Source organism: Staurois parvus, unplaced genomic scaffold (assembly GCF_062004578.1).
Source record: "Staurois parvus isolate SC_StPar_1 unplaced genomic scaffold, SC_StPar_1.0 ptg000124l, whole genome shotgun sequence".
Classification (NCBI taxonomy): domain Eukaryota; kingdom Metazoa; phylum Chordata; class Amphibia; order Anura; family Ranidae; genus Staurois; species Staurois parvus.
Window position 1 is genome coordinate 4,322,027 of NW_028317920.1, and position 144,179 is coordinate 4,466,205.

The 144,179-nt window shown below is 44.2% G+C and overlaps 1 protein-coding gene across 1 annotated transcript; it reads right to left on the minus strand.

Moving 5' to 3' along the window:
* Positions 1-20,402: 20,402 nt before the first annotated feature.
* Positions 20,403-66,932, minus strand: TXNRD3 (thioredoxin reductase 3). The gene is made up of 16 exons (XM_089672296.1): positions 66,736-66,932; positions 61,380-61,440; positions 58,150-58,259; positions 56,434-56,541; positions 51,967-52,039; positions 50,182-50,301; positions 47,412-47,554; positions 45,047-45,162; positions 36,798-37,023; positions 34,905-34,997; positions 34,740-34,816; positions 33,512-33,668; positions 31,328-31,435; positions 29,770-29,865; positions 26,336-26,470; positions 20,403-21,173 (listed from the first exon to the last, which is right to left on the minus strand). Exons 1-16 carry the CDS (start codon positions 66,838-66,840, stop codon positions 21,105-21,107), a joined length of 1,797 nt encoding a protein of 598 aa, XP_089528422.1. The 5' UTR covers positions 66,841-66,932; the 3' UTR covers positions 20,403-21,104.
* Positions 66,933-144,179: the final 77,247 nt, after the last annotated feature.

The window sequence follows — 144,179 nt, forward strand, 5'->3', positions numbered from 1 at the left end:
TTAATGCACCACAACACATTGTCCAAATAAAAGGCACTGCAATGCAGCAATCCATGCACGCGCGTTACTGTGACGCAGCAATGGGCCCTCAATCCAGAAAAAAAAAGGTTTTTTTCAGATACAATTTAGTACAATTGTAAAACCGGCGGTAACCATATTCCCTGTGAAAGCGGCAAAATATCCGCTGTGACCTTTTACAATGGGCCCCTCGTGGCGCCAATCTTATTCCTCATCTCCCAGCGCCGCAGACCGGTCGTCAGATCTGATTACAAGGAACCAATTAAACCCCCCCAAGCAGCATTCCAGGTGCCGCGCTCGCTTCCCGGGATTTCAAACACATCTGACGATAATCTGTTTTTATTTCTTTATTGCAATTAAATAATTAACCTGAACATGACCCCGGGCGCAGCGGGGAAATCAGCCGACGTTAATAAAAAAAAAAAAAAGTGCAGTGATTAGGGACAGATGTCAGTAATGTAATAAAGGGAGTACAGTGTGACGGCAGCGATGTCCCGCGAGCCTCATAACTCGGCTAAGTACTATTTGTATGGAAAACGTCCGCATAATCGATCCGCGTCGCCATTAAAAACATCCGAAGCCTGAAAATACGCTCACCCTCCATTGTGTCTTATGGATGCCGCTCACATCTACAGGATGCTGGATTATAGTTCCCGGGTGCGCCCGTCTCCTTAAAACCCCGTTCACATAAGGCAATTTGAAATCGCCATCAGAATGGCTCACAATTCCAAATCGCGGCAAAAGGCAAAGCGCGTGTTTGGGTGCCATTATTCTTAATTGTCCCCCCCGAATGCAGTGCAATTCTGCTGTGATTGTCGCATGTCATAATCGCGTGGCAATCATGGCAAAACAGTCATTGTTGACAATTAGGTTGTCAGTGATGTAGCTTGTAATAAATATTTATTAGTAAACTCGAGTTTATTTATAGTAATTACAAAACATGATATATAACACCTAGGGGGGTCTATGTATAAAAACTTACTACGAAACTCTACGAATGTGACGAACATTCACACAGCCCTTATAAAATCATTGTATTTTTTATTACAGTTTCCTCCTATAGCTGGATGGACTTTTGTCTTTTTTCAGCCAGACTAACTATGTAACTATATAGCTGTAAGCGCCATCTAATGGCCATAATGCAGTATTTTTCCAGCATTTAAAAAAAATAATAATAAAAAAAATAATTATATACTGTATATATTTATATATATATATATATATATATATATATCTCAGAATTTAAAAAATAAATAATAAATTAATAAATAAATAATAAATAATATTGCATTATGCCCAATAGATGGTGTATACGGTCTTAGGAAATAATCACAATACACAAAAGACTGTTTTTTGTTTTATTTTTAATATGTATATAAAAATCATTGTATTTTGAATACAGTTACCTCCTATAGCTGGATGGACTTTTGTCTTTTTTCAGCCAAACTATGTAACTATATAGCTGTAAGTGCCATCTAATTGCCATAATGCAGTATTTTTCCAGCATTTAACAAAAAAATATATAGGGCACTAGGTGGCATATACAGACTTAGGAAATAATCACAATACACAAAAGAAAGTGTTTTTTTTTAAAATGTGTATAAAAACTTCACTGTACGAATGTGACAAACATTCACACAACCCTTATAAAAATCATCGTATTTTTTAATACAGTTACCTCCTATAGCTGTAAGCACCATATAATGGCCATAATGAAGTATTTTTCCAGCATTTAAAAAAAAATAAAATAAATATATATATATATATATATTTATTTATTTATTTTTTTTTTTGCATTATGCTCACTAGATGGTGTATACAGTCTTAGGAAATAATCACAATACACAAAAGACTGGATTTTTTTAAAATATGTATATAAAAATCATTGTATTTTTTAATACACTTACCTCCTACAGCTGGATGGACTTTTCTCCTTTTTCAGCCAAACTATGTAACTATATAGCTGTAAGCGCCATCTAATGGCCATAATGCTGTATTTTTCCAGCATTTAAAAAAAAAAATATATATATATATATATATACTGCATTATGCCCACTAGATGGTGTATACAGTCTTAGGAAATAATCACAATACACAAAAGACTGGATTTTTTTTTAATATGTATATAAAAATCATTGTATTTTTTAATACAGTTACCTCCTAAAGCTGGATGGACTTTTCTCTTTTTTCAGCCAGACTAACTATGTAACTATATAGCTGTAAGCGCCATCTAATGGCCATAATGCAGTATTTTTCCAGCATTTAAAAAAAAAATATATATACTGCATTATGCCCACCAGATGGCGTATATGGTCTTAGGAAATAATCACAATACACAAAAGACAGTGGTTTTTTTTTTTCTTTAATATGTATAAAAACTTTGCTGTACAAATGTGACAAACATTCACACAGCGGAGAGGACTAAGGACTCTGATGTGGAAGGGTACGGGTGGAGGACTCTGATGTGGACAGAGAACTATGATGTGGAAGGGGGGGGGGGGCGGAGGACTAGGGGTATCACCAGACGGTCGTTAACAGAACCATATGGCTGGCCTGACCCTTCCACCTCTCCAACCCTGACTGCGCCTGTGTTCCTGCACATACTAAGATTAGTGGAAGGTTGGTTTATTTACTGTGCGTTGTATATTTGGATGGCTAATAATAAATTATATTATTATTATATCATTCCTGAAGCCTGTTACTTCCCTGTGTCAGTCCACACATTTCTGGTCATACCCGGATCCTTGACAGCATCTGGTGACTTTATCATATTCCCTGCACTGATTGAAAGTCACATGGAATATTTTGATTCCACCTGTGCAACAGGATCTGTATGCGGCACATTTCTCTGACCGGTGTTTGTCAGACCCTCACCATTATATGAACACTTTGTTTTATAACCTTCACAGCCGCACTTGTTTATTTGCGCTCATTGTAGCGCTTCATTCACTCCGATGTTATCACTTGTGTTTAATATTTTTATATTAATAATATATTTACATAGCGCACTTATATATATTAATTTTTTCAGCGCTGCACCAACTTTAGTGTGTTTTATATAAGGTTCTGGGTTCCTTTTTTGTGCTGTGCTGCTGACCTCATTAGAGTCCTGAGCACTCGCTGATCTTACATTCAACATATCCATAGAGCTGCTGATCAGGACTGCCTGAAAAACGGACATTGGAAAGCCCGTGTGAAGGGAACCCAACACACACCACTTACTGAAAGCTATCCTCAGATGATCTGCCTGTTCAGTAATTGCGGCCCATAGACTAGCAGAGCGGTAATAAGCGGCTACGAAACATGTCATAATGTAAAGTGCTGTGTGCATTGTGTGCACCTGTGTGTGGGCGTCAGATCATCTCAAGTCATTGTCTCCTCATTATCGTCTAGTGCAGTGATGTTTCCCCTTCCATAGAGAACCCGCACTCAGACAGAAATGTACACACATCTCACGATCCGCTATTAACAAGACAGCCCAACTGGGAGACGCTCTCATCTCCATCCCATTACACCTTTCATACACATTGATGGATGACAACTGTTACATTTGTTTATTCTAATATGTACTTTTGTTACAAATTGCTACATTGCATGTAATTGCTGCAGGCATTATTTTCTTAACCCCTTCCCACCCGCCATGGCGATCCCTTTAACTGGGCTTATACACCTGGGGGTGGGAAGGAACGAGGTGTGCCTAATTGGCAGGATCGGCTCCCAATCACCCCCCGTTCACACCTATGTGGCCATGCGGGTCGGGTTTTGCAAGCGCATGAGAGCCCATTCATTTGAATGGACTCCCGTGCCTGTGACATGCAGGGGAAGAAGTCCCGGCACTTCTTTGGAAAATGAAGCCCCCACGGGAACATTTTTTTCTTTTTTTTTCTATTTTATTTTTCAGAACACTATGACCAAATCAATACAATGTTACCATAGTAACATTGAACTACTCTGCACAAGTGATCAGGATTTTTTTTTTTTTAACACATTATGATTGCTAATACGGATGTATTCCATTGATATTTGCAGTCCTTGTTACTGAATTAAACTGATTCATTCAGTCTTTTGTTGTGATTAGCTGTGATTGGGCAAAGCTGATCGCATGATACACATGGGCTGCGATTGGCCCTGTCTGTATCATGTGACTGCCTTGACCAGTCACAGCTTACAACATAATTGTATACAATCGATGGCATGATAGGAAGCCATCCATTGTATACAATTGACGTGATCTGCTGTGATTGGTTAGAGTGGTCACATGACACTGGCAATGGGCCAGTGTAGTGATATATCATCAGCTGTCCCGTGGAGCGGCTTGTTTTGACAGGACGTCATATGGCGCCCAGTCACAACGGCGAGTGTCCCGCCTGACGGTCAATCTGCTATAGGCTGGGCGGGAACGTCTTAACCTCCCTGGCGGTATTCCCGAGTGTAGTTCGGGGTAAAATTTCTATACCAAAAGCGGTAACCCCGAGCTACACTCGGGAATACCATGCGGCGTTGCTCAGGGAGTCCCTGCAGCACTTACCTTGTCCTTCGCTCCCGCGATGTGTCCCCTGCAGCGTCCCCGACCATCTCCTCCGGCCGATGCCGGCATCCGGCTTCCGTGTTCCGGTCCCTGTGACGTCGGGACGTACGGGCGCCGGATCCGGCGGCAAATTTGAAATTTTTAAAAAATGTCATTTTTTTAAAAATGATTATTACATAGCAAAACATTGCTGTTTCAATGCATTTCACATACATTTTGTCCCGAGTGCTTTGTCCGGCGCCCTGCCTGCATTTTGACTGTTCTTTCTGCCTGGAAACTTAGAAAAGTCCATGGCGTCCAAAAAGCGTCCCTTTATGTCAAAATCGGTTTTAGACCGGCTAGAAAACAGCGATAGTAAATCAGAACCACTTGCAGAATTGAGTGATAATGATTCGTGGGGAAATTCCTCATCAGACACTGAAAACGATTCTGCGACTTTGCTCAGCGATGTGCGAACTTGCCTCTGTATTTCACATTTCAGTGTTTTTGGTTTGATTATACAGTCATGGCCGAAATTGTTGGCACCCTTGATATTTTTCCTGAAAATCAAGTATTTCACACAAAAAAGGTATTGCATTAACACATGTTTTGCTATACACATGTTTATTCCCTTTGTATGTATTGGAACAAATATAAAACAGAGGCAGAAAAGCAAATATGACATAATGTCACACAAAACCCCAAAAATGGGCTGGACAAAAGTATTGGCACCCTTAACTTAATATTTGGTTGCACACCCTTTGGAAAACATAACTGAAATCAGTCGCTTCCTATAACCATCAATAAGCTTCTGACACCTCTCACCCGGAATTTTGGACCACTCTTCCTTTGCAAACAGCTCCAGGTCTCTCTTATTGGAAGGACACCTTTTCCCAACAGCAATTTTAAGATCTCTCCACAGGTGTTCAATGGGATTTAGATCTGGGCTCATTGCTGGCCACTTCAGAACTCTCCAGCGCTTCTTTGCCATCCATTTCTGAGTGCTTTTTGACGTATGTTTGGGGTCATTGTCCTGCTGGAAGACCCAGGATCTTGGACGCAAACCCAGCTTTCTGACACTGGGCCCTACAGTGCGACCCAAAATCCTTTGGTAATCCTCAGATTTCATGATGCCTTGCACACAGTCAAGGCACCCAGTGCCAGAGGCAGCAAAACAACCCCAAAACATCATTGAACCTCCACCATATTTTACCGTAGGTACTGTGTTTTGTTCTTTGTAGGCCTCATTCCGTTTTCGGTAAACAGTAGAATGATGTGCTTTACCGAAAAGCTCTATCTTGGTCTCATCTGTCCACAAGACGTTTTCCCAGAAGGCTTTTGGCTTACTCAAGTACATTTTGGCAAACTGTAGTCTTGCTTTTTTATGTCTCTGTGTCAGCAGTGGGGTCCTCCTGGGTCTCCTGCCATAGCGTTTCATTTCATTTAAATGTCGACGGATAGTTCGCGCTGACACTGATGCTCCCTGAGCCTGCAGGACAGCTTGAATGTCTTTGGAACATGTTTGGGGCTGCTTATCCACCATCCGGACTATTCTGCGTTGCAATCTTTCATCAATTTTCCTCATCCGTCCACGACCAGGGAGATTAGCTACAGTGCCATGGGTTGCAAACTTCTTGATAATGTTGCGCACTGTGGACAAAGGCAAATCTAGTTCTCTGGAGATGGACTTGTAACCTTGAGATTGTTGATATTTTGCCACAATTTTGGTTCTCAGGTCCTCAGACAGTTCTCGTCTCCTCTTTCTGTTGTCCATGCTTAGTGTGGCACAGACAGACACACAATGCAAAGGTTAAGTGAACGTCTCTCCTTTTTATCTGCTTTCAGGTGTGATTTCTATATTGCCCACACCTGTTACTTGCCCCAGGTGAGTTTACAGGAGCATCACATGCTTGTAACATTCTTATTTATCCGCAGTTGTGAAAGGGTGCCAATACTTTTGTCCAGCCCATTTTTGGAGGTTTGTGTGACATTATGTCGAATTTGCTTTCTTTCCTCCCTTTTTTTGTTTTGTCCCAATACACACAAAGGGAATAAACATGTGTATAGCAAAACATGTGTTAATGCAATACGTTTCGTGAGAAATACATGATTTCCTGGAGAAATATCAAGGGTGCCAACAATTTCGGCCATGACTGTATTATTGAATTAAATTTATTATTCTATTATTATTTTTTATGATTATTTAATCAATTATAATTTATGATTTTGTGTTTCACATTTTATCATACCCGGGATGTTTAATAGACTCTTGTTCGGACAGATTTCAGTGAGTTATTCCTAAAAATTATAGCCTACAATAAAAAACTACATATTTCCATGCAAAAAAAAATGGTACCGCTTTCAGCACAAAAAATCGGAAAGAATCAGACCGCCAGGGAGGTTAAAGACTGGCACAGTACCCACTGGATTGGCGTAAGGTCAATGTGGTGCCTAGATTTAAAAAGAGAAGTCTTCACCAAGTAACTACAGACCGGTAGTTACCTTCCATAGTTTGGAAGATACTAGAGAGTTTAATAAGAAAAAAAAACACATAGCTGACTTCTTGCTAGAAAATTTATTTTTTTAAACAGTCAGCATGGATTCATGAAAAACCAAAGTTTGTCAAACAAATCTGATTTCTTTTTATGAAGAAGCAAGCCAAAACCCAGACAAAGGAGTGGTGGTGGTGGACGTAGTATACTTGGACAGAGGGGTGGCGGTGGACGTGGTATTCTTGGACAGAGGGGTGGCGGTGGACGTGGTATTCTTGGACAGAGGGGTGGCAGTGGACGTGGTATACTTGGACAGAGGGGTGGCGGTGGACGTGGTATACTTGGAGAGAGGGGTGGCGGTGGACGTGGTATTCTTGGACAGAGGGGTGGCGGTGGACGTGGTATACTTGGACAGAGGGGTGGCGGTGGACGTGGTATTCTTGGACAGAGGGGTGGCGGTGGACGTGGTATACTTGGACAGAGGGGTGGCGGTGGACGTGGTATACTTGGACAGAGGGGTGGCGGTGGACGTGGTATTCTTGGACAGAGGGGTGGCGGTGGACGTGGTATACTTGGACAGAGGGGTGGCGGTGGACGTGGTATACTTGGACAGAGGGCTGGCGGTGGACGTGGTATACTTGGACAGAGGGGTGGCGGTGGACGTGGTATACTTGGACAGAGGGCTGGCGGTGGACGTGGTATATTTGGACAGAGGGGTGGCGGTGGACGTGGTATACTTGGACAGAGGGGTGGCGGTGGACGTGGTATACTTGGACAGAGGGCTGGCGGTGGACGTGGTATATTTGGACAGAGGGCTGGCAATGAACGTGGTATACTTGGACAGAGGGGTGGCGGTGGACGTGGTATACTTGGACAGAGGGGTGGCGGTGAACGTGGTAGACTTGGACAGAGGGGTGGCGGTGGTATACTTGGATAGAGGGGTGGCTGTGGACGTGGTATACTTGGACAGAGGGGTGGCTGTGGACGTGGTATACTTGGACAGAGGGGTGGCGGTGGACGTGGTATACTTGGACAGAGGGGTGGCGGTGGACGTGGTATACTTGGACAGAGGGGTGGCGGTGGTATACTTGGATAGAGGGGTGGCTGTGGACGTGGTATACTTGGACAGAGGGGTGGCTGTGGACGTGGTATACTTGGACAGAGGGGTGGCGGTGGACGTGGTATACTTGGACAGAGGGGTGGCGGTGGACGTGGTATACTTGGACAGAGGGGTGGCGGTGGTATACTTGGATAGAGGGGTGGCTGTGGACGTGGTATACTTGGACAGAGGGGTGGCTGTGGACGTGGTATACTTGGACAGAGGGGTGGCGGTGGACGTGGTATACTTGGACAGAGGGGTGGCTGTGGACGTGGTATACTTGGACAGAGGGGTGGCTGTGGACGTGGTATACTTGGACAGAGGGGTGGCTGTGGACGTGGTATACTTGGACAGAGGGGTGGCGGTGGACGTGGTATACTTGGACAGAGGGGTGGCGGTGGTATACTTGGATAGAGGGGTGGCTGTGGACGTGGTATACTTGGACAGAGGGGTGGCTGTGGACGTGGTATACTTGGACAGAGGGGTGGCGGTGGACGTGGTATACTTGGACAGAGGGGTGGCGGTGGACGTGGTATACTTGGACAGAGGGGTGGCGGTGGACGTGGTATACTTGGACAGAGGGGTGGCGGTGGACGTGGTATACTTTTTTGCCAAAGCGTTTGACACAGTTCCCCACACACGGCTAATGTGTAAGGTAAAGTCTACAGGCTTGGAAAAATCCGTATGTAAATGGGTAGAAAACTGGCTAAAAGATGGTATTCAGAGAGTAGTGGTTAATGATTCATACTCTGAATGGTCTAGGGGTGTCAGTGGTGTACCCCAAGGTTCAGTGTTGGGACCCTTACTTTTTAACATGTCTATAAACGATATCGGGTCCGGAATTAAAAGTACCATTTCAGTCTCTGCAGATGACACCAAGCTGTGCCGTGGAATAAGGTCCTTACAGGATGTCTCCAACTTGTACCTCAATGCGCTATTTAATTGGGCAACTAAGTGGGAAACAAGATTTATCATTGATAAATATAAAGTTATGCCCTTGGTGGCTACAAACATGCATGTATTGTATATTCTGGGGGGGGGGGGGGGCTACAACTGGGGGAATCAATGGTGGAGAAGGATCTGGTAGATCACAAGCTTAATAATGGCATGCAATGCCAAGCGGTGGTGTCTAAAGTGAGCAAAATCCTCTCTTGTATTAGGAGAAATATAGAATCTTGAGAGATTAGTTTACCCCGGTACAAATCATTAGTAAGACCTCATCTGGAATATGCAGTTCAGTTTTGGCCACCAATTCACAAAAAAAGATATCAGGGAACTGGAGAAAGTACAGAGAAGGGCAACCAAACTGATAAGAGGCATGGAGGAGATCAGCTATGAGGAAAGATTAGAGGAACTGAATGTATTCTCTCTTCAGAAGAGGAGATTAAGGGGGGATATGATCTCCATGTATAATACATAAGGGGGGATATGATCTCCATGTAGAATACATAAGGGGGGATGTGATCTCCATGTATAATACATAAGGGGGATATGATCTCCATGTATAATACATAAGGGGGGGAATATGATCTCCATGTATAATACATAAGGGGGGATATGATCTCCATGTATAATACATAAGGGGGGATATGATCTCCATGTATAATACATAAGGGGGGATATGATCTCCATGTATAATACATAAGGGGGATATGATCTCCATGTATAATACATAAGGGGGGATATGATCTCCATGTGTAATACATAAGGGGGGATATGATCACCATGTATAATACATAGGGGGGGATATGATCTCCATGTGTAATACATAAGGGGGGATATGATCTCCATGTATAATACATAAGGGGGATATGATCTCCATGTATAATACATAAGGGGGGATATGATCTCCATGTATAATACATAAGGGGGGATATGATCTCCATGTATAATACATAAGGGGGATATGATCTCCATGTGTAATACATAAGGGGGGGATATGATCTCCATGTATAATACATAAGGGGGGATATGATCTCCATGTATAATACATAAGGGGGATATGATCACCATATATAATACATAAGGGGGGATATGATCTCCATGTATAATACATAAGGGGGGATATGATCTCCATGTATAATACATAAGGGGGGATATGATCTCCATGTATAAATACATAAGGGGGGATATGATCTCCATGTATAATACATAAGGGGGGGATATGATCTCCATGTATAATACATAAGGGGGGATATGATCTCCATGTATAATACATAAGGGGGGGATATGATCACCATGTATAATACATAAGGGGGGATGTGATCTCCATGTATAATACATAAGGGGGGATATGATCTCCATGTGGTCCATATAGTGAACACGGTGTAGAGTTATTCACTTGCAGGTCATCACAGAGGACAAGGTTGGCGCTCTTCACGTCTGGAGGAAAAGAGATTTAATCTCCAAATATGGAAAAGTTTCTTCACAGTGAGAGCTGTGAGAATGTGGAATAGACTCCCTCAAAAGATGGTTCTGGCCAGCTCAGTGGATTGTTTAAAAAAAGGCCTGGATTCTTTCTTAGATAGACAGAATATACAGTTGCAAGAAAAAGTATGTGAACCCCTTGGGATTACGTGGAGTTTTGCATGAATTGGGCATAAAATGTGCTCTGAACGTCATCTAAGTCACAACAATAGAAGAACACAGTCTGCTGAACATAATACTACACAAACATTAGATGTTGCCATGGTTTAAGTGCACATAACATGTAAACATTCACAGTGCAGGGAGGAAAAAGTATGTGAACCTTTGGACTTGGCGGACAGATGGTCGTACATTTTCCTGCAAAATGTCTTGATAAACTCTGGAATTCATTTTACCATCAATGACAACAATCCGTCCAGGCCCTGAGGCAGCAAAGCAGCCCCAAACCATGATGCTCCCTCCGCCATGTTTTACAGTGGGGATGAGGTTTTGATGTTGGTGTGCTGTGCCTTTTTTTCTCCACACATAGTGTTGTGTGTTCTTCCCAAACAACTCCATCTTGGTTTCATCTGTCCACAGTATATTTTGCCAGTAGTGCTGTGGAACATCCAGGTGCTCTTTTGCAAACTTCAAACGTGCTGCAGTATTCTTTTTGGACAGCAATGGCTTCCTCCGTGGTGTCCTCCCATGTACTCCATTCTTGTTTAATGTTTTCCTTATTGTAGATATGTCAACAAAAATGTTGCCAGAGATTTCTGTAGGTCTTTAGCTGACACTCTGGGATTCTTCTTTACCTCATGCAGCATTCTGCGCTGTGCTCTTGCAGTCATTTTTACAGGACGACCACACCTAGGGAGAGTAGCAACAGTGCTAAACTTTCTCCATTTGTAGACAGTCTGTCTTACCATGGACACATGAACATCAAGGCTATGGAGATACTTTTGTAACCCTTTCCAGCTTCATGCAAGTCAACAATTCTTGATCGTAGGTCTTCTGAGAGCTCTTTTCTGCGAGGAATGGTTCACATCAGACAGTGCTTCTTGAAACCAGTAAACCCAAAACAGGTGCGTGTTTTTTAAGGGCAGGACAGCTGTCAGCAACACATCCAATATCATCACACTGATTGGAGTCAAGGTTGGCTCACTCCTGGCTCCAATTAGCTCTGGGAGAAGTCATTAAGCTAGGGCCTCACATACTTTTTCCTCCCTGCACTGTGAATGTTTACATGTTATGTGCAATTAAACCATGGCAACATCTAATGTTTGTGTAGTATTATGTTCAGCAGACTGTGTTCTTCTATTGTTGTGACTTAGAAGACGTTCAGAGCACATTTTATGCCCAATTCATGCAAAACTCCACAGAATCCAAGGGGTTCACATACTTTTTCTTGCAACTGTAACTGGATATTAATATTCAGAGGTTATCACACTGGGGTAGTTGACTCAGGAAATATCCAATTGCCTCCCGGGGGAGCAGGAAGGAAATTTTTCCCCCAGCTGGAGCGTACTGAATCATGCTTTATTTCATTTACTACAGATACATACATAGCGCTATCAATTTACGCAGTGCTTTACATATATTGCACATTCATATCAGTCCCTAACCCTCAAGGAGTTACTGATCTAAGGACCCTAGCTCACATTCATACATACCAAGGCCAATTTAGAAAGCAGAAGCCAATTAACCTACAGCGGGGAAAATAATTATTGGATCCCCTGTAGATTTTGTATGTTTGCCTACTTACAAAGAAATTAAGGGTCTATAATTTTTTATCATAGGTATATTTCAAAAGATAGAGACAGAATATCAGCCAAAAAAACAGAAAAAATTTTATAAACAGAGTTGCAGTTCAGTGAGTAAAATAAGTATTTGATCCCCTACCAAACAAAGATTCTGGCTCCCACAGATTGGCGATGTGCCCATGTGGTACACAGATTAGTCCTGTCAATTTAAGAAGATGCTCCTAATGACAACTTGTTATGTGTATAAAAGACACCTGTCCACAGAATCTTTCTTCCATTCAAACCTCAACATCCATCATGGGCATGACCAAAGAGCTGTCGAAAAACATCAGTGACAAGATTGTAGACCTACACAGGGCTGGAATGGGCTACAAGCCCATCAGCAAATATATAATATGAACCTCCTGCGCTCTAAAATGAATGTATGCTCGTTATCAAAAAGGCTGCCAACACCTACACCTTCTTACCTATCAATGAAGAAATGCTAAATAAACACAAAATGGTGCAGCGCTCTTAATAAATGATATACACTAATTAATAATGCACAAGTGATAACAAAATTGTTAACAATCATCTGATCCCCTATGGGGTCTCCAAGTGAAAAACGAAAATAACTGAGTGCAAAATTATAAATGCATGGATTTATAATTTTCACTCACGGTTTTATTTATTTGCTTTTCACTTGGAGACCCCATAGGGGATCAGATCACTATTATTGATTTTGTGATCACTTGTGCATTATTATTTTGCCTATATCATTTATTAAGAGCGCTGCACCATTTTGTGTATATTTAGCCCATCAGCAAGAAGCTTGGTGAGAAGAAGGAGACAACTGTTGGAGCAATTATTTGCAAATGGAAGAAATACAAAATAACCATCAATTGCCCTCGGTCTGAAGCTTCACGCAAGATTTTTCTTTGTGGGGCAAAGATGATGAGAAAAGTGAGGGATCAGCCCACAACTACGTGGGAGGAGCTTGTGAATGATCTCAAGGCAGTTGGGACCACAGTCACCAAACCATTGGTAACACAATACGCACCATGAATTGAAATCCTGCAGCTCCCTGAGGTCCCCCTCCTCAAGAAGGCTCATGTACAGGCCTGTCTGAAGTTTGCCAATAAACATCTAAATGATTCAGATAAGGATTGGGATAACGTGCTCAGGGGAAACCAACATTGAGCTCTTTGGCATTACCTCGACTCGCCATGTTTGGAGGAAGAAAAATGCCAACTAGGACCCTAAGAACACCATCCCTACACTCATGCATGGAGGTGGAAACATTCTTTGGGGCGGTTTCTCAGCTAAAAAGGTACAGGTTGACTTTGCCGCATTGAGAGACCAATGGACAGGGCCATGTATTGTGAAATCTTGAATGAGAACATTTTCCCTCAGCCAAAACACTGAAGATGGGTTGCGGATGGGTCTTCCAGCATGACAATGACCCATAAATATACCGCCAAGGCAACAAAGGAGTGGCTCAAGAAGAAGACCATTAAGGTCATGGAGTGGGCCTAGCCAGTCTACAGACCTTAATCCTATAGAAAATTTATGGAGGGAGATGAAACTTCGAGTTGTCAAACGACAACCAAGAAACCTTAATGATTTAGAGAAGATCTGTAGAGGAGAGTGGCCCAAAATCCCTCCTGAGATGTCTGCAAACCTGGGAACCAACTACAAGAAGCGTCCTACCTCTGCACTGGCCAACAAGGGTTCCTCCACTAAGTACCAAGTCATGTTCTGCTTGGAGATCAACGACTGATTCTACTCACTGAACTGCAACTCAATATATAACATTTGTATCATTTTTTTTTTCTAGATTTTTGGTTGATGTTCTGTTTCTATCATTAAAATACACCCATGATAAAAATGACAGTCCCCTCATTCCTTTGCAAGTGGGCAGACTTACAAAATCTGAAAGGGATCAAAAAATAATTTTCCCCACTGCATGTCTTTGGAGTGTGGGAGGGAACAGAAGTACCTAGAGGAAACCCACACAAGCACAGGGAGAACATGCAAATTCCAGGCAGGTAGTGCCATAGCTGAGATTTGAAGTTGATTGGTTTTTTTTTTTGCCTTCCTCTGGAAGAATTGTGTAAATGGGTTTAATTTTTTAACTATGTGACTGTATGTACGAATATAGTGAATACCTCTTTCTCACTCTGGAGATGGATTAGGGGATGTGTAGGGTGCATAGCGCAGTACACAAGACCACAACAAACATGCAATGCTCAGACATATAGAAAGTGAGGGGCAAAAAGGAGGTTTGGGATCTCACAGAGATTACAAACAAGGGGGCAGAAAAACAATTTCATGAAAAATAGGATTAGAGGGCCAATAAATAGTAGAAGTCCACGCATTTTTTTTTTTTTCCCCTGGCTGGATGATATAAACTAAAACAAAACTGGCCAAAAACAACCTCATCTTATAATGTGTTCCCTTATCTGTATCCCTCATGACAGGACATTTGTTTCTAGAAGTCATGGTGGACAAAACAGATTTGTGTGTCACAATGACAGTGCAGATTGGACATCAATCCTGTAAATAAAGGCTTCTCCCGGTATGTGGTCCGATCACAATCAGTAGCAAAGGTCACATGGATCAATGCCGTAACCATGCTATCAATGTCCACATAGCACCTCACTGAGAACATTTCATGATTCATATTCTGATTACACAAAGACCTGGTAGGAGCTGAATAGGACAAATGTTCATAGAGGTCAGACAGGAAATGTTTCAGCATTTTTGTACAGTTCAAGGAGTTTGCAGGCCGTCCATATTTCTTAACACAGAACTCCGAGAGAAACAAGTATTGTCTACAATGTAAATCAAAAGTGCAGCGCTAGAAGTAAACACAATGTGAATATGGATCATTAGGTAAACAGTTCATAAGGTGACTTGAAGTGACTCCAGGTGCTTTCATGTAACTGTATCCTCCTATTGGTAAGGTGCTTGTGAAATAAAGTGCGGAAAGAATGCGCACTCACCAGAACACACAATTTAATGGGCATTTATATATATTATTTTCTCCTGATGTCATCTGCCAGTCTGGAATCCTGTGTGATCCCTTCAGAGGTCCTGGATGCTTTTAATAGGACATCAGGGTGGTCCAGAGTTCCCCTCAGGTGATAGCCTATAGACTGCTCTATAGAGGGGTGTAAAGGCTACTTCTCCGGTGGTCAAGTGGATAGCTGTGGGTTAAAACTCCCCGGGAGAGTCAAAGCAGAGGCATCTCCATAGTGTAGTAGGTATAAGGATTTATTGGGGGAAAACGAAGATTCTTTAGCAGATAAAATTGTATTAAAAAAACACGAGTAACAACATGGACTAACCGTCCAGTGCTTAAGATGGCCGCCGGAGCTCCATGATGCTCCGGCGGCGTGACATCAAGGCGTTACTGGCTCCTCCTACACGTTTCGTGCACATGCACGTCGTCTGGGGGAATCACTCAGATGGGATGTACCCCACTATTGTCTACACCCAAGAGCCTTTGAGGTTGATTTACTAAAGGCAAGTACAAGTTACACTCTGCAATAGTAGTTGCTCCAGAGCTTAGTAAATGAGCAGAAGCTCTGCTGACTTCTATCATCCAACCATGTGCAAGCAAAAATAGTTTTTTTTTTCCCTTTAATTTCCTTGCACGTGATTGGGTATTCTTTACAAAGTGAAGCTTTACCTCATTTACTAAGCTCTGGAGCAACTGCACTTAAAGAGTACATCTGCACTTTGTGAAGTGTACAGTCTATAGTAAATCAACCCCTTTTGCGTTCTTCCTTCAAGTGTTACTAAACCCACAACAGTACAATCAGTGTGTAGATGCAGGAAAGCATGCTTGTTATACTCACTGTGGAACCTAAGGGGTTAATCCTCTTTGTGTAAAAATGCTGTTTGATCCTGACTTCTCTGATCTTCCCCCTCTTCTCACCTGATAAGACTTCATGTGGAGACACACTAGTAATACACACTGAGCATGTGCAGGGTTTTTTTTCCGGGGGGCAGTTGTGCATGTCATCAGCACAGGACAAATCAGCATTGTCCAGACAGAGGTCAGGGGTTCTGCATCCTACTAGAACAAAGAAAACCCCTCCAACAAGAGTTAACCAGTGCTCTGCTGAACACTAATAGAAGTCGCAAGACTACTATAGACTGCTGCTGAGTAAAGGCATTTAGCAGTTTTATATTTACTAAAATAATTGCATTTTCAGGTTGTGTGTACTGTGGGAGACCAGATCTAGTGAATGCGGGGTCCGGGGAGAGCGGACATAGGGAATGCGGGGTCCGGGGAGAGCGGACATAGGGAATGCGGGGTCCGGGGAGAGCGGACATAGGGAATGCGGGGTCCGGGGAGAGCGGACATAGGGAATGCGGGGTCCGGGGAGAGCGGACATAGGGAATGCGGGGTCCGGGGAGAGCGGACATAGGGAATGCGGGGTCCGGGGAGAGCGGACATAGGGAATGCGGGGTCCGGGGAGAGCGGACATAGGGAATGCGGGGTCCGGGGAGAGCGGACATAGGGAATGCGGGGTCCGGGGAGAGCGGACATAGGGAATGCGGGGTCCGGGGAGAGCGGACATAGGGAATGCAGGGTCCGGGGAGAGCGGACATAGGGAATATGATATAGTGATATAGTTCCAGCAGTGTAGAACTTAGGGCTCTTGTACACTGCAGCTGATAAACTCACGTTTAGGAACTGTTCGGCGTTTTTTTCAGCAGCCCCTGAACTCTCACTAGCAGGGGTGGACTGACCATTTGGAAACTCAGGCACTGCCCGAGGTCAGTAGGGGGCCCCATGAGATGCCCCTGGTACCTTTTTCATAGGCTTTTTTTGAGTTTGGGCAAGGACACAGGCCCCATGATCCCTATTGCCCGGGGACCCCATGAGTTGTCACTCCGCCCCTGCTCCCTAATGTTTTCCTATGTGTCCATGTACACATCTTCGTTTACAGGCATTTGAGTTTACAGTAATTTTTTTGAACGCAGAAAACTTGCGATCAGCAGTCGATTTTATCAGCGTTTCAACCGCAAACCGCTTGTGGACGCGGCAAATCGTGTTAATAAGCGTTTGCGGTTGAAATTTTTTTTTTTTAAACTCTTCCAGTTCCCGATGCTGTCCAGAGCCTTTTTTTAATCATGAAAAATGCATGCAAAGAATTTTCAAGATACTCAGATGGACAAAACACTGAACACAGGATGTTCCTACCAAGCTTGTCACACATTGTAATGACCAATTCACACCTCAGACCTTTCCCACCCTTGGAAATAAAAGAAATGTTAATGAGCAACTCACACCTAAGCTAATCTCCACACATACTGCTGTCTCTGCTTCTACTCTCTGCATTTCTCTGACAGTCTGAAATAGTTAATAATTTACCACTTTTCAGTGCATTCTGGGCATTTGGGAGCTTCTCCTGTGCTTTTCTTTAAAAACGTCTCTAAAACGCAAACGCGCACAAACGCTGTATGCAAGCGCGGCTAAACAGACGTTTTTTAGCCTACGTTTTCCAGCAGTACGTTTCCATCGTTCAGAAGTGTCCCGTGTGCATGGGGCCAAACACTGGCAGGAATTTCTGTGCAGCAGAAGAGAAGCTGTCAGCTCAAAAAGTAACAAAGGAGTTCACTGGATTTCTGGCAGCACAAGCTGAAATAATTCATGAAAATCGATATACTGTAGAAGCCCAAATCTCTCACACTAAATTTGGGGCTGTACCATTACTCGCACTGACCCCAAATAGGCAGATTCACTCACCCCAAAATCAGTAGGTAGGTCACGATTTGAAAACTGCTCCATTACAGCCAATTTCCCAGTATAGCCACCTTTTGGCTAGTTACACGAGTCCAGCTTGGACCAATGTATCTGTCCACGTGAAATACCTGGCCAATCCTCACAGAAGCTGGTAATCACTGTAGGGGTTGCCTTGCTGCTTAATGAATAATGAGGTCACTCAAGCAGGACAGGTATCACTCAGAAGACGCTTTGCATATTCTCAATGACTGCAAAGTTAAGGTGGAGCGCAGGGCTGGTGAGTGACGTCATGATCTCTACCCCATCCAATCAGAGAATGCTTTGCTACAGTAGCAGAGTCAACTAAAGTGATTAACAGCTTCCACAGGTATTGGCCAGGTATGGTATATGCAAGATTACATTGGTCAAAGCTAGACGAATGGAACTGTGCATAAATATCTATACCTTGAATTCAGCTTGAAGTGTTAAGTGACAAATGTGACACTGAAGGTGTAGACGAGCATTTTCCATGATCTCTGCTGCCCCTAAGTAGTAACCCTTACTGACCACACAGAGGCTCTACAGTTGCAAGAAAAAGTATGTGAACCCCTTGGATTCTGTGGAGTTTTGCATGAATTGGGCATAAAATGTGCTCTGAACGTCATCTAAGTCACAACAATAGAAGAACACAGTCTGCTGAACATAATACTACACAAACATTAGATGTTGCCATGGTTTAATTGCACATAACATGTAAACATTCACAGTGCAGGGAGGAAAAAGTATGTGAGGCCCTAGCTTAATGACTTCTCCCAGAGCTAATTGGAGCCAGGAGTGAGCCAACCTTGACTCCAATCAGTGTGATGATATTGGATGTGTTGCTGACAGCTGTCCTGCCCTTAAAAAACACACACCTGTTTTGGGTTTACTGGTTTCAAGAAGCACTGTCTGATGTGAACCATGCCTTGCAGAAAAGAGCTCTCAGAAGACCTATGATCAAGAATTGTTGACTTGCAGGAAGCTGGAAAGGGTTACAGAAGTATCTCCAAAAGCCTTGATGTTCATGTGTCCACGGTAAGACAGACTGTCTACAAATGGGGAAAGTTTAGCACTGTTGCTACTCTCCCTAGGCGTGGTCGTCCTGTAAAAATGACTGCAAGAGCACAGCGCAGAATGCTGCATGAGGTAAAGAAGAATCCCAGAGTATCAGCTAAAGACCTACAGAAATCTCTGGCACATGCTAACATTTTTGTTGACACATCTACAATAAGGAAAACATTAAACAAGAATGGAGTACATGGGAGGACACCACGGAGGAAGCCATTGCTGTCCAAAAAGAATATTGCAGCACGTTTGAAGTTTGCAAAAGAGCACCTGGATGTTCCACAGCACTACTGGCAAAATATACTGTGGACAGATGAAACCAAGATTGAGTTGTTTGGGAAGAACACACAACACTATGTGTGGAGAAAAAAAAAGGCACAGCACACCAACATCAAAACCTCATCCCCACTGTGAAACATGGCGGAGGGAGCATCATGGTTTGGGGCTGCTTTGCTGCTTCAGGGCCTGGACGGATTGTTGTCATTGATGGGAAAATGAATTCCAGAGCTTATCAAGACATTTTGCAGGAAACCGTATGACCATCTGTCCGCCAACTGAAGCTCCGCAGAGGATGGGTGATGCAACAGGACAATGACCCAAAGCATACAAGTAATTCAACAAAACAATGGCTGCAACAGCACAGAATACGCCTTCTGGAGTGGCCCAGTCAGAGTCCTGACCTCAACCCCATTGAAATTCTGTGGCATGACCTTAAGAGAGCGATTCACACCAGACATCCCAAGAATATTGCTACACTGAAACAGTTTTGTGAAGAGTGGTCCAAAATGACTCCAGATCGTTGGGGAGGTCTGATCTGCAACTACAGGAAACGTTTGGTTGAGGTTATTGCTGCCAAAGGAGGGTCAACCAGTTATTAAGTCCAAAGGTTCACATACTTTTTCCTCCCTGCACTGTGAATGTTTACATGTTATGTGCAATTAAACCATGGCAACATCTAATGTTTGTGTAGTATTATGTGCAGCAGACTGTGTTCTTCTATTGTTGTGACTTAGATGACTTTCAGAGCACATTTTATGCCCAACTCATGCAAAACTCCACATAATCCCAAGGGGTTCACATACTTTTTCTTGCAACTGTAATCAAAGCAAGCTATTGCTGCAACCCATCTGCAGTTTTTCAAAATGGTAAATTTGCAATTTAATGGACTTATCCATCTACACAATGCTATACAGATTTTATGCTTCATTTACAGGTTTTCGGGTAGATCTGTGATTTTTTTTTTTTTTTTAGTAGCAAAAAAAAAAAAAAAAAAAAAAAAAAAAAGAAAAAGAAGGATGTTTGAGTGACTTTATTCTTTCACCAGCATAATAAATGAGGATCTTATTCCAAAAGCAGATAATGTCCGTTGGTACAATCATTTTGAAACACCTTGGCTGTGTAAAAACAAAAAAGCCCAAAAGGTGCAAAATACATACAAAGCTTGTGATGACTGCAAGCCTATACATAAAAATAGGCAGCTCTTTAAGTACACACTTCACTGGAGGCGGCCATATTGGAATAACCGCCAACAGGGCAAGGAAGAGACTAATATAACCCCAAGTGCATCAGACTGCCAACAACTGTGTGATGACTGAGATAGGATTGTCCATAGAGATACTGGGACACAGGAAAGGGGAAGTGCATATTTTAAACAAGAATTCTAAGCTAGAAAAAGTTGAGATGATCTGGAAGATATTCAGACATCTGTCAGTGCTCTCCTCGATAAGGTGATGAGCAAAGACTTCATAATCAGCATTCCTGGAAAACAAAACGCTGCTCCAAAACAGATCCAGACTTTTCAGGAACCCTGCTGTCACACCGAATGCCCATGAGAATCCTCCTGTGAGTGGTCAACGAGCTTCACCGACTTCTCCTTGAGGCTCCAATGCATGTCAGGTTGGTTCAAGAAGGCCTCGATTATCTTCTAATGGAGTCTATTTTGCTGCACTGACCTCACAAAATCGGAAGACTTCACGGGTGGCGTCAACAGCAGGATTTAACCTCAGCAACCCTTTTGTGTGATGTCCCCACCTGAAGCTTTCGTGACATCCATAGTGGTAAATATCTGGTACAAGGGGGAAAAAAAAAAAAAAAACAAACAATGAAAAAGGTAAGCCCATCTGTTTTACTGGTGTGGTTATTAAAATTGACATGAAAGTACGCATCAATCAACAGATCACACAAATATTACCAAATCAGACAGCACAGCGACCTAGAGGTTAGCATTCTTTTCCTGCAATACTGATCTTAACATTCAGACCAGGACACAATTTGCATGAAGTTTGCATATTCTCCCTGTGCTGGAAAGGTTTTCCCTGGGTGCACTGGCCGTAGTGTATGTATGTATGTATGTATGTATGTATGTATGTATGAATGTATGAATGTATGAATGTATGAATGTATGAATGTATGAATGATGATAGGGACCTTAGATTACTCCTTGAGGGCAGAGACCAATGTGAATGTACAGCAAGTAAAAGGCTGCATAAATTCCTGGAATAACTAATAAGTAAGTCAAACTACTGTTGCACTTCCTTATGTGACCTATAAAGTGGAACTGTGAGAAAACAAACACACACACACACACACACACACACACACACACACTTTAAAAAGAAGCGTACTGTGGACAGGTTTATTAACCATGTGCTGCCCGCCCTATGGCCGAATGGCGGGCGGCAAATGTCATCAGCAGTCCGGGTGGACGCCATATGTGCAGATTGCGCTCCTTCGGACACGGCCGATGACAGATCTGAGTATCGGCCCTGTTGCTGGTACCATGTGACCTGCTGTGACCAATCACAGCAGGTCACATGACAGTTGTATACAATGGATGGCTTCATTTATGCCATCCATTGTATACTAGTGTCTAGCTGTGAATGGTCACAGCTAATCACATGCAGGTCATGTGATTAGCTGTGGCCAAATCACAGCTAAGCACAAAAAAAAACAAAAACAAAAAACAAAAAAAACACAACACCCTGAATGATGTCATTCAGGTAAATGCTTGCTTATAGCAAAGTAATTCTTTGCTATAAGTAAATCGTGTAAAAAACAAAAAAACAAAAAACAAAAACTGATCACTTCCTCAAAGTAGTACAATGTTACTATGGTAACATTGTACTACTTTGATCATAGTGAAATATGAAAAAAAAATAAAAATAATATATAAATATATATATATATATATATATATATATATATATATATATATATATATATATATATATATATATATATAAATAAAAATAATTTTTTTTTTTTTTTTTTTCCCCATACGGTCGCCAGTCAGTGTCGCTGATCACTGCCATGCCAGTTATATGACGACGCTGTACTGCACTGGTGACAATATGTAAAAAAAAAAAAAAAAGTGAAACTAATTTTTTAAATGTTTTCATTTTCCAAAAAAATGACAAAAAAAAAAATACAACTTCAAAAACCTCGCCACTCCTCTTATGAAGTACGTCAGACTGTCTACTTTGCAAAAAGGGGTCATTTGTGGGATATCTGTACTGTGCTGACATTTGGGGGATATCTGTACTATTCTGACATTCTTGGACCTCAAGAAATTAGATTGGCTGTCAGTACTTCAGGATTGATCAATATTCAGATCTATCCCATAGTTTGTGAACTCTATAACTTTCCTACAAACTAAAAAATACATCCTAATTTGGGTTATTTTCACCGAAGACATGTAGCAGAATACATCTCGGCCTAAATTTATGAATAACAATTATTTATTTGTAAACTTTTATAAACAAAAACAAAGAAAAAAAAAAACCTTTTTTTGGTCTTTTTTGTTAATTTAGCAAAAAGTAAAAACCCCAGCGGTGATTAAATACCACCAAAAGAAAGTTCTAGTTGTGTGAAGAAAATGATAAAATTTTAGTTTGAATGACAATTGCATGGTCATACAACATTTTACCCAAAGTGTGAGCGCTGAAACCTGAAAACTGGCCTGGGCAGGAAGGGGGTAAAATTGCCCGGTATGGAAGTGGTTAAGAAGAAAAAAAAAAAAAAAAAAAAAAAAAAAGGGAGTTGGACTGCCTGTGCAACCTCTGTAGGGTCCTCATGCTACCAGTAGTGACACTGACCCTAGACCGGGTGTCGGCAACCCGCGGCTCCAGAGCCGCATGCGGCTCTTTTTCATCTTTGCTGCGGCTCTGGAGCACACTGCCCACCAGGTGACAGGCAATAGGGTTTCAGTGGTCGGCAAGCCGCGGATCGCAAGCCACATGCGGCTCTTCTGTGTGCCGGGCGCCCGCTCCCCTCCCTCCTCTCGGGCGGCCGCCTCAAAAGTCAGGACTCTTTTAATCCGGCCCGCGGAGCGTGGAACATTAGCTGTCAGGATGTAGGCGGGGCAGCCAGGATGTAGGCGGGGCAGCGTGACGAAATCCTCTCACAGTCCGCCCTGAAGACCGGAACACAGCGCGGGAACACAGCGAGAGGAACGCGCGGAGCAAAGGTAAGTGAATTGAGACAATATGGGGAATTAATTACTATAGGGGGGATGAATTACTATAGGGGGGATGAATTATTATATGGAGGATGAATTACTATGGAGGATGAATTACTATATGGAGGATGAATTACTATATGGAGGATGAATTACTATAGGGGGGATTAATTACTATGGAGGATGAATTACTATGGAGGATGAATTACTATATGGAGGATGAATTACTATATGGAGGATGAATTACTATATGGAGGATGAATTACTATAGGGGGGATGAATTACTATAGGGGGGATGAATTACTATAGGGGGGATGAATTACTATAGGGGGGATGAATTACTATAGGGGGGATGAATTACTATGGGGGATGAATTATTATATGGGGGATGAAGCTAACTGCACGATCCTGTATATAGCATTAAGGTAAGAAACAATATATGCAGTGTCGGATTTGTTTTAAATGTTGCAATGGTTTTGCGGCTCCCAGTCTTTTTTTTCCCTTCGGAAACGGGTCCAAGTGGCTCTTTTTGTCTTAAAAGTTGCAGACCCCTGCCCTAGACAAATGCAAAACTAGAGAAAAATCAAAAACAATGGGAGTAGGGAAAAAAAGGTCAGTGGCCTCCACCTGTAAAACTATTCCTGTTTTGGGGGTCATCTCACTGTTGCCCATCTAGTACACCTGCTAATTTCATTAACACCAAAAGCAGCTGAAACTGATTAACAACCCCTCGCAAATGAACGGACCAGATCAATATCCCGGGAGCTTTATTGGCTTGATGCTATAACAAAAGTGCCTGGTCCCCCCCCAATGGGCTCTGTGGTCCCACTAAGCCCATCAGGGGAGCAGAAGATAGCATCTTAAATTGATTTGAGGATTCTACATGCAGACATTTCTTTTCAATACAGATTAGACACCGGGAGAGGCAAGTATTTCCAATCTTCACTGCAGAGAAAGTTTTTTTTTTTTTAAACCTTTATTTTAGCAACAGTCCTGTTTTATTTATAAATGCCTGCTGTTCCATTTTCTAATATAAACATTTGGAAGTTCTTCCTCCAGTATCTGTCAAATACTGACTGTGGATCCAGCACTTTTGCAGAAAGGCAGCCAAGAGGATGTATATTTTCCCGTTGCAGTAGGATAGTCTAGTATAGACTAAAGCATAACGTGTAGTACTAGTAAACAGGGTTTTCACATGTTAGTGGCTGCCATTAAATACATACCAGTATATAGTTACACACTATACAGTAAATTGCTCTCAATCCCTGAATGGGTCTCCTTCATAGACGGTTGAATTCTGAACACCAGGTGTGTCCTATGTACCACAGAGAGCACAAATCCAATAGAAGAGACTGGCTGGACTCTGAATAAAACTCAAATGCTGGTAACTTTATCCACTTTCCCATCACCCTATAGCAGAAGTACTAATACAGGGTAGAAGGGCTGTGCAAAATCAAATATACGTGATTTGCATTCCCGGGTAGGGGGCGCGCGTGCGCCACCCTACCCCTGCCACTATTGGTGGCTAGGGATGTCAATCACTGGCTCCCGGCCAGCGAATCCCAGCTGGCACTTAGGGATCTTCAGTTAAAGCGGACAGGGAAATACATGCTTTGTATTTCTCTAAGTAGTAGTAAAACACAACACAGCACATACTGTAAACACAGCACAGTTAACCCTTTGATCGCTCCAGATGTTAACCCCTTCCTGCCCAGTGCCATTAGTACAGTGTCCATACTTATTAACACTAATCACTGTATTAGTGTCACTGGGGAGGTCAGTGGCAGTTAGTCAGTTCCCACCAAGTGTCAGAACGCCCACCACAGTCCAGTTATAGTCGCTGGACTGCATTCTATAGTGGATGCATTCTATGCATGAAGGTAAAAAAAAAAAACAAAACAAAAAAAAAAAAAACCAAAACACACCTTAATTGTTCAGCACCCCCCCCCCCCCAGCTCCCCAAATACTTACCTGAGCCCGATCTTGATCCAGCAATGTGCTTGATAGCGGCAGCTCCCCCAGGTCTCTACCTCCTCACTGGCAGAGACATAGCAGCGGGTGAGAGAGCTGAGCTCTGTGTATTTTACAGACACAGAGGTGGCTCTGGGGGCACGTACAAAGTGCCCCCAGAGCAAGCATCTTGCTCTGGAGGCACTCAGCAGAGGGGGAGGCGCAAGCAGCACCCAAGAAGAGAATGATTTTCCACAGACCCGATAAGTACATTTTTTTTTTGTAATCTGAACCTTTAGTATCACTTTTAAGACCAGCCTTGTGGGTGAAATGCGTTAGTGGAGGAAGTTTCAGGTGGGGACTCTTCATGTTGCCTGGATGAATATAGTTATCAGCCACTGGAGTTTTCTTCGGAGAACAGCAAGTCTCTCTCTAGATTTATACACAAACAAGCTGTCTTTAACAAGTTACGATTAAGCCGATGACATTCACATGCACATCCGAGCCAATCTATTTTAGTGCCAGGCAGGCAAGGGAAATCCGTTGCCCAGTTGAGTAATAAAATACGGTTTGTTGCCTTTTTACGAGTTACAGGTGGTTACACTTCAGCCGAGGAAATGCAACATTCTGCCATTGCTGGAAATTGCTCTGCATCTGCTAAATGATTTTATTTGACAATTTACAGCATATGTTTTCACAAAGCAGCTTGGCAAGTCTTCATGCCGAGAAAGAAAAAAGACTGAAAATACGACAAACATTCCTAGCAAGTCAGTTTTTACATTGCTGTGAAACTGGTAACCGAACGGCCTGGTGCTACTCACCTCTGCACATGTTGGGTGGATGCCGATGGTCTCGTCTAGCTTCTCTTTGGTGAGTCCACATTTCATTGCTGCAGCATAGCCCTGAGTTATCTCGCCGGCGTTCGGACCCAAGACATGAAATCCAACGACACGCTCCTAAGGAAGAATTAAAAATTACTCATTGGCTAAATCCTGCTATTTTTGGGGGAAAATGATGTTCTTTGCATCACATATGGTACATGCATGCAGTATTAGATCACAACTGCCACAAAAAGTTTCACTTCCTAGTAAGAAAAAATGCAAAGCAAGCCCTTTACAAATTACTGAATAACTCTTTAGTAAATACCACACAAAAGGGCATTAATTACCATATATATATCTAACTATATCTATCTACACATATACTGTTTTTGTATTTAAAAAAACCCCTGAACACACACACACACACACACACACACACACACACACACACACACCTTACTCTATCCAAAATGAAAAAAATAAAGTTTGCAATTTGCCAGTTGCTCCAGAGCTTAGTACATCAGACAAAGAATACCCAATCACAAGCAAAGAAAATGAATCATATTTTTGCTTGCACATGATTGGATGATGGAAATCAGCAGAGCTCCCACTCATTTACTATGCTCTGGAGCAACTTCACCTGCAAAGTGCTCAGTCTATGTGCCTTTAGTAAATCCACCCCATTAAAATGTAGTAAAATATATATTTTTTCCTCCTGTCATTTAGGCAGATTCTTGAAAAAATTTTTTTTGTTTATATACAAACATATACATCATTTGCTACAAAAAAACCTTCTAGTCACTCCGAACATAATCCCATGTACATGCATATCACAATGGTCTTACCCCTTGTTAAAACATATGTCATGTATGTAGTGGGGATACTTTACTTTTTCACACATTTTTAGAGATCTTCCCACTGACAAGTTCTCGCTGACATCTTTTCAGCCATCTATAAAAAAGGAGATAATTCTTCCCAGTGACCACAAGTGTAAGGAGGATTCTTCCCACTGGCCATCACACTAATGTATCATGAGTTGTAGATATAGTCATTTTTAGCAGGGGTTGCCCAATACCGGAAACTTATTTCACAGGTTTCACAACAGGTTGTGTTGAAGAGATTGAGAAAGGCTGCTTGGGGGGCCAATTCACATGCAGTTCTGTGCAGTGCGATTTCAGCCCTATTCATTTTGATTGGCCTGAAAGCACACTGCACCAAAAAGAGCATGCACTACTTTTTGAAACGCATGGAAACCGCATAGCATGGCACTTTTCTACCATGCAATCCAGTGTGGGCAAATGCAATTCGTTTGCAACCTGCATCTGCAGTGTCGTTACCTTTAAACTGACCTCTGCAGCAGATCGTAAGTGCATTGCGATCAGAATGCAGTGCGGGAAGCTGCACCGGACTGTGGCTCTCCCGCACAGCATTTTAGTGTAAACAGGCCCTGAAAGTGTAAATAAAAGGCAAAACTAGATTTTTCATTTTGGATAAAGTAATAGAGAGTTATGCCAACCCCCTTCCCCCGTCAGTTTGCCATCCCATCTGTGTCCTCATTGGAAGATTTCCACTCTATTACTATTCTGGGGACAATGCAAAAGTTGGGATTTTCTTTTCATTTCGCTAATAATAATAATAATAATAATGAGAATTCACCCCATTTGTCCTGTTGACGAATAGTGACAGACAGCAGTAAAAACCTAATAGGTGTTCTGATACCTCTACATACCATCCAAAACTAAAGCTTTTTTTCCTTTTGTTATACTTTAAGATTTGTTTTACCCTTAGGTGTGAAGGGGCTTATTTTGTATTTTCTTAAAGCCCAATTTTGCAACTTTGTTAGCAAAACCGTACATAATCACAACTACTTTGTGCATCCAAGTGAATTATACCTTTTTTTTTCAGGACAAATTGGGCTTTCATTTGGTGGTAAATGGTACTTTAAACACCAACAAGTCAAGTCTTTGAAAAGATATGTTTTAAAGAAAACCTTAGCTTCACCCATGGAATCATGTTACAAGAAGAGGAGAGACGTATCAGGTATTTTCTTTGCTCCCCCTCAACTGAACAGAGTGGAGGAGAGAAAGGTGAGTATGTTCTAAGCCAAGCCCCACTGAAGCCTTCAATCAACTAAACTGGGCGAAGCATGTACCCTGCCCACCACCAAGATGACAGTACTTGGGCCAATCTCCAAAGTCTGCTGGTTCAGTTCAGACACCATTTCTTGCCCAGGGCAGACTCCTGCAGTGAGGAGGTGGTGATTAAGCAATGCGTCGCAAGTACAACTTGGTGAGTGGGGGCCAATAATCAAATAGTTAGTTACTTTGCAGCTGTACATTTCTCAAATACATGCACATTCCACCATGCTTTTTCTCTTTAAAGCCCAACTTCAGGCTCGCCCCAACAGATTTAGTACATTGAGTATTCTCACAATAGGGCAGGAAATCTGTTACGGACAGGATCACAGGTGAAAATAAAAGAACTAAAATGCAGCTACCATATACACCGAACATCCATTACTTTATGACCACTAGCAGCTTAAGTGAATAACCCTGATAATCTTGTTACAATGGCATCTGTCAATTGCTGGGTTATATTAGGTAGCAAGTAAGCATGTTGTCCCTGAAGTTGATGTGTGACAATTTGGTCTGTAACTATAGAGCTCCATACACAACAGTCAGGGTGCCCATACCAATCTGTATCCACAGTCAAAAGCTTCTTTAACGGGAACTTAATCATCAGAACTGGACCACGGAGCAATGGAATGTGGCGGCCTGGTCTGATAAATTACATTTTCTTTTATATCATGTGGATGGCTGGGTGTGTGCAAATGTCACTTATTTGATGAAGAGACGGCACCACGATGCAGTATATAATGAAGGCAAGCCGCCGGAGGCCGTGTCATGCTTTGGGAAATGTTCTGCTAGGAAACCTTGGGTCCTGCCATTCATGTGAATGTTACTTTGATAAGTAACCCCTACCCAAGCATTGTTGCTATCCAAGTAATCCCCATTTGCGGTAACCGTATTCCCTGATGGCAGTGGCCACTTTCAGAATGACAATGCACCCTGCCACACTGTAAAAATGGTTCAAAGTAGTTTGAGGAACACAACAAGTTCAATGTATTGACTTCCAAATTCTGAGGATCTCAAGGAAAAATAAGTCCGATCCATGGAGGCCCCACCTCACAACTTACAGGAGTCAAAGGATCTGCTACTGCTAGCGATAGCTTGGCTGGCCAGATACCACAGCATACTTTCAGAGGTCTAGTGGAGTCTATGGCTCAGAGCTGTCTTGCTGGCAAAACTGGGACTTAATATTAAGCGGGTGGTCAAGATATGGCTGATTGGTGTAAATCACATCTTTGATCTTGCTTTCATTTATTTTTTAAATACCAGACTGCAACATTATTTATATATGAAGATGTTACGTACATAGTCATCCTTATTGCAGATGATCTTTGCAAAGCACTGATTATTATCACGTCCTGGGACCGTCCATTCCAGAGGCCAGAACAACGTGTGGTAGACCTAATGATAAATTGATGTTATTTTTAGAGAAAAAAAAAAAAAAAAAAAAAACACAAGAAAAACAGTTTTTCAAAAAGGCTGCTAATTGCATCTTCGGCTTAATTTAGAACATAACACAATATGGTCACACAAAAAACAAAACTGGTCTAACTACTAAAGGAATATCTACAGAGCAGACCATTGAAAAAAAAAGGTGTTGCCCAAATAAAAAATTGCTGTAAAACCCTCTGTGCTATTAAACCTCTCTAATCAACACATGCATCTGGATGTTTTAAGTAATTATACCATACAAAGGATGGACTCAAAGGACGCATGATGTTTAAAAAAAAAAAGATAATTATACAATATAAAAAAGGTTCTCATGAATGTAACATTTGCAGCATAAGTGATCAAAAGAAAAAAAAGGAATATGGGAGGTTTATGAAGGACCTTCATAAATAGAAGAACTGAAACGCTTTTCTACCCTGCAGAAAATTTGGTTCATGGTCCAATCACATGATCACAAGCCTAGGCGCTGTCACACGATCTCTGCAGAAAGGATAAGATGAGCTAGTCTATTCCAATCATCTCCCTTCAGCTGTGATCACATGACCCAATGCTCTCTGGGGGGGAATTAGAAGTTAGAGGTAACCACGTTGGCCCAATTGAATGACTAGTATCTAACATCTGGGGGTCTCTTGGGGTTGCTAAAAGTCTCAGTTGTAATCCTTGCCTGATAACAGTGAGAGCGACAGAAGTCTGGAAGATCAAAGCTCAAAGTGCACCTTGTCCATTTAGAATATGTCTTGCATTTCTTTCAGTGAATACAAAGCATTTTGTGATGGGATGAGGGTATATGGTGACGTTCCATCTGCACCTTCTTTCCACTTTCTGCAGTCACAGAATGCCTTGTATTCACTGAAAGAAATTTTGTAAAGAAAAAAAGGTGAGCAGAGAGTGACTCCCTATCATCCCTATATGAGAAAAATCGCAGGAGCAATCAAAGCTCACACCGTATCTGAAATGGAATACAACAAAAAAATGTTAGCATCCCCATCAGCCTCTACACATTAGACATCAATCGGATATAACTAGACTGGCCCAATGTAATATCAAAAAATTGATTCCCCCCCCCCCCCCCGGAGTTCCACTTTAAAGTTTTTCATTATATGACCAGCACTGAAGGGAGTCCAGAGCAGCCTTTTAGAGGAAAGGATATGAGCTCTCGAATTATCCCAACATAATCTTAGTTAAAAGCTAGCCTGTTTTTTTTTTTTGTTTTTTTTTTTAATGGGAGCAGTTTTAAGGCAATATCAATGATGTGACCGAACGAACCCGATCATTAGTTAACTTTCCCCAAATGATCCAAAGAACAACTTCATTCTACACTAAAACACAATTTGAAAGTCAGTTTAAATCTTGAAATAAAATCCAAAAACAAAATAGTGAGCAGACAGGGATTGCACTGGGAAGCCAAACTTGCCTCCAGATTTTCCGCTCCAAAGGCCTCGATGGCCTTCTCCTCTGAATATCCACAGCAACCATACTCCATTGGAGTAAACACGGTGGTTGGTACGTTGATATAATCACACTATCAAAAAGGGAAAAAACAATTAGTAGATGGCATTGCTTTATACTGCAAACCACACACTCAATCCACCAAGACATAGCATATAGCATTGCTATATGACCGATAAGACTCTCATGCCCTCTGTGACTGGTGGACAGGGACTAAAAGTACATGGAGATCATGGCATATATAGAATATGTACATTATATTCCATATACTTGGCTGATGCCCCAGGAAACTGGATACCACTGTAGTAGACACCACTACTCCAGGGACTGCCACTTGCTCTTGGGTCCCACACTGAGTGGCTGCTCTCCTGCATTGTGATCACTCGAGGCGGGCACAGACACCATTCAGAAAAAGATTATCAAAAATTGAAGAGCATGATATCATCACCCGCCTCTCCACCTCATTAATCAGCAAATGCTTTGAATTCATTCAGAAAATGCAAAGCATTCTCTGAATGGCATCCATGCCGAGTGGCTGACCTCCTGTGTTCAGTAAGCAGAGGTGCACCCGCTCGACAGGAGACCCGAAAGCAGAAGTGGAGAGCACTGGAGCCTACATCAGTGATCTCCAGCTTCCAGGGGCATCAGCCAGATAAGGTAAAAGCATAGTTACTTTGGTCCAAGTTGGACCATTGTTATTCTGTATAACATACCCATGACGTTTTGATGGGCAAATGCGTGTTTTTGACAGGATGTGATCCGTCACACTTGTACCTCCTCTCGAGACTGGATGCGAGATTTCCCCACCCGTAGTTCAGAATGTGGGAGCAGGTGTCTATGCACCATTCAGAAATGTAGACTCGGCCAAGACAAAAACGGATGAGATGCCACTCAGACCAAACTGGTGATGTCGTAGTGTGTAGCCTCAGCAAACTCCGCTCTAGCCACACCTGCTGACACGCTTTGCCCCACCCACTGTGGCCTGGACACAGCTCTCTTGCCAAAGGAGTATGCATGCCTGCTGCTGGCATTGCACACGCTCAGAAACATGTCGCTTCCGGTGACATCACACCTGGGCTGCACTTCACTGCTTTCCGGATGTGGAAGATCTTGGTCATCTTTGACAGCTGTATACACCCTGACCCCACAGCACTTCTCTGCTGAGAGTCTGACAATCTTGCTCTGTATGGCACCAGCGATCTGCTGCTCGCTGGTGCAATGCTTTACGGGCTCCTGCAACAAAACAATAAATGCACATTTTTTAGCCTGAAAAAAAAAAAAAAAAAAAAGTGCATTTATTATTTGTCAAAAGGTGAACTTATACTTTGTCCCCTACCATTCCTCTTCCTTCGACAAGGGGACAAAGCAAAGAGCATCCTTCCTGTTTTGATAATTAAATTAACCACGCTAGCTAATCATTTATTTGTGATGGCCTGTGTTCAACTCTAGCACCAGGCACTTGTACAAGAACAGTGCCATCACCAATAATGCAGGGGGAGGGGTGTTTATCTGTCCAAGACTTTCACACCATAAAAAACACAAAACAGCAGAGGGAGCAGTTTGCAGGGAGAGGTGGTGTGTCAGTGCAAGTCTGCAAGGGGCCAGTAGCAAATGGACCTATACAAAAAAAAAAAAAAAAAACCCACTAAAAAGACAGATTTAATTTTCTTAATTGGTCATAATTTCTTTTCTGAGCAGAGATGATTTATAGACTCAAACCAGTAGGTATACTTTTAATCCTAAGGAGAGGGGCGGCACAGTGGCTTAGTGGTTAGCACGTCTGCCTTGCAGTAAATAGGTCTTAGGTTCGATTCCCAACCATGGCACCTCCTGCATGGAGTTCGCATGTTCTCCCTGTGCTTGCGTGGGTTTCCTCCGGGTGCTCCGGTTTCCTCCCACCCTCCAAAGACATGCTGGTAGGTTAATAGGATCCTGTCTAAATTGGCCTCGATATATGTATGTATGAATGCGAGTTAGGGACCTTAGACTGTACACCCCTTGAGGGTTAGGGACTGATGTGAATGTACAATATATATGTAAAGCGCTACGTAAATTGACAGCGCTATAGAAGTACCTGAAATAAATAAACAAGTGAATACTATGGATAGTGTTCAAGTCGATTCCTTAGACCCCCCCCAAGCATTCACACCTTTACATTGGAGTCTCCATACAGTCTCCTTGCAAGAAGACGCCCTGCTTGGATTGCCACTGGCGTCAACTCCCACTTTCCATCCAGGATATCTCCAATGGCATACACGTAAGGCACGTTGGTTTGCTCTTCATCATTTACTGGAATCTTACCATTTCTTGAGGAAAAAAAAACAAAACAAAAAGTGTGAGGTTAGTGAAGTCATTTTGCAAGTCTATTACTCATAAAAAAAAAAAAAAGGAACAGAATCACACACATAGAATTTATATGTGGGTTTCCTACATAAATCAAGTGTGTATGAGTTACAGATGACTGTACCAGAGACTGAATGATACTTTGTTCTGACTGTAACACACACACACACACACACACACACACACACACACACACACACACACACGGAAGACATGTCTGCAACAAAAGTCTGCTTTAATTCAGTTATTTGCCATCTGGAGAAAACAGCTCAGTTAAAAAAAAAACCTCAATATTTTCTGCTAAAGCTAAAGGCTTTTATTTTTAGTAATGTGGTTGTAAACCACTAACATGAAGTGTGAACAAAGCACATATTTCTATAGTTTACTTGCCTATATCCAAAGCACCGAGTGTCATTTTTCTCTGCTATCAGCTCTGCATTGTTTGGATGGAAGGGACACACACCCTCCTCACAGCACACAAGCAGGGTTTTTTTTTTTTTAAATTTAACTTTGTCATCACAAGGGTTGAACATCCCCCTTGTGATAACTTGGGCAGTGACATGAACTTATTGAGATATCAGGAGCCTGTAAGACCCCTGATCCCCCCAATGCAGCTGATCAGTACGAGCAGATGCTTGTCTGGCTGGTAACAGCCAGTAAAGAAAAAGAAAACTGAAGTGAAGAAATCCTCATCACTTCCAGGATCATTAATCAGAGGAAGGAGGGGAACAGATGTTGGAAAAAAAATATTAATATGAAGAATAATAATAATAATAATAATAATAATAATAATAAGTGATCACCCTCTCAAAAAAAAAAAAAAAAAAAAGGACAAAGCTCATCATAATTTTCCAAGCACAGAACACGGCCTGAACCGATATGCATTCTTGGATGGTGAATATGACAACCTCTTTCTCTCTGGAAAGAGAATTGGACCTGGGAATAGTGAGAATGCAGCCAAATTTTTGAGCACCACAACTGAGCGCAGGAGGTTATTTATTTAGTTTTGTAACTTTTCAAACAATAAGACCTACCTTTCTTTTATTTTAACTCCGATTCTCTCCAAGCCAATTTTTCTGGTGCAGGAGTCTCTGCCTACAGCAACCAGTACCTGCAAGAATATTTATTATACAATAAACAATGAAAGAGTAAAATATATGAATGTCTGGAGCACAGACTAACTCTGGAAGATCACTTACAGTATTATATTCCCCTTCGATGACCTGATCGCTTTCAGTAGATTTGGCAATGACTTTGAGCCTTCCTGGAGTTCCGGGCTCCAGTTGCTCTACCTGTAGAGATCAGTTAGGTTAATACCACTGAAATGTGACAGTCCACCCTAAATCATACAATATTTAAAGTAGAACTCCACCTAATTTGTTTCTAGAGATCCTCTGCAAAAAAAAAAAAAACAAAAACCTTTCAAGTTCTACACATTCCAGAAACACCTACTACCTGTTTGGTCCAATACCGCCAGCTTTCTTTGGACAGAGAAGCACCAGCGTCAATCTTCAGGAAGCATACATCCAGGGCTGATCACTCTCAGGTGATGATCACATGCAAGTGGTTGCAGGATCCGGCAGCCTCCTACAGCTTTTACGCATGCTGCCCCCAGAGCTAATCGCTGGCATGTAATTCGGTTGCATATAAATCGCTGTTGGGCGCATTCACAGGCATCCTAAATCACTTTAACGAGCAATCCATAATACAGAGTGGCCTTATTTTATTTCTAGGGCAGGGATGCTAAATGCACGCAGCTTTGTAGCAAGTGATTTCACAATTTCTGAACAAGTATAGAAACAAAGAATCCAAAACCTTGTTCTACAGCTGTGAACAACTGAACAGTCAATGATGAGTTAATATACGGTGCTTTTCTTTAATGTCTCTTCCCTCCTGTCATTCACAGGAGGGGAGAGAGCTAACTGCAGGAGTGGTGACAAACCCCTGCCATCATGCAACTGTGCTAGGACCTAGCAATTCGCTATTATGCCCAAGCACTGCCACATAGGAGGTCACATGCTCCCCCATTCCCTAAAGCCCTGAGCATATTTCAGCAGCAGCCCCAGAAGGCCGAGCCATGTTGGAGCACCAGAGATGAGAGTAATAGCTGGTCCAGAGGTGGACTTTGCACTAGGCATGCACTGAAATTTCAGCAGCCAAAACATATCAGACAAAAAGCCCTATCGGCATTTTGCTGAATGCCGATAAGAAAAATTTAGCCAATACAGGTGCCAATAACGGGAGTTGTGTGTACTGCAGGCAGATGTGGGGGGGGGGGGGCATTTAAAGGCAGGAGATGAGCAGTATATACAGAGAGCTACCGCTAAGAGTCACTGCCGGTCTTTAAAATGTAAAAAAATTCCCCCCCCCCCCCCCCCCCCTCGCTAAAGCTGCAAGGAGCTGTCATTTTCCCCGCAGCTAAAAGGAAACATAGGGGCGGGTCAGTGGGTAACCCTGCCCCCTTGTTTCCCTCAGCTGCAGGGAGAATGTCAGCTCCTTCTTGGAGCCATCGTGAAAGAGGAGAAATAAATAAAAAAGGGACAGTAACTACATTTAAAAACCGGCATTGACATAGCGGCAGCCAGTGAGGGGCCTGAGTGTATACATTGCTCCCTCACTGTATACACTGCTCCTCTCCTGCCCCCTCCCCCCTGCAAAGAGGATCTGTCACTCATATACTATCAAATATAGGACTACTGGTACCCTGTGATAGCAATAAAATAATAAAGTTAAAATAAATACAAACATTAATATAACATATATAACATTAAACATTACAAATACTACACATTAAAATAAATTTAAAAATACAAAAAAAATTTGAGCCTCCCCACCCCAACATATTTCGGTTTTAGCCACGTGCAATCTGAATTTTCGGTATCGGTTTTGGCAGCAGAATTTTCATGTCGGTGCGCCACTACTTTTGCAATGAATGGGCCAGGTAACAGGGCCCCTTAAACAAACATCCTGGCTGGAGTTGGGTTTTTATTTAAGAAATACAAATCATTTAAAAAGTGAAAACACAAGGAACAGTTTACATTCACACAAGCAGAGAATTGTAGCAGTCTGTACAGAAGGTTAAAATTTCTTACAGAAGTTGGTACAAATTTCTTGAGGAACTTCACTCCATGCGTTTCCATGTAAGTGCCGGCTTTCTCTGCCATCTCCTGGTCAAAGCCACGGAGGAATATAGATCGCACCATGACAGTCACATCCAGACCTATACCCGCCAGAAAACCGGCACATTCCAATGCCACGTATGAGGCACCAACCACGAGTGTTTTCCCAGGGCAGTATGACAGGGAGAAAAGGTCATCGCTGTGAGGAGAGAAGAGAGGGTTTTTTTTGTTTTTTAAAAACACAACATAACCGAGAATCATTTTGTAACCAAGTAAAAAAAACAAATGAACCCTTTTGGCCATACTTCTCTAATGGATCGCAGGAGCGAACTTGCACTCTAGTGTGACCCAGAACAAGCAAAAGCCTACTGTCAGTTGACATCACAGTGTTGCTCCAGGCTCAGAAGGATCCCGACCATAATGTTGGGATCTACCCAGCTGCTTGATTGACAGCTGGTTCCAGCTCTCATTGTGCAGGCGAGAACCTAAGCAAGCTGCACCTGCCCCCCTCCCCAGCCCCATGCCCCCGTAAGCACAGGAGGGGCAGAGCAGAGAGCTGTGACTGGTGGACACCACTCAGAGCTGACCCAAGACTGAGCAATCAGCAGGCATGTGGTCACTCAGTTTTTTCATTTTCAAGCCAATGGAGGACAGCTACAGCATAGAGGGGAGTATGGATGATTGTTTATAGAACCCCACAAGAGCCATTAAAACCTAACCTTCCAATTTTCACTTCCTTGTAGTCACAGAGTACATAATATCCATACAAATCTCCTTTATCACTCATGCAACTGGTTCAGTTTCTCAGAAATTGAAGTAAAACTTCAGGCACCACCAGCATGGTCCTTAGGCCCCTGGCTAGCTGCAGTGCATCCCCCCTCCTAACATTTTAGGGCACCCGGGAGGGACAGGTGCCGCATACAACCCCACTGCTTGTGGTCTGTCAAAGTCAATTGTAGGTTGCAGACATCTTGGGGTTCCTGCTGTACCAAGTGATACTCGAGTTTACAGCCCTAGGTGTTCAAAAGACCTGCGTTTGGGCATTTATTCTTGAAATCATAGATCAATTGAAATTTCCACTCTGTACTGCACTCAGCCTAGTTCAGCCAGCCAGCAGTGGGACTGGGCACTGCACTTGTCCTTCCGGGGCGCAGTGAAATGCCGGGAGGGATGCCGATGATTAGTGTAATATACAGTATGAGATATCAGTTTAGTTTGTAAACTCTAGAAAAACAGATAAGCAATGGGAAATTAAAATTTTATACATGCAGTTAGTTGACGGAAAAATTTTTAAAACAAGCCTAATGGTTTTAGTGAAGCATCTCACAAAAAAAAAAAAAAAACAACACACACACACACACACACACACACACACACACACACACACCCCCCCCCCCCCCCCCCCAAAACACCCACAGTAGAGACAGACCAGAGGAAAAAGAAAAAAAAGAGAAGAAAAAAAAAGAAAAAAAGAAAAAGAGAAAAAAAAGAGAAAAAGGAAGAAGAAAAAAAAGCGAAAGAAAGAAATCATTGTAATATTCAAATCTTTATTAGATTTCACTCTGGAAGGATGAACACATGGAAGCTGTTTATACAATTCTTAATATGGTGGGGGTCACATTCTGAACAACTGTTGATAGCCCATTGGATAGAGTAGTGTGCACCTTCCTTTAAGTTTCTGACTGAAATTACATATACTCAGTGGCACTAGATTAAAATCGGTCTCCATTAATATCTGGTAACAACAGACTACTGTCAGCTCCTGTGGGGTGTTCCTGTGCTCACCCCCTGGGGCCCTGTTTGACATGTGTTACATCCCTTCCTAGGGGGGCCCATTTAGCAGGAAAGGCCATTATTCCAACTGCTAACTCCCTGAAATCGTCCTGAGGAAGTATAGCCTATGAATCTCATTGAGGCATATAAGGACCCCATATATACACACACACCGCTGTAAAATGGGTATGTTTTTTGTTTTTTTCTTTTTTTCTTTTATCCGACAAGAGTATTGACTATATAGGGCAGCCTTTCTCAATACAGAGGAGCCTTTGACATAACTTTCTGGTCTCAGGGAACCCCTGCTAAAAATTACCATCTACAATTCATGATACATTAGTGTGACAAAAGGTAAGAATGCTCCTTATACTTGTGGTCACTGGGAAGAATTATCTCCTTACAGATTGCTAAAAAGATACTCTCTCAGTGGGAACTTACCCGAGAGGCAAAAATCGCTCAAAGAACCCCTGACAATCTCTGTAGGAACCCTAGGGTTCTACAGAACCCTGGCTGAGAAACCCTGATATAGGATGTCCAACACTAAGTCAGGGACTTTACAGATGGGCGAGATCAATTTTGATATAGAGATATTATATAATTATATATATATATATATATATATATATATATATATATATATATATAAATAAGTTATGTATTTTGTATTTATGGTGTATACCCATCTGCATGCATACTTTAACACACATTCCTATCAATACGATTTTATTTTACATTTGTTCTTGTAGCCCTGCAGACAGGAGATTGTTTTGGCACCCAAACACATTGGCTGCTTTTAAATGACCTATTATTATACAGGACTTCTATAGCGCCAAGTTTGTTGCCGATAATTAACCACTTCCAACCCTTAGGATGTACCTATATGTCCCCAGGTGAGAGCGGCTATACCAGGATCATGGCTGCAGCATGTAATGTTTGGGGATTCCAAGTAAATTGTCTAGCAAAAAAAAAAAAGCAGCTGATTTTATGTGAAAAACTTCAAAAATTGATCTGTGCAGAAATTGGTAAAAGTTCCTTTAGATTCTCTCATCTTGTTTTTCTGTCTGGCACTCTTTTCTGTATTAGTTTGTGGCTGGAATCTCAGAGGATTATTTCCATAATGAGGTTAAAGCTAATGAACACTGGCCATTTCATAAATTAAATGATACAAGAGTATTGGTTTCATACTCGACAAACCACAATAGATCTGTTCAGGATACCTGGCAATAGAAAAGGAAGCCAATATTTAGTTGCAGGGACGAACAGTAATTTTGCTCTAGGTTAAAAATCTAAAACATTCACGCTGCGCTCCATGGATCGTTCTGCCCTCCAGTGATCTGGACGAGAGTGGGCGGCCTGTCTCCTGTATCACAGCTTGTGTCAACCTTCCTGCTTGCGGACCCTGGGTGTTTGTCAGCTGATGTCTACCAGGTTTATGAGCCTTACTTCTTTGTACCAAATGTGAATGGCTTTTTTTTTTTTACTGTGCCAATACATTGTTTTTAAAAAAGGTACTACACTTGGGAGGCACTTTTCCAGCTTTTATTTCCCCACAGGGAAACCGCATGTGATTTGGACAGAAATCGCACCGCATTCCTGCTCAAATTGCATGCAATTCTTTTTCATTCATTTTCAAGGGGCTCAAATCGCACAGCAAGAGTATTGGTATTTGGTATCGGCGAGTACTTGGCTGAAAGAATCGTTACTCGTACTTGCCAGTAAAAAAAACAGTATCGGTGCAACTTTAATTCTGACATTCAACAAAGAGCAGAGCTGTGCAAGTCTCAGGAATGGATGGTCAGAAATACAATCCTTTGACAGGTAAAAAACAGCCCACTTCTATGTATTCCATCTGTGTATTGTAATATCAGTATCATTTTGACATTTTACTAGGGATTAACATGTTTGAAATTAAGTCTCCATCTTGTTCCATGGCAGATGACAAGGTGAAACTATTGTTCTAAAAAAAGTCTCTAACCACTGAAGATATATACATTTGATTGAAAAGCAAGGCCAGACTTCTAGCAAAGTTTGATCTAATGTTTTCTCAAACATAATAGGGACAATTGCTAATATGTGCTAATAGTTTATAGTACATAAATAGCAAATGCTACCCAGTGGTCTCTTGCAAAACACTGCTTGATGAAACAAAAGTCACTTGTTCAAAGAGGAGCTCCAGTCAAACTGGTATTTAGTAAAAAAAGTCAGCAGCTACAAAGACAGACACTTACCTGTCTCAGGATCCAGCGATGTGCTCACCTGAGCTGTTCTTTACACTGCGGTCCTGTTCCAGCTCAGCATCTCAACTGTGGGCACCTGGCTGTGACAACTTGATTTACAGCTGGGTGCCCACTGAGCATGTGCGAGCTGCTCTGCACTTTGTGTATCAGATCTGTCACATGTCCCAGAAGACTGTGGGGAGGGAGGGCAGAAGAACTTCTGATGTGATCGCCTAGGCTAGCAGAAGTGGGAGCGGGTACTTGTCAAAGCCAGGTACCCGCTCCCCCACCCCAACAAAAAAAATGCCATTAAGAGGAGGGGGAAGGAAGCCTTGAAGCAAAAACATAAAGGAGTTAAAAAGGAGGCCTTAAAGAAGTGCTCCGCATTAATACAGCAATCAAGACTGAATGTTGTTAAACAGATAAATACTAGATGCTTTGATATCCTTATCTCTTGACTGATGGGCGATTTCTAAAGAATAGCTTCTCTAAGAACAGGACTCTAAAACTTCTATGATAGTATAGAATTCAGTTCTAATGAGTACTTTTCCTAGATTGTAAGCTCCAAGGAGCAGGGCCCTTGAACCCCTCGTGTTTTGTCTTGTTACTGTATTGTCTCATGTTCTGTCCCCCACTATAATGTACAGCGCTCAGCAAACCTTTTAGCGCTATATAAATACTGTATAATAATAAATAATAATACTTAAGGCTGAACTCTGGGAACATTTTCCCCCCATGCGGTAAAGCTGTGCCCGCGCTGCACAGTTTAACAGCTTTTTTTCCTAGAGGAGAGAAGAACAAGGATATACTTACCTGATCCTCCCAGCACAAGACCAGTCCGGCATGCCCACACCAGCAGTCTTGAATAGTGGACTGTTCCTGACGTCATCACGCCCAGAGTAGGCTCCACAGACCAGGAACAGTCCACTGCTGGACCATGGGGGAGCGCAGTTTTCGGAAGGATCTAAAGATAGGGGCGAGTATGCACTTTCTGCTCACCCCAAGAGACAGACGGTTTCAATCTAATCCACATTGAAATAGTAAGAGCAAACAAGCCTGCAAAATCTGTAAGCGAGCTGGATAAAGCAGCTCTATAGTTTGGCTATAACCAGTGCTGTGGGTGCTATTTTTCCTTTTTACTGGAAAATAAAATGTTGCTGCAGTAAGTATAGTCTCACTTTAAGCTACATGACCTCTCTCTCTCTACAGCACATCCCAGCTTTCTATTATGAGACAATAAAGTGAATAAAAGGAGTGTTGGGCAGCATGGGACAAACTACTGCAGAGAAAGTTAGAAGGGCATCATCAGAATTTCACACAGGGGAAACCAGGTTTTTGGTACAGATGTGAAGATGTCATTTTTGGATACCTTCTATTTTTATAAAAGGAAAAAGTTACTTCATAGCACTTTAGTAAAAGGCTTTCTGGTTCCACACCTGACTGGTTGTACAGTCTCCAATGACCCAATCAATGTTCTATGTACAGAACACAATGTGTGACATGTTCACGTCCCTTTTATGTAACCAGCTCCTAGCAAGCAGCTCTTAGCAAGACTACAATCTCAAATATTAATGAAGATCACAAGATAGTTTTTTTTATGAATGAATCATCTGATCATATTGTTTGCAGTAAAGCAATACGCCTTCTTGCCATACAGCAGACACATGACATTCATTTGATTTAATCATAGGTGCCTGACCAGGATTCATTTATATGCAAAGTTATGCAATCTTGTAAGTTATGAAGCAAGGTAGAGAGTGGTTTTATTTCTTTCTGCCTGTCATGCTGATCCTTCAGCTTTAATCCTTTGAGCCAGAGCATTGTGAATTCACTTGCTGCATCTTTGTCCTGGGTCAGCTCAAAAACACAGAAGCCAGAGCATAACCATGACAAACAGAATTCTCAGGACATGACTTACAGCAATAGATGTTGTTTAGTCATGCCAGCTAGATAATGACTTTACAGAAATACATTTCTAAGTTCCCTTTTACAAAAATGGATGTTTGTGACATTAACAGGAAACAAAACACTTGTCAAAGCTGAACGCCAGGATCAGCAAATATGGTCTACCTACAAGAGTCATGTATTTTAAATCTTGGTGCGCTTTGTGTTCTTCTTTCGTTATGTGCAGTAATCCAGTGGGAGACTTTAGCTTCCTGTAGTAAAGACCGCTCACTGCTGCTCTCTCCTTGTGCAGGGTGACTGGTCTTGTCTCCGCCCCCTCCTTTAGTTTTCTGAAAGCAGCCTGTAGAGGGTGGAGCCTCCTGAGCCATTCCCACAGCTCAGCGATGTCACTGCTACTCTAACAATGGTCTCCAAGGGCATTTGATGAACACAAATTGGATATAGATCCTTTGAGGCTATTGAATATATGTGACTTAGTTTTATGTACTGGAGTTCTGCTTTAAAGTGGTTGTAAACATCAGACATGAAAATCTGAACAAAGTATCTCTCTCTCTAGTGTGTACTTGCCTCAATTAAGGGCACCGAGTGTCATTTCTGTCTGTTGCGTCACGCTATCTGCATGATTTCTGACAGGTATTCCTGACACACAAGAGAAAAATGGTGACTGGAATTACCACCAGCAGGCTGACAACCTCAGCTCTGCGGAGGGGTGTGTACCTACCCTCCAATCAGCTCTCTGAGCTCTGCAGTGTGTAGCTTCAGCTCAGACAAGCTTTATAAATTCTACACTTTGAACAGATGTAGAGAAGAGAATACTGCAGATCAACAGGTACAACTTATGCAGGATGATTGGTTTCACGTCTGTATCACCGGAGGCCAGTCACATTAACCAAGTATATTTAACCACTTGCCTACTGGGCACTTTTACCCCCTTCATGCCTAGGCCATTTTTCAGCTTTCAGTGCTGTCACACTTTGAAAGGCAATTGGGCAGTCATGCAACACTGTACACATATGAAATTTGTAATTTTTTTCACATATAGAGCTTTATTTTGGTGGTATTTAATCGCAAAAAGAATGAGAAAAAGGAAGTGCTGATAATCCCAGAGGAGCAGGGGGAATGTATGCCCTATGTTAAAGGAGTAACAGCAGGGGTCGTAAGGTTTGTGGCAGTCCACAGGAACAGGTGAGCTTGGTGACAGGTAGGCGAGCTTGGTGACATTGATGCAGATTCACAGGCATTGTTAGTGGCTGTAGGACGTGCAGCTCCTGTATATGTCAAATATGGGTAACATGCAAGGATTCAGCCAAGTCTTTCTACATGTATGGAAACTTAACTACACGTGTGTCAGGAACACGGCAGTCTTGGCTTCGCTTCAACACTCTCTCACCCAGTATGTGGCCACCTCAAGGTGTCTCTTGCAGCTGGGTGCCCTGGCGGCCACAATCCTACCAACACTGATTTATTTTGCATTTCCAGATTTACGGCGTTTACATTTTTTAGAAGAAGGTTTTAAAAGAATTTTCCAAGCCCTGTCCTCATTAATTTTGAGAACCCCTGATCTAAGACAATATGGTCTCTGAAGGCTAGGTTTGGAGATTTCACTACTGTGCTGTTCTCCTTGCTGAAGACCAAGTGGTTCCTGAGGACCAGCAATGCAAGGATCTCCTTGTTAGTTTCATCCATTCTGTGGATCTGTTTCCTCCACCTCCCTTGCTACTATATAATTTTTACCCCAGCAGTTTTTAGGAGAGCAACTTTGACATAAAGAAGCAAGACCATGTCCTTACCAAGATGGCGGCCACCACCACACAGATACTGTGCACAAAGCACTGTAAACGCAGAAAAAAAAAACTGAGAAAGATCAGCTGCAGAAGTCTACAGGCAATAATGTTATCTAGTCCTTTGCACACGGATTGCTTTTTTGGGTACAGCTTACACAAGTACAGGTTCTTTTTTATTGATAAAGCTGCCTTTTTACATTGCAAAACAGTTGTAAAATTCCTTGAATAGCATTAGCAGTTCTCGCCCAGAGTACTTTGTATTCAAGTTGCTCACAAGAGTTCACCAAGTTCATTCCTACCATGAAGAAGGGTGAGGCCGCTGTGCAATAAAAACACGGGAAAACTGGCTTATACGGAATGTTACACAATCAGGCTTTTAATGCTGATGAGCATATACTCTGTCCTGACCATGAAACTGTCAGGCAACAGCAAAAGTCAGGAAAATTGTGCAAGGTCTATTAAGAGGCGTTGACAATCTGGAATGTAGCAACAGTACAAATACAAAGCAAGAAACAGGAAAGTTAGAAGGAAGAGATACACCTACCTGGTAATGCAGAATTCTTTATCTCCAGGGATGTCAAGGTATCGGGGCCTTTCACCAGTAGCCACAACAAACTTCCCTGCAGTGTAGAAACTCTCTTTTCCTTTCCTGTTTGTTGCCTAAAATGCCAGAAGTGTTAGACATTAAATGCTCAAGTTTTATCCGTCTACTAACCCTTTCACTGTCAGAGCCATATTTATTATTGCACACACACAGTAACATACACATTATAGGTCAAAGGATTACTTAAAGCCCCCGATACATTTTCTGAATGCAGAGGCCCTGTAGAATAGTTAGGAATGCAATGACCCCGATACCGGAGTATTTTCACGAGAAGTCTTACTTATGAAAATTACCCCCGATACCGGAAACTGATATTTTGCGGTGCGATCTGCGCCAATACAAATTCCACTGCAAAGATTTGCATGCAATTTGATCAGAAATGCGATTCCTGTCCAAATCGCATACGGTTTCCCCACTGCTTCTGTGTGAACCCAGGCATGTCATAGCAGTGTGGGGAACCTCCCTGCAGGCATCCCAAGCTGAACAAAGTGGGCGTGTGGGGGATGTGTACTATGGAGGCAGATGCTCAACATCAGGGGTGTCCAAACTATGGCCCTCCAGGTGTTGAGGAATTGCAAGTCCGATGAGGTCTTGAAAGACTGACACCCACAGGCAAGACACCCAGAGGCATGATGGGACTTGTAGTACTTTAACAGCTGAAAGGCAATAGTTTGGACACCCCTGCTCTATATTCTCAGCAGTAGGACAGGAGAGAAAGCAGAGGTGATTTGAAATTCCCACTGCTTTCTCTCCTCTCCTTGCAGGGACAACAGTACGGGCTAGAGGGCTTTTGATTGGACAGCACCTGCACAATCATCCCTGTAAGGAGGGGAGAGAAAGCGACGTTCTCTCCTCTACTACCACTGAGAATATGGAGCATCTGCCACCATATTATGCATCCCCACTCTCCACTGCGGGAAACCTCCCCGCACCGCTCCTGTGTGAACTATGACAGCTTGGGTTCACACAGGAGAAATGAGGAAACCGCATGCGATTTGAACAGGAATCGCATTCCTCTTCAAACTGTGGGGGGGGGGAAAGAGGAGGGAGGATGGAGGAGGATATCTGTGCATCCCTAAAAAGAGTGGCAGCTGCAATTTTTGGCTTACAAGATAAATACACTATTGTCAAATCTTTATTTGCAGGAGATGCAATCTAGTGCCCAGAAACATAATATAATCTGCTTTGTAAAATATAAAAGACTAGGATATATCATGTTAATAGTTGTCCATAGGTGACGCTTTAAAAGCCTTTATAGTTCATCAATTTTGAGGTAAAGTAGTTGTAACCTTCATGAAGTGATTAGCCTCAGGGTAGAAATGAAATAAATCTTTCTACATATAGTACCCGTTTATCTGCAGCCCTCTGTTCTCTAGAGCCGTTCAAAGTGTACAGTTTACACAGCATTTCTGTGCTGCCAGTGGCAGAGGATCTGATGTCACACACTGGACAGTGTAGAGCAGGGAGCCGAGTGTAATTTGAGACCTGAGTTGAGGGACCGGTACCCCCCCCTTTACAATGTCTCATAGTAAAACATGCACAGCTGAGGCTGTCAATCACTTTTCTGTGTGCTGCAACCCCCTTCCTTGTCACCAGTTATTGCTTGGAGTTAGCACAGACTGTCAAACAGATATCAGAGAAAGGAGACAGCAGACAGAAAATCACAACAGGAGCTTTGGATTGAGGCGAGTACATACTTTATTCATTTATAATTTCAGAGGTTTACAACCACTTTAACAGTAAACGCCCTATAATTACTGCTCTCACTTCTGCATGCTCAGAAGAATCATTTCTACTAGAAAGCCCGCAGTAAAAAATGTAAAACTCTTGGCTGCTATAGCAGTTAGGACACGGTGTAGGCTGTGTAAACTTTCCTGTTTACATTGCACAGTGATGAGATAGCAAAATCAATAAGCTCATCATTAGGACAGCATCTGGCAGACGCAGCAGTGATGGGAGATTTAGATCGATCTTCAAATACTTAAATGCTGGATTGATAGAGGATGTAGAATAAATCCCTCTCTAAATTTTAAAAACATCAGTGGGTCATAGCAAAAAGTCTGTACGTGATCCTGTTAGTTTCTATACTGGTTATAGTTTTCAAGTTCTTGCATAAAACACTTACACCAAAAAGACTTCTATGGGTCCATCTCCGATTTCAGGACTCAGCCCCATAGTTGTCTATGTGCACACTTGTCCAGGACAGTGAAGACTTCCACCACTGGATGTACACAACACCCATCCCATTGAAGTAAATATAAAATGGAGGGACGATCCTCTTGACTACTTAAATACTCAAGATTACCTTAATTTTATGTGGTTCAACAAACTCTGCATATGCGTTTTCATAGCGGATATTCTTGTCTCGCAGAGACACTCTGTAGCCCCAATTCAAAGAGCCAATGTAGTCCTGAATATTCTCTCGCATTGTATCCCAGTTGTGATTCACTGCAGAAAAAGGAAAACAAGAAAACAAAAAAATGAAAAAAAGCAAAAAACACAAACCTTATGTATAAAACTACCATTTTTGAAATGAAGTACAATTAATTAAAGACAAAAACACAATTTTTTTTTTTTTCCAAGATTTGGAAAGCATGGCGAGGGTTAGGCGTCAGGTTTCCTTTGGTATTTGTGGTCATGTCTTACAGTCTGTTAGCTTTTCCAAAACTATACGAGTACAAACCTAATAAATTCAGTTTGCAGCAAGTTGGACAGGCCCTCTTACTACATACTGTAGTTGTTTGTAGACCTAAACAAGATAGTATATTGTAGGAGCACCTTTAGAATGAATCACTCCAATTGTTCTGATCAGCAATACCACAGAGAATGAAAGCGATGAAAAATCTAAAAAAAAATTGTGAAAAACTTTACACCAGTAGAGGAATAGAGGGAAAATCTTCCAATGCGGACACTTGTTCCAGCAACAACAGTCTAACAGGAGATTTCCCTCGCATTGGAAAGATACAAGGGTTGGACAAAAATTGTGGAAATACCAAGTAAAAGAACGAAATTGTTACTCAACATGGTGTTGGACTGCCTTTCAAAGATGGCCTGAATTCTAGGAACTTACAAATTCAAGTCTTGGATGGTGGATAATGGAATCTGATAAAAAGCAACATGAATTGAATTCGGTGATCAGTGAGCCCAAAGACTGAGTGGCACTTTCCGTTCACTGTATGTAATATAAACCACACAGGCAAGCCGCCTGGAGTACCTGCCACGATGGAAGAGCTGCTACTCGGTGTGGCGCACAGGGCCCGCTGCGCAAGCCAAGATGACTTGAGAGAGGCGGCGGCATGCTCCCTAAACACTTCGTCATAACCACCCAAACATGATTCCCTTTTCTTCCGTTAGAGCAACGTATGTTCCGTGTCGGCGGCTGGACTGACGCATGCGCAGTAGGCCCTATACACCACTGAGTAGCAGCTTTTCCATCATGATGGGTACTCTGGGTGGCTTGTCAGTGCTTCTTGGACACAGCCACCCATAGGGGACATATGTGGTGATGACCCAGGAGAGGCAAATGGGAACAATGTCTGTTGTGGCAGATCCTCTTCAACTTAATGTGAGTCCATAGGTTGGTGTGTTTTAATTGTCATTGAAAAGCATCACACGTGGATGGGAGTGCGTGCTCTCTTTTCTTTTCAAATGAAATCTGATCCCACTTTTCATGCAAAAATAGTTTCAGTTCTCACAGAGATGCCAGGAGGTGGAATACGAGCCCAAACCTTGTTCACTAAAATTGACCATAGTAGCTCTATGATCTTGAGGTTCAGAGACTGTGGTGCCCAGGGAAGGTGCGAGACTGTCTGGCATTATCAAAATGTGATTTGATACGCATGCAGCTGTATGAATTGGAGCATTACGGCCTTGGTAAATTGTGGCGTCTTCAGGAAAAAAAAAAAAAAAGTGTCCATGGGGCAAACATTTCTACACAGTCGCTGGCAGTGAATCTGCCATTCAAGGTGATGATGGAGCCTGCAGAAAACAAGATATGGCTGGCCAAACCAGGACTGTGCTGCCACCATGTTTTACTGTTGAAACAAGACAGTCCTGGGACAGGGTTTGCCCCACGTAAAACACATTTGGTGGTTGGGAACAGTGTGAAGCTCGATTCATCGGACCATATTACAGTCTTCCATTAATCGATAGTCCAAGAGTCTCTCTATCTATTAATAATCACACACAATGTATGTCATAGCGCCAGTAATATAGCAATTTCAGGCATCCCTGCACTTTATAGTTAGCAACCTACACCATGCACTGTGATGAGAATCTGAGTGCTTAGGTCATAAATAGTTGCTATACAACATGAGATACTAAAAGGAAATGATGCCACTTATTAACCCTTACCTTCAGCAAGCGTTTTCTTATAAAATAGGGATTCTTACTTACCATATATTGCAATACATGTTCAACCTGGCCAACTGCATCAAAGCGATCCCTCTCTGGCCAGTCCCTACTCTATCTTACCAACTCTTATTTGCAAAAATAGATACCCTTGAAATTATAAACATATATTGCCAGTATAGGGCAGAGATAGCTGGAGGTTTATTTAAAAAGGGATTTATTTTACAGGTGCATATTTTTACCTCAGTTTTAATTATAACATATCGCCTATCAGAAATAAACTAGCAGAACATGGTCAGTTCAGCTCCTGGGAAACTCACTATGTCAATTCAAGCCTTTCCTTCCTTGACAACAAATAGGAAGTCCTGGACTAATGAGCTAATTCATCACTCTGCTCCCTCCTCCTATCAGTATGCTCCTAGGCAGCACAAGCACTGTAGCACAACAGATTAGCTCCTTGTGCTTCTTTTCCCTCTACCAACCAGAGTTCTGCTGTACAGGGAATGCAAGAGACTGACACCAGGTCAAATTCAGTTACCTGCACTAGTCGATTACAAATACAATTAATCGTTTAATGAAAAGACACAACTGCATAAATGGCTTTTTTAAACTACCAGAATTGAGCTTCACCAGTTCAAAATGTCTTGTGAAAAGTGTGTGACAGGCACACATGTTGCAATTCAGCTCTTAGCTTGCAAAAGTGTCCATAGTCATTCTCTTTTTACCTTGCTCTTCATACTCCCAGCCAAACTTCCTGGAGTCTTTCAGTGCCTGACCCAAGAGAGCTGCTTGGTGCATTAATTTCTTTGGAATACACCCAACATTTACACATGTACCACCGAGTCCTGTATAAACACAAATCAATTATAAACAACAAGCTGGGGAGGTACAGGGTGACTAAGCAGTAACAAAGAGGAAATTATATTTAATAAAATAGCCTGTCATTGTTCTAAGCAGTTTATGTGCAGACAGCTACTCACATAGCAGGAAATGCAAGAAACAATCACAGCAACAGTAAGATACAGATGATCCCAGCCATTAGTGTCATTAAAGCTGAAGTTTAATCAGCTGACATTTCACCTGGCTCTTCCTTCCTCAAAATGTTAATGAAAAACTAAAATCTCAATTTTCAATGCATAGCTTATATGTGACTTAGTAATGCCATGATTAGGTGTCTCTGCCTCTCTATACAAATGAAAATCTTGCGTCACAGACTCCCCCTTACACTTACCTGAGTTCAACATCGATCCAGTGCTGTGCATGAGAGTAGCAGCTCTCCCAGCTCTTTCCCCCCCTCACAGGGCAGAACAATAGTAGGGGGAGCCATTGGCTCCTGCCACTCAAATCCAATGACGAGGAAGTGGGGGGTGGGGCCAAGCTCTGCTGCCTGTCTCAACAGATGCATCCGGGGAGCTTGGGAGCGAGCCCGCATAAGTGCCGCATGGACATCAGCTTTCCATGGGGGCACTGGACGGGGTTCAGGAGAGCCAGCGGGGGACATAAGAGGAGGATTGGGGCTGCTCTGTGCAAAATGATTGCACCAAGCAGGTAAGTATAGCGTATTTGCTATTTTAATTAACCCCTTGCCCTCCTGAGGATTTACCCCCCTTCCTGACCAGGCCATTTTTTGCATTACGGCGCTGCGTTACTTTGACAATTGTGCGATCATGCAACGCTGTTCCCAAATAAAAGTCACGCCTTTTTCCCCACGAATTGAGCTTTCTTTTGGTGGCATTTGATCACCTGAGCATTTATTTTTTGCGCTATAAGCAAAAAAAAAAAAAAAAAAAAAAGGACTGAATTGAGGAAAAACAATATTTTTTTACTATTAAACATGTCCAGTTAAACAAAAAAAAAAAATTTTTAAAAAATATCATGTAAACTTAAAGATCTTCCTCCCCATCGGTGATAGTAAATCACCGGACGCCGGCGGGTAAGGCGCGCGTACCCCCTACCTAGAAATGCAAAATCACATATATACTAGTGATTTTGCGCACAGGTGCTGCCCTGTAGCAGTATATCTGCTATAGAGCGGTCCTTCAGCAGTTTACAAAAGAAAAAAAAAAAAAAAAAAAAAAGGGGGGGGGGGGGGGTGGGGGGTGAGAGAGAGAGAAACTATCATCACTTTAAATAAACTTTTAAAGAGCAATCCCAGCTGAATGTCTTATTTTGATTTGGATCCAGTGGGGGAATAGAACATCTTGCAGGCTTCAATTGTCGAGTCCCCATCGGGAAGACTGGCTCTCCCTTTCAGCACAGGCTCTCACCATAAAGTGCGGATAAATCTCCAATGTGGACAGCAAAGATGGATCCTATGTCAGAGCTACATCTATATACATATTTTTTTTTCTGGTCCACTTTATACCCCATCCAGTCACCCACTCCTCGGTTAACCCCTCGATCAGGGGGAAGGGGGCAGCAATGAGCAGGTTGAGTTCTGCAGAGTTTTGCTTTAACACTCAGCAATCTACTGAAAGTTATTGCATGTTCTGCCTACAAAAGATACCTACCCCATGATGTCCCTAGAGGGGTAGGTTCAACGTAATCCAAGACCATGACCTTCTTTCCTAGAGAAGCTGCTTCCTGAAAAAGAATTTATCTATCAATAACCAAATTTAACAAAAAACAAAAGCCACACACACCACTTTAACCAATCATACACTGCAGGGATACTAAACCTGAACGCCAAACAGTTTCAAATCTCATTCACCTGTAAATGGGAGCGTGTTCAATCAGCCATCTTGTGGTTTCATGGTGCAGGTGGGCCAGCAGCATGAAAATGTATGACGCTAATCCAGGGCGGGCAGCATTTAGGGTTGCCGCAGCATTCAGAGGGGTACAGAAGTTTACCTGCTCTGCCTCCTGCCATGCTGTGGCATGTGATCAAAACTGGTAGTTATAAAAAAAAAAAAAAAAAAAAAAAAAGTAAAAAAGGGGTAGGGGATTCTGATGTGAAAGGAGATAGGGGTAGGAATGGAGGACTAGGAATGGAGGACTAGGAATGGAGGACTAGGAATGGAGGACTAGGAATGGAGGACTAGGAATGGAGGACTAGGAATGGAGGACTAGGAATGGAGGACTAGGAATGGAGGACTCTGATGTGAAGGGAGAGGCGGGATGTGGAGCGAGGACCCGCCCTTCCCTCCTGTAAGCATGCTCATTGTGTTAGAATGACAGCATGTGAAAACCAGAGACCTTATTAGTTCAACACTGCACCTCCCTTTTTAACATGATTGCTGCTGGACAGAAGGATTATTTTAAAAGCAAAATTAAATTATTTTGAAGCATAACTGAATTAAAATTGTATCTTTCCTCTAACTGCCTGTAGTGCAGCTTAAACAAGCAAATTGCTAAAATTTTACCTAATGAGTACCAAGAAAAAGGGTTTTGCATACATGAAAAACCAATCCCGGGATAAAGCACTGCAGGAGAATCATCCGCTTAGATGTCTGATGAAGTATAAGAGTTGCAGTACACCATTCTATCGGGCTCAGCTTCCTAAAGGACCCAGCAGGGTTAACATGAGCATACTAGGCTCATTAATTTCCCTATACTGAGACCTTCAGCTTATATCTGAAGACGCAACTCTGTGCTCCATGGCAGTCACAGTGCACGGATTTTCACAGCCAGCAGTTTTATATGTTAGTGTCCATACGGCAGATCAAAAGTGATTTGCTGGTCGGGTTTCAGTTCTTATTCCGGAAAAGATATAGCGGCCGCACATTTGCGTGCAATTAAGAAAAACATATATGCAAAGAGCGCGCGCCCTGCACGCTCCCAGCACACATCGGTACTCACGGAAAGGTTCCAATCTTTCGACTGGGACATTTCCTGATCATGTGACTGCTGTGACAGCGAATCACATGACCCTAAAACACTGCCCAGCATCCCAGCTTCTGAAACCCAGGCCGGGAGGCTCCGGCGCCAAGGGATTAAGGACCTTTTTACACTGCCCTACATACTACCTACACTGGACAGTGCTCAGAGATGACAGGCTAGCATTGAGGCCAGCCAGGCTTGAAACTAGTCATGCAATTGAGCCTGCAGAACCAGTTGTTCTGCATTATCCTTGAGGGTGACCAATTACTCTCTAGACATGGAAAAAAAAAAAAAAAAAAAAGTTAATGAACATGAACACCAAGTTTCTTACTGAAACCAACTTAACCACTTCCTGTCCGGACACTTTTACCCCCTTCCTGACCAGGGCTATTTTAAGCTTTCAGCGCTTTCACACTTTGAATGACAATTGCGCGGTCATGCAATACTGTACCCATATGAATTTTTTACCTTTTTTTGAAACAGATAAAGCTTTATTTTGGTGGTATTTTTTATTCACCGCTGGGATTTTTATTTTTTTTACTATGTGAAGGAAAATGTCCAAAAATTTTGAAAAAGTGTTTTTTTTTTTCATAAAATTTTGCAAATAAATAATATTTCATCATAAATCTTGGGCAAAATGTATTCTGTTATTTTTTTAGTAAAAAAAAAAAAAATCCAAATTAGTTTATAACCCAAAATTATAATTTTTAAACATTTTATTTTTTTTAAATTATTTTTTATTTTTATTTTTTTTTTACATACTGTCACCCTAGCAGTACAGTGTCACCATGGTGACACTGTACTACTTGTGGGGGGTGATGAAGGTTTTTTTTTTTTTTTTCTTCTTACACTGATTGCTTTTACACCCGTAAAGGATGTAAAAGCCATCATTTCTCCTTCTCCCTGGCTGCATTCTTGCAGTCATTGAGAAATACTGAGTGAGCTGTGATTGGTCACAGCTTGTCACATGGTACAAGGCTGTTGTGAATAGCCTTGTACCATGTGACCTCTGTGATCATTCACAGATTTCACACGTAAGCAATGATGTCACAAGTGACATCTTGCCTACTACTTTGCATGTGATCACTGATCGCCAATCAGTGATCACATGATCGGGACCTCGTACAGAGGTCCCGTCTGATGATCGGTGTTTCACTGTGTCCGGAGGACACAGCGGGCACCGGATCGCGGTGGTACGCGCTCCTAGGGAGCACGCACAGCTAGAAAACGCGGGTGCCGTTTATGAACGGCAACCCGCCCCTGGACTGCCACCACCCTGCTGTTTATAAACAGCAGGCGGACGGCAAGAGGTTAAGGTAGGCCAATTTATATTTTTATCATCACATCGCTTTAAAGTTTGCTGTGACCTTACACAAAGTTCTTTCCTGCAAGCGATTTGCTTCGCATTCCAGAGGATCCCACACTATGGAGGCAACTGCGGGTTCCCAGCATGAATTAGTCACATGAAAATCTGCTGAGATAATGCAGCATTAGGAGTACCAGTCAGCAAGTGATGAGTACACAACCATGGCTGCTCCTTCTCACATATGGTAACCAAACTAAGAGATTAGTGAAAGCAAAGTCTTATCACACATATCCAGGTATTTCTTAGCCCATGTTACATTTCCACATTAGTGAGAACACACAGAGGCCATGCTCACTGAAACCATGTACCACATCAAAATATTCCGCCAGACATGGTGGAGAATTTAGCACATGCAGCCACAGTCTATCCACTCTTCTCCATGCAGAATGAACAGCCACTCGTTGGGTTTTCCCTCCATGTCGCTTGCTGGTGACAAAGGCCCTCTTTACACCAATGTGCTTTTGCCATGCTAAATGTGCCTTTCAAACAACAAAAGCACATGAAAAATTGTTCCATATAAATCCAATGTAACTGTCCACACCACTGTGCTGCAATTTTAAGTCCTGCATGCTTCATCTTTGGTGCCCGGTTTCAAAAGTGCATGTCAATTTTAGATCAGGTGACCAGGGATGAAAACACATGCAAAAAGACATCTAAAAAGCATATGCGTTGCATTAAAGTTTAACAGAAGGCAATAAAATCACAATGTGTTTCTGAGAAAAGCATACTGTTTTTAAAGCGGACCAGTGTGAACAGGTCCAAACTCTCCTGACACTTGCATGCTCTTGTTATCACTGATTTGGACTTCTACAGGACCCAAATATCACAACCGATACTCAAGTTATTTGCAGCGCTCACTTTTATTAAGCCATATATGAAAATGATTGTAGTCCGACAATGGCTACATCAGAAGAACTTCTTTCCATGGTGAACCAAAAACACACGCACTTCAAGCTTTTAATTCTGAATGGTAATGTGCGACTACCAAGGCTGGACTCTCAAGTAATCATTACTGAGGTATGTTCCCTACCATTCTTTATAGATTAACGTGGACATGTACTCAAGTGTAACCACCTATAGACGTTTATGAGGAAACTTTTGCTGGTTCAGCACTAGCACACAACTACTGAAATTTATTTGGCCAATAAGACCTTTTGCTCATATAACCAGACGTTTCAGAAGCCAACATCACAGTGGCTTGGTAGTTAGAACCTCTCTTGCAGTACTGGGGTTCAAATCCTGTCCACCATCTGCATTGAGCTTCCAATGTTCTCCCTGTGTTTGCGTGGATTTTCCTCTGGGTACTAGTTTCCTCCCACACTCTAAAGACACGTTGGTAGGTTTATTAAATCAGTCTAACTGGCCATAGGATGCGCGCACGCACGTGAGTATGCGTACGTGTGTGCGCAACGCAGGGACATTAGATTGTAAGTACCATGAGGGCAGAGACTGAAGCTCCTGTACACTATGTAAAGAGCGGTTTAAATTGTCAGCACTATATAAATACCTGTAATAAATAAATGCAACATTTTATCCAGGGAAAGCATTTCATCCCTTTAATTTCTATTTCTCCCCCCTAGCAGGCATGACTTTAAAGATGAAATCAGCTTCAACATTCATGACCAAGTGATCTGAATGAAGTTAAAAAGGAATATATTGCCCTGTGGCCTCTCACACAGGTATTTTGCTTTGCAACAGATTCCACTAAGTATGCACAAGTAGAGCACAGCCTTGGTGGAAATACAAGAAAAAAAAAAAAAAAAAAAAATAGAAGAAGGAGGGATGACATTACCTTGGAACAAGCCAGACCACCCGAGCCTCCCCCAATGACAATCAGGTCATAATCATAGGAGACGGTATTGTTGTCCAACAGTTGCTGCAGGGTCCCATCCCGTTGAGCCTAGTGGGGCAAAAAACAAAACAAAAAATACAGGGCTCATAATAAAGAAGAAACACATCACAAATCCCATGTTATCACAGTAGGTATATTTGTAAAGGTCAGGTCAGACAAAATCTAAGAGCCTGCGGGAAGGAGTCAGCTCCTAGCTGCTCATCTTAGGACACTTGAAAGGATATCTGCTTTCCAGATTTCCCAGCTTGTCCCGGATTTAACTCTCTCTAATCTACTAAACTAAAATACCAGTGGGGGTGGACTTTCCCTTTAAAGTGGATGTAAACCTCAGACATGACATATCCCTCTGTAGTGTGTTTTTGTCTCAATTAGGAGCACTAAGTGCCATTTCTGTCTCTTGCCTCATTCCTCTGCTAATAGCATGAGTCACTTCTGACAAACTTTTTTGTGACACCAAGAGAAAAATGGTGTCAGAGGAGGCACTTCCAACACACAAACTCAAATCTGTTCCTGTAAGCCTTTTGAAGGGGGGGGGGGGGGGTGTGTCCCTTCACTCCTATCAGCTGTCAAAGCCCTCCTCACTGAGCTCTGCAGAGAGTGTAACTTCAGCTTTCCGTCCCCCTTTTTTTTTTCTGAACACTCAGAAAGCTGTAAAGCTACAGCACTCTAAACAGATATAGAGAAATGAACACTACAGATAAACAGGTACAACTTATGTAGGAGGATTTGTTTAATCTCTGGGTATCACCTGAGGTCAGTCACTACCCTGGGTATATGTAAGGGTTTACAACCACTTTAAGAGGATAGGAACTCAAGCAGAGGGCAAAAGAACTAGTCAGCAGTAGTGCCTGGAGCTGATCACTGTGTGTGGGTGGAGGTGGCCATCTTGTTATAGGAAGGGCTTTGCTTCCTCATATCAGACTCCAGCAAGGATCAGCACAGCAGTAACAACAATAAATCTTCATAAGTCAAAGGCTGCAGAGCCTTAGAACGTGCACTGCAGATATAGAGCTATGAGGCTGTAGGTACAAGAGTACATAGGCACATGCCATGAAGTGCACTGCAGTAATGTAACACACACACACACACACACCTCTGTGATGTCAGCCAACAATTGGCTTTAGCTGGGCAAGTGCACTTCTGTGACCCATAAAAGATGTACGGTTCAATAAGCTTTGTCCATGCTTGTGTTAACATTTCTAAAATGTACCATTTTAACATAGCAAAGCTTCACTTTCCGTTCTACTTTAAATATTTACCAGTGTTTGGTCAGAAACTATACATTTTAACCCCTTCATGCTAAGCGTGCGCAAATATGCGGTCTCTCGGTGGCTGGGTCTTGAAGCCGAGTGGGCGCATATTTGTGTACCATGTGTAAACAAACATGTGCTGAAAGCGCGCACCCTGCATGCTCCCAGCACGTGTCGGTGTCCCACAGAAAGGTCCCGATCTCTTCCTGCGATCGGGACCTTTTCCGATCATGTGACCGCCAACCCCAGCAGTCACATGACCCTAAACCCCACCCAGCCTCCCGGTGTCAGAAACCTCTTAAAGGGCCTAGAGGTGCTGGCACAAAGGGGTTAAAAACACACAAGAGGCTCTGACAGGCCCAGCAGACAAAGCTAGATCATTTGCTTTATTACTCCTGAAAATTACCTGAAATGTTTTATCACATCCTCCAACGTGTGTTTTATTTACAAAGACATTGGGAACGGTTCTCTGGCCGGTCATTTCAAAAAGGACTTCTTGAATAATGCTGCCATCATCTAGAAAGGAAATAATGATGGTCATTTTGATTATCAGTAACATGTTTAAAAATGGAAATCTCTATTACTTAATAGTACTACGGCTGACCTTCTCTCTCCCCCCCCCCCTTTTTTTTTTTCCCCCCTCTCTTCTCTCCCTTATTTTCTGACTTATCCTGGATCTTTCCTTTCGATTTTTCTAGTTTTGATCCTTTTTTTTTGGTTTTCTTATTGTTGGCAAATCTATATGGAATATATGCTTATGTTTACTGACTGATGGAACATTTGCTACCCTATGGGGATGGTGTTCCCCGTTTACAATATCATTGACTAATGTTTTTTCACATGCTGTTCTGTCTTGGCATCGATTGTACTTGTGGCGAGATTCGTTTAGACCCAGTCTGTAAGAATGTGTGCAGCAAGTTGAATGATCGCCTTAACAGATAGTTTACTCAATGAATAACAACTTCAGAGGTGTTTTCCAATGCTTCAAGGTAGCAAAGGTATGAACATAGAGGTGTTTTCATAGTTAAATGTCCAGTGATGTTACACAGCTTCCTCACTCTACAGTCTCTTGATAACCACTAAACAAAATAGGTTACAGCAGGAAAAGGAGGGTGGAAGCAACCAGCTAGTCAGAAACAGCAGGGGTGTGTGGATGATACCAAATAGCATTATAACATAACATGTAATAACTGCTAAACAGTAAAGCCTATATATTATGAATATGTTTATACACCCCATCTCACCATGTAGGTGGACAATGTTTCTATTTCTGTGTATACCAATTTTTCAATAAAAATATTGAAAGATAAAAACGGAAATATTTATTTGGCTTTAACTTGCTTAGAGAGAAGAGAACACCCACTTATATTAGTATGCAGCCTTCTACATGAGGTCAACAACTGCAGTTTCAATGTGCGGGGGAAAGCAACAGGTTCACTTTAGCCTCCCCCCCCCGCAGCATAAATGACCTTCCTTTATGACCCCCAATGCGCCACTCAGCCCCTGAGGGTAAAAGGAAAGTATGTGTCATGGGAGTCACAACCTAGACAGGGCTATGGAGCTTTTATGTGACAGTGCTGATTAGTCCAATTCTTTTATTTAAATCCAGGTCACGTATTAGAATATATTTGGAAGTACTGGGTATTCGCTCTCAGCAATGAATGGAGAAACAGCAGAGTAAAGGAAAGGTAAGCATATGTTGGGTACCAAGACCGTTGCTTTGCCCTGAATGGCTTGCTCCATGGCTATGAATGGGCACAGCACAGGTTTGCTTTAACCTCCCTGGCGGTATTCCCGAGTGTAGTTCGGGGTAAAATGTTAGTGCCAAAAGCGGTAACCCCGAGCTACACTCGGGCTTACCATGCAGCGCTGCATAAGGAGTCCCTGCAGCACTTACCTTGTCCTTCGCTCCCGCGATGTGTCCCCTGCAGCGTCCCCGGCCATCTCCTCCGGCTGATGCCGGCATCCGGCTTCTGTGTTCCGGTCCCTGTGACGTCGGGACGTACGGGTGCCGCCGCCGGCAGCGGGAAATTTGAAAATTTAAAAAAATTTCATTTTTTTCAAAACACATTTTTCATAGTAAAACATTGCTGTTTCAACCCATTTCACATACATTTTGTCCCGAGTGCTTTGTCCGGCGCTCTGCCTGCATTTTGTCTGTTCTTTCTGCCTGGAAACTGAGAAAAGTCCATAGCGTTCAAAAAGTGTCCCTTTAGGTCAAAAGCGGTTTTAGACCGGCTAGAGAACAGCGATAGTAAATCAGAACCACTTGCAGAATTGAGTGATAATGATTCGTGGGGGAAATTCCTCATCAGACACTGAAAACGATTTTGCGACTTTGCTCAGCGATGTGCGAACTTGGCGCTATATTTCACATTTCAGTGTTTTTGGTTTGATTATATTATTGAATTAAATGTATTATGTTATTTTTTGATTATTAAATTATAATTTATGATTTCGTGTTTCAAACTTTATCATACCCGGGATGTTTACTAGACTTGAGTTATTCCTAAAAATTACAGCCTACAATAAAAAAACTACTTATTTCCATGCAAAATAATGGTACCGCTTTAAGCACCAAAAATCTGAAATAATCAGACCGCCAGGGAGGTTAAAGAATAACCACTTTTGTACAGAAAAACACACAAAGCAAAACCACATATTCCTCTCCAGATGACCCATTTAATATTTCAAGGATTTCAGCAAACTTGCAGATTCCGACCTTTTGTTATTCTGAAGAAATAGTTGTCAGTGTCCTTGTGCAAAATGAATGTGAATGGGAGAGATTCATAATCATCAGTCACCTGCTGCACCTGCAGGGCTCGAATGAGGAAAGCAGTAGGGTCTGCATCTCTTTATATGTGATTTCCCTTCGGGAATATCTAACCAGAAATAATATTTTTGTTGCAGGGGATGCTCAAAATATGACATACCTTAGTGCAGACTTCTGGGAAAATTAGTAAGCCAATCACACAAGCAGGCAATGAAATGTGTACAAACTGCCCCTAGGCTGCAATATTGAAGATTACAGCACTGCATGCTGAAGAGGAAAGGTCATTTTTAATAACATTCAATTACAACATGACTTGTGTTACAATTGTATACGCTTTTATTTGCCACTTTTTTCCTACGAAAGTGGAGTTACCCATTAATTACATAATAGGAGAACAGAATGGTAACTAGCCAAGATCAAGTCCCGGAAACTACACAGATCTAGCGCTCGTTTCCTTCTGGATATTTGTTAAGTCCCAGAAACTAGTTTGTGGCTTTCTTCCGAAATGTGTTAGAAGGACTTGTAGTGATGGGATTGCCCTCTATTAAATCAGATTGTCATCCTCAGCCAAGTTATCTGAAATATGAATCTACTGCCACATAGAAAAGAGCCATTTAGTTATCTGACCCAGTACCCCCTTTACAGGCTAAATTACAATGTCCTGTCCCATGCAGGTAGAATAATGTCGGAATCATGTAAACCACTTTACATCAGTGCATGTAACGACACCAGAGAATGCAGCACAATGATTCAGCATTTCTAGGACTCAGCTGAAGGCCGTTTGCTACATGTCAAATATTAATAGTAATATCTAACTAGACGGGCAAGTTTTCAGAGACGCAATCAGCTCAACATGATCTTACCACACTGATCCAGCTCCAGCGCCAAATATTCACTGCCTAGGGAGGAAAAGAGTTCTTTCACCTGAAAAATAAAAACATAATTCAAAAAAGTGAAGTTCACATGTATGTATGTATGTATGTATGTATGTATGTATTAGGGTGTAACATGTACCCAGCACTCTGACCGCCCCCCCCAGGACAAGAGGCAGGGGTTCCTCCCACCGTCACATTTAAAATGGACGCAGCTATGAGGGGGCTCCGACCGCATAACTGTCAGTCAAAGATCTGTGAAAAACTGCAAATCCCACCTGCCACTGTGGAAGGCGGCTTGTAGTTCTCAAAGGAGTGCGCCGATCAGTGTACTTCCAGTTCACCGACACTTCCTCCAGCTAACTAAAAGCCAGTAAAGAGGTATAGGCAGAAAGCCTGAAATTGCACCCGCAATCCACTAATCACTAGGAAGTTCATTGTATTTCTGCAATCCACTGATCGCCGCAGATGCAATGCTTTGCAGGCTCCTGAATGAAAAATAGTAAATACAATTTTTTTTTTTTTCGTGAAAAAGACAACATGTGAACCCTCACCTTATAAAACAACCCGTTCAGTTTAAAATAGAAATGAAAGGCAAATATTTATGCATAGATATAGAAATTCTACAATACTTTTTTTCTCTGTTTTATAAGTGATCACATTCCCCCTAAGCTCCTTACTACATGCAGCTGGGGGAGGAGAAACAGAAGTACAATGAACTTCCTAGTGAATAGCTGTGCAGGGTGGGCATGTCAACAGAAATCTGACCATAGGAAGAGAGCATAATGAATTCCCAGCACAGCGAGAACTGACCACAGAGAACTGACCACACTGTGCTCTACTGCATGGTGTGGTCAGTTTTTATTAAAAAAGCAGGAGGGACTGGCAGGTACATCAGGGATTTAACACAATGAAAACAATACAAAGCAGGGTGGATAAAAATCAATGATAAAAAAAAAAGGATTTTTTTAAAAATAAAATGCTTTTTGAGGAAAATATATTACCATCCAAAGGTTATTCCATCATGAAGTAAAGATTAGTTTTTTAATTATGTAGAATAAGGCTGTATATGTTTAATTTTTTTGGTAAATAAATTCCATGAATCCATTCACAATGTCATGCTCTTCCAGAGGTTTTTGTAAGATTATTGGGCAGTTTCTCTGCCTACAAGATATTATCACAGATGTTGGTTTACTTTTGCAGTTCTCAAAACTGAATTTGACTCGGCGGAGATCACATGCCTCTTCTTCACAGCAAAAATGTTATAACATGAACAGAGTTAAGAAAAAGACCTTCATCCTAACTTCTACAAACCTATGAATACAGAATCAACCCCTTCAGTGCTAAGTTTCAAGAAGTTCAGTGAATAGAATAGAAACAATATTTTTCTGATTGTTTGGAGTGGAATAGATCTGCACAAGAAGAAAGTGAAACTAAGTGTGAGGAGGAAGGGGCTGACAGTCTAAGTTTCTTAAAATATATATATTTTGTTTAGCCAAATTAGTTAACAAACATGGATGTTTAAGCAAATCACATATGCTGGAATGTTATTGTTTCAGTTGAATAAATCTATTTAAATTGTTATTATTAAGGTAATGATTATTTTTCTCCTTCCTAAGTACAACAGAAAAGTTGTCCAAATACGAATGATTAACCTATTAAACTGGGGATAAAAAAACTAATATGAAAAGTTGTTGTTCTAAAAATCTTCATCTACTTGTATATTAAAGTTATACCGGCAAGAATTAGTGTTTATGTAGAAAACTAGGATTTACATCAAGCCTTACTGACTAGTGATTTACATCAAATCCACCCTGCTTTGTACTACCCTCAACACTCCCCTAGTTGTTGGAGACAATGTGGAGAGCTAGGCTCACTTTTTCGTATAATGTGGACATGTAAATCTCTCAAATCCTATTGGAACCAAGTGTTTCAACTGCTCTCTTCAATCACTGCATCCCCAATAATACCAAATCCAGCTTTAGCACTCCTACACATAGGGATTGAAAAATTCCCTACAGATTCCCGCACCATCATCATACACACATTAGCGGCCGCCAAAATCAACATTACCAAATTATGGAAATCGTATAACACTCCTTTCTTAGATCTCCTTACTGACCTTAACTTTCAATGCGAGATGGAAAAGAGATCAGCACTTTATAAATCCTCATATCGAAAATTTGAATACCAATGGTCTAAATGGCTGCAAAACCCCAACTGCACTGTAAAATGATACTCATGTAACCTCACTGTACAAGAATCTTTTCAACCGACTGGTTCGCACTGCATTACATGCTTTCCAGGTCCGGGAAATTTTTCAACAGGGACCCGGAAGTGACATCATAACGTCACTTCTGGGTCAGGACAAGAAGGGGAGCGGATGTGTCCGTCTCCTCCCTCCCCTCTAGCCGACACAGTGAGCCAGTCCCAGGCCTGCAGATGGGCAAGTGGATCCTAGGAGACGGGGGGAGCCTGACACTGTGTGGAAGCAATCAGTGGCAGCGCTACCGCCCTCAATGGTTCCACCTGTCAGGTGAGCCCTGCTGCTTGCAGCAGGGTTAAAGGTAAAAAAAAAAAAAAAAAAAAAAAAAAAAAAAAAAACACTACCTGCCCGGCACTACATGTCTCAGGCGATATAAAATTCAACATCCCTGGGAAAGCTAAAGCAGCAAGCATTTCCTTATTTGCAAATCATTGTGTCAGTTGTGAAATTTCCCTTCATTTCCTGTTCTGCAGACTCCCCAGAAAGTAAGAGAATGTCTTCCACCATGAATGATCTTTCTTACACAGCAGTCAAAGAACTAGTGTTAGGGATCCGGGTATGACCAGAGGTGTGTGGACTGACACAGGGAAACGCAGGCTTCAGGTATAGTGTAAATAAGACAATTTATGAAGACTAAAAACAACACAAACGCAGTGCAAGGTAAACATAACACAGTGCAAACATCCCAAAGTCCAACAGATAACCATATATACAAATCAACGTAGTCGGGCAGGCCGGGTCGGTAGCAAACGGGCAAACAGGGTACCAGGAGAGAGCGGAAGAGTGGTCAGGAATAGCCGAGGTCAGGACAGGCCGAGTTCACTCAGAGTCAGGATCAAGCAGAATCAGGAAGCAGACAGGATGCAGGTACAGGGGCTCATGTGAAACATTACACCAAGGCCCTGATCACAGGCCTGGCCATTCCTTAAATACACCTGCTGCAATCAGCCTCAGGTGATGGCTCATTGCAGGAGTGAGCCTCTGGTTGCTGAGAGCACCCGCTGGCCAGCCCTGGTACTGCAGCCCACAAGGCAGGTGAGTCCCACCACCACTGGCAAGTCGATTCCTGACAACTAGTGTCCCCAATTTTCCCTCTACAGATGCTATTCTGGTGGCAACGGCATATTCAGATTCCCCTCTTGCTTTTATTCCCGGTGACACTTATTTTCCTGATGACCAATCTTCCCAAGGCCCCTTTCACATGACGTTCATTCCACCAGGTGATGTCTGCTGATCCCCCACAGAGCAGAGCAAAGCGAATGGATGACTGGTCTGTGTTCACTCCACAAAGACACAGCCCACTGTCCTCTATGGGAGGTCAGATGTAAACGGACCGCCTGCACATTTACACCCGACTGCCATCTGATCCAATCAGATGGAGGGGAACGGTTCCCCACCCAGCTGTTTTTAGCCGATTGGATGCAGGCGGGTGTAAAGAAACATGTCCGTTTACACTTGACGCTCCACAGAGGAGATGGAGACTGATAGGGTCTATACTTGAACAATTGGACCGCTAGTGTACACAGGACCTAATGAGGACACAGAGCAATAGAAACCCAACAGGGGAGAACACACCACCTTCTGGACATCAAGTGGTTAAACATCAAAGTTCACTCATCAATGTAGCATGACAGAGTAATTATGGGTCAAACAATCCCAGCAATACACACTGGGCTGGGCAGGAAGGGGTGTCCAGAGGCTGCTGCCACAATGGTTAAAGGGGGACTCCACTCTAGACAAAACTACACACTACATATTTCCTGAGGGGAACAGAGGCCGCTATTGCCGATTTCCGCTAAAAAACAGGAAACGTCCCGGCTGTCATCCTCCGATGGACATTACCGGCACGATTCGGAAGGGGTGGCGCTGGATGAGGTTAGTACAGAGAATGTCGGTTATTTCCTCCCCATCACATCAGCACAGATTGTACAGAGCCACCAATATACTGGTCACACAGGATACAATCTGATTGTACATCTAGAATAGTAGATGGATTCTCCGATCGTACCACACGGACCCGGCGACCCACCGCACACCAATCCTAATGACGGCCAATACACACGGCAGGATGCGGCATCTTCCCATGACACACCTCCAAGTTATCCTGGGCTGTACCACTGCTGGGATTGCATTCTCCACTGATTGGAGGCTCCGTGCCATGCTGAAGATAAACTGGTCGGGGCCTAGGAACCCCTCAGTGGGACTACAGCACCACCTGGGGGCCTGGGAGTCGCCTCAGCAGGAGTACAGCACCGGCCAAGGGCCTGGGAGTCCCCTCAGCAGGACTACAGCACCGGCCGGGGATGTCCCCTCAGCAGGACTACAGCACCGGCCGGGGGCCTGTTATTTCCTGAGTGATACTACAGAACCAGTCAGGGCCCCTAAGTGGGACTACAGCATTGTCTGGGGCGCCGGGACCTGTAGTTCCCCGGGGGGGGGGGGGGAAGGACGCCGGGACCTGTAGTTCCCCGGGGGGGGGGGGGGGGAAGGACGCCGGGACCTGTAGTTCCCCGGGGGGGGGGGGGACGCCGGGACCTGTAGTTCCCCGGGGGGGGGGGGGGGGGGACGCCGGGACCTGTAGTTCCCCGGGGGGGGGGGGGGGAGGACGCCGGGACCTGTAGTTCCACGGGGTGGGGGAGGACGCCGGGACCTGTAGTTCCTAGGGGGGGGGGACGCTGGGACCTGTAGTTCCTAGGGGGGGGGGGGGCGCCGGGACCTGTATTTCCTCGGGGGAGGATGCCGGGACCTGTAGTTCCTCGGGGGAGGATGCTGGGACCTGTAGTTCCTCGGGGGAGGACGCCGGGACCTGTAGTTCCACGGGGTGGGGGAGGACGCCGGGACCTGTAGTTCCTAGGGGGGGGGGGGACGCTGGGACCTGTAGTTCCTAGGGGGGGGGGGGGCGCCGGGACCTGTATTTCCTCGGGGGAGGATGCCGGGACCTGTAGTTCCTCGGGGGAGGATGCCGGGACCTGTAGTTCCTCGGGGGAGGATGCCGGGACCTGTAGTTCCTCGGGGGAGGATGCTGGGACCTGTAGTTCCTCAGTGCACAGGCCGCAGGTACACACATACAGAGGCCCTCACCTGCGTACAGTACGGACAGTAGCTCTTGCTGAACACCACCACCAGGTTCTTCTCCACCATCTCCTGTACCCGGCTCCGGATCACATCGTTGCCGGTGGGCGGCATGGCGGCGGCTGAGGGAAGTATGATCCTCGGCGCTCTCCGTACACTGAACCTCTTGTCCCTTCCCGCCTGGATTGTCACTGGCGCCGGACACGCCCACTCCTCTTCAGCCGTTACGTCACAATCCGCTTGCGCATCGCAGCATGCCTGGTAATGATGATAAGGCAGAACGGGGGTCACGTGATTGTAAAGGAGGCGGGGAGCCGGGCCAGAGCTGACAAGTGTGCACAGCAACTGTTTATCCATGCCGTGTCCGCGGCAACTGTCCATCCATCCCGTGTCTATAGCAACTGTCCATCACGTGTCCATGGCAACAGTTCATCCATTCTGTGTCCATGGCAACTGTCGATCCATCCCATATCCATGGCAACTGTCCATCCATCACTTATCCGGGGCAACTGTCCATCCATCCATCCCATGTCCATGGCAACTGTCCATCCATCATTTATCCTTGCCAACTGTCCATCATGTCTCCTTGCCAACTGTCTATCCATCACATATCCACGGCAACTGTCCATCCATCATCTCTCCACGGCAACTGTCCATCCATCCCATGTCCACAGTAACTGTCCATCACATATCCATGGCAACTGTCCATCCATCACATACCCATGGCAACTGTCCATCCATGTTATCCATGGCAACTGTCCATCCATCATATCTCCATGGCAACTGTCCATCCATCCATCCCATGGCAACTGCCCATCCATGTTATCCATGGCAACTGTCCATCCATCATATCTCCATGGCAACTGTCCATCCATCATCTCTCAATGGCACTGTCCATCCATCCCATATACACGGCAACTGTCCATCCATCCCATGTCCACAGTAACTGTCCATCCATCCCATGGCAACTGTCCATCCAAAACTTATCCATGGCAACTGTCCATCCAGCATATCTCCATGACAACTGTCCATCCATCCCATATCTATGGCAACTGTCCATCCATCATCTCTCCATGGCAATTGTCCATCCATCCCATATCTTCGTCATCATCCATCTTGTGTCCATCATGTATCCATGACTATTCTAGCAAATTTGAGTGCACCAAGAATCAAGTCCCCAGTACAGCCCCCTCTCTTCTTGCATGTTATGGACCTCCCCGCCTCTGGGTGGGGAGGGGTCTAATTGCTATCTGTGCTGGCCCAGCTCCGCCACCCTCACCTCCTTACATAACCTGCATTTTTGGGCTAAGCCCCGCCCCTTCAGAAGGGACGGTGAAAGATGACAGAACAGTGTATTTGGACTCCAACCTGCTGCTGATGAAGCCTCAGATACTATAACAAAGACTCCACCCAGCCCCATACACGGAGATCTCCGAATGTCAGCGTGGTCAATAAACTGATCTCACGTCATATCCTGCGAGTCAGTTCATTACAGTTAGATATTGCATTTGCGGGGAAAAAAAACCTGTATATGCAGGAAATATCGAAAAAAAATGCGATATTGCCTTGGGGCGGGTTCGCACTATAGAAACGCAGTCCAGATACGTTCCGGATGCATTTTTGCATGCGCGTTGTTGACGCACTCCGGTGCATTTTTATGCATTTGTTTATGTGTTCCAGTGCGTTTTTTGCATTCCAGTTCATTTTTTTCTCTTTTTCTTCAATGTTAATAGGGACGTGTGTGTTTTGTGGTGCGTTCTGGTGCATTTTCTATGCGTTTTACTGCGTTCCAATACAGTTCACTGCAGGAAAAATGCAGCCTGTTCTACTTTTTTTCTGCACCTAGAACGCACTGGAACTGCAAGCACTGACACGAATGATGTCATTGACAACCATATCACCTACTTTCTGTGCGATTTGGATGCAGAAAAAAGCAACTCAAACACATGGAGTGTGAACCGGCCCGAAAAATGAACTAAAAAAAACAAAAACTCTGTTGATTATCTCGCTATTTAACCCCTCGCCTTCCAGAGGATTTACCCCCCTTCCTGATTGGGCCATTTTTTGCAATACGGCGCTGTGTTATTTTAACTGACGATTGCGAGCGCGGTCATGCAACGCTGCACCCAAAATGATGTCCCTTTTTCCCCACGAATGGAGCTTTTTTCGGTGGTATTTGATCTCCTTTGCGTTTTTTATTTTTTGCGCTTTAACCTCCCTGGCGGTATGAATATTTCAGATTTTTGGTGCTGAAAGCGGTACATTTTTTTGCATGGAAATTTGGCGTTTTTTATTGTAGGCTGTAATTTTTAGGAATAACTCACTGAAATCTGTCCGAACAAGAGTCTAGTAAACATCCCGGGGATGATAAAACTTGAAACACGAAATCATAAATTATAATATAATAAATAATCATAAAAATTATAATATAATAATAATAAATTTAATTCAATAATATAATCAAACCAAAAACACTGAAATGTGAAATAGAGCGCCAAGTTCGCATATCACTGAGCAAAGTCGCAGAATCGTTTTCAGTGTCTGATGAGGAATTTCCCCCACGAATCATTATCACTCAATTCTGCAAGGGGTTCTGATTTACTATCGCTGTTCTCTAGCTGGTCTAAAACCGCGTCTGACCTAAAGGGACGCTTTTTGGACGCCATGGACGTTTCTCAGTTTCCAGGCAGAAAGAACAGTAAAAATGCAGGCAGGGCGCCGGACAAAGCAATCGGGACAAAATGTATGTGAAATGGGTTGATACAGGAATGTTATACTATGTGATTTTAGTGAATTTAATGAATGTCACTTTTTGACATTTTTAAATTTCCCGCCAGTTCTGTCCCCCGTACGTCCCAACATTGCAGGGAACGGAACCCGGAAGACAGATGCCGGTATCGGCCGGAGGACATTGCCGGGGACACTGCAGGGGGGACATCGCGGGAGCGCAGGACAAGGTAAGTGAAGAAGGGATCCCTATGCAGCGCCGCATGGTAAGCCTGAGTGTAGCTCAGGGTTACCACTTCTGGTACTGAAACTTTACCCCGAGCTACACTCGGGAATACCTCCAGGGAGGCTACACAAAAAAGACCGACAATTTTGAAAAAAAAAATATTTTTGACTTTTTGCTATTAAACATGTTCAGTAAAAAATGAAAAAAATTAAATTTTGTCATAAATTGTCAATCATCTGGTAATTATCTGCCGGTGCCCGGTGATTACCAAGCAAAATTGTTTTGTTTACAGTCTTCCTCCCTGTCAGCTCGAGCACACTGCTCAGAATGGCTGTGCACAGTACAGCCATCCCAATCAGTGTGCTTACAGTGAAGAACACCCGCCCCCTAGTAAAACACTCTCAGCACACAGTTAACCCTTTGATCGCCCCTCACATTAACCCCTTCCTGCCCAGTGTCATTAGTACAGTGTCAGGGCTTTTTTTTTTTAGCACTAATCACTGTGTTGGTGTCACTGCGGATGTCAGTGACACGAAGTTGGTTCCCCCCCCAGTGTCAGAATGTCCGCTGCTGTTCCGCTAAAAGTCGCTGATCGCCACCATTACTAGTAGAAAAAGAAAAAAAAAGTCCCATTATCTATACCGCCATTTGTAGACGCTAGAACTTTTACATAAACCAATTAATTTAAACGGATTGGGATTTTTAGCAAAGACATGGAACAGAATACAGTTTGGTCTAAATTTATGACGAAATGAGATTTTTGGCCTAAATTTATAACAAAATTAGATTTTTGGCCTAAATGTATGACGAAAGTAGATTTTTGGCCTAAATTTATGACGAAATTAGATTTTTGGCCTAAATTTATGACGAAATTAGATTTTTGGCCTAAATTTATGATGAAATTTGATTTAAATTTTTTTTTTACTGGACATATTTAATAGCAAAAAAGTCTAAAATATAGTTTTTTTCTTAAAATTGTCGGTCTTTTTTTGTTTATAGCACAAAAAATTAAAAAAACGCACAGGAGATCAAATACCACCGAAAGAAAGCTCAATTTGTAGGAAAAAAAGGACGGATTTGGGTGCAGCGTTGCATGACCGCGCAATTGTCAGTTAAATTACCGCAGCGCCGTATCGCACAAAATGGCATGGTCAGGAAGGGGGGGGGAATCCTCTGGAGGGCAAGGGGTTAAAATGGACTCAACACTAGGAAAGCAAAACAAACATAAAAACCCAGCATGCGCCCCCCCCCCCCAAATCCATAGCATGCAACAAAAGGAGTAAGAGAAGAAGCATCCCCCCCAAACCATACTAGGCCACTTGTCCTCAACATGGGATGGCACCTCGGGGTAAGCGATCGCTAGGGAAGGAGGCAGAACACCGCCCCCCTCACTACCAGAGGACCTGTCACCTGTGCCAGCTACTGCTTCTGACCGGCTGCTTCACCGGTCTCCACCAGCTCATGGTTACCCATAGTATACGCTCCTCCTGCCGAGTACTCTTTACGGTGGCCTTCCTCTTCTACCCCAAGTGTTCAGGCTTCATTCTTCTACATACTCCATGTACCTTCATGCACCTCCTCGAGTAACCTCACACCAGGCTTTGTAACAGTTCAAGAAACTTTACTGGGAGTTCTGCAGCATTATAGTCTGTAGTCCAGACACAGCTTCCCAAACTAAGAAAGCAAACTTTTGGCTGCCCAGGCATACCTGTCCAGGTGTCCTGCCCAGGCATACCTGTATATGATTAGTAGATGTGCAGAACGAAAAATGTGTTTTGTTTCGTTGATTCATTTAAGTTACTAATTTCGTTTTGTTTCATTTATTATGACTGGATTCCAATTTTTTCAATGGATTTGAAGTATTCGAATTGAATTTGAATCAAAAATATCAAACCATTCCAAATTGATTGTGAAGAATAGCTGGTTCTATTCTATTTGAAATTTGAATCTCGGAAAACGGTTATATTGTTTATATTTCATTGTATTCTAATCTATTCTATTTTCTCTTCTATTCTTTTATTTCCTATTCTCTTTTTATATTTTATATTCTTTTCAAAATTCACATTTCGGAAGGCAGTTCTTTCTATTTTATTCTATTACATTTTTATGTTTTTATATATTCTACTCTTTTATTTTCTATTCTATTCATTTCTATTCTATTCTATTATTCTCTAATCTATTACTTTATTTTCTATTCTGTTTTACTCAATGTATTTGCTATTCTATTCGATTCTTTTTTATTCTATTTCTTTCTATTCTATTCTTTATTTTATTCTATTCTTTTATTTTGGAAATTCAAAAGACAGCTATATTCTTTTTTATTTTATTCTATTCTATTTTTTTCTGTTCTAATCTATTCAGTTATTTTATTTTCTATTCTGTTCTATTGTTTTCTATTCTATCCCTTTCATTTCTATTCTATTTTTTTCACATTTCGGGAGACAGCTATATTCTATTTTATTCTATTTTTCTCTAATCTATTCAAGTCTTTTATTTTCTATTCTTTTCTTTTCTGTTCTATTCTATTGTTTTCTATTTTTTTTTCGATTCTTTTTTTTAATTTTCTATTCTATTCGAATATTCTTTCTATTTTATTCTATTCTAGTCTATTTTGTTTTGTTATTTTCTATTCTTTTCTGTTTTATTATATATTCTATTCTTTTTGAAATTCGAATTTCTGAAGAAGGATATATTCTAACACTAATACACATTTGTCGATGTCAGGGTCATTGTCATTGTGGATGTCAGTGTCATTGTCAGTGTTTTTGTCAGTGTCATTGTCAGTGTTGGTGTCATTGTTGATGTCAGGGTCATTGTGAATGTCATTGTTGATGTTAGTGTCATTGTCAGTGTCACTGTCGATGTCAGTGTCATTGTTGATGTCAGTGTCACTGTTGAGGTCAGTGTCATTCTCCATGTCAGTGTCATTGTCCATGTCAGTGTCATTATCAGTGTTTGTGGCAGTGTTGGTGTCATTGTCGATGTCAGGGTCATTGTCAGTGTTGGTGTTGATGTCAGGGCCATTGTTGATGTCAGTGTCGTTGTCGGTGTTATTGTTGATGTCAGTGTCATTGTCGGTGTCATTGTTGATGTCAGGGTCATTGTCAGTGTCATTGTTGATGTCAGGGTCAGTGTCATTATCAGTATTGGTGTCAGTGTCACTGTCGATGTCAGAGTCATAGTTGATGTCAGGGTCAGTGTCATTATCAGTGTTGGTGGCAGTGTTGGTGTCATTGTCGATGTCAGGGTCATTGTCAGTGTTGGTGTCGATGTCAGGGTCATTGTTGATGTCAGTGTCATTGTCGGTGTTATTGTTGGTGTCAGGGTCATTGTCAGTGTCATTGTTGATGTCAGTGTCACTGTTGATGTCAGGGTCAGTGTCATTATCAGTGTTGGTGTCAGTGTCACGGTCGATGTCAGGGTCATAGTTGATGTCAGAGTCATAGTTGATGTCAGGGTCAGTGTCATTATCAGTGTTGGTGGCAGTGTTGGTGTCATTGTCGATGTCAGGGTCATTGTCAGTGTTGATGTCGATGTCAGGGTCATTGTGGATGTCAGTGTCATTGTCGGTGTCATTGTTGGTGTCAGTGTCATTGTCGGTGTCATTGTTGGTGTCAGGGTCACTGTTGATGTCAGGGTCAGTGTCATTATCAGTGTTGGTGTCAGTGTCACTGTCGATGTCAGTGTTATAGTTGATGTCAGGGTCATAGTTGATGTCAGGGTCAGTGTCATTATCAGTGTTGGTGTCATTGTCGATGTCAGGGTCAAAGTCAGTGTTGGTGTCGATGTCAGGGTCATTGTTGATGTTGATGTCAGGGTCATTGTTGGTGTCAGTGTCATTATCAGTGTTGGTGTCAGTGTCACTGTCGATGTCAGGGTTATAGTTGATGTCAGGGTCATAGTTGATGTCAGGGTCAGTGTCATTATCAGTGTTGGTGGCAGTGTTGGTGTCATTGTCGATGTCAGGGTCATTGTTGATGTCGATGTCAGGGTCATTGTGGATGTCAGTGTCATTGTCGGTGTCATTGTTGGTGTCAGGGTCAGTGTCATTATCAGTGTTGGTGTCAGTGTCACTGTCGATGTCAGGGTCATTGTTGATGTCAGTGTCATTGTTGGTGTCAGGGTCAGTGTCATTATCAGTGTTGGTGTCAGTGTCACTGTCGATGTCAGGGTCATTGTTGATGTCAGTGTCATTGTTGGTGTCAGGGTCAGTGTCATTATCAGTGTTGGTGTCAGTGTCACTGTCGATGTCAGGGTCATAGTTGATGTCAGGGTCAGTGTCATTATCAGTGTTGGTGTCAGTGTTGGTGTCTCACAGTCCCCTGGTCTCATCTCTCCAACACATTGAAATTAGTTGCCATGTTCAAGAATACAATGAGATGGAAATGTAGGAATTATTCTGCTAATTACCTCTCGGGCTCACAAATTGCCAATTTCGACGTGTCTTAAGACAGATAAATTGTATTTTATTTTTATTCTCGGTGCTGTTTGCAAACCAGATTACAATAACATAACATGTTAATAAAACAAGTCTAAATATTTTAATTATTAACAGGGAAGCCTTCTGTGTTTCTATGGAGATGGTAACATCGGAAAATGTTTCCTCTCTCAGGGGATAAAACTGTTTGCAGATATTAGAATCAACAAGCAAAGCTTTATATTATTTTCCTAATGATTTTAGAGCATTGGCGTCTGCCTTCCTGGGGGAGTACAGCAATAAGTAAGACACACTTCTGGAATGCCTTGCAGTGCTTCTCCCCCTCAGATATGAGTATATATTTATTATTTTCTGGATGCATCAAAGCTCCGGATCGCTTAATTAGAAGGATCCATTCCTCATGCAGGATTTGTGATCTTATCTGGCTGGATGTACAGCAAGCCAAAGTCCTCCAGCAGGAGAAATTCCTCATTGAATGGTGCCCCCTGCTGGATACTTACCAATTAACACTCTTTAATGTTTCTTTGTATCATCAGGTTATAGGAATTTCACCCTCCTCTCCCCCAAAAAAATTAATTAAAGTAATTGTTCCTATTTTATAGTAAACAAGAAAACTTAATAAACCATGAAGTCCTGTATTGTAGTGCATAAAATGTTACTAAACCCACAACAGTACAATCAGTCTGTATATTATTATTATTATACAGTATTTATATAGCGCCAACAGTTCGCTCAGCGCGTATATGCAGTAAAGCATGCTTGTTATACTCACTGTGGAACCTAAGGGGTTAATCCTCTGCATTGTGTAAACATGCTGTTTGATCCTGTCTTCTCTGATCCTCCCCTTCTTCCAGTGTCCCCCTCTTATCTCCTGATAAGACATATTATGTGGGGACACTTATGCTCAGTTTAGTGTGTATTGTTGAGTGTTTTTTTTTTTCTTGATTGGCACAGGGCCAATCAACTCTGTCCAGACAGAGGTCAGGGGTTCTGCATCCTTCTGCAGCAGAAAGAAAACTCCTCCTACAAGCTTTAACCCGTGCTCAAGTGAACACTGATAGAAGTCACAAGACTGCTCTAACTAAGAGGTTAATCCCTCTGCATTGTGTAAAAAGGCTGTTTGATCCTGTCTTCTATGATCCTCCCCTTCTTCTATTGTCCCCAATCCATCTCCTGATAGAACAGAGCCTTGGGGGAAAGCTGCACATGCTCCGTTTGGTGTGTATTTGTCAGGGTACACTACACATCCCATAGTCCAGGGGTATGGAAATAAAATTCAAAGAGGTCCAGTCACTAAAATGTTCCTTCTGGCCGAGGTCTGAATAGGGTGTGCCCATCAGTGTGCCCCTTACATCAGGTATCCCCATCACAGTGCCCCCTTACATCAGGTATCCCCATCACAGTGCCCCCTTACATCAGGTACTCATATCAGAGTGCCCCCTTACACTCAAAGTACCCCTTCACATCATATTCCCCATCAGACTGCCCCTTTCCACAGTATGTGCACAGTATGAAATGGGTCCGTCAGAGTGCCCCTTAACATAAAATAAAGGGCACTCTGATGGGTGCATTTATATTAAGGGGCACTCTGATGGGTACATTTATATTAAGGGGCACTCTGATGGGTGCATTTATATTAAGGGGCACTCTGATGGGCACATGTTATATTAAGGGGCACTCTGATGGGCACATGTTATATTAAGGGGCACTCTGATGGGTGCATTTATATTAAGGGGCACTCTGATGGGCACATGTTATATTAAGGGGCACTGTGCTGGGTACATGTTATATTAAGGGGCAGTATGATGGGCACATGTTATATTAAGGGGCACTCTGATGGGTACATGTTATATTAAGGGGCACTCTGATGGGCACATGTTATATTAAGGGGCACTCTGATGGGCACATGTTATATTAAGGGGCACTCTGATGGGCACATGTTATATTAAGGGGCAGTCTGATGGGCACATTTATATTAAGGGGCACTCTGATGGGCACATGTTATATTAAGGGGCACTCTGATGGGCACATGTTATATTAAGGGGCAGTATGATGGGCACATGTTATATTAAGGGGCACTCTGATGGGCACATTTATATTAAGGGGCACTCTGATGGGTACATTTATGTTAAGGGGCACTCTGATGGGTACATTTATATTAAGGGGCACTCTGATGGGTACATTTATATTAAGGGGCACTCTGATGGGCACTTGTTATATTAAGGGGCACTCTGATGGGTACATTCTATGTTGTGCCCATCAGAGTGCCCCTTAACATTAAATGTCCCCATCAAAGTGCCCATGTAAGACTACACCCTACCTTGAGGGCAGACAGGAGCTGTGTCGGGATCCTTGCTGGACACTTGTGTACAGGCAGGGAGTGGGAGCCGGAGAGACAGTGAAAGGGGCGGGGCACACATGATGTCATGTTGCCGTGATGACCACCCTGCTCAGCGGTGGATCTGTGATTGCGATCTGCTGGTCCAGGCGGCAGTGCTGTTGGGGTCGTTCGCAGACCGCGGTCCGCTATTTAGTGACCACTGCCATAATCCATGCTGGTTCACATATATGTGGATTGGATACAGTTTGTATGTTCGGTGCACAGCCAGTGCGGATTCAGTGCGGATTGAAAAAGAGTCCTGTACAATTTCTAAGCAGGGTTGTCCAGTTCAGGTGCAGATTACAGGCCATTGACTTTTATGGGAACTGTTAATAAACTGTATATATGTGAACAGGATAAAATCTTGAGCTAATCCTGTCCTGAACCTGACGTAATCCTGACCTGAACCTGACGTAATCCTGACCTGAACCTGACGTAATCCTGTCCTGAACCTGACGTAATCCTGTCCTGAACCTGACGTAATCCTGACCTGAACCTGACGTAATCCTGACCTGAACCTGACGTAATCCTGACCTGAACCTGACGTAATCCTGTCCTGAACCTGACGTAACCCTGTCCTGAACCTGACGTAACCCTGTCCTGAACCTGACGTAACCCTGTTCTGAACCTGACGTAACCCTGTCCTGAACCTGACGTAACCCTGTCCTGAACCTGACGTAACCCTGCCCTGAACCTGACGTAACCCTGCCCTGAACCTGACGTAACCCTGCCCTGAACCTGACGCTAAAGTCGCATGACAAGTCACACCCCACTTTCCAATGCGTACCGTTCATATCTATGCGATTTAAAGTTGCTGCGACTTCAAAGTAGTTCATGCACTACTTTGGTCCAACTTTCATGTGACTTGAGGTCTATAGACTTCAACGTGAACCCTCAAAAGTGGCATGAAAGTTGCACCTGAATCTTATACACGCAACAGTTGTCCGTTATCCTTGGTCAAAACCAAAGTAGCATCTACAGTTGCAAGAAAAAGTATGTGAACCCCTTGGGATTACGTGGAGTTTTGCATAAATTGGGCATACAATGTGCTCTGAACGTCATCTAAGTCACAACAATAGAAGAACACAGTCTGCTGAACATAATACTACACAAACATTAGATGTTGCCATGGTTTAATTGCACATAACATGTAAACATTCACAGTGCAGGGAGGAAAAAGTATGTGAGGCCCTAGCTTAATGACTTCTCCCAGAGCTAATTGGAGCCAGGAGTGAGCCAACCTTGACTCCAATCAGTGTGATGATATTGGATGTGTTGCTGACAGCTGTCCTGCCCTTAAAAAACACACGCCTGTTTTGGGTTTACTGGTTTCAAGATGCACTGTCTGATGTGAACCATGCCTCGCAGAAAAGAGCTCTCAGAAGACCTATGATCAAGAATTGTTGACTTGCATGAAGCTGGAAAGGGATACAAAAGTATCTCCAAAAGCCTTGATGTTCATGTGTCCACGGTAAGACAGACTGTCTACAAATGGAGAAAGTTTAGCACTGTTGCTACTCTCCCTAGGCGTGGTCGTCCTGTAAAAATGACTGCAAGAGCACAGCGCAGAACGCTGCATGAGGTAAAGAAGAATCCCAGAGTGTCAGCTAAAGACCTACAGAAATCTCTGGCACATGCTAACATTTTTGTTGACACATCTACAATAAGGAAAACATTAAACAAGAATGGAGTACATGGGAGGACACCACGGAGGAAGCCATTGCTGTCCAAAAAGAATATTGAAGCACGTTTGAAGTTTGCAAAAGAGCACCTGGATGTTCCACAGCACTACTGGCAAAATATACTGTGGACAGATGAAACCAAGATTGAGTTGTTTGGGAAGAACACACAACACTATGTGTGGAGAAAAAAGGCACAGCACACCAACATCAAAACCTCATCCCCACTGTGAAACATGGTGGAGGGAGCTTCATGGTTTGGGGCTGCTTTGCTGCCTCAGGGCCTGGACGGATTGTTGTCATTGATGGGAAAATGAATTCCAGAGTTTATCAAGACATTTTGCAGGAAAACGTACGACCATCTGTCCGCCAACTGAAGCTCCGCAGAGGATGGGTGATGCAACAGGACAATGACCCAAAGCATACAAGTAATTCTTCAAAACAATGGCTGCCACAGCACAGAATACGCCTTCTGGAGTGGCCCAGTCAGAGTCCTGACCTCAACCCGATTGAAATGCTGTGGCATGACCTTAAGAGAGCGATTCACACCAGACATCCCAAGAATATTGCTACACTGAAACAGTTTTGTGAAGAGGAGGGGTCCAAAATGACTCCAGATCGTTGTGCAGGTCTGATCTGCAACTACAGGAAACGTTTGGTTGAGGTTATTGCTGCCAAAGGAGGGGCAACCAGTTATTAAGTCCAAAGGTTCACATACTTTTTCCTCCCTGCACTGTGAATGTTTACATGTTATGTGCAATTAAACCATGGTAACATCTAATGTTTGTGTAGTATTATGTTCAGCAGACTGTGTTCTTCTATTGTTGTGACTTAGATGACGTTCAGAGCACATTTTATGCCCAATTCATGCAAAACTCCACGTAATCCCAAGGGGTTCACATACTTTTTCTTGCAACTGTAAGTCGCACCCAGGGGCGGACTGACAACTCATGGGGCCCTCGAGCAATAGGGGATCATGGGGCCCCTCTGTCCTTGCCCAAACTCAAACAGCCTATGAAAAAGGTACCAGGGGCATCTCATGGGGCTCCCTACTGACCCTGGGCCCTCGGGCAGTGTCCGAGTTTCCAAATGGTCAGTCCGGCCCTGGTCGCACCCATCCAAAGTTGCGCCAAAGTCGCATCCAAGTGTGAATGGAGACTAAAGCAGACAGGGGCTTGCTTTAACCCCTTGAATACCATGCCATTTATAATCATACTGTGGTAGAGGGTTAAAGTATTCCAAAAAAGGGAACTTTTAATTTTCGGTTTGGATAGATGGCATCGATCCGTCACTGTGTAGTCTGGAGCGTGCAGCCATTTGTCATTCCCGGCGCTCCCTTGGAAAATTATATAACTAAGTGGGAGAAATAAAAAAAAAAAAAAAAGCGTGCTTGCGTTGGTTTCAAGTTATCCAAATTGCGGCAGGATTATCTATATCTGCAGCACAGGTGCTACTTATATCATCTGCAGCACTCAGAGCCGGGGGGAGGAAATTGGCGTGATGCGTTTAGCGAATAGTCAGGCCCATTTAGCAAATTGTAAATAAGAAAGCCGTCGCTGGCTTGTTTAACAAACAACCTCTCGGCGTTCTCATGGAAACTCGCCTTTTCTCCGCCAAAGAGTCCCTCGCCTTCTCACTTCAGCGCCCGCCTCGCGGCCGTGGCGTAACTTTTCCTGCAGGTGTTGAGGGATCTGCCTCAAGTGTGTTGATACTTAAGGACTTATTCAATAAGGCGAAGAGCAACTTGCGAAGAAGAGAGAACCATATCGGCCAATCACAGGCTGTCTTTTTATTGATACGGCGTCGGTGAAAATCAAATTGCACGACTATTCGAAACCTTAAAAACAACGCGGCTAAAGACACGCGCGGGAACTTTTTTACCTTCTGAATGTTTTAGAACTCTGTTCGGTCAGTCTTGTGATCTTACTCACTGCAGTTAAAGCACAGCTAAATACAACATTTTTTGCTTTCATTTTGGATAGAGTAAGGACCAGTTCACACTGCATGCGATTCAGTTGCTTTTTTTTTTTGCATCCAATACAGAAAGTAGGTGATATTTATTTATTACAGGTACTTATATAGCGCCGTCAACATACGCAGCACTTTATGTATATATTGTACATTCACATCAGTCCCTAACCCTCAAGGGGCGTACAATCTAAGGTCCCTAACCCTCAAGGGGCGTTCAATCTAAAGTCCCTAACCCTCAAGGGGCGTTCAATCTAAGGTCCCTAACCCTCAAGGGGCGTACAATCTAAGGTCCCTAACCCTCAAGGGGCGTTCAATCTAAGGTCCCTAACCCTCAAGGGGCGTTCAATCTAAAGTCCCTAACCCTCAAGGGGCGTTCAATCTAAGGTCCCTAACCCTCAAGGGGCGTACAATCTAAAGTCCCCAACCCTCAAGGGGCGTACAATCTAAGGTCCCCAACCCTCAAGGGGCGTACAATCTAAGGTCCCCAACCCTCAAGGGGCGTACAATCTAAGGTCCCCAACCCTCAAGGGGCGTACAATCTAAGGTCCCCAACCCTCAAGGGGCGTACAATCTAAGGTCCCCAACCCTCAAGGGGCGTACAATCTAAGGTCCCCAACCCTCAAGGGGCGTACAATCTAAGGTCCCTAACCCTCAAGGGGCGTACAATCTAAGGTCCCTAAACCTCAAGGGGCGTACAATCTAAGGTCCCTAACCCTCAAGGGGCGTACAATCTAAGGTCCCTAACCCTCAAGGGGCGTACAATCTAAGGTCCCTAACCCTCAAGGGGAGTACAATCTAAGGTCCCTAACTCACATTCATACATACACATACTAGGGCCAATTTAGACAGGAGCCAATTCACCTACCAGCATGTCTTTGGAGTGTGGGAGGCAGGGGTGGACTGACAACTCATGGGGCCCCCGGGGAATAGGCGATCATGGGGCCCCTGTGTCCTTTCCCAAACTCAAAAAAGCCTATGAAAAAGGTACCAGGGGCATCTCATGGGGCCCCTACTGACCCTGGGCCCTCGGGCAGTGGCCGAGTTTCCAAATGGTGAGTCCGCTCGTGGTGGGAGGAAACCGGAGCACCCGGAGGAAACCCACGCAGGCACAGGGAGAACATGCAAACTCCAGGCAGGTGGTGCCATGGTTGGGATTCGAACCAACGACCCTCGTACTGCCAGGGAGAAGTGCTAACCATTTAGCCAGGGCTGTGGATAAGGGGGTACCACTGGTTCTCCTGTGCGGGGCCCAGACAGCTGGGTGAATCCGAAGGGAAGGGAGGGTGAGCCTCATGGCGGGGGGAGGGGGGTAATTACTGGAACCAATGCCCTGTATGGCTCTCTGCAGCAGCTGAAAGCTGGCTTCTTCTCCTCTCCCTCCTGCTGGCTTTCAGCTGCTGCAGAGAGAGCCATACAGGGATCAGTTCCAACTGCCCATATGGTTGTTAATATCATAGTCCACATCAGTGCTTGCAGTTCCGGTTGCTGAAAAAAAAAATAAGACCAGGCTGCATTTTTTCTGGTCAGAACTGTACTGGAACACAGTAAAATGCATAAAAAACGCACTGGAAAGCACCAAAACGCATAAAAATGCACTGGAATGCACATGTTCCTATTTCAATTGAAGAAAGAGGGGACAAAATGAACTGGAATGCATAAAAATGTACTGGAACACACCAAAAACGCATAAAAAATGCACCGCAACGCATCAAAAACATGCACGTAGAAACGCACCTTGACTGCATTTCTACAGTGTGAACCAGCTCTAAGGAAGGTTATAACCCCTTTGTTTTTGTTTTTTATTATTGGGGAAATTTCCCTTCACTTCCTGTCCTATAACCAAAATAGGAAGTGAAAAGAAAACCCTCCAATGTGAGGAAATTCCTGCTTGTTACCAGTAGTGTTCACATGGGAAGATTCCCCTCTATTAAGTTGGTATTTTCATTCATTTGAACTCTGATGACTATTTACAGCTCTTCAGATCACTGAGTGCCGGGGGTTGTAATAAATTTACACTGCTTTCAAAACTACATTTTCTATAGTTCCTGTGCCAAGCCCATAGTCACTGTACTGCTGTTCTGTTTGAGCCACAGTGAAAGAACACATTCACGGGAACCCTTTAGATGTGCATGTTCCAGGGAGGGAGCAGGTCACTGGATGGTGTAGACTAAGGCTTTTTTGTCTCAGAGAATAGGTGCAGGTGCTCCCCCTTCTGAGTCACACCTTGTCTCCGACCCCTACTCCAAACACAATCCCTGTTGCTCTGGGAGCAACGATCTGCAGATGGATAACCAGCGTATGTGGGATAATTCAAATGGCACCAAATTCTTCTCAGTCTCGAAATGAACTCAGCAAGTAAGACAGGAAAGACTCATAGAGTAACACTGTATCAAAAATTTACTTGGTTCCACCCCCTACCCACCTCTGAGCACCATCCCTTGGTTTCACCCTCTACTCACCTCTGAGCACCATCAATTGGTTCCACCCCCTACCCACCTCTGAGCACCATCCCTTGGTTCCACCCCCTACCCACCTCGGAGCACCATCCCTTGGTTTCACCTTCTACCCACCTCTGAGCACCAATCCTTGTTTCCACCCCCTACCCACCTCGGAGCGCCATCCCTTTGTTCCACCCCCTACCCACCACTGAAAACCATCCCTTGGTTTCACCCCTACCCACCTCTGAGCGCCGTCCCTTGGTTCCACCCCCTACCCACCACTGAAAACCATCTCTTGGTTCCACCCCCTACCCACCTCTGAACACCATCGCTTGGTTCCACCTCCTACCCACCTCTGAGCACCATCCCTTGGTCCCCCCCCCCTACCCACCTCTGAACATCATCGCTTGGTTCCACCTCCTACCCACCTCTGAGCACCATCCCTTGGTTCTCCCCCCTACCCACCTCTGAACACCATCCCTTGATTCCACCCCTACCCACCTCTGAACACCATCCCTTGGTTCCACCCCCTACCCACCTCTGAACACCATCGCTTGGTTCCACCTCCTACCCACCTCTGAACACCACCCCTAGGTTCCACCCCCTACCCACCTCTAAGTACCATCCCTTGGTTCCACCCCTACCTACCTCTCAGTATAACTCCTTTTATGGAATACATGAGTATGGGAACCTAGTATAATTTGGCTGTGTTAAGTAATTTGTTTTCAGTTTGTTATTGATAACAACAAAAGGCAGTAAAATAGATCCCCTGAAGCCTTCAAGAAAAGACCCCACCAGCAACAATAGATCCACCCCAGCAACAACAGCCACCCCTTCACAGCAACAATAAATCCTCGCATGACAAAAGAATCCCCCCAGCAAAAATACCTTCCGAAACAAAATACCACTCCAGCAACAACAGATCTCCCAACAGCCAACAGACCTTTCTCTCAACAGTAGATCGCTCCCAGCAACAATTGACACCCCCCCCCCCAGCAAAAATAGATTTCCCATCAGCAATAATAGACCTTCCCAGCAACAACAGACCCCCCACACAAAAATAGATCCCCTCCAGCGAAAACAGACCCTCGAACCCACCCCAGCACCCCTTACCATCACATACATTGAGTGCTGGAGTTGCCGAAACTGCATCCCCCCCCATTCCTGCTGAAAAAAAGTCCCGGCCATAAATAGAATGTGAAGATGCATGAACGTCTTGTGTATAAATGATGTGTTTTTACGCACAATGAGGTTACGGATCAGAACGGGAGCAAGTGATCCCTGCACTGGGTTCCCAAGAAATCTGACAATGATTTTTAGGTCATAGCAATACTTGCTCTTTAACCTCCCTGGCGGTCTGATTATTTCAGATTTTTGGTGCTGAAAGCGGTACCATTATTTTGCATGGAAATATGTAGTTTTTTATTGTAGGCTGTAATTTTTAGGAATAACTCACTGAAATCTGTCCGAACAAGAGTCTAGTAAACATCCCGGGGATGAAAATTTGAAACACAAAATAATAAATTATAATTTAATAAATAATCATAAAAAATAATAATATAATAATACATTTAATTCAATAATATAATCAAACCAAAAACACTGAAATTTGAAATATAGCGCCAAGTTCGCACATCGCTGAGCAAAGTCGCAGAATCGTTTTCAGTGTCTGATGACAAATTTTTCTACGAATCATTATCACTCAATTCTGCAAGTGGTTCTGATTTACTATCGCTGTTCTCTAGCCGGTCTAAACCCGCTTTTGACCTAAAGGGACACTTTTTGGACGCCATGGACTTTTCTAAGTTTCCAGGCAGAAAGAACAGTCAAAATGCAGGCAGGGCGCCGGACAAAGCACTCGGGACAAAATGTATGTGAAATGGGTTGAAACAGCAATGTATTACTATGTAAAACTTGTTTGGAAAAAAATACATTTTTTTAAATTTTCAAATTTCCCGCCGCCGGCAGCACCCGTACGTCCCGACGTCACAGGGACCGGAAAACAGAAGCCGGATGCCGGCATTGGCTAGAGGAGATGGCCGGGGACGCTGCAGGGGACACATCGCGGGAGCGAAGGACAAGGTAAGTGCTGCAGGGAATCCATATGCAACGCCGCATGGTAAGCCCGAGTGTAGCTCGGGACTACTGCTTTTGGTACTGACATGTTACCCCGAGCTACACTCGGGAATACCGCCAGGGAGGTTAAATGACCGGTTGGATTCCTACAAGGCAGGACAGAGTGACACCAAGCTGAAGTGTCATAAAAAGTCACAATTTGCATATAACTTCAGCTGTCTAAGGGCCGGTTCACACCATAGAAACAGTCCAGATGCGTTCCGGATGCATTTCCACGCACTCATTTTTGGTGCATTCCGGTACGTTTTTGACGATTTCAGGTGCATTCTTGGTGCGTTATGGTGCGTTTTTTATGTTTTTACCGCGTTCCAGTACAGTTCTGTGCAGGAAAAATGCACTGTTTTACTTTTTTTTCTGCATCCAGAACGCACCGGAACTGCAAGCACTGATGTGAACGATGACATTGACAACCATATAACCAACTTTCTGTGCATTTTAGATGTAGAAAAAAGCAACTGAAATGCATGTAGTGTGATCTGGCCCTAAATCTCTACCCGCATATGTCAATTTGTTCCACTTTAAGATCCCTCAGTCCTGATGAAAGCAGCTCCTCTTGGGAGGAGCTATGCAAATATCAAACATCTTTGATGGGTGGATGACAGTACGGAGAAGTGGGTGTTCCAAGGAAGGCTGTATTTGCATGGCCAATGTACACATGTGAGGCTGAGCCTCCATGGTTGATAGCAATGAATGAAAGGGGCGGACCTAGGACAGTCAGTTTGGGACGGAAAGAGCTAGATCAGGGGTCTCCGAACTGTGGCCTGTGGGCCATATGTGGCCCTTTACTTGCCTTTATGTGGCCCTTGGGGCACAATTCCTTCCACTGACACCAAAGATGGGGAACTATTCCTCCAACTGACACCAATGATGGGGCACTGTTCTTCCCACTGACACCAATGAAGGAGGACCATTCCTCTTACTGACACCAATAATGGGGCACCATTACTCCTACTGACATCAATGATGGGGCACTATTCCTCCTACTGACACCAATGATGGGGCACCATTCCTCCCACTGGCACCAATGATGGGGCACTCTATTCCTCCCACTGGCACCAATGATGGGGCACTCTATTCCTCCCACTGGCACCAATGATGGGCCACTCTATTCCTCCCACTGGCACCAATGATGGGGCACTCTATTCCTCCCAATGACACCAATGATGGGGTACTATTCCTCCCACTGAGGCCAATGATGATGCACTATTTTTGATGATGGGGCACAATTCCTGTCACTGGCACTAATGATGTAATATTTTTTTCTCCCACTGATCACCAAGCCTATGGCATGGTCTACTCCCACCAATGCCTGGACATTTTCTACTCCTGCTGGCTACAGTCCGGCCCCCATAATATTAGAAGGACAGTAAACTGGCCCTTTGTTTCCAAAGTTTGGAGACCCCTGAGCTAAATGATGCTGGATGTCCTGCAGGAAACGAGGCAGGCTTTGTCTTGACTTGTTTCAGCTTCTAACATTTAATCTGTTTATATTTAGCCTTCTGTGGGGTTCCTCCCTCCCCATTTCATCAACAATCTGATACAAAATTAACCTCTTCACGCCGGCCGAACGCAAATGTGCGGCCTCCCGCAGTCTGGGCCTAGACGCCGAGCGGCCACACATTTACGTTCCATTAAAAAAGAACATATGTGCCGAGAGCGCACGCCCTGCGTGCTCCGGGCACACATGTCCGGTCCTCACGGAAAGGTCCCGATCTCCTCTTTCGATCGGGACCTATCCAGATCATGTGTCCGCCATGACAGCGTGTCACAGCGGTCACATGACCATAAACCCCGCCCCACCTCCCGGCTTCTGAAACCCTTAAAGGGCCGGGAGGCGCCGGCGTGAAGGGGCTCAAAAAAAAAATTCTGTTTTTTAGGTACCCCTGAGGAAGTCATGTGACCGTGACAACACGCGTTTGGCGGAGCTGGGTGATTGACAGCTGTAACTGGAAGTGGTGCAGGAGCCACGTCTCCGCTGTTTCATGTATATAAAAGTAATTCAGGTACGAGTAAAAAAGGGTCCTGCATCTTTTTGGTGCGGATGTGATGTGATTTGAGCCATACAAAAGATATGGCCGAAATCACACCGCACAGACATCGCATGTAATTCACACAGGAATGCGGTGCGGTTGCTGTGCAAATTACATGCGGTGTCCCGCAGTGCATTAGTGTGGACCCGGTCTTAGAGGTGAGTGCATATTGTGAACGGTGGTGGGGAACAGGATAAGGCACTAACAAGAACACCCCGGGTGAGAATCCAGATGAATTGGAATTATTCGAACACTTTATCAGCAAAGAGGACATTGATTGGATATGAACTTTGATTGTTATTAAAGCACACAATTATTTATCTGGGTGGTGTTTATTTTGGTCACAGTATTGCAAAATGTTACTTCGAATTTTCAGTAAGGCTACGTTCACACTAGCGTTGTGTGCAGGCGGCAGAGAGGCGTTTGGGAAGCATTTTTATCGCTTCCCAAACGCCTCTACCAATTCTGCACATTACAGCACATGGTGCTGTTCTAACGGGAGCGTTTGCGTCACGTCGTGGCAAAACGGACGACTCTGGTCGAGTCAGGAGGCGTTGAAGCCTCCTATTCTAGTCTATGGTGCCGATCCACAAACGCCCGGCAGGGGGCATTTGCGGAGCGGTAACACCACTCAAACTGCATTATAGGCGTTTGTGGGGCGTTATTAACGCTCGGCAAACGCCTAGAAACCGCCGCTAAACCGTACATGCGCCATTTGCAGAGTGTTTGCCGAGCGTTACAAAACGCTCCGCAAACGCTGGACCAATGCTTGCCAAACGCTATAGGGGCGTTTGGCAAGCGTTGGGAAAACAGCCAAGTGTGAACGAGCCCTAAAAAAGGCGCGGCGGGAGTTTATGATTTAAACCACTTGCGCTTCAGAGTATTTACCCCCCTTACTTTAACTGACAATTGAGCGGTCATGCAACGTTGTACATAAAATAAATGTATATCATTTTTTTTTACCACAAATGAAGCTTTCCTTCAGTGGTATTTGATCATCTGTGCGATTTTTATTTTTTGCACTAAAAAAACAAAAACAAAAAAAAAAAAAACGTTTTACTTTTTGCTATAAAACCTATAAAAAAAATAAAATGTGTCATAAATTTAGACCAAAATGTATTCTGCTACATGTCATTGCTAAACAAAAATCCAAATATGTGCAAATAGTTGGTTTACGTGAAAGTTATAGCGTCTATAAATGGCGGTGTATATACTGGGATTTTTATTTTATTTATTTTTTATACTACAGTAGTAATGGCGGCGATCATTCTGATACTGGGGGGGAGCTGACTAACTGCCACTGACATCCCCAGTGACACTAATACAATGATCACTGCTAAAAAAAAAAAAGCACTGACACTGTACAAATGACACTTGGCAGGAAGGGGTTAACATCTGGGTCGATCAAAGGGTTAACTGTGTGCTGGGTGTGTTTTACTAGGGAGACATGCTGCTGTGCAGAGAGATACAAAGCAGCATGTCCTTGCTAACAGGAGAGAGACCTGTGTTGTTTACACACAGGTCTCTCTCCTGTCAGCTTTGCCAACGATCACCAAGTCCTGGCAGGGAATCACCCCCATTGACATCCCCAGCCACCAATAGCGGCGTGGGTAGGGCGGTGCGCACGCCCCCTACCCAGAAATGCAAATCACACACACACATATATATATATTGTGGGAACTCGCTTCAAGTGGTAGAGCTCTTCTCGTTAAAGCACACAGCAACTCGCTTCTTTAAGGGCCTTTTTGCCCAATTTTATTTAAAAGAAAGTTCACATAACACAAATGCTTCCCACACAGGGGTATCCACCATCAAACAAATTCAGCCTTCTGGCTCTTTCAGCTACACAGCTCACTGTCTGTCTCCTGCAGACTCTTCCCAAATTATGACCACTAGCACACAGCTAGTCTGGCTTCCACCTGCCTCCAAGGCAGAGACCACCTGTCTGCCGGGGTGGAGCCCTCCTGACTCCGTTTGCCGGGGTGGAGCCCAGAATCATGACCTGGCCTCCACAAAAAGGCCTGCACACACCTGTGCAATCAGCACGCTGGCTGCTCCCAAAATATGGGCCCAGGATTGGAAATTTCATCCCTCCCAAATCTCTAAGAAATCTCCAGGCTACAGGTCCCAAAACAGGCTTTACCAACCAAAGAGGAAACTGATAAACCAGTTTCCTCTGCATTAGGAGATCTGCCTGGAGCCCCTCAACCTCTATGGTTGAGAATCCTGGGTCTCCATCGTGCTTTCCACCGTGGCAGGATACCGCACTGCCACAATATATATATATATATATACACACGTGATTTTGCGCAGCCCTACTGCCCTGTAGCAGTATGCTGACAGGAGAGAGATCTGTGTTGTTTACACACAGATCTCTCCCCTCTCAGCTCAGCCAACAATCACCGACTGACACTGAAATCCCAAGTAGCCAATAACAGCGTGGGTAGGGCAGCGCGGGCATCCGCGCGCCCCCTACCCGGAAATTCAAAATCACATACATTTATGTGATTTTGTGCAGCATAGCCACCCTGTATATCTGCTATGGGGCGACAGGGAACTGGTTAATATATACCTCATTTAGCATCACTGGATCTCTGTGCTTCTCTATGCAATGTAGGCAGATCATGGCTGGTGGGAGGGGCCAGCCACAGCTTCCTGAAGACATCACAGCGACCTGCCTCGGTGCTCCTGACTTCTTGCAGCTCCTAATGCACATTGTGAGAAGCTCACAGTGTGCAGTGAAATCAGAAGAAGCGATTTTAGTACAAGAGAAGGAGCCGGTAGAACTGGAGGGACAAGACTGGAGGGAAGGCCGGAGATCAGGCTTAGACTGAGGCATTGTTCGCCTTGTAATGTGGTGAACTTCACTTAGAAGACATAGGCCTCCTTGTGAATGCCGTCATTATTTCTACAGCTGCTAATATCGGCCTGGGTTGTCTGTGGTGCAGAAGGTTAATCTTCGAACTCCGGGGGGAAATTCTGATCAACGAGGATCCAAAGACATCGTGTGTCTCTGCAGAGGTTCCAGGCCTGGAAGGAGCAGATCAAAGGAGGCGCAGATAAGCAATGGTGCGACACGACAATACTCCTCCCCCTGAGGTCGACTTAGAAAAATATATGTAAATAAAATCGAACATTTACCATGAAAGACGCTCTTGAAATGCAGATGGAGGCTCTGTAGAAGAAGCATTTTCAAGGAAACCTTCTTTTTTTTTTTTTCAAGTTCTGTTCTATTGCCGCAAAGACAAATGTCATTTAAAGTGACCTTGGGAGTTAAAAAAGTTAAGTTCCCGCCATGTGATCAGAGGACACCCCCTCCAGATGATCAGAGGACACACCCGCCATGTGATCAGAGGACACCCCCGCCATGTCATCAGAGGACACACCCGCCATGTGATCAGAGGACACACCCGCCATGTCATCAGAAGACACACCCGCCATGTCATCAGAGGACACGCCCGCCATGCCATCAGAGGACACACCCGCCATGTAATCAGAGGACACGCCCGCCATGTGATCAGAGGACACGCCCGCCATGTGATCAGAGGACACGCCCGCCATGTGATCAGAAGACACACCCGCCATGTCATCAGAGGACACGCCCGCCATGTGATCAGAGGACACGCCCACCATGTGATCAGAGGACGCCCCCGCCATGTGATCAGAGGACGCTCCCGCCATGTGATCAGAGGACCCACCCGCCATGTGATCAGAGGACACATCCTCCAGGTGATCAGAGGACACACCCACCATGTAATCAGAGGACACACCCGACATGTGATCAGAGGACACACCCGCCATGTGATCAGAGGACACACCCGCCATGTGATCAGAGGACACCCCCGCCATGTGATCAGAGGCCACACCCGCCATATGATCAGAGGCCACCCCCTCCATGTGATCAGAGGACACCCCCGCCATGTGATCAGAGGACACACCCACCATGTGATCAGAGGACACACCCTCCAGGTGATCAGAGGACACCCCCGCCATGTGATCAGAGGACACACCCGCCATGTGATCAGAGGACACACCCGCCATGTGATCAGAGGACACACCCACCATGTGATCAGAGGACACAACCGCCATGTGATCAGAGGACACCCCCTCCATGTGATCAGAGGCCACCCCCTCCATGTGATCAGAGGACACCCCCACCATGTGATCAGAGGCCACACCCGCCATGTGATCAGAGGCCACACCCACCATGTGATCAGAGGACACCCCCGCCATGTGATCAGAGGACACCCCCGCCATGTGATCAGAGGCCACACCCACCATGTGATCAGAGGACACCCCCGCCATGTGATCAGAGAACACCATCAACCCCCTCCCCCCCGGACCCCACATTCAATATATCCGCTCTCCCCGGACCCTGCATTTCCTATATCTGGTCTCCCGGGACCCTGCATTCACTATATCCGGTCTACCAGGACCCTGCATTCACTATATCCGCTCTCCCCGGACCCTGCATTCACTATATCTGGTCTCCCCGGACCCTGCATTCACTATATCTGGTCTCCCCGGACCCTGCATTCACTATATCCGCTCTCCCCGGACCCTGCATTCACTATATCCGGTCTCCCCGGACCCTGCATTCACTATATCCGGTCTCCCAGGTCCCTGCATTCACTACATCTGGTCTCCCTGGACCCTGCATTCACTATATCTGGTCTCCCCGGACCCTGCATTCACTATATCTGGTCTCCCAGGACCCCGCATTCACTATATCCGCTCTCCCCGGACCCTGCATTCACTATATCCGGTCTCCCCGGACCCTGCATTCACTATATCTGGTCTCCCCGGACCCTGCATTCACTATATCTGGTCTCCCACAGTACACAGAACATGGAAATGCAATTATTTTAGTAAATAAAACTGCTAAATACCTTTTCTTATCAGCAGTATATATCAATCAGTGTTCAGCAGAGCACTGGTTACAGCTTGTAGGAGGAGTTTTCATTCTGCTGTAAGAGGATGCAGGACCCCTGACCCTCTTTCTGGACAGTGCTGATTGACCCTGTGCTGATCACATGCACTCTCCCAAGAAAAAAAACCCTCTAGCAATACACACCAAACTGAGCATGTGCAGAGTGTTTCCACAAGATATGTCTTATCAGGAGATAAGAGGGGGGGCATTGGAAGAAGGGGAGGATCAGAGCAGACAGGATCATACATCCTTTTTTTATACAATGCAGAGGATTAACCCCTTAGGTTCCACAGTGAGTATAACAAGTATGCTTTACTGCATCTACAGACTGATTTTGCTGTTGTGGGTTTAGTAACACTGTAAGCACAGTAAAGGTCAATCATTTAGGATTTCTATCTACTTTCATGGCAATATCCATTAGAAAGCTTATTATTGGCCATTGTTTGTTATGAGTAGATTGTAAGCTCCCAGGATCAGGGCGCTCCTATCCCTCTTGTATTGAACTGTATTGTTGCTGTATTGTCTCCCATTATATTGTAAAGCGCTGAGCAAACTGTTGGCGCCATATAAATCCTGTATAAAAATAATAACAGGGGCGGACTGACCATTTGGAAACTCGGGCACTGCCCGAGGGCCCGGGGTCAGTAGGGGGCCCCATGAGATGCCCCTGGTACCTTTTTTCATAGGCTTTTTTGAGTTTGGGCAAGGACACTGGGGCCCCATGATCCCCTATTGCCCGGGGGGCCCATGAGTTGTCAGTCCGCCTCTGAATAATAATAATGAGACGGATATACTGGCGTGCGATCATATATACATACATAATGCTGAAATCGTGAATTTTTTTTTTGCTTTTGTCACCTGCGCCATTAAAAAAAAAATAAAAAACTGCACCCGTCAGCATTTATCTCGCTCGCTCATCGTTTCTGAGCGTTTAAAGGCCAGAAATGAAGACATCTGCTACCCACTTTGCATGGCAGGCTCTCCAGATGTATGCCAGAGGTTCTGCCGACGTCCTCCAGCAGGGGGAGCTCTGACACAAGGGATACCAGGAGCATCGGGCGCTGGACTGCGCACAATTCTAGCGGCGATTGGCAGCACTGTATCTTTGCCACATTACTAAATAAGTCAGGAATTAACAAGGTCTAGCAGCGCACACAGGTCTCAGCCTTCCTTTCTTCTGTACTCACATCACATCTGCGTTCCTGGGAAGGATAAATAGTGGATTGAATGAGAATAAATGCACAGCCTTTCATGAATTTTTTGTGCGGTCAGCGGCGCTGCAATAGGCAACGTTCTCATTGGTTCAGTGGGGGATCACGGCAAAGTTTTAAAGAAGAATGCCACCCCCTGTAACCTCCTTCTGCCCAGCTTTGACACCCCTTTAACGGGGGGGGGGTGAAAAGGACAGCATTAGTGTAGGAAGAGACAAGCAGAATTGGGAGAGCCAGGAGGAGGTGCGGGCTGTACTCTCTCTCCCCTCCAGCCCTCCTTCTGCCGCTGCAGCACTCCTCCAAAGTTTTAAAGAAGAACGCTGGTTTAATTAAAAGGTTTTTTTCCAGGTTCAGACCTGGTCAGCTATGTCATGTGGCCGGGGTGAAGCTGGGGACACAGGACAATGCACTCGGGACAAAATGTATGTGAAATGGTTTGAAACAGCAATGTTTTACTTTGTAATAATCGTTTTATAAAAAAATGTCATTTTTTAAAATTTTCAAATTTGCCGCCGGTTCCGGCGCCCGTACGTCCCGACGTCACAGGGACCGGAACATGGAAGCCGGATGCAGGCATTGGCCAGAGGAGATGGCCGGGGACGCTGCAGGGGACACATCGCGGGAGCGAAGGACAAGGTAAGTGCTGCAGGGAATCCCTGTGCTATGCCGCATGGTAAGCCCGAGTGTAGCTGGGGGGGGGGTTACCGCTTTTGGTACTGACATTTTACCCCGAGCTACACTTGGGAATACCGCCAGGGAGGTTAAAAAGGAGCCAATCAACTATTTGATAATAAATGGCTTCATGTGATCATCATCCTTCAATAAAAGAGCATTTTTTGGCATGATCAGTCGTATTTTCAAAATCAATGCCAAAATTTCACAATTTCTGCCACGGTATGCAAACTTTTGAGCACAACTGTGTGTGTATATATATATATATATATATATACGTGATTTTGCGCAGCCCTGCCACCCTGTAGCTGTATTTCTACTATAGGGTGGACGGCAATTAAGCAATATATGTATTAAGGTTCTTTAACCTCCCTGGCGGTATTCCCGAGTGTAGCTCGGGGTAAAGTTTCAGTTCCAAAAGCGGAAACCCTGAGCTACACTCGGGCTTACCATGCGGCGTTGCTCAGGGATTCCCTGCAGAGCTTACCTTGTCCTTCGCTCCCGCGATGCATCCCCTGCAGCGTCCCCGGCCATCTCCTCCGGCTGATGCCGGCATCCGGCTTCTGTGTTCCGGTCCCTGTGACGTCGGGACATAGAGGCGCCAGAACCGGCGGCAAATTTGAAAATTTAAAAAAATGACATTTTTTAAAAAATGACTATCACATAGTATAACATTACTGTTTCAATGCATTTCACATACATTTTGTCCCGAGTGCTTTGTCCGGCGCCCTGCCTGCATTTTGACTGTTCTTTCTGCCTGGAAACTGAGAAACGTCCATGGCGTCCAAAAAGCGTCCCTTTAGGTCAAAAGCGGTTTTAGACCGGCTAGAGAACAGCGATAGTAAATCAGAACCACTTGCAGAATTGAGTGATAATGATTCGTGGGGGAAATTCCTCATCAGACACTGAAAACGATTCTGCGACTTTGCTCAGCGATGTGCGAACTTGGCGCTATATTTCACATTTCAGTGTTTTCGGTTTGATTATATTATTGAATGAAATGTATTATTATTATATTATTATTTTTTATGATTATTTATTAAATTATAATTTATGATTTTGTGTTTCAAGTTTTATCATCCCCGGGATGTTTACTAGACTCTTGCTCGGACAGATTTCAGTGAGTTATTCCTAAATTACAGCCTACAATAAAAAAAATACATATTTCCATGCAAAAAAATGGTACCGCTTTCAGCACCAAAAATCGGAAATAATCAGACCGCCGAGGACGTTAAGTGGAATTTCAGTAAATCGAGATTTTTTTTTCCCCTTCCTGACCATCCGAATCGCTCGGCTTTTCCTAAGATAATTTTCAGGCCTTTAGCGTCGAGTGATAAGCTGAAACCCCTCTTTTCCCGTTCGTGTCTTCGGTTCAGCGCAGGGGGAGCAAAGACTTGATGAAAGATTTGCTGCGTCTTCCTCGACCATCTAATCCCGCCGCAAGCAGAAGGAGTACCGCGGGCCGCACTCGTTCTCCGAGAACAGATCTCATGCGCAGATTTACAGGCTGCTGCTCGGATTGTGACTGGTGGTAAAAATCATCTGTAGGACGGGATTATTCCAGCTGTGTTTGGAATTAAACAGTTCAGGAGAAATATTCGCTCGGCAGATAGCGAGATCCCCATCAGCGGCGCACACAGGTCCGCCTCTTGCAAATCAATTCAAATGTCAGCACGTGAGGACGCTTAAAGTGTATCCAAACCCGGGGACAAAAATAGAATGTATTGCAGCTTACCAGTCCTTAGGAGTGGCGACTACATTCATTTTTTTTTTTCATGCTTATTACCTGTTTTATGTGGCGATCCTGCCAGTTACACACTTCCTGTTGTAAAGTGACAACGCTCCCTCCCTGTACTCAGGGGTGGGCAGGAGGGGCGGCTGCCCTGGGTGCTGTGGTGTCATTTAAGGTGGGGGGTGCCACTAAAAGTGTTTTTGAAGCTACAAGCTGACAGGAGTAGTGGCAGCAGCAGGGGCGGACTGACCATTTGGAAACTCAGGCACTGCCCGAGGGCCTGGGATCAGTAGGGGGCCACATGAGATGCCCCTGGTACCATTTTCATAGGCTTTTTTGAGTTTGGGCAAGGACACAGGGGCCCCATGATCCCCTATTCCCCGGGGGCCCCATGAGTTGTCAGTCCGCCCCTGGGCAGCGGCATTAGTGTAGGAAGAGACATGCAGAATCGGGAGAGCAGAAGAGAGCCAGGAGGAGGTGCAGACTGTACTCTCTCTCCCCTGCAGCCCTCCTTCTGCCGCTGCAGCACTCCTCCATCAGAAATGTCAGCTTGGGACTGTGCAGGATTTCCTTACCTGCCCCCATCTCCTCCCAACAAGGAGGAGATGGGGGGTGGGTAAGGAAACTGGGGGTGCAAAGATTTGTACTGAGAGGGGGGATTTCAGCAGGGTGGGGGGGATTTGTATTGGGAGGAGGGGGAATTTCTGTTTGGGGAGAGTGTTGGCTTGCAATGGGATACATGCTTAGGGGGTTAGCATGCAGATTTTTTCTGGTTGGGTTTTCACTGACATATAATGCGCACACATCTCGGAGGGGGGCAGAGTTTGGCATCTTCACACTGACTGTACTGTATAGGGACAAGCAGTGTTGTCACTCTAGGGGAGGACTACAGAACACCTCCCCCACATTTCATATTCATAACATGTGGGTAAAATGACATTTGCAGCTAGTCTGCCTAGTCATTGATTATGGCAGGCCATAAGTGATTCATTTTTTTTTTTTTTTTGTTCAACCAGAGGGGGCTCGTGGTTGGCTAGTTTTGGCACCAAAGCACCCAGCCCTGCTAGAACACTGTCCCTCCTACTGAGGCCGAATCCTCCACCTTATTCCCTGGTCCTTGCCATAGGCCTCCACATTCCGAGACATTCCGAGAGACATTCCGACTTGACATTACACAGTCAATCACGTTTAGTGGACAGTCCGTAGTAGTCACAAGTGAAAGCATATGCAGCATTTCAGCAGCCATCTCCCTGCTGTCTCTCCTCTGCCCCAAGTCATTAGTTCTCACAGGACTGAGCTCTCTGTAGTCACCTCCTTGCTAGTGTCATCTGTCCCGGGACCCCTCTAGGGAAGCAGCTTCACTCAGGGATCTCCAGCCTTGCCTAAAAGGAATCTGTCCCTAGCCTCCACCTCCATAAGGGACAGGAGGACTGGAGCCAAATCCTTGTGTACAGGTCCACTCCACCCGACCTCCTTCCCTGTCCTGGGTCTACATGTGCTGGCTACATCCTCATAGGTGTGGGCTGTTCAGCTCCCATGCCCCAAGTGTGTGTGTACTTCTTCCCAGCTGACATCACTGATGAGGGCTCTACCTATCCCAAGGTTCACAACTGCAGCATTTTGCAGCAACGCAGTGCAGTCCATTTAACATGATTTCCTATGGAACACGTTCACATCTGCGCTTTCACGGCACATGTTAAAGCTTGTAGGAGGAGTTTTCATTCTACTCTTGGAGGATGCAGAACCCCTGACCTCTGTCTGGACAGTGCTGATTGGTCCTGTGTTGATCACATGCACCCTCCCAAAGAAAAAAAAAACTTCTCTAACAATACACACCAAACTGAGCATGTGCAGAGAGACTCTACGCAAGATGTGTTATCAGGTGATAAGAGAGGGGCACTGGAAGAAGGGGAGGATCAGAGAAGACAGGATCAAACATCTTTTTTTACACAATGCAGAGGATTAACACTTTAAGGGGGAGCGGTTTGGGGCTAGGTAAAAATGCAGCTGAACCGCATGTTTTTACCACCTTTCAACTGCAAGTGTTAACATTACCTTATAAGAAAGAGTTCTTTCACACTGGCATGGGGCGGTAAAAACAGGAGGCTGAGCCACGGTTTTATCACTCCCCAAATCATAACATTACAGTCTGAGAAGGCTGTACACATGCGATGCCTGCGATGCCTTACTTCACAGCTACTCGTTCTGCAGAGTTTGACAGACGGCACTGACCATTAAACTCGTCCACAGAAATCACTGGGGGCGCACCGCAACCCTAAACCAAACTATTGCTTTGCAGTGAAGCCGTGGTCCCACAATGTAAAATTTCCATTAAAATAATAGAAAAAAAAATGGTAAAAATTAAATAACACGCATCAGAAGGCAGCAGGTGCAACCTATAAATGCCTGCCAGCTACTTCTACCATCTTCTTTGAAAAGCAATCCACGGTGGATCAGTTTTCAGAGGGCGCATTACCACCAATGTGAAAGAACTAAAAAAAAAAACCTCTTAACCACATGCCGCCCAGCCGGGTAGAAACACGGCGGCAGGCCGGCACGGCTGGGCAAAACCACGTTTTAAACGTGTGTTTTCAAAACAGGTAGGGGGCGTGTGCGAGGCGCGCCGCCGCCCTACCTGTCCCGCCAATCACGGCCACGGATGTCAGTCGCCGGGTCACAGCCGGTTGTTGCCGGCTATGTCACAACAGTACAGGTAATCCCCTGTACTGTGTCCGCAGTCTCTGGTCATCTCCTGTACTGTGTCCGCAGTCTCTGGTCATCCCCTGTACTATGTCCGCAGTCTCTGGTCATCTCCTGTACTATGTCATCTCCTGTACTGTGTACGCAGTCTCTGGTCATCTCCTGTACTGTGTCCGCAGTCTCTGGTCATCTCCTGTACTGTGTCCGCAGTCTCTGGTCATCCCCTGTACTATGTCCGCAGTCTCTGGTCATCTCCTGTACTATGTCCGCAGTCTCTGGTCATCTCCTGTATTGTGTCCGCAGTCACTGGTCATCTCCTGTACTGTGTCTGCAGTCTCTGGTCATCTCCTGTACTGTGTCTGCAGTCACTGGTCATCTCCTGTACTGTGTCTGCAGTCACTGGTCATCTCCTGTACTATGTCCGCAGTCACTGGTCATCTCCTGTACTGTGTCCGCAGTCTCTGGTCATCTCCTGTACTGTGTCTGCAGTCTCTGGTCATCCCCTGTACTGTGTCTGCAGTCTCTGGTCATCTCCTGTACTGTGTCCGCAGTCACTGGTCATCTCCTGTACTGTGTCTGCAGTCTCTGGTCATCTCCTGTACTGTGTCCGCAGTCACTGGTCATCTCCTGTACTATGTCCGCAGTCTCTGGTCATCTCCTGTACTATGTCCGCAGTCTCTGGTCATCTCCTGTATTGTGTCCGCAGTCACTGGTCATCTCCTGTACTGTGTCTGCAGTCTCTGGTCATCTCCTGTACTGTGTCTGCAGTCACTGGTCATCTCCTGTACTGTGTCTGCAGTCACTGGTCATCTCCTGTACTATGTCCGCAGTCACTGGTCATCTCCTGTACTGTGTCCGCAGTCTCTGGTCATCTCCTGTACTGTGTCTGCAGTCTCTGGTCATCCCCTGTACTGTGTCTGCAGTCTCTGGTCATCTCCTGTACTGTGTCCGCAGTCACTGGTCATCTCCTGTACTGTGTCTGCAGTCTCTGGTCATCTCCTGTACTGTGTCCGCAGTCACTGGTCATCTCCTGTACTATGTCCGCAGTCTCTGGTCATCTCCTGTACTGTGTCTGCAATCTCTGGTCATCCCCTGTACTATGTCCGCAGTCTCTGGTCATCTCCTGTACTGTGTCCGCAGTCTCTGGTCATCCCCTGTACTGTGTCCGCAGTCTCTGGTCATCTCCTGTACTGTGTCCGCAGTCTCTGGTCATCTCCTGTACTATGTCCGCAGTCTCTGGTCATCTCCTGTATTGTGTCCGCAGTCTCTGGTCATCTCCTGTACTGTGTCCGCAGTCTCTGGTCATCCCCTGTACTATGTCCGCAGTCTCTGGTCATCTCCTGTACTGTGTCCGCAGTCTCTGGTCATCCCCTGTACTGTATCCGCAGTCTCTGGTCATCTCCTGTACTGTGTCCGCAGTCTCTGGTCATCTCCTGTACTATGTCCGCAGTCTCTGGTCATCTCCTGTATTGTGTCCGCAGTCTCTGGTCATCTCCTGTACTGTGTCTGCAGTCTCTGGTCATCCCCTGTACTGTGTCTGCAGTCCATTGGTTATTTTTCTCCTCTAAAACCTAAGTGCGTCTTATGGAGCGAAAAATACGGTAACTCTTAACAAATCAGTCCTAATAAACTCCTTCCTTCCCCTTAGCCAATATTTTCTGTTTTTGTATTTTTTTCATTCTTTTCTTCCTTTTAGTTATTTTTTACATTTTCAGCCTTTTTTTTTTAAATTTTTCCAGTCTGGCATAAAAAGAAAATGTGCAAAATTGAAACAAAAAAAAAAAAAGCCTTTTTATTTGTAAATGCTTTGTACCAGAAACATCATTTTAGTGTTATTTTAAAGTAAATCAAATCATGGAATTTATTTATTTATAAAAGGTTTTTTTAATAAATATAAAACTATTAATATATTATTATTTAAATATTAATAAAATAAACAATTATTAATAAAATTACAATTATTAATATAAAAATATTTTAAAAAATTATACTTTTTTTTTTTGTCTATAGTTTGAGGAAAATGAAAGGACGGAGGTTCTCGGACTGTAAGCTGTGGATCTTCGATGCCCCATGAGATCCGTAACCTTCGCTCTATGCTCTGCTGTAGGATATGCAGTGGGAGGTGGGTGGGTGCAGCTGTCTGCTGCTACATCTTCCTTCCCAACCCCGACAGGACTAAATATAGAGCCGTGCTGAGCTCCGCTAAACTTGATATTATAGAGAATGCCAGAGGGGAAAAGCCTTCGTCTCACTGTAACAATCCATTGTCAGTAGGCAGGGAGCTTTCATCATCACAAATACAGAATTCAGTTAACCCTTGGAGGGAACATAGCATGAGCCCTAAGGGGCCTGTTTCTAAAAAAAAAATGTGAATGTCTCAATTATATAATTTGCCATGATAGTCAGCTCCATCTAGTGGCCATAATGAGGTATTTTCCTGATTGTGGCAATTCTGTAAAATGCTGCATTATTGCCTCTAGATGGAGCTGTAAACATATTACACAAATTATTATTTATTTATTTCAGGTATTTATTTCAGGCCATCAATTTACACAGCACTTTACATATATATTGTACATTCACATCAGTCCCTAACCCTCAAGGGGTGTACACTCCAAGAGCCCTAATTTACACATACTAGGGCCAATTTACATAGGAGCCAGTTAACCTACCAGAATGTCTTTGGAGTGTGGGAGGAAACTGGGGTACCTGGAGGAAACCCACGCAGGCACAGGGAGAACATGCAAACTCCAGGCTGGTGGTGCCATGGTTGGGACATGAACCAATGACCCTAGTACTGCCAGGGAGAAGTGCTAACCATGTAGCCACTGTGCTGCCATATTATGTACTATGTATTTTCTGGTGAGTTTTATCCCGGATGGAGCTCTCCTCTAAAAATACCCGAAGTTCCAAACTCATACTGTGCTAACAACGGGGACAGACAAATAATAGGAAAGGTCTGGAAGGCTGACTGTCCTTTGGCATTCATACATACATATACTAGGGCCAATTTAGACAGGAACCAATTAACCTGCCAGCATGTCTTTGGAGTGTGGGAGGAAACCGGAGTACCCGGAGGAAACCCATGTGGACACAGGGAGAACATGCAAACTCCAGGCAGGTGGTGTCGTGGTTGGTATTCGAACCAACGACCCTAGTACTGCCAGGCGGAAGTGCTAACCATTTAGCCAGGGCCGTGGATAATGGGGTACCACCGGACCTCCTCTGCGGGGCCCAGGCCAGCAGGGGGCTCAGGCAGCTGGGTGAATCCGATGTGAGCAGGGAAGGTGATCCACGTGGCGGGGGGAGGGGGGGTAATTACTGGAACTGATCCCCTGTATGGCTCGCTCTGCAGCAGCTGAAAGTTGGCTTCTTCTCCTCTCCCTCCTGCTGGCTTTCAGCTGCTGCAGAGAGAGCCATACAGGGGATTGGTTCCAGTAATTCCCCCCTTCCCTGCTGCCCCCATCACCCTCTCTGTGCACCATACATTTCCCCTGTTTGCCCCCATCCTCCTCTCCTTCCCACTGGCAGCTGCAAGCACACAATAGGATCCTTCAGGATGGAGAGTGGGGAAAGAATCACATCAGCCCCTTCCTATCCTAAATGAATGCAACTAGTGATTGATACTGATCACACACTGTGTCCATTCATAACTGAAGCCTAGAAAACTGGGTTTTTTTTTTGGGGGGGGGGGCCCATATTTTCTAACAGCGGCCCTGCTTGTAGCCCCATGTAAAATTACCCCCATATACTGGACTTCATAGGCAATATATGGTGACCAGGGGCGGACTGACCATTTGGAAACTCGGTCAGTAGGGAGCCCCATGAGATGCCCCTGGTACCTTTTTCATAGGCTTTTTTGAGTTTGGGAAGGACACAGGGGCCCCATGATCCCCTATTGCCCGGGGGCCCCATGAGTTGTCAGTCCGCCCCTGATGATGACTAAAAAAAATGAAACTTTATTTATACATGTCAGCGAAATTGTATACTTAGAGGCTGTTGTATCATTTTGTAAAAACCGCACAATAGTACAGCACATTGGTACAATAGTACTCCACATTCCCTGCTAACAAAGATAGATCACTCCCATTATCTTGTTAACATGCGGTCACCCAACGCCTTTCACAAATAGTTTTCCTTCCTCGGGGGTGTAAAAGGTGAGGGGTATCCCATGTGATGTGGAGAGGCAGAGCTCCATAGAACACAGCTGTGTTGGCACTCACCCTGCAGACGCCATTCGGGGCACTTGTTTGGACGCACCACTAGGACCTGATTACTGGCGGCCTCAGTGCGTCCCGGGCGATCCGTGCCCAGACCTTTGATGTGACCCCCTTGAAGGAGCGACAGCACTCTTCTTTTTAAAGTGACAGCTGTATTCTGTTGGGTTCTGCACATGGGACACCCCTCACTGTTTACACCCCTGAAGAAGGAAAGTGTTTTCTGAAACGCGTTGGCTGACCTCACGTTCACAAGATAATGAATGATCTGTCTGTGTTAGTGGGGAACATGGGACACTGTTGTATCAATGTGCTGTAATAATATTGTGCACCCATCACCCTCCCTGTGCACCATACGTTTCCCCCTGCTGTCCAGGCCCTCCCCCCCGTGTGCCCCCCACCCCAACAGTTCTGTCGACTTTCCTCCTTTCCTTCCCACCGGCAGCTGCCCACACACACCAGGATCCTTCAGGAAGGAGAATGGGGGAAGGATCAGGTACATACAGGGGCGGACTGACCATTTGGAAACTCGGGCACTGCCCGAGGGCCCGGGGTCAGTAGGGGGCCCCATGAGATGCCCCTGGTGCCTTTTTCATAGGCTTTTTTGAGTTTGGGCAAGGACACAGGGGCCCCATGATCCCCTATCGCCCGGGGGCCCCATGAGTTTTCAGTCCGCCCCTGGGTACATATGTCACATTTACCAGCCCCTTTCTTTCCTGATTGAACATGGTGAGTGATCAGTATCGATCATTTACTGCGTTCATTCATAACTGAAGTATAGTAAACTGCTTTTTTTTGGGGGGGGGGGGGGCTGACAGGTTGGTTGTATGGGGCCCCGTGGTTTCTAACAGCAGCCCTGCTTAAGGCTAGGTTCACACCTATGCAAGAGCCGGGCCCTCCTGTTCCTTCTGTACTGAAATGTATTGTAATTGTACTGATTCCCTTCTATTGTAAAGCGCTGCGCAAACTGTTGGCGCCATAAATCCTGAATAATAATAATAATATCAGGTCGGAATAAACATTTCCTCTGTGTGCGTTTAGCTCTTTGGCGGCAGTTGCCCTTTCGCAGGCCTCGCTTAAGAGGAGAATCTGTCGGTGAGCCAGAATCCGTCTCCCAGAATCCTCGGCGCTGGCATTTATCGTGGATGGATGCGTCTCTCCATCTGCCCGCATGGCAATGTGTCGTTCTTTTAGCTGTTTTCTCATTAGTCCACTCTGTCAAGTAAAGTGCAGTGTGCCTGGCTGCCGCGCATTTCTTTTCCCGCCTCCGTCTCGCCGAAACAAGTGACCTAACATTTTAGCTTTGACACCAAAATTACACAGCAGTTCACAAATGCGCCGTGTCATGCAGCTCCCCCCCCTCCACTCTCACCCAGCCTGGCGGCCAATACTTCTCCAGATGAATGCTATTAACTCTTTCCGCCCTGGCCTGAAAATACAGGAGGTGGCAGCGGCGGTTTGTTCTTAAAGCGGACCTTTCAGGAACTTTAGAAAATTATTATTATTATTATACAGGATTTATATAACACCAACAGTTTGCTGAGCGCTTTACAATATAACGGGAGACAATACAAGAGGGATAGGAGGGTCCTGATCCTGGGAGCTTACAATCTAGGAGGGAGGGGCTAGTGGTACAAAAGGTAGTAACTGTGGGGGATGGACTGGTTGGAAGAGTAGAAGATTCCATTGTTAGCTGAAGGTAGTATAGGCTTCCCTGAAGAGATAAGTTTTCAGAGATCGCCTAAAAGAGTAGGTGATAGTCTGATAAATTGGGGTAGAGAGTTCCAGAGGATGGGGGAAGCTCTGAAGAAGTCCTGGAGATGAGCATGCATGAGAGGAGGAGACAAGGGAGCTAGAGAGCAGGAGGTCGTGCTCCTCGGAGCTTGCAATCTAAGAGAAAATGACATGAATACATTTAGACCCCGGGCGCACTGGGTGCGACTTGTATGCCAAGTTGCATCATATTGTCCGCAACAGGGGCGGACTGACAACTCATGGGGCCCCCGGGCAATAGGGGATCATGGGGCCCCTGTGTCCTTGCTCAAACTAAAAAAAAACTATAAAAAAGGTACCAGGGGCATCTCATGGGGCCCCCTACTGACCCCGGGCTCTCGGGCAGTGCCCGAGTTTCCAAATGGTCAGTCCGCCCCTGGTCCGCAATTACAGCGGTCATATCGGTCCGGTTCCGGCTGGGAACCGAGCCTTTGGTGTGAACCTAGGCTTAGGCCGGCCATACATGGGTCGAAATGTGACCGATTGTTTTGTCCAAAAATAGGACCTAAGATTAATCTGCTGATTTTCGCTCTGTTAGTGGATCAATGGCACCAGCCAATGTTTGTGGTCCCTCCCCTTTTCGGTGATCGGGCATGTTGGAAAATTCGTGAAAAACGACCGATTTTTGATTCAATGATGGAATGCATAAAACTGGAATGCATAAAACCAGCACTGGAATGCGTAAAAACGCATCAAAAATGTGCCAAAGACGCATAAAAAATGTGCATGAAAAAACGCATCTGTTATGCGCCTGGACTGTGTTTCTATAGTGTGATCGGCCATTAAAGAGAGGTCAGGCGGCAATTACAGCGGTCATATCGGTGCGGTTCCGACTGGGAACCGAGCCTTTGGTGTGAACCTAGGCTTAGGCCGGCCATACATGGGTTGAAATTCGACTGATTTTTCATCCAAAAATCAGACCTAAGAATAATCGACCGATTTTTGATCTGTTAGTGGGTCAATGGCACCGGTCGATTTTCGTGGTTCCTCCCCTATTCGGTGATCAGGCATGTTGGAAAATTCGTGAAAAACAACCGATTTTTTTACTCAATGATGGTCAAATCGTACGATTGTTTTTTCAAAGAATATGCACATGAGCCGTGACCTGGAAGGAACAGAAGATTCGCCTGTTATATCGGGTGAACTTTATGACTTGGTCGGCCGATTTTTGAAATCATTGATGGCAACCATCGGATTACCGAGCGAACGACGTTTTCGATTTTCGGACGAAAAATTGTTTGGAATTCGAATCATGTATGGCCTGCATAAGCCAGTTATTGGATCTCTATGTAGCACCTTCTAGTGTGCTTACTGAATAGTGTAGGCAAATCTATTGTGTATCATTCATGGGAGTCTGTGGACTATCCAGGTCAAGCTGGGTGACGTAAAGCGGTAGTAAACTCCAAAAAAAAGAAGAAGTTTTCCCCTGCAAGGCAATATCATAATATGTTAGTAAGCATTGCATACTAGCACATTATGTTACCTTAAAACGAAGGCCTCCACTGCCGACTGGGCTTCCATCTTCACTTGGTTCTTCTTCTGGGTTTGCGGGCTTGGATTGGCTGAGCTGCGATGATGTCACTACTGCGCATGCACGTGGGAGTCACTTTTTATGCCGCACAGCTCTGAAGGAAAAGGAGAGGCATGCTGGTTCTTCAGAACACATGCACCGGTGCTCTACACAGGTAAATATCTCCTAAAAGGTGCATGTTATTTATCATACCTTCAGGCAGAGGCGTATTTACCACAAGGCAAACAAGGCACTTGCCTAGGGCGGCATTTTTCAGGGGGGCAGCACCTCCCCCCTAGAAGAAGGGACATGTGTGCCATGGGAACCAGGTGGGATCCGAGAGAGGCAGCGGGCTGCTTGATGGTGTATGTAGAGCCTGACTCTCGTTCCCGGGGATGTCCGGAGCTGTGAAGATGGGTGTCTTTCTATCTATCGCCGGGGGGGTAGTGGAAGGCTCTCCCAGATAGGGAGCAGGGGTGTTGTTGGTCAATGTCAGGTTCTCTCTGTGGGGGGGGGGAGGGGGGTGTTGGTCAGTGTCTGTGGGGGCAGACGATTTTTGTGTTGCCTAGGGCAGCACAAAACCTAAATACACTACTGCCTACAGGTAAGCGTTATTATGGGCTTGCCTGTAGGTATAAGTGTAAAAACAGACTTTACTAACACTTTAACAGGTTGGGACTACACCTGGTTCTGGAGGACCATGGGGACCTTCCAGAAGCCAGTAGGCGGAAGAGGTGGAGACCTAATCTGCATGTTTGTGGGAGTCTAACCAATCCCAGGTTTGGAGGCCCTGGAAGAGTGATGGACCAGCCCATAAATATGGGATAGTCAGGCCAGCTGGGGAGTCGGTGTCAGGGACCATCGTGACGCATGGGTCTACACAGGCGTAGGTGTCTGCCAAGACGTGTAGGTGGCAGGGCACTAGGACCCAGGCGCACCCGTCGTCTTGACAGTACTAGGCAGGCACTAGGACCTAGGCTGCGCCCGTCAGGTGCAGGGCGGGCTATTTAAACCAGCTCTGCATCAAACACTTGTTGCCGAATGGTCTTTGTATGCTGTTACTTGTGTTGTGAGTATCTTGATCTGGATTGTTTGACCTTGCTGCCTTCTCCTGTCCTGACCCTTGGCCTGCCTGACTCTGCTCCTGGATGTTCCCCTTTAAATCTGATCTTTTGGTATTGACCCTGCGTGTGACCCGACTATCCTTTGCCTACCGTTTTGTACCTCACCGACCCGCTAGTTACCGACCCGGCCTGTATGACTCTGATTTAGCTCATCCATCCATCCCGCAGGGATCACTAGGCTCCCTCACATCAGACTCTTAGCCCCCTGGGGCTCCTGTCAGACTCCTCTACCCCTGTTGGAGATACCTAGCAGCTGCGACCTGGTACCGGAGCGCTCCAAGTCCATCCCCACCATCAGGGGCCCTGGTGAACAAGTGCTCCGGTGCTTAGACTCCGCACTCTGGGGAGGCTCTGCCAGGGGATTGATAGAGGTGCTGTCAGGCTGTCCGTTACAGTCAGGTGGCAGATGGAGTGCTGAGGAGACTGTCGTTGGCCTGGGAGGGGTCTCCTAGGTCTGGGGGGGGGGCTGGCCTCCAGACTGGGCTCAGGCTGGCCCACGAGGGTCCATTCAGCATAATGGCATGAACAGGATCAAGGTCTGGCAGAAGTGGGAGCAAATAGGACAGAGTGAGTATATCAGCGCGCCCTGGGATTCACAAGGGGAAAGTCTGTAGCAAGCTTTCAAAGTGCTAACACCTCGGTCACACTGAATGTGAATTGGCATGCGATTTGCAAATCGCATGCCAAGTCGAACCCTAGTGTCCGCAATTATAGCGGTCATATCGGTGCAGTTCCGAATTGGTCGGAGCTGCACCGATTTCCAAAGTAGTACATGCACTACTTTTGGTGTGATTTGCATAGACATTGTAACGGAACCAAACCCCAACTGCACTAGGGTATTTCCGTTAGACTCCCGCTTCCCTGTCCGAACACAGATCCACGGACACCACCGCCAACCACACAAGACGAGACAGCACCAGACTTGAAGGAAACCAGAAAATAGACTGCTTTATTTTAACACAGATACAAGATATATACACAGGGCAGGGCAATACATTTAGTAACAAGAGACACACAGCAGACACCCCCCACCAAGCCAATACACAAAAACATACATCCCATAATAGTTTGCTCCCAAGCAAGACACAAAATAGAACAATGGAGCAACCACATGGCATTAAACAATGAACAACCCTCCACCCCACCTATACATGTCTACACAATAGCAGGACATTCCACCCTGTACCCCTAACAGGCACAGGGTGACTTACACATAAGAGGGATATGGGGAGCTGAGACAGGGGTCTCCCCACCTTTCTAAAGGGGGCTGTGTTCCATGGGCCCCCCACCCAAAGTGACTCCCGTCACAGACATCTGTATCAGATATCTTGCAAATCGCACCAGAAATCGGCAGTTAACCAGACTTTGAAATCCTGTGACTTCACTGTAAGTCGCACGATTTCAAAGTCGGGTTTGATGTGACCGGGGTGTTAATCCTTCATCCTTGTCCTGGGAGATCTTCAGAGCAGCCAGGAGGGCTGGTAGTGCCTGCAGGCTGTGGAGCTGGGAGCAATTCTACAGCGGAGAGGAGACACCTCTACACGTAGATTGTAACAAGCTAAGATGATTTCAGGGGGGTGCCAGTCCCTCTCCCGTAAGGGGCTGTTGCTACTGATCTGCAACAACTGATGACTTTCAAGGAGAAGAACAGTCCAGGATCTGTGTCTGTAAATAGGAAGGATGTTGTCCCCGTGCTTTGATTCAATTAAATTGGGCATCCCATAATCCCTATTACCAGGGGCGGACTGACAACTCATGGGGCCACTGGGCAATAGGGGATAATGGGGCCCCCTACTGACCCCAGGCCCTCAATAAGGGATCATGTGGCCCCCGGGCAATAGGGGATCATGGGGCCCCCGGACAATAGGGGATCATGGGGCCCCTGTGTCCTTGCCAAAACAAAAAAGCCTATGAAAAAGTGCCAGGGGCATCTCATGGGGCCCCCTACTGACCCCGGGCCCTCGGACAGTGCCTGAGTTTCCAAATGGTCAGTCCACCCCTGGTGTGAACAAGACCTTAAAGTGTTACTAAACCTTTTCAGCTGTTTGAATTATTGTAGCGCTTTTGGATCGGACTACACAGTCCAGCCTGCATTCCCCGCACCCATCAATGAGCCTTGGCCGCCCATGACCCTGTCACCGGTTCCCTGGTTTTTCTTCCTTGGACCACCTTTGATCGGTCCTGACAACTGCAGACCATGAACCTCCTACAAGAGCTGCAGTTTTGGAGTTATTCTGACCCGGTCATCTAGCTATTGGCCCTTGTCAAAGCTGCTCAAATCCTTACGCTTTCCCCTTTTTTTTTTCCTGCTTTCAACACATCAACTTCAGGGACAACATGTTCACTTTCTGCAATATATATCCCACCTACATTGTGCCATTGTAATGTGATAATCAGTGCTGTCTGTCAGTGGTCATAATGTTGTGACTAATCAGTCTGAGGATCTGTTTCTGTAAATAGGAAGGAAGTTGTCCCTTTGATTCAATTAAATTGGGCATCCCATAATCCCTAATGCCAGGGGCGGACTCACAACTCATGGGGCCCCCGGGCAATAGGGGATCATGGGGCCCTCTACTGACCCTGGGCCCTCAATAGGGGATCATGGAGCCCCCGGGCAATAGGGGATCATGGGGCCCCCGGCAATAGGGGATCAATGGGCCCCTGTGTCCTTGCCCAAACAAAAAAGCTTATGAAAAAGGTACCAGGGGCATCTCATGGGGCCCACTACTGACCCTGAGCCCTCGGGCAGTGCCCGAGTTTCCAAATGGTCAGTCCGCCCCTGCCTATTACCCTTTCCAAGTTACATTCCCCCTATAAAATAACAAAAGGACTGTTCACTGACTGTGCATGCAAGCGTGGAAAATGCGTGTTGCCTGGCTGTGCAGTGCTTAGGGGTACCAAGAAACACAGTGGCCCTCATGGGGGTAGTGCTACAATAAGTAGAGCGAACAAAATCCCATTCTGACCGTTCTTTCAGCGAGCAATTTATTGTCTGGGAGAACAAAACATTCATGTGGGCTGCAATATTTTCCCTTCTCTAGTGGCCCTGCATCTCATGCTATAAATGACATCTTATGGAACATAATTGTGTCCTCTGGGAGAGGAACAGCAACTGTGATTTAAATTATATTATAGGATAATCTCAAAAAAAAAAAATCCCACATAGAGGAGATAGGAGATTATTTATAGAAGGCATGTGCGGTAAACACGGTGCTGGCGAGGTTTATCTCTGGTATTAGGCGCCTGAGTTAATAGCAGGCATTAGTAAAGGAAGATGGTTTATACTGGCCGTACCAAATTATCAGTAAATGTGCGGTGTAGTATTTACCCCCCAGAAAAAAGCAATCCGGCCGGGTTAAAGTGACCAAAAATAATAAATGCACATTTTTTTGTAGGTACAAAAATGTGTATTTATTATTTTTGGATTTCAGGAGCTTGTAAAGCACTGCAACAGTGATCAGTAGATCGCTGGTGCCATGCAGGTCTGCTGCGGATCTGTCCAGGGGCGGACTGACACCTCATGGGGCCCCTGGGCAATAGGGGATCATGGGGCCCCTGTGTCCTTGCCCACACTTAAACCACACCCAAAAAAGCATATGAACCAGGTACCAGGAGCATCTTCTGGGGCCCCCTACTGACTCCGGGCCCTCGGGCAGTGCCCGAGTTTCCAAATGGTTAGTCCACCCCTGGATCTGTCAGTATATCTGCTTGCCCATACAGGATGACAGGAAGAATCAGTGAACTACCACGGCGCTCCGCAGCGCCATGGTAGTTCATTGGGAACTACAAGTCAACAGCTGACGGCTAAGAGTGTTGGGACTTGTAGTTCCTTCATTCACAGAATGAATGATACGGTTGTGTGGGCAGAGCTCTGCATGGTCGTGCTCTATTTAAAAAATGACAGCTTGTACAGGGATCGTCTCCCTGTACTGCTGTCATAGGGAGGGGGGATTGGGCGGCGGCTGCAGCATTAGGAGCGTGTTACATGTTCAACCCTAAAAATGGGTGGAACATGTAACATGTTCCCAAAGGTGAACTTATCCTTTAAAGTATATCTAACGACAAAACATATTTTCTAGTTTAGGGAAGTGTTTTTATCTTTTTTCCCTGTGTCCTATTGGGGATTTTTCCTTTCCTTTCCTTTTCATTTCCATTCTCTAAGAAAAGCACAGTAAAGTACAGGCAGGGGTAACAGGTTCTCTGCATAGTTAGAGGAGTGGTTTTCTGCTTCTCTCTCTAGCAGCAATTCGTGACCTTGTCTGCATGACGGAGACCCCAGGGTCCTAGCCGAAGGTACAAGAGGAGTTGGGTAAGACAAGTCATGCACGCAAGTGGCTTAATTCAAATACATGGCAGAACCACTGACTATCACTGGGAGTGAGGTGATAGGAACGCTGGACTGGTGGAAGCAGCCATATACTATATTACCAAAAGTATTGGGCCAGCCCTCCAATCATTGGATTCAGGTGTTCCAATCCCCTCCATGGCCCCAGGTGTATACAATCAAGCCCCTAGGCATGCAGACTGCTTCTACAAACATTGGTGAAAGAATGGGTCTCTCTCAGGAGCTCAGTGACTCCAAGCGTAGTCCTGTGATAGGTTGCCACCTGTGCAATAAGTCCATCCGTGACATTTCCTGGCTACTAAATATTCCACGCTCAGCTGTTAGTGGGATTATAACAAAGTGGAAGCAACTGGGAACAACAGCAACTCAGCCACCAATTGGTAGGCCTCGTAAAATGACAGAGTGGGGTCAGCGCATGCTGAAGCGCACAGTGCGCAGAAGTCACCAACTGTCTGCAGAGTCAATAGCTAAAGACCTCCAAACTTGCGTGTGGCTTTCAGGTTAACACAACAACAGTGCATAGAGAGCTTCATGGAATAGGTTCCCAGGGCCAAGCAGTGGTGACGAATCACGCTTCTCTGTCTGGCAATCCGATGGCTGTGTCTGGGTTTGCCAGAACGGTACTTACCTGTCTGCATTGTGCCAAGTGTAAAGTTTGGTGGTGGGCGGATTATGGTGTGGGGTTGTTTTTTAGTGGTTGGGCTTGGCTCCAGTGAAGGGAACTGTTAAGGTGTCCGCATACCAAGACATTTTGGACAATTTCATGCTACCAACTTTGTGGGATCAGTTTAGGGATGGCTCCTTCCTGTTCCAACATGACCAGTGCACAAAGCAAAGTCCAAAAAGACATGAATGAGAGAGTTTGGGGTGGAGGAACCTGACTTGCTTGCAGAGTCCACACCTAGAATACCTTTGGGATGAATTAGAGCAGAGACTGCGAGCCAGGCCTCCTCCCCCGACATCAGTGCCTGACCTCACAAATGCTCTTCTGAAAGAATGGTCAAACATTCCCATAGACACACTCCTAAACCTTGTGGACGGCCTTCCCAGAAGAGTTGAAGCTGTTACAGTTGCAAAGGGCGGGCCAACTCAATATTGAACCCTACGGACTAAGACTGGGATGCCATCAAAGTTCATGTGGCATGTAATGGCAGTTATCTCAATACCTTTGGCAATATAGTGTATGTTCAGTGGTGTCTCCTTCAAAATGTCACATTCCTGAAGGATGTCTATATCATGGGACAGTGTGGTGCATTCAGCAAAGCCTCAGGCTATGATACAATTGCACTGGGTGTACAGGTCACTTCTAATTTGGAGTGCCACCTTAATGTTGAATTCCTAAGAAAGTGGCTCCACTTCGTTCTTAGCATTAGTGAGAATGTACACTGGAGAGGGAGGAGAAGGCCCCGTTTGCACGGGCAAGTAGGCACTGCTGACAAACATGAAAGCAAAATAAAAATCCAAAGAAAGCATTTTTGCTCAAGGATGCTGTTGTGGTGGTTTATGTAAGGATATATATTATTTATAAAGGGCGTGTCCCTTTCCCTTAGATGAAATATTACAGTGCCTCCAGCCGTTAAAATACGGCAAATATTTAGTAAACCAATAATTTGGACACTTTGATAATTTGATCACCACTTATTATTATACCTTGAATTCTTTTAGCCAATATGATTTCGTACCATACACACAAAATTTGCCTTATAATAGATAAATATAAAAATTTATTTATGTACAAAAATTATATATATATTAACACAAAACGCAAAAGACTGGTGATAAATGAATATTGGTACACACAATCAAAAATATATCCTACCAATGTAAGACACACTAATAAGGTCTCTAACTAATTACATCAATCACAAATTTTAAATGATATGATATTTATTAAATTTATTAATAATTAATAATTTCGAATATCTCAAAGGTTATATTCTTACAAGCCGTGGCCATAGGATTGCAAGAAGGAAGCCCTTGATATATGATACTCTGGTTATTAATATTCAATAAATTATGAAATATGAAAAAATTTATAATATGGCAATAAACAATTTTTAACAGTAACACAGTATCTTTCTACATATATCTAACTACTCAATATTGTTATGATACACTAAGGTAATTTTATGATTCCACACAACAGAGAAAATAATTAATACAAAAATCAAATAAATATCTCACCACACCCGGAATTCAGACTAGGCAACTCTCCCGTGGATTTAGCTGGCAGTGGAACGCCTTTAGACTGATATATAGGGCAAGTGAAAGATTCTCAGTAGGGGAGAATGTAGGAAGTTATAAGATTAGAGGTTTAAAGTTTTAGGAAGTTTGAAAAGATGGAAGAGTAGTTATTCAGCAGATCTTCTTCAGATGTCAGGTCTTTCCATGAGGTTTTTATGAGGGATCTTTTCTTAAAGCACATGGGCTTTTATATCCACTAGTCCATTGTTCTAAGATACCTTCCCACCAGGCTTCCTGATTGGCTAGTTGAGAAATGTGTGTACATAAGCTATTTCTCACCTGCCCGCCAGGTGGCGGTCATGTATCACAGAACAATGTGAGTATTTGAGATGACTCATACCTTGGGTGGAATCTTCAGGTAATTTCAGGAATCAAATATACGGCTCTATCCAGATATAGCAGTGATACCTATATTATTCTAAATAGGGACCATGGAATATAGGTGTATATTCGGTTATTCCTCCTTGAAGTACCATCCTGTTTGTTTCCTGATAAGACATGTAACTAATGCTAGTCTATAATACATCTTACTTCCCATCATCTCAATACTCAAATTAGTGATATATAGTTCCCATTGCTGAGTATTTAGTGGTGTTTAAAATCTATAACATCTTATTTATGATATGTTTTTGTAGTATATTTTTGTCATGATATACAGTGAACTTTTAAACTTAAATGTCCTGAATTTCACCCCTTTGTTTCAGAATCAACATTTTCTCTGTGTAGGGAAAAAACTCTCTATTTGCATGGCCCTTGTATTGGGCTCATGGTAAACAATTGTTAATGCTTTCACCCTTGGTGAACAATAGTATATGGTAATAGTTTCAGAGGTCTGTTAGTTCATCACACTCTACAGGTTTTGGTTAAGCTTTCAACCAGTTGAGTTCCCGTCTCATTATTGTTGAAATGTTTAAAAGTCAAAGTCCTATCTGGCTATGTGTTTGACTTCTCTGTATGTGCATTCTTCTCAACCTCTATATACAAATAATCCTTGTTGACAGTTCAAACAGGCTTATTGTCTTGGAAAAGACTCACTTCCCCCATTCTCTATATTTCTTTAACTAGAATTCTTGATGGTTCAACCAAGACAAAGTTAACTCTTAGCATTCGGCTATGCTGAGCTGTTTGCCATATAATATTATGTCTTGATAAAAGTCATATTTTTGAGACATGATTCAAAAGCCCACAACAATGCCAACAACACATCTCCCTTAGAGAAGGAGGTAAGTAACCTATGGGAGGTAATAAGAGCTTGTAGACCCTTGTGGACTGGGTTCTAAAATTATTTGGAGAGAAGTAATGTAAGATATAACACAAGGTAGGTGTCCGCTACACTATATGACCAAATGTTTGTGAACACCTGACCATCACCTATATGAGGTCTTTGGTCATCCCATTCCAAAACCATAGGGATTAATATGGAGATGTCAAGAGCTGTTACAGCTACTACAACCTCCATTCTTATGGGAAGGCTTTCCCCAAGATTTTGGAGCATGTCTATGGAAATTCCTGCCTAATCAGCCAAAAGAGCATTTGCGAGATCAGATACCAATGTTGGAGGAGATGACCTGGCTTATAATCTGCATTTCAATTCATGCCAAATATGGTCAGTAGGGTTGAGATCAGGGGCACACTGACCATTTGGAAACTCGGGCACTGCCCAAGAGCCTGGGGTCAGTAGGGGGCCCCATGAGATGCCCTTGGTACCTTTTTCATAGGCTTTTTTGAGTTTGGGCAAGGGCACAGGGGCCCCATGATCCCCTATTGCCCGGGGGCCCCATGAGTTGTCAGTCCGCCCCTGGTTGAGATCAAGGCTGTAGCGTTCCTTCACACCAAAGCTGTCGAACCAAACCTTCATGGATGCTGGAACAGAAAAGCATCTTACCTAAACTATTACCACAAGGTTGGAAGTGCACAATTGTCTAAAATGTCTTTAAATGCTGTAGCATGAACAGTACCCTTCTCTGGAAACACCTGTACTCAGTTGGGCAGCAATGTTTTTAAATATGAAAGGAAATAATGGTTTTATCTTTTGTAAGGAAAAAAAAAGAGGCTTCCGCGCTCTAAGCTTGTTCACTTCACCTGAAATTATTGTCATTATCTCATCTGTTCTGTGTTTTCCTAATTCTCCCCTGTTCTCAGTATTGTGTCAACACACGGAGTGAGGCCTTTGTCTGTTGGCGGGATTAGTGTGGGAGCAAGGACATGATGGTTCTCCTGAAGTTCCCCGTCTCAGTGGGGGCCTCTACCAGCAAAATCTGGGTGGAAGTGTCAGCTGAATCATCAGAATTACTTCCCGCTAATGATGGTGAGAATTCCCCGTGGGGATGAGAAGCTCAACGTGGAGGGGGAAAGGTTGCTTGTATGAAACTCATAATTATACACAGAATGTGTCGGTATTATCTTGGCTGTAGAGCAGAAACGAAGAGGGCCTGTGATTTGTAAACACTTCACCGCTAAGCGTCGTGTTTAATACCACTCCAGACAGACACGTATAATGTGCAAGAGACTCGTGTACTGTGACAACAACCTGTGAATTATACATGCCGCTAACTGGCAATGGAATAAAACAGCCAAAAGATCATTTAAAGGGAAACTCAACTTTTAACATTCCTCATTCCTCGGCAATGAGTTCCACAGTTATTCTACTGATATATCCAGACCTTTTCAAAAATCCATACTGCATCGCCAGTCCTGAAATTTTAATGAATGTATTAATGTATTTAATGTATACAGTGTATTTCCTTCTCCAGCTTTGTGAGCGTCAACTATTTTCAGTTTCAGTTTTCTAGACAACTGCTTAGAAGAACCCATGGTGCTGATTGTTGGGGCAAGGTCAGATGAGTCTGGGCATTTAAAACCTTTGAGATTGACATCACCTGGTCTTCCCAGATGATGATTGAGAACAATCCATGACACTGGCAGGTCTCAGCTTTGCAAAGGGGGCAGTGCATGCTATAAATTCTGCAGGGTGCCCAAACTTTTGCAGACGCCATTTTTTTGTTTTCTGTTATTTTGAAAGTGTAAATGATGGAAATAAAATCTAACTTTTGTTGACATATTATAAGAATGTCTAATCTGTAATTTGATGCCTTTTGGAGATTTTTCCATCTTTCCTTGGCTTCTTCATGCACATTAATACAAATTTTTAGCTGGGGTGCCCAAACTTTCGATCCCCACTGTATATCATACCCGAGGGATTGTTCTAGAAGTTGGAAATCACTGTAGTAGGCACTGCTACTCCAATGATCTCCACTAGCTTAGGAGTCCCATGCCAAGAGACCTGCTGCATTGTAAACACAGGAGGCTGGCCACTGGGCACAGGTGTCATTCAGAGATAGAAATGCCCGTAGCGGAAAAGGAAAAGGAAATTAGCGCAGGGCAGGCATGACTAGGCCTAGAGAGGGAAGGAAGAATAGAAAGGGTTAAGTATAGTGCCAGGGGGTTTGAAAAAAAGTATAGGTGGGGTGCTGGTTGGTAGAGAGAGAGCGTGGGTGGGCTCTTCTGCACCTTAGGGTGGGTTGTCCTGGTGGGGGGGGGCGTCAGTCGGAGCTGGACGTTGGTGAGAGAGCTTCCCTCCCGCCCTCCCTATTTTAGGGAGTATTGTGTTCCTCTCGGGGGGAAAGGGGGGTTATTTCGGTCGTGGGCGGTTGTTGGTCTTTGGAGGCGGTTCTTATCGTGGAGGTATAGATAATGGTGTGGGACCCATCGGTGGTATGGGGTGCCCGGGGACATTCCCAGTTAACCAAGGTTTAACTGGAAGGTGGTGGTGCTGCACTGCGGACGGTATGGTTGTCTCCGAGCTGGTTGGTTGCGGCTGGAGGCCTTGTTTAATATGGTTGTCCGCAGGTGCATTTCAGATCATTTTTGGGGGCCTTCAAAGACCAACAACAACTCTGTATGTTTCTGTTATAAGGAATGGTTGGTGTGTTAAAATGTTTGTTAATAAAAGGCCATGTCGGCCATTTTACTCCAAAATTGGTGTCATGTTTTCCTTTAAGTATATTTAAAAGTGAGGGATCTGGATGACCTATCTCTGGTGCTCTAGTCATGATTTGCATTGTTTCAATCAATGCAAAGTGTCTCTGATTGGATGAAATTGAGAGGTGGGGTGGTGACGTCACACTTTCCACCTTGTCCAGTCAGAGAATTGTTTGCATTCATTTAAGAAATGAAAGCATTCTCTAAAAGGTGCCCAATGCCGAGCGGCTGGAACCGGACAAGGGGTGGGCAGTAGGGGCAGCTGTCCTGGGTACAGTGAAGCAAGGAATTGACACAGGGCAGTAAACCTATTCTAAGGCATGCTTTAAAGTGGGCGAGGGGCACAGTTCTGCATTGCCCTGGGCGCTAGACGAACCTGTCCTGCACTGCCAGCAGCCAACCTTCTATGCTCACAATACCCAGACGCAGGTGGAGATCACTGTAATAGCGGTGTCTACTTCAATGATTTTCAGCTTCTAGAGGGATCCAATGGGTATGGTATATACACAGTTACATTGCTCCAAGCTGGACTAATGCAACTATGGAAAAATATCTATACTTGGATTCTCTGTTTAAAATCTGGTGGACAGTTCTTAGAATTAATTGGTTTAAGAAATGGAAGGTACTCACCCACAGTCACCAATAGGCTTCTTGTACATCGGTGCATATCTCTTCCCTAAAGAAAATAAAAAGGAAATCCCCTTTTTTGTTAAAAAAATGATAGAACTTGCAGTATACAACAAGCACTCCTACAGGCGACCCTTGCTACTTTTGGCCTGACTCCTTCTGTCCCATATGCAGGGGAGTCTGGAACTTAGCCCTCTCTCCATTGGCCTCTAAGACCAAGTACGTGATAAGAAGTCACCACACCTCTGCTGAAACCTTATGATGCCTGTGAGGATACCACCCAGGGAGTGACATGTGCACTTGAGGTAGGACTCTCCTACCCTACAGACCAAACTCAGTAGGACTCTGAACCCTCAGTAGCCATTTAAAGCACATTTGACTCAAGTCCACCCTAATTTGGCTTCCCCCTTTGACCCCAATGCATGAGATAAGGTTAGTAGTAGTTAGTCAAACACAACTGGACTTTTTACCTCTCATTTACGTGGCTTCCTCATGTCAAATGAATGTGAGGAACATACATCCAATATCCAGCTTAATACAATGACCACGGTAAAAGTCCATCTAAATCCAAGTTTTTCTTCTCAGGTTGATAATGTCTGCATTTTCAAGGAAAGTTGCTATGGTAAAAGCCCTAAAATAAATGTACTAGTCCTCTTCTGATAGCAAATGCAGCTGGAAAGCTGGATTCTCCTACACCCTCCAAGAGAATGATGGAGGGGTTAATGGGGGGCTGAGCAGGAATTTTATATCATTTTCTGTCCCTAAGTTCCTGCAGGTGAGCAGTGGGCTGACAATCTAATGGACTGTGGATGGAACTGGATGTGGCTATTCACTGATAAAGTTCAACTGGTCCAAAATGTAAGCAAGCCACTCTTAACCAGGGTTCCATAGAACCCTAGGGTTCCTCCAGAGGTTTCCAGGGATTCCTTCCACAATGAACAATTTCTGCATCTAAGATGAGTTCCCACTGATGCCAATAACCTTTTTAGCTATCTGTGAGGGTGTAATTCTTCCCTATATCCACAAATGTGAGGAGCATTCTTCCCACTGACTATCACACCAATGTATCTTGAGTTGTAGATATAGTAATTTTTAGCAGGAGTTCCCTGAGAAAGTTGTTTCAAGGATTCCTCTGTCGAAAAGGTTGAGAAAGTCTGGCCTATTCTAATGGTTCCACTGGCCGCTAGCAATAATCGTATGTAAAATCTGGCAGGCTGGTTGTACCTAAGTTGATTGATCCATCAACTTTGGGTACATTCATCCTGCCTATACATGGTTCATACAGGGGCGGACTGATCATTTGGAAACTCAGGCACTGCCTGAGGGCCCGGGGTCAGTAGGGGGCTCCATGAGATGCTCCTGGTACCTTTTTCATAGGCTTTTTTGAGTTTGGGCAAGGACACAGGGGCCCCATGATCCCCTATTGCCCGGGGGCCCCATGAGTCGTCAGTCCACCCCTGGGTTCATATCTTGGCCGGTCCCTGCTGATTTGAACCTTCTATGACCAGCTTTAGACAAACAGAGAGCTTGTTCTTACTGGTGTAGGCAGCCTTCATCACATACGGTATGTTTTCACAGTTCATAGTTGGCCATAGTTCTATTTTCTGGCAGATGTTGATTGTCCAAGAACATGGCGGGAAGTGTGATAAGGGTGCATTTACTCGGTTTTCAAAAGTTTCGCTTTAAAAACAAGGTTGGCACAGCCAACAAACAGGTGGCAACGAATTTGCATATGACTAGCTTTCAAACTTTATGAACAGCGGCAATTGTATATATCGTTTTTATTTAGAAGTACAATGTGTTCTGCGGTTACAGACTGCGGAAGCATTTTGTTTAGACCTGTATCATTCTTTAACATCCCATGAATACAGGGCTTGATCTGATAATGAGCACTATTGTGATATTTAGAGGAGTATAGCAGTGGGTACATAATAAGCAATTCATTCTGAGACTATAAAAACGACTGAGCAATGCGGCCACACATGGAGGACTGTTAAAGCAACTAGAATTGAAGTCTAATAACATATGGAGCAATTATTTCACTGTGAATAGAATGTAACCGCAGCTCATACAGGGCAATGTAAAGCAAATAGAGGCGCCAATGTTTTTCCGGTTTGGTCACACGTGGCTGGGACTGGCCATAATTATCGCACGTTCAATACTGCCCTATTGTCCAGAGGAAAAGAAACCACTTTATTGATTCTGTGAATGGCACATAGTAAATGCTGTGTTCTGAAACACAATACAGGTTGAACTGCAGGTAGATTGTAGATTGGATGTGTGTATGGCCCAATACACACGAGCTACATGGATAAAACAAAGATGCAACCAAATAAAGCTCAGTACTTTTGTCTTAGTTGACCTCTGCCCAGGGAATAGGATTTTTGGCACAATAAAAAAAGTATAAAACATATAAAATTGTAAACTTAAAGAGACCCTGTTGCCAGGCCACTGGCTTTACTTTTAACTCTTTGTATAACATCATATGTGAAGACACACAAAAGCCCTAAGACTGCCCACATGGAAGAAAAATATATTTGACATATATACATATATTTAAAAATATTCTTCCCAAATATATGGACATGCTACATATTGAAATGCTATGATGATCAGCGTGCCCTGATGGTCTGTGTAGCCCCATCAGTCAGTGTCCGTCAATGTCACCTGCCAGTGCCCATCTGAGCTGCCTTTCAGTGCTATCTATCAGTGCAAGTCAGTGCTACCTATCAGTGCCAGTCAGTGCCGCCTATCAGTGCCAGTCAGTGCTGCCTATCAGTGCCAGTCAGTGCCGCCTATCAGTGCCAGTCAGTGCTACCTATCAGTGCCAGTCAGTGCCGCCTATCAGTGCCAGTCAGTGCTGCCTATCAGTACGCATCAGTGCTGCCTATCAGTGCCCATCAGTGCTGCCTATCAGTGCCTCCTAACAGTGCCGCCTATCAGTGCCAGTCAGTGCTGCCTATCAGTGCCAGTCAGTGCTGCCTATCAGTGCCACCTATCAGTGCCGACTATCAGTGCCATTTATGAGTGCTGCCTTTCAGTGCCCATCAGTGATACCTGTCAATGCCCATCAGTGCCACCTACCAGTGCCTCCTCAGTGCCCATCAGTGCCTCCTACCAGTGCCTCCTCAGTGCTCATCAGTGCCACCTATCAGTGTCCAACAGTGCAGCCTATCAGTGCCCATCACTGCAGCCTCATTAGCGCACATCAGTGAAGGAAAAAAATCACTTATTTACAAAATTTTATAACAAAAACTAAGAAAAAATGTTTTTTTTATTCAAAAATTTTTGTGGTTTTTGGTTTGTTTAGCAAGAAATTAAAAACCCAGAAGTGATTAAATTCCACCAAAACAAAGCTCTATCTGTCTAAAAAAAATGATAAGAAATTCATATGGGTACAGTGCTGCATGACCGCGCAATTATCATTCAAAGTGCGACAGCGCTGAAAGCTGAAAATTGGCCTGGACAGGAAGGGGGTATAAGTGCCCGGTAGGCAAGGGGTTAAATAAAGGAAAAAAAAAAACTAAAACGGCCACCATGTCTAAGAATCGATAAGCTGCAATTCATAACATTTTTGTTTTTCGGTTTTAATACAACTTTACCAAAAATAATTAAAAATGACCCAAAACCTCCACTGCGTCCTGTTAAATCCCATTTGTTTGTTGAGTATGTTTGGGATTGACAAAAAGCTGCTGAGACCGAGAAGCAAAGTGACGCGTCCATCTGTAAAAGGGACTTTTTCTCCCCCCTCCGGAAGCAGCTAGGCGTATTTTTATTTTTTTTTCCATTTTGCAGATTCTGTGCACTTGGCAAATGATGGCTTTGGGAATGTGACATTAGGAGACGGATGTGACACATGCGTAAATGGATTTAACACTCAGCTGCATAGAAATGACACACATCGCGGCGGCCGTGACATCGGGCAAAATTAAAATAAACTACACAGAGATTGCTGAGCCAGAGCGCCGGATCCGGGGCGGTAAACAAATAAGGAGCCGCTACCGGCTATTCCCAGCAGATACGGACCCAAATGAAAACAGATCTCTCTCCTACAATTCCAGGCAAATCACAGCATTCAGTCATACATATGTACCCGGGAAAGCCATTCATCTGGGGCCGCTCTCCTATTTCAGATGCGCCTTTTGGAAGAGAAAATGACCTTTTAAAACAGTTTGGAGTCTGTCGCAGGTAATGCCACATGACGGCAACAATAATTCAAGCTGCAATTATAGACAATGGAGGGTCCAGTAGGGAGACCAGATATAGTGAATGCAGGGTCCGGGGAGACCAGATATAGTGAATGCAGAGTCCGGGGAGACCGGATATAGTGAATGCAGGGTCCGGGAAGACCAGATATATTGAATGCAGGGTCCGGGGAGACATGATATAGTGAATGCCGGCTCCGGGGAGAGCAGATATAGTGAATGCAGGGTCCGAGGAGACTGGATATAGTGAATGCAGGGTCCGTGGAGACCAGATATAGTGAATGCGGGGTCCGGGGAGACCAGATATAGTGAATGCGGGGTCCGGGGAGACCAGATATAGTGAATGCCGGCTCCGGGGAGACCAGATATAGTGAATGCAGGGTCCGGGGAGACCGGATATAGTGAATGCAGGGTCCGGGGAGACCAGATATAGTGAATGCAGGGTCCGGGGAGACCGGATATAGGTGAATGCACGGTCCGGGAAGACCAGATATATTGAATGCAGGGTCCGGGGAGACTTGATATAGTGAATGCCGGCTCCGGGGAGAGCAGATATAGTGAATGCAGGGTCCGGGGAGACCAGATATAGTGAATGCGGGGTCCGGGGAGACCAGATATAGTGAATGCGGGGTCCGGGGAGACCAGATATAGTGAATGCGGGGTCCGGGGAGACCAGATATAGTGAATGCGGGGTCCGGGGAGACCAGATATAGTGAATGCGGGGTCCGGGGAGACCAGATATAGTGAATGCGGGGCCCTGGGAGACCAGATATAGTGAATGCAGGGTCCAGGGAGACCAGATATAGTGAATGCAGGGTCCGGGGAGACCAGATATAGTGAATGCAGGGTCCTGGGAGACCACATATAGTGAATGCAGGGTCCGGGGAGACCAGATATAGTGAATGTAGGGTCCGGGGAGACCGGATATAGGTGAATGCAGGGTCCGGGAAGACCAGATATATTGAATGCAGGGTCCGGGGAGACTTGATATAGTGAATGCCGGCTCCGGGGAGAGCAGATATAGTGAATGCAGGGTCCGGGGAGACCAGATATAGTGAATGCGGGGTCCGGGGAGACCAGATATAGTGAATGCGGGGTCCGGGGAGACCAGATATAGTGAATGCGGGGTCCGGGGAGACCAGATATAGTGAATGCGGGGTCCGGGGAGACCAGATATAGTGAATGCGGGGTCCGGGGAGACCAGATATAGTGAATGCGGGGCCCTGGGAGACCAGATATAGTGAATGCAGGGTCCAGGGAGACCAGATATAGTGAATGCAGGGTCCGGGGAGACCAGATATAGTGAATGCAGGGTCCTGGGAGACCAGATATAGTGAATGCAGGGTCCGGGGAGACCAGATATAGTGAATGTAGGGTCCGGGGAGACCGGATATAGTGAATGTAGGGTCCGGGAAGACCAGATATATTGAATGCAGGGTCCGGGGAGACTTGATATAGTGAATGCAGGGTCCTGGGAGACCACATATAGTGAATGCAGGGTCCGGGGAGACCAGATATAGTGAATGTAGGGTCCGGGGAGACCGGATATAGGTGAATGCAGGGTCCGGGAAGACCAGATATATTGAATGCAGGGTCCGGGGAGACTTGATATAGTGAATGCCGGCTCCGGGAAGACCAGATATATTGAATGCAGGGTCCGGGGAGACTTGATATAGTGAATGCCGGCTCCGGGGAGAGCAGATATAGTGAATGCGGGGTCCGGGGAGACCAGATATAGTGAATGCGGGGTCCGGGGAGACCAGATATAGTGAATGCGGGGTCCGGGGAGACCAGATATAGTGAATGCGGGGTCCGGGGAGACCAGATATAGTGAATGCGGGGTCCGGGGAGACCAGATATAGTGAATGCGGGGCCCTGGGAGACCAGATATAGTGAATGCAGGGTCCAGGGAGACCAGATATAGTGAATGCAGGGTCCGGGGAGACCAGATATAGTGAATGCAGGGTCCTGGGAGACCAGATATAGTGAATGCAGGGTCCGGGGAGACCAGATATAGTGAATGTAGGGTCCGGGGAGACCGGATATAGGTGAATGCAGGGTCCGGGAAGACCAGATATATTGAATGCAGGGTCCGGGGAGACTTGATATAGTGAATGCCGGCTCCGGGGAGAGCAGATATAGTGAATGCAGGGTCCGGGGAGACTGGATATAGTGAATGCAGGGTCCGTGGAGACCAGATATAGTGAATGCGGGGTCCGGGGAGACCAGATATAGTGAATGCTGGCTCTGGGGAGAGCAGATATAGTGAATGCAGGGTCCTGGGGGACCAGATATAGTAAATGCAGGGTCCTGGGAGACCAGATATAGTGAATACTTTGCTAGCAGTGACCCCTGTCCTCTACTCTGCCGGCAGTGACCCTTGTCCTGTACATGGTTTCCAGTGGCATAGTTCACACCAGTGTGGTCAGTTCCAGTTCCAGAAAAAAAAAGTAGAACATGCTGCAATATTTCTGCCCTAAACTGTACTGGAACGCATAAAAAAACACACCAAAAGGCACCTAAACGTACATGTCCTTATTTAAGCTGAATTATTATTTATGTCAGGTACTTATATAGCGCCATCAATTTACACAGCACTTTACATATATATTGTACATTCACATCAGTCCCTAACCCTCAAGGGGTGTACAATCTAAGGTCCCTAACTCACATTCATACATACACATACTAGGGATGATTTAGACAGGAGACAATTCACCTACCAGCATGTCTTTGGAGTGTGGGAGGAAACGGGAGTACCCGGAGGAAACCCACGCAGGCACAACATGCAAATTCCAGACAGGTGATGCCGTGGTTGGGATTCGAACCAACAACCCTAGTATTGCCAGGTGGAAGTGCTAACCATTTAGCCACTGTGCTGCCCAAAAACAAGGCGGAAAAATGAACCAGAGCGCATAAAAAACTGCACCAGAATGCGTCAAAAACATGCATACAGAAAAGCATCTGGAACGCATCTGGATTGCGTTTCTATGGTGTGAACTGGCAGTTAAAAAATTTCCCTCAGTGTGACATGTCATGCAACCAGGAGCGGACTGACAACTCATGGGGCCCCCGGGCAATAGGGAATCATGGGGCCCCTGTGTCCTTGCTCAAACTAAATAAAGCCTATGAAAAAGGTACCGGGTGCATCTCATGGGGCCCCCTACTCACCCCGGGCCCTCGGGCAGTGCCAGAGTTTCCAAATGGTCAGTCCGCCCCTGCATGCAACATAGTGTGAATAGGGTCTTTTTGGTGGTGGCTGCAATAGTTTTCCTTTTCAAGCTTTTTTTCTTTATTTTCACCCGAGGGATCTAGAAGGAGGAAGGGATCCTTTGGGTTGGAGTTGGACTTTTAAAAACTCAACAAAGACACAAATGTTACAACAATAAGAACACCAATGGGAATGCGGATTGAGAAGTTAACAAAGGGAATAGGAGAGCAGGAAATTAGGCCCCGGTCCAAACATCCAGTGTTTTATTACCATCCAGAATCCATTACTGTAATGGATGGAGCATCTGGGACTGTCAAGCCAGCATGTCTAATTTTTCATAAACTTCCATACAGTGCCATGTTTATGGGCGAGCGTTTTCTCCAATGAGCAATGACTATCTGAGTTAGAAACTACTTGAAGTTTAGTCGGAGGATCGCAGATTGTTCATTCCTGGTATGATGTCATCCGGTTGCAATTATAATATTTATAAGAACGAGCAGAAAGTTGTATTGCACTTCTCCGATCCCTGAGCTGAAACTGAACTCCAAGCAGATCTGGGTTTGATTCCCAACCATGGCACCTCCTGCATGGGGTTTGCATGTTCTCTCTGTGTTTGTGTGGGTTTCCTCCGGGTACTCCGGTTTCCTCCCACACTCCAAAGACATGTTGGTAGGTTAATTGGCTCCTATCTAAATTGTTCTAGTTTCATCCCTGGCCATGCGGGATCTCCTGCATGGTGGGGGTTGGGGAAAGACCTGGCAACCTACCCTGTAAAATAATTGCTAAGAGAATTCATGGAAAAAGTCACTTACAAGTGACGGTCCATGCAATCACCAAGGGTCAGATGTGACCGAATGGATAGATAGATAGATAGATAGATAGATAGATAGATAGATAGATAGATAGATAGATGGATAGATGGATGGATGGATGGATGGATGGATGGATGGATGGATGGATGGATGGATAGATAGATAGATAGATAGATAGATGGATGGATGGATGGATGGATGGATGGATGGATGGATGGATGGATGGATAGATAGATAGATAGATAGATAGATAGATAGATAGATAGATAGATAGATAGATAGATAGATAGATGGATAGATGGATAGATAGATAGAATCACTGATAGGACATCAAATGTATTTTTTTTTAAATACAAGCAGTGTCAGTAATTGAATGTGACCTGGTACCCACCTTTTGTACTGCAGAGCTGGAGTGTGAGAAGAAGAAGCACAATCAGTTCATGGGATGGCAAGAAGCTTGCTGATAGGAGGGGAGAGTAGAGTGACAGAGAGATGAGCTCAGCACTGTGCTGCTTCTGCTTTCACTGTCCAGTCACAGGCTGATGGGAGGTCAATGACAGCCTGGGCAGAGAGGAAGTGGGTTGAATGATTCTGACCATCAGAATGAGGACATCTAGTGGCAGAAAAAAAAGTATTGTGAGAAATCTCTGGATTGATTGTTAACTTTGCAGAAAGAAACAGGTTTTTGTTATTTCTTTTTAAAGTGTTACTAAACCCACAACAGTACAATCAGTCTGTAGATGCAGTAAAGCTGGGTATACTCACTGTGGCACCTAAGGGGTTAATCCTCCACATTGTGTAAAAACGCTGTTTGATCCTGTCTTCTCTGCCCCTCCTTTTGTTCAAATGTTCACCTGATAAGACAGACTGAACCTGTAGTCCCATGCACATGCTGGACAACATTTTCTTTTCTAAAGCCCTGTGCATAATCAATCGAAGTCGCTTTTTAAAGTGCAGAATTGTGGTCAAACTTTGGACATTAAATGCCTGGTCACACCATGCCCACACTAGAATCGCACAGGAACGCAATGTGCATTCCTGTGCGATTCAACCCACATGCAAAATGCATTGATTTTACAATCTGTAGCAGGTGGCAACAAAAAATGTTAATGACACCCCAAATGCAGGTCGCAAACGCAATAAACGCACCAAAATGCATCAACAATGCACACACAGAAACGTATCAAGAACACATCTAGACTGTGTTTCTATGGTGTGAACCGGCCCTAAAGCAAGATCTGTCCTCTAGTCACTGACCTCTGTAGTTGTAGGCACTATAGGGTAATTCATCTTCAAGGTTCACAAGGGATACAGTGAATTCAAGTCAGGTCACAGCTCCCGTGCTTTACATTCAACTTTGAGGATGAATTACTTCACAATTCCTACAGCTGCAGAGGTCAGTGACGGCTTGTTTTAAAGTATATTTACTGCTTGTGGAAAAAGAAATCTGATGATGGTCGATAATCAAACACATATACTGTACTCAGTACATTCATCTATTATTACCTCCGTTTGACTCTTCAATAATTCTCTACTGTGTTCTATAGAAAATCCCTTATGCAAGTACTGTCTTCTGGTTCCTAGGCTCCTACTCATATCGAAGCCCAATTTGTGGGTGGTAAAAATAGACACTTTAGGTGTGTTTTTACTGCCCCCTGATTGCCCAGTTGGGCTTACAGTTGTGCTAGTTCACACTGCTGTCGTAGCAGTGCGGCGGCATTTTTACCACTTGTTGCTTTCAGCGTGCAGTACCCTCGCCAAAAATTGACCTATTCAAGTGAATAGGCAGCAGCTGTGTGTAATGCATGCATGTGGTGCAGCAGGCTTTCAAGGGTTAACGCAGGTGGTATGGTGGCGACATACTGACTCTGAGCTGCATGGCAAACCATGTTTGCTTTTCAGAGGGGCGGTAAGGCTGGTTGCATATCTAAATAATCGCTTACAAGCCCCTGCACTGGCACACCGCCTATCCCTGCATAGACCATTACGGAGGTTGCCTCGGGGAAGATCCTGGTGCCTGAGGCAAGTGCTGTCCATCAATACTAATGAAATATTCATCTCCTTGGTTTATACGTGGTTGGAAAGTGGTGGGAAGATGGAAGATGGGGGGGCGCACCATCAACAACTCTATCTCAGTAACTGGACCACCTAGGTAAACAGGACAAAGTGCGCCATGAACTTTGTCACATGGGGCAGGAGACCAAAAAAACTTTGAGACTTCTTCTTTAAGAATCTTTGGTGAGACTTCTTTAAGAATCTTTGGTGAGACTTCTTCTTTAAGAATCTTTGGTGAGACTTCTTCTTTAAGAATCTTTGGTGAGACTTCTTCTTTAAGAATCTTTGGTGAGACTTCTTTAAGAATCTTTGGTGAGACTTCTTCTTTAAGAATCTTTGGTGAGACTTCTTTAAGAATATTAGGTGAGACTTCTTCTTTAAGAATCTTTGGTGAGACTTCTTTAGGAATCTTTGGTGAGACCTCTTCTTTAAGAATCTTTGGTGAGACTTCTTCTTTAAGAATCTTTGGTGAGACTTCTTTAAGAATCTTTGTTCAGACTTCTTCTTTAAGACTTTTTGGTGAGACTTCTTTAAGAATCTTTGGTGAGACTTCTTCTTTAAGAATCTTTGGTGAGACTTCTTTAAGAATCTTTGGTGAGACTTCTTCTTTAAGAATCTTTGGTGAGACTCCTTTAAGAACCTTTGGTGAGACTTCTTCTTTAAGAATCTTTGGTGAGACTTCTTGTTTAAGAATCTTTGGTGAGACTTCTTTAAGAATCTTTGGTGAGACTTCTTGTTTAAGAATCTTTGGTGAGACTTCTTTAAGAATCTTTGGTGAGACTTCTTCTTTAAGAATCTTTGGTGAGACTTCTTTAAGAATCTTTGGTGAGACTTCTTCTTTAAGAATCTTTGGTGAGACTTCTTCTTTAAGAATCTTTGGTGAGACTTCTTTAAGAATCTTTGGTGAGACTTCTTCTTTAAGAATCTTTGGTGAGACTTCTTCTTTAAGAATCTTTGGTGAGACTTCTTTAAGAATCTTTGGTGAAACTTCTTCTTTAAGAATCTTTGGTGAGACTTCTTCTTTAAGAATTTTTGGTGAGACTTCTTCTTTAAGACTCTTTGGTGAGATTTCTTCTTTAAGAATCTTTGGTGAGACCTCTTCTTTAAGAATCTTTGGTGAGACTTCTTCTTTAAGAATCTTTGGTGAGACTTCTTCTTTAAGAATCTTTGGTGAGACTTCTTTAAGAATCTTTGGTGAAACTTCTTCTTTAAGAGTCTTTGGTGAGACTTCTTCTTTAAGAATCTTTGGTGAGACTTCTTTAAGAATCTTTGGTGAGACTTCTTCTTTAAGAATCTTTGGTGAGACTTCTTCTTTAAGAATCTTTGGTGAGACTTCTTTAAGAATCTTTGGTGAAACTTCTTCTTTAAGAATTTTTGGTGAGACTTCTTCTTTAAGACTCTTTGGTGAGATTTCTTCTTTAAGAATCTTTGGTGAGACTTCTTCTTTAAGAATCTTTGGTGAAACTTCTTCAAGACTCTTTGGTGAGACTTCTTCTTTAAGACTCTTTGGTGAAACTTCTTCTTTAAGAATCTTTGGTGAGACTTCTTCTTTAAGAATTTTTGGTGAGACTTCTTCAAGACTCTTTGGTGAGACTTCTTCTTTAAGAATCTTTGGTGAGACTTCTTCTTTTAGAATCTTTGGTGACACTTCTTCTTTAAGAATCTTTGGTGAGACTTCTTCTTTAAGAATCTTTGGTGTGACTTCTTCTTTAAGAATCTTTGGTGAGACTTCTTCTTTAAGAATCTTTGGTGAGACTTCTTCTTTAAGAATCTTTGGTGAGACTTCTTTTTTAAGAATCTTTGTTGAGACTTCTTCTTTAAGAATCTTTGGTGAGACTTCTTTAAGAATCTTTGGTGAAACTACTTCTGTAAGAATCTTTGGTGAGACTTCTTCATTAAGAATTTTTGGTGAGACTTCTTCTTTAAGAATCTTGGTGAGACGACTTCTTTAAGAATCTTTGGTGAGACTTCTTTAAGAATCTTTGGTGAGACTTCTTCTTTAAGAATCTTTGGTGAGACTTCTTTAAGAATCTTTGGTGAGACTTCTTCTTTAAGAATCTTTGGTGAGGCTTCTTCTTTAAGAATCTTTGGTGAGACCTCTTCTTTAATAATCTTTGGTGAGACTTCTTCTTTAAGAATCTTTGGTGAGACTTCTTCTTTAAGAATCTTGGTGAGACAACTTCTTTAAGAATCTTTGGTGAGACTTCTTCTTTAAGAATCTTTGGTGAGACTTCTTCTTTAAGAATCTTTGGTGAGACTTCTTCTTTAAGAATCTTTGGTGAGACTTCTTTAAGAATCTTTGGTGAGACTTCCTCTTTAAGAATCTTTGGTGAGACTTCTTCTTTAAGAATCTTTGGTGAGGCTTCTTCTTTAAGAATCTTTGGTGAGACTTCTTCTTTAAGAATCTTTGGTGAGACTTCTTCTTTAAGAATCTTGGTGAGACAACTTCTTTAAGAATCTTTGGTGAGACTTCTTCTTTAAGAATCTTTGGTGAGACTTCTTCTTTAAGAATCTTTGGTGAGACTTCTTCTTTAAGAATCTTTGGTGAGACTTCTTTAAGAATCTTTGGTGAGACTTCCTCTTTAAGAATCTTTGGTGAGACTTCTTCTTTAAGAATTTGTAACTATTTGAATGTCCAAAGTCAGGTCACAGTTCTACTTTAAATTCTACCACACCGGGGTCTCATTTTATTCATGTCACAAATACTTTGCAAAAAGTTATGATCACATTTGCCCATGGATAGGTCGATAGATCGGTATCTCCGAACTAGATGGAATTGCCATAATTGAGATGGATTCCGCCCATAAACAGCCCTTGCGGCTCTTTGTACAGCCATAAAAATGATGTGTTTTCAGGCTCTGTATAGGAAGTAATAGGATGGTTCTCACCTGTGTAAGATCTATATGATGGGATGTGCTGGAGAAGGAGATCCAATTACTTCTCATTGACAGAGGACAAGAGAGGACAGCAAAGACACCAGGAGGAACAGAACGGACTCAGCAATAGCATGGCTCATACAAATACCAAAAAGGATCAAAGACATGAAAAGCAAGAGCGGGGAATGGAGGAAAAAGAAAGGGAGGCAGAGGAAGAAAATGAAGAAAGAAAGGGGAAGCTAAAAGAGATAGAGAAAGGTTAGGAGCAGGACTAACAGACAATGGGGGGAATGCATTTTATTCCATTTTGGCATCAGTAGACTGGCGTTGGTAGTTTTTGGTGCTAGGTAATTAGTGCTGGAAGCTTGTTGATTTCACAAACTTTCCAAATATGTCATAAGCTAAACTGTATCTTTAACATTTAAGCCCCCATCCTCCCCCTACCTTACCATTTAGGGGTTGATTTATAAAAAAAAATGTCATAGCCATCCGTTCAGTGAATCTAGAAGTACATTCACTCCGTGCAAATTAGGCAAAAACAAATCTTCTTTAGGCTATTTTCTCTTTTGAACAACATTATACCACATTATGGCCACTGGATGGAGTTCAGGAGCATAGGAAATGCATACATTTTTGTAACAAGAGTGTCAAGACCTGGTTCACCTGCTGGTGGCACTGTGCTTCCTGGTTGGAGGTTGTAGTTCTGGGGTCCAGCAGTGGGTGTCTCCCACCAGCCAGCAGTTTCTAGTAATCTGTCTCCACCTGATACTGGTTGCTGGGAGGGTATTTATTCTCACTCTCCCATCTGCTTGTACTAGTAGTGCTAGTGTTTTGTTTGCTGTCCTAAGTTAGATGCTGCTTTGCATTAATCCTGCTCCTGATCTTGCTTTTGCCCAGCATCCTGTACCCTGCTGTCTTATATCAGTTCCACTTGTTCCTGATCCAAGTCCTTGTTCCCCCCCTTCCTCGCATCTCCAGTATTCCCTATGACCTGTTTCTCTCATCTTGTATATATTTCATTATAGTTTGGTATTTTGTCATGACTAGAGCACCAGAGATAGGTCATCCAAATCCCCCCCCTTTTTGCTATACTTAAAGGAAAACATGACACCAATTTGGAGTAAATGGCCAACATGGCCTTTTATTAACAAACATTTTAACACACCAACCATTCCTTATAACAGAAACATACAGAGTTGTTGTTGTTGGTCTTCGAAGGCCCCCAAAAATGATCTGAAATGCACCTGCAGACAACCATATTACACAAGGCCTCCAGCCGCAACCAACCAGCTCGGAGACAACCATACCGTCCGCAGTGCAGCACCACCACCTTTCAGTTAAACTTTGGTTAACTGGAATGTCCCCGGGCATCCCATACCACCGATGGGTCCCACACCATTATCTGTACCTCCAAGATAAAAACCGCCTCCAAAGACCAAAAAATGACCGAAATAACCCCCTTTCCCCCCGAGAGGAACACAATACTCACTAAAATAGGGAGGGTGGGAGGGAAGCTCTCTCACCAACGTCCAGCTCCAACTGACGCCCCCCCCACCAGGACACCCCACCCTAAGGTGCGGCAGAGCCCACCCACGCTCTCTCTCTACCAACCAGCACCCCAGCTATACTTTTCAAACCCCCTGGCACTATACTTAACCCTTTCTATTCTCCTTCCCACTCTAGGCCTAGTCATGCCTGCCCTGCGCTAATTTCCTTTTCCGCTACGGGCATTTCTTTCAGTTAATTGTTGTTCACTTGTATCTTTATGTGTATTTTTTTATATATAATATAAATGATACACTCTATGTGTAGTCTGGTCTCAGTTTCCTAAATTTAGCCATGCAGGTCTGGCCATCCTTGTTGCTGACAAAGAGATACAATGTAGCAATTTTAGAGAAAGAACACTAAAGTAAATTGACTACCTGAAATAAATAAATAAATAAATAAATAAAGCGAGGGTTAGGCAACCTTGGCATGCCGGCTGTGGTGAAACCACAAATCTCATGAGGCATTGCAATAACCAGGCATTAATCCTGGGTGCAGAGGCATGATGGGATTTGTAGTTTCACCACAGCTGGAGTGCTGCGGTTGCGCTAAAAGTTATTGGCAAATAAATGTACCTGATGGTTAAAAAAGTAAAACGGTGGCCTTGAAAAAAATGTGCTGCAGAACTCATTTATGAATGCGTCCACACTTACTGTTTTCTCTTACCCTAGATTCACATCTGTGCGGGTGGTGCCGCTGAGGATCTGCATGAAAATCCGTGCAGCTGCACCACCCGCACACAGAATTGCAGACCCGCGGGCAGGTGCCATTAGTTTTAATGGCACGCCGCCCGCACTGGAAAACGCAACCATACTGGAAACTGAGGTTCCCGTGTGGGCTGCGTTTTCCAAAGCAGTGCAGGGACTTCTTTCCCTGCGTGTCACGGGCACGGGAGTCCATTCAAATGACTGGGCTCTTGTGCCCATGCAAAACGCGGCCCGCACGGCCGCATAGGTGTGAACCGGGGGTTAGTCCCCATGCAAATATGTGTTGATCCTACCAGTGAAGTCCGCCTAAAGCAGTGAAGTCCACCTGAGATGGGGTGGCAACCATGCTGCGCTTCCTCTGAATTCAGAGCCAGTTTGTATTACAGTGGGAGGAGAAAATGTTGCAGGGGGCGTGACTCTCAGTATCGTCACTGCTGATACAGATACTGAATTTTAAAAAATGTAGTGCAAAATCTCTGGTAAATGACATAAAAATGAAAATAAATAAATGTCATTCAACTGGAATGGTTACCTTCACCTGCGGCACTGGCTGACCTCACTACGGGGCACTTTCACTTTCCCGTATCATAAATCTGCCTTTGAACAGCTTTGCTAACAGCATCCAGGCCAGGGGCGGACTGACAACTCATGGGGCCCCCGGGCAATAGGGGATCATGGGGCCCCTGTGTCCTTGCCCAAACTCAAAAAAGCCTATGAAAAAGGTACCAGAGGCATCTCATGGGGCCCCCTACTGACCCTGGGCCCTCGGGCAGTGCCCGAGTTTCCAAATGGTCAGTCCGCCCCTGGTCCGGGCGCCCCGGACCTTATCTCCCTTCTTTATGCAGCTTTGAACAGACGCTCGATGCATACTTCTCTCTCATATGCCGTTCAGTGGAAGCGTGACTTGGGGGCGGTCGTGGATCTGGAGGACTGGAATAGGGCCTGGTCATTTATAGCTAAATGTTCATTTAATACAACCACGTTGGAGGTGGCTTACAAGGTATTGTTTTGTTGGTATTGGGTCGGTTGGTCCAGGCGAACCCTGCTTGCAGTGTTCGCTGCTTTCAGGGTTGTAGTCATCATGGAGATGTGTTCCATATATGGTGGTCATGCCTGGAATTGACTTGTTTTTGGACTCACGTATTTGGCCTCCTTTTCACCTTGTTCCATCTCTCCATATGCCGGGATGCTCGGTATGCCTTGCTTCATTGTCCCATATCGGGCCTGTTGGCCCCCTAGCAGAAGCTGGCTTCCCATTTGTTTTTGTCCGCCACTAGAACACTTGCTCAGGCGTGGAAGAGTCAGTCTGTCTCTCTTCAAGGGGTGAGCAACCATATGACCACTTGATGCTCAATGAACAGATGTCGAGTATCTGTAACGACTCCCAACGGACATTTTTGAAAATATGGGAGCCGTGGTTGACATATGCTTTTCCCATGCTTCCCCCGGCTAGTCTGGGGTTGTGATGTTGTTCGGTATTGGCGTTCCCGGACCCCTGCTCCTGGTCTTGTTTTCTTCTTCCTTTTCTACTCCTCTTTCCTTTCTATTTCTGTTTGTCTTTTGTGAGGCTGTGGATAGTTGCCTTTGAGCTACTGTCAGTGTTATATCACTGTTTTTGTAATCTATGTGCCATTTATAGCCCCTGGGTGGGCACACCTTTTGCTCTGTTGGTGTTAGACCACTTTTCTATGTGCAATTGATAGCCCCTGCATGGGCATGTCTTGTTGCTCACTTTTTCTTGAAATGTTTATAACTTAACCCCCCTGGCGGTATTCCCGAGTGTAGCTCGGGGTAAAATGTCAGTACCAAAAGTGGTAACCCCGAGCTATACTCGGGCTTACCATGCGGCGTTGCTCAGGGAGTCCCTGCAGCACTTACCTTGTCCTTCGCTCCCGCGATGTGTCCCCTGCAGCGTCCCCGACCATCTCCTCCGGAACCGGCGGCAAATTTGAAATGTTTAAAAAATGTATTTTTTTAAAATGATTAGTACATAGTAAAACATTGCTGTTTCAATGCATTTCACATACATTTTGTCCCGAGTGCTTTGTCCTGCGCCCTGCCTGCATTTTGACTGTTCTTTCTGCCTGGAAACTTAGAAAAGTCCATGGCGTCCAAAAAGCGTCCCTTTACGGCAAAATCGGTTTTAGACCGGCTACAGAACAGCGATAGTAAATCAGAACCACTTGCAGAATTGAGTGATAATGATTCGTGGGGGAAATTCCTCATCAGACACTGAAAACGATTTTGCGACTTTGCTCAGCGATGTGCGAATTTGCCTCTGTATTTCAAATTTCAGTGTTTTTGGTTTGATTATATTATTGAATTAAATTTATTATTATTATATTATTATTTATTATGATTATTTATTAAATTATAATTTATGATTTCGTGTTTCAAATTTTATCACACCCGGGATGTTTACTAGACTCTTGTTCGGACAGATTTCAGTGAGTTATTCCTAAAAATTACAGCCTACAATAAAAAACTACATATTTCCATGCAAAAAAATGGCACCGCTTTCAGCACAAAAAATTGGAAAGAATCATACCGCCGAAGAGGTTAATAAAAACCATTGAAATACAAAAACTGCTGATCTACTGGGATTTTCAGGCACAATCATCTCTAGGGTTTACGGAGAATGGTCCAAAAGAGAGAAAATATCCAGTGAGTGGCAGCTGTGTGGATGAAAATCCCTTGCTGATGTCAGAGGTCAGAAGAGAATGGGCAAACTGGTTCGAGATGATGGAAAGGCGACTGTAACTCACGTCAACATGGACCAAAATCTCGGAAGAATGTTTCCAACACCTTGTTGGATCTACAAAGATAGATAGCCTAGGCTGGCTCCAGTTTCATCCTGAAAAGGACCCCCTGGCAGACCTCCATTTTGCTGATACATTGCGCATTTTCTTTGCGCTTCCGGTGAGTGCGCATTTTATACATACCCTGCCCCTTACCAAGTTTTATTCGAACCACGACTGTGGGATTAATATATCACCTTGAGCTCTTACATTGTTTACTCATTACCCATTTATGAACATTGTACCAAAAATCTGTCCGAATATTTTTAGCGCCGCACTTTTTCTATATACCTTGTTGGATCTATGCCACGAAGAAGGAAGGCAGTCATGAAGACAAAAGGGGTCCAACCCAGTACTAGCAAGATGGACCTAATAAAGTGGCTGGTGAGTGTGTATATGCAGATTGATAGATACACGTGATAGGGATAAACAGATAAATAGGCAGATAGATAATAAAGTTCATCATGGTACTCCTGAATTCTGATGATGGTGGTGGATGGCAGTGAGATGGGTATCAGAGTCTCGGAGGAATACATTTTTGCCGGATCTGAAGGTAGATGGAATTTGAGGCAATCCTGCGTGTTCTCTGCTTGCCAGGTCAAGCCGCGCTCTATGCATTTGGTTTTATTTTTGCACAAGCAGAAAGAAGCGTAATGGAAAGAGGAGAGCGGGTGACTCATTAAAAGCACACACCGCTTTAATCGCCTCCCCTGCTGCTGCGCTATTTCTTTCCCTAAGCAGGTTTGATTTAAATAGCTCAGCAACAGGAATCAGGCTTGATTAAAAAATAATTTTGCATTTGGAATAAATTGGCTGTTTTGTTTTTAAACAAGAAATCTATCTTTATTGGGGCGAGGCGTTTTCTCCGCAAGACGAGAGCCGTGTACCAGTACATTTGATGTCATGCGGAGGCTGCGATATACTTATTCCTTAAAGGGCATCGGCTTCATTTAAAGAGCAACTTCACTCATATGTATTTAGGTTTCATCGGCTCCATTTGATTCCCTGTTGGGTCTTTACCATTGTCTAGAGCAGGGGTCGCCAAACTTTTTAAACAAAGGGCCAGTTTACTGTCCTTCAGACTTTAGGGGGGCCGGAATGTGACTGTTGGGAGTAGAAAAGGTTCTGACGTCCATGGGAATAGACAATACCCCATATTTTGTGTCATTTGGAGGAATTGTGCCCTATTGTTGGGTGACATTGGGAGGAAGTGCCACTTCATTGGGGTCAGTGGGTGAAATGATGCCCCATTGTTGGTATCAGTGGAGGAAATAGTGCCCCAAGGGCTGGATAAAAGCAAGCAAAGGGCCACATCTGGCCCCCAGGCCACAGTTTGGAGCCCACTAGTCTAGAGACCCAACAGGGAAACGTCATATTAGGGTTTCTTTAGAAAAGGAAAAAGCTCTGCCATTAAAATAGTAAAACAGGTTATAGTTGGATTATTTTATATAAAATGGATTTCCCATTAGAATCACAATGTATCCATAAATAAGCCAATATGTGTAATTCCTTAAAATGAAAGTGTTTCCATGTTACTCTTAGTCAAATTTTCGGTCATTAGAAAAATGGTTGCTCATATGGAAACCGTTTCTCAATCTAAACTTCAGGGAAATCTCTTCAAACTTGAATGGACTGCTCTATGAGCGACAAACTCCCAAAAGTAGCTCCAGAACCTTTTCAGTTATGGTGAATTGGGTGTTTTTTCAGTAGGTGTTTTGGTAAAACTGGGGGAATCAATGGTGGAGAAGGATCTGTGGGGGGTCAATGGTGGAGAAGGATCTGGGGGAGTCAATGGTGGAGAAGGATCTGGGGGTTATGATAGATCACAAGCTTAATAATGGCATGCAATGCCAAGCTGTGGTGTCTAAAGTAAGCAAAATCCTCTCTTGTATTAAAAGAGGTATAGACTCCAGAGAGAGATATCATTTCCCCGGTACAAATCATTAGTAAGACCTCATCTGGAATATGCAGTTCAGTTTTGGGCACCAATTCACAAAAAGAACATTGGGGAACTGGAGAAAGTACAGAGAAGGGCAACCAAACTGATAAGAGGCATGGAGGAGCTCAGCTATGAGGAAAGATTAGAGGAACTGAATTTATTCTCTCTATAGAAGAGGAGATTAAGGGGGGATATGATCTCCATGTATAATACATAAGGGGGATATGATCTCCATGTATAATACATAAGGGGGGATATGATCTCCATGTATAATATATAAGGGGGGATATGATCTCCATGTATAATACATAAGGGGGGATATGATCTCCATGTATGATACATAAGGGGGGATATGATCACCATGTATAATACATAAGGGGGGATATGATCACCATGTATAATACATAAGGGGGGATATGATTTCCATGTATAATACATAAGGGGGGATATGATCTCCATGTATAATACATAAGGGGGGATATGATCACCATGTATAATACATAAGGGGGATATGATCTCCATGTATAATACATAAGGGGGGATATGATCTCCATGTATAATACATAAGGGGGGATATGATCTCCATGTATAATACATAAGGGGGGATATGATCGCCATGTATAATACATAAGGGGGGATATGATCTCCATGTATAGTACATAAGGGGGGATATGATCACCATGTATAATACATAAGGGGGATATGATCTCCATGTATAATACATAAGGGGGGATATGATCTCCATGTATAATACATAAGGGGGGATATGATCTCCATGTATAATACATAAGGGGGGATATGATCTCCATGTATAATACATAAGGGGGGATATGATCGCCATGTATAATACATGAGGGGGGATATGATTGCCATGTATAATACATAAGGGGGGATATGATCCCCCTGTACAATACATAAGGGGGGATATGATCTCCATGTATAATACATAAGGGGGGATATGATCTCCATGTATAATACATAAGGGGGGATATGATCGCCATGTATAATACATAAGGGGGGATATGATCTCCATGTATAATACATAGGGGGGGATATGATCACCATGTATAATACATAAGGGGGGATATGATCGCCATGTATAATACATAAGGGGGGGATATGATCTCCATGTATAATACATAAGGGGGGATATGATCTCCATGTATAATACATAAGGGGGGATATGATCTCCATGTATAATACATAAGGGGGGATATGATCTACATGTATAATACATAAGGGGGGATATGATCTCCATGTATAATACATAAGGGGGGGATATGATCTCCATGTATAATACATAAGGGGGGATAGGATCACCATGTATAATACATAAGGGGGGGATATGATCTCCATGTATAATACATAAGGGGGGATAAGATCACCATGTATAATACATAAGGGGGGATATGATCTCCATGTATAATACATAAGGGGGGGATATGATCGCCATGTATAATACATAAGGGGGGATATGATCACCATGTATAATACATAAGGGGGGATATGATCACCATGTATAATACATAAGGGGGGATATGATCTCCATGTATAATACATAAGGGGGGGATATGATCGCCATGTATAATACATAAGGGGGGATATGATCTCCATGTATAATACATAAGGGGGGATATGATCTCCATGTATAATACATAAGGGGGGATATGATCTCCATGTATAATACATAAGGGGGGATATGATCGCCATGTATAATACATAAGGGGGGATATGATCTCCATGTATAATACATAAGGGGGATATGATCTCCATGTATAATACATAAGGGGGGATATGATCGCCATGTATAATACATAAGGGGGGATATGATCGCCATGTATAATACATAAGGGGGTATATGATCGCCATGTATAATACATAAGGGGGGGATATGATCCCCCTGTACAATACATAAGGGGGGGATATGATCTCCATGTATAATACATAAGGGGGATATGATCTCCATGTATAATACATAAGGGGGATATGATCTCCATGTATAATACATAAGGGGGGATATGATCACCGTGTATAATACATAAGGGGGGATATGATCTCCGTGTATAATACATAAGGGGGGATATGATCACCATGTATAATACATAAGGGGGGATATGATCTCCATGTATAATACATAAGGGGGGATATGATCTCTATGTATAATACATAAGGGGGGGATATGATCCCCATGTATAATACATAAGGGGGATATGATAACCATGTATAATACATAAGGGGGGATATGATCTCCATGTATAATACATAAGGGGGATATGATCTCCATGTATAATACATAAGAGGGGGATATGATTTCCATGTATAATACATAAGGGGGGATATGATCTACATGTATAATACATAAGGGGGATATGATCTCCATGTATAATACATAAGGGGGGATATGATCACCATGTATAATACATAAGGGGGGGATATGATCTCCATGTATAATACATAAGGGGGGATATGATCACCATGTATAATACATAAGGGGGATATGATCTCCATGTATAATACATAAGGGGGGATATGATCTCCATGTATAATACATAAGGGGGGATATGATCTCCATGTATAATACATAAGGGGGGATATGATCTCCATGTATAATACATAAGGGGGATATGATCGCCATGTATAATACATAAGGGGGGATATGATCCCCCTGTACAATACATAAGGGGGGGATATGATCTCCATGTATAATACATAAGGGGGATATGATCTCCATGTATAATACATAAGGGGGATATGATCTCCATGTATAATACATAAGGGGGGATATGATCTACATGTATAATACATAAGGGGGATATGATCTCCATGTATAATACATAAGGGGGGGATATGATCACCATGTATAATACATAAGGGGGGGATATGATCTCCATGTATAATACATAAGGGGGATATGATCACCATGTATAATACATAAGGGGGATATGATCACCATGTATAATACATAAGGGGGGGATATGATCTCCATGTATAATACATAAGGGGGGATATGATCACCATGTATAATACATAAGGGGGGATATGATCTCCATGTATAATACATAAGGGGGGATATGATCTCCATGTATAAATACATCAGTGGTTCATATAGTGAACTCGGTGTAGAGCTGTTCACCCTGAGGTCATCACAGAGGACAAAGGGGCACTCTACATCTGGAGGAAAAGAAATGTAATCTCTGTAAAGGTTTCTTCACAGTAAGAGCTGTGAAAATGTGGAATAGACTCCCTCAAGAGTTGGTTGTGGCCAGCTCAGTGGATTGCTGTAGGAAAGTCCTGGATTCTTTCTTGGATACACAGAATATAACTGGATATAACATTTATAGGTAAAGTTGATCCAGGGAATATCTGATTGCTTCTCGGGGGATCAAGAAGGAATTCTTTCCCCTGCAGGAGCAAATTGGATTGTGCTTTGCTGTTTTTTTTGCCTTCCTCTGGATCAACTGTGGGTGTAGGATTATAACTTTTTTTTTTAATGGTTGGACTTTTGTCTTTTTTCAGCCAGACTATGTAACTATGGTACGTTTGTAGCCTGTTTTATTGCATGACGAACACATGGTAAAACACTTGTTTGTCACCTGCACTTGTGGTGCTGGCACCACAAGCGCAACCCGTGAATGCAGCAGGTTTCCAAAACGCACTGCAAACAGCACATTTTTAGTGTGTTTTGTTGCATGTTTAGGAAACACACAGGTGTGAATGCAGCCTAAAGGATGATAGAGTTTGCATTTTTTTTTTTTTTTTGCTGCAAATACTGGACATATTAAAAATAAATTATATTATTCCATTTCCACCTACCAACGCTAAACCAATGAGTTATCACATTGGTGGTTTGCTACCCTAATTGGCAATCTGTACTGCCAGCAATAGGATGTGGTTGACCATAAACAGGATCATGTCCTTTTAATTTACAATGGATGCCACTAGCAGTTATATGAATAATAACTTTGCCAGCATTTGGCACTATAATTCATCCTACATAAGAAGTGACCTGATGGACTGATCACAACGCATGTGATTCACACAGCAACCTGCACCGCATTCCTGTGCAAATCACATGTGATTTCTGTGCGGTGCAATTTCAGCCATACATACAAGTGCAGGACCCTTTTTTAGTCCTCTCCAGAATACGATTGCATGGGTGCAGGGGCAGACTGACAAATCATGGGGCCCCCGGGCAATAGGGGATCATGGGGCCCCTGTGTCCTTGCCCAAATTCAAAAAAGCCTATGAAAAAGGTACCAGGGGCATCTCATGGGGCCCCCTACTGACCCTGGGCCCTTGGGCAGTGCCCGAGTTTCCAAATGGTCAGTCCGCCCCTGCATGGGTGTTCACATCCATGCGATCTGATTCTGCATATCGCACCATGTTTTGTGAACCAATTGCTTACCTATACACTAGCGGCTGTTGTCACCTTCACGGTAGTTCCCTTGTGAAGCGATGCACTTTTCAAGACGACTGTGCCACTGCCAGAAACTTTCCTTGAATTCGTTTTCCGGAACACTGTGTATTATTATTATACAGTATTTATAAAGCGCCAATAGTTCGCTCAGCGCTGTACATTACAAAGGGGGACAGAACATGTGAAAGAACAATACCAATACAATGCAAAACATGAGGGGATTGAGGACCCTGCTCTTTCCAGCTTACAATCTAGGAGGGAGGGGATAGTGGTACAGGAGGAGATAGCTGTGGGGGATGGAGTGGTAGGGAGAGTGGAGGAGGTCGGCAGGTTTAGCAGGGGGTGGGGTAGGCTTCCCTGAAGAGATGGGTTTTCAGGGTGCGCCTAAAGGAGAGGTGAGTAGGTGATAATCTGATGGGTTGGGGCAGGGAGTTCCAGAGGATGGGTGACACCCTGGAGAAGTCCTGGAGGCGGGCATGGGAGGAGGAGACCAGGGAACTAGAGAGAAGGAGGTCTTGTGAGGGGCAGAGTGTGCGTGTTGGGCGGTACTTGGATATTAGGTCGGTGATGTAGTTCGGGGCAGTATGGTGGACGACTTTGTACGTCAGTGTTAGGATTTTGAATTTGATCCGTTGCGCAATCGGAAGCCAGTGGAGGGATTGGCAGAGGGGGGTGGTGGAGATGGAGCGGTTGGAAAGGTGAATGAGTCTGGCAGCCGTATTCAGGATGGACTGAAGCGGGGATAGCCAGCGGCGAGGCAGGCCAGTGAGGAGGGAGTTGCAGTAGTCGAGTCGTGATATGATGAGGGAGTGGATGAGCTGTTTAGTGGTTTCTGGGGTTAGGAACGTGCGGATTTTGGCGATGTTGCGGAGGTGGAGTCTGCATGAGTTTGTTAAAGATTGGACTTCTTTGTTGCGGTGGCTGGATGCCTGGAATGTCATCAAAGTATTATTATTATTATACAGTATTTATGTAGCGCCAACAGTTCGCTCAGCGCTGTACATTACAATGGGGGACAATACATGAGACAGTACAGTAACAATACAGTACAATACACGAGGGGTACGAGGGCCCTGCTCCTTGGAGCTTACAATCTAGGAGATCTGTTTCCTTTTAGCCCGGGTTTACACTGATGTGGTCTGGAATTCGCAGCGTTTTCTGTGCGAATTCCGCACCGCATCAGAACTGCACCCCGTTCATGCGAACCGCTGCAGGTGTGTATGTTAACAACACCCCGAAATCGGTCCACAAAACACGATGCGATGTGCACAATCAGATCGCATAGGTGTAAATACCCATGTGATCCGATTCTAGTGCGGACCCAAAAAAGGGTCCTGCATCTTTTCGTATGTATGGCTCAAATCGCACCGCGCACAATTTGCATGTGATGCGGTTCCTTTGCGAATCACACGCGATGTATCGCACCTCATGAGTGTGAACCTAGCCTTAAGGCATGTTCTAAGTTTGGAAACAGCCAAAACTGACAGCGTGCTAGTCAGGGAAATAAGGTGATTGGTCAAGTGTCAGAATGGATTATTGGGCCAGGAAGTCACAATCACTTAATGCCTCATGTGCAGGAGCATTGTCGTGGTGGAAAATCCACTTGACAGGCCAGAGTTATAGTCTTTTCCTCCGAATGGATTCTCTGTCAACATTTGCATCCGTCCTTTGTGTTTTTCGCTTCCCAGTTGCATCATTGTTCACGTCTTCCCAACCCATCTTAAACTGCCAATACTATTCAAATACATTTGATTTCTTCATGGAATGTTCACCATAAGCCTTTTGTAATAAAGGTAA